At 37.4% G+C, this 111,582-nt stretch overlaps 10 protein-coding genes and 3 long non-coding RNA genes across 59 annotated transcripts; 3 read left to right on the forward strand and 10 right to left on the reverse strand.

Moving 5' to 3' along the window:
• Positions 1–2,026: 2,026 nt before the first annotated feature.
• Positions 2,027–7,349, reverse strand: LOC126593849 (protein BONZAI 3-like). Of its 7 annotated transcripts, none has more exons than XM_050259994.1 (16): positions 6,981–7,349; positions 5,575–5,622; positions 5,274–5,482; positions 5,126–5,174; positions 4,974–5,030; positions 4,608–4,787; positions 4,372–4,533; positions 4,202–4,263; positions 3,985–4,081; positions 3,781–3,895; positions 3,602–3,678; positions 3,287–3,424; positions 2,998–3,162; positions 2,793–2,906; positions 2,606–2,702; positions 2,027–2,449 (listed from the first exon to the last, which is right to left on the reverse strand). In XM_050259994.1, the coding sequence occupies exons 1-16, from the start codon at positions 7,140–7,142 to the stop codon at positions 2,313–2,315; spliced, it is 1,869 nt and encodes a 622-aa protein (XP_050115951.1). In that variant the 5' UTR covers positions 7,143–7,349; the 3' UTR covers positions 2,027–2,312. The 7 variants fall into 7 exon arrangements, with proteins under 7 accessions (XP_050115951.1, XP_050115950.1, XP_050115952.1 ...); XM_050259993.1 differs by having other exon boundaries at positions 2,027–2,452; XM_050259995.1 differs by having other exon boundaries at positions 2,027–2,452; positions 4,372–4,506; positions 6,981–7,348.
• A 22,721-nt stretch (positions 7,350–30,070) lies between these two features.
• Positions 30,071–35,302, reverse strand: LOC126593848 (uncharacterized). 2 transcript variants are annotated; one of them, XM_050259991.1, is made up of 5 exons: positions 35,181–35,302; positions 35,023–35,054; positions 31,596–32,767; positions 31,398–31,514; positions 30,071–31,286 (listed from the first exon to the last, which is right to left on the reverse strand). In XM_050259991.1, exons 3-5 carry the CDS (start codon positions 32,718–32,720, stop codon positions 30,360–30,362), a joined length of 2,169 nt encoding a protein of 722 aa, XP_050115948.1. In that variant the 5' UTR covers positions 32,721–32,767; positions 35,023–35,054; positions 35,181–35,302; the 3' UTR covers positions 30,071–30,359. The 2 variants fall into 2 exon arrangements, with proteins under 2 accessions (XP_050115948.1, XP_050115949.1); XM_050259992.1 differs by having other exon boundaries at positions 31,596–32,806; positions 35,181–35,294.
• A 481-nt stretch (positions 35,303–35,783) lies between these two features.
• Positions 35,784–40,337, forward strand: LOC126594363 (uncharacterized). 29 transcript variants are annotated; one of them, XR_007613243.1, is made up of 14 exons: positions 35,786–36,063; positions 36,201–36,255; positions 36,453–36,520; positions 36,637–36,763; positions 37,433–37,478; positions 38,036–38,057; positions 38,177–38,200; positions 38,697–38,760; positions 38,968–39,032; positions 39,123–39,161; positions 39,245–39,333; positions 39,434–39,500; positions 39,804–39,910; positions 40,033–40,337. It is a non-coding gene; the product is annotated as an uncharacterized LOC126594363 (long non-coding RNA). The 29 variants fall into 29 exon arrangements; XR_007613236.1 differs by lacking the exon at positions 36,637–36,763 and adding an exon at positions 38,318–38,366 and having other exon boundaries at positions 35,788–36,063; XR_007613233.1 differs by lacking the exon at positions 38,036–38,057 and having other exon boundaries at positions 35,787–36,063.
• A 1,551-nt stretch (positions 40,338–41,888) lies between these two features.
• Positions 41,889–43,905, reverse strand: LOC126592439 (uncharacterized). The gene is made up of 2 exons (XM_050258122.1): positions 42,693–43,905; positions 41,889–42,436 (listed from the first exon to the last, which is right to left on the reverse strand). The coding sequence occupies exons 1-2, from the start codon at positions 42,807–42,809 to the stop codon at positions 41,990–41,992; spliced, it is 564 nt and encodes a 187-aa protein (XP_050114079.1). The 5' UTR covers positions 42,810–43,905; the 3' UTR covers positions 41,889–41,989.
• Positions 43,906–53,461: 9,556 nt separating this feature from the next.
• On the forward strand, positions 53,462–54,247 carry LOC126594254 (uncharacterized). The gene is made up of 2 exons (XR_007613187.1): positions 53,462–53,573; positions 53,810–54,247. It is a non-coding gene; the product is annotated as an uncharacterized LOC126594254 (long non-coding RNA).
• Positions 54,248–55,903: 1,656 nt separating this feature from the next.
• On the reverse strand, positions 55,904–60,328 carry LOC126594252 (uncharacterized). Its single transcript, XM_050260497.1, has 3 exons — positions 60,197–60,328; positions 58,633–58,786; positions 55,904–58,544 (listed from the first exon to the last, which is right to left on the reverse strand). The coding sequence occupies exon 3, from the start codon at positions 58,426–58,428 to the stop codon at positions 56,404–56,406; it is 2,025 nt and encodes a 674-aa protein (XP_050116454.1). The 5' UTR covers positions 58,429–58,544; positions 58,633–58,786; positions 60,197–60,328; the 3' UTR covers positions 55,904–56,403.
• A 6,243-nt stretch (positions 60,329–66,571) lies between these two features.
• LOC126594245 (bifunctional 3-dehydroquinate dehydratase/shikimate dehydrogenase, chloroplastic-like) lies at positions 66,572–71,335 on the reverse strand. 2 transcript variants are annotated; one of them, XM_050260472.1, is made up of 11 exons: positions 70,938–71,335; positions 70,227–70,459; positions 68,942–69,047; positions 68,635–68,853; positions 68,195–68,541; positions 68,057–68,120; positions 67,803–67,911; positions 67,550–67,693; positions 67,207–67,355; positions 66,891–67,053; positions 66,572–66,767 (listed from the first exon to the last, which is right to left on the reverse strand). In XM_050260472.1, the coding sequence occupies exons 1-11, from the start codon at positions 70,956–70,958 to the stop codon at positions 66,724–66,726; spliced, it is 1,599 nt and encodes a 532-aa protein (XP_050116429.1). In that variant the 5' UTR covers positions 70,959–71,335; the 3' UTR covers positions 66,572–66,723. The 2 variants fall into 2 exon arrangements, with proteins under 2 accessions (XP_050116429.1, XP_050116430.1); XM_050260473.1 differs by lacking the exon at positions 70,938–71,335 and adding an exon at positions 70,767–70,899.
• A 4,657-nt stretch (positions 71,336–75,992) lies between these two features.
• LOC126594244 (FRIGIDA-like protein 5) lies at positions 75,993–80,496 on the reverse strand. Of its 3 annotated transcripts, none has more exons than XM_050260468.1 (5): positions 80,360–80,496; positions 78,457–80,130; positions 77,431–77,943; positions 76,581–76,753; positions 75,993–76,469 (listed from the first exon to the last, which is right to left on the reverse strand). In XM_050260468.1, exons 2-5 carry the CDS (start codon positions 80,108–80,110, stop codon positions 76,185–76,187), a joined length of 2,625 nt encoding a protein of 874 aa, XP_050116425.1. In that variant the 5' UTR covers positions 80,111–80,130; positions 80,360–80,496; the 3' UTR covers positions 75,993–76,184. The 3 variants fall into 3 exon arrangements, with proteins under 3 accessions (XP_050116425.1, XP_050116428.1, XP_050116427.1); XM_050260471.1 differs by having other exon boundaries at positions 77,431–77,940; positions 80,360–80,483; XM_050260470.1 differs by lacking the exon at positions 80,360–80,496 and adding an exon at positions 80,314–80,353.
• Positions 80,497–81,355: 859 nt separating this feature from the next.
• LOC126594242 (FRIGIDA-like protein 5) lies at positions 81,356–87,263 on the reverse strand. Of its 4 annotated transcripts, none has more exons than XM_050260464.1 (5): positions 87,124–87,263; positions 84,459–86,068; positions 83,117–83,695; positions 82,676–82,848; positions 81,356–82,567 (listed from the first exon to the last, which is right to left on the reverse strand). In XM_050260464.1, the coding sequence occupies exons 2-5, from the start codon at positions 86,050–86,052 to the stop codon at positions 81,899–81,901; spliced, it is 3,015 nt and encodes a 1,004-aa protein (XP_050116421.1). In that variant the 5' UTR covers positions 86,053–86,068; positions 87,124–87,263; the 3' UTR covers positions 81,356–81,898. The 4 variants fall into 4 exon arrangements, with proteins under 4 accessions (XP_050116421.1, XP_050116423.1, XP_050116422.1 ...); XM_050260466.1 differs by having other exon boundaries at positions 84,459–86,062; positions 87,124–87,248; XM_050260465.1 differs by lacking the exon at positions 87,124–87,263 and adding an exon at positions 86,158–86,331.
• LOC126594253 (uncharacterized) lies at positions 86,875–88,891 on the forward strand. Its single transcript, XR_007613186.1, has 3 exons — positions 86,875–87,014; positions 87,158–87,545; positions 88,533–88,891. It is a non-coding gene; the product is annotated as an uncharacterized LOC126594253 (long non-coding RNA).
• A 286-nt stretch (positions 88,892–89,177) lies between these two features.
• On the reverse strand, positions 89,178–94,774 carry LOC126594241 (FRIGIDA-like protein 5). Of its 3 annotated transcripts, XM_050260463.1 has the most exons (5): positions 92,518–94,774; positions 91,025–91,567; positions 90,530–90,705; positions 90,120–90,405; positions 89,178–89,933 (listed from the first exon to the last, which is right to left on the reverse strand). In XM_050260463.1, the coding sequence occupies exons 1-5, from the start codon at positions 94,643–94,645 to the stop codon at positions 89,518–89,520; spliced, it is 3,549 nt and encodes a 1,182-aa protein (XP_050116420.1). In that variant the 5' UTR covers positions 94,646–94,774; the 3' UTR covers positions 89,178–89,517. The 3 variants fall into 3 exon arrangements, with proteins under 3 accessions (XP_050116420.1, XP_050116419.1, XP_050116418.1); XM_050260462.1 differs by having other exon boundaries at positions 89,178–90,405; positions 90,530–90,702; XM_050260461.1 differs by having other exon boundaries at positions 89,178–90,405.
• A 3,256-nt stretch (positions 94,775–98,030) lies between these two features.
• LOC126594250 (uncharacterized) lies at positions 98,031–100,546 on the reverse strand. The gene is made up of 4 exons (XM_050260487.1): positions 100,389–100,546; positions 99,649–99,760; positions 99,330–99,555; positions 98,031–98,343 (listed from the first exon to the last, which is right to left on the reverse strand). Exons 1-4 carry the CDS (start codon positions 100,544–100,546, stop codon positions 98,315–98,317), a joined length of 525 nt encoding a protein of 174 aa, XP_050116444.1. The 3' UTR covers positions 98,031–98,314.
• A 3,784-nt stretch (positions 100,547–104,330) lies between these two features.
• On the reverse strand, positions 104,331–108,252 carry LOC126594249 (vesicle-associated protein 2-2-like). Of its 4 annotated transcripts, none has more exons than XM_050260485.1 (9): positions 107,920–108,252; positions 107,411–107,464; positions 107,052–107,122; positions 106,860–106,941; positions 106,359–106,474; positions 106,105–106,284; positions 105,467–105,889; positions 105,183–105,260; positions 104,331–104,710 (listed from the first exon to the last, which is right to left on the reverse strand). In XM_050260485.1, the coding sequence occupies exons 2-9, from the start codon at positions 107,457–107,459 to the stop codon at positions 104,594–104,596; spliced, it is 1,116 nt and encodes a 371-aa protein (XP_050116442.1). In that variant the 5' UTR covers positions 107,460–107,464; positions 107,920–108,252; the 3' UTR covers positions 104,331–104,593. The 4 variants fall into 4 exon arrangements, with proteins under 4 accessions (XP_050116442.1, XP_050116441.1, XP_050116440.1 ...); XM_050260484.1 differs by having other exon boundaries at positions 107,893–108,252; XM_050260483.1 differs by having other exon boundaries at positions 107,897–108,251.
• Between the last annotated feature and the right edge of the window lie 3,330 nt (positions 108,253–111,582).

The following is a 111,582-nucleotide window of genomic DNA, read 5'->3' on the forward strand; positions in this document are numbered from 1 at the left end:
GCTAGGAGAGTGTGGGACCCACCACGATGGTTACTTCCAATGTACTTGACACGTGGCCAAATATAAGAGGTTACTTTCAAATTTTCATTCTAATCCAGCCGTTCAATAATTAATTTCATCCGTTCAATAATTACTAAATAATTGAATTATACATTAAAAATAAATAAATCTCTGTAAATGTAACAACATTTACCAAAATCGAGATCATTATTTGTACGTGACTTTTCTTGAGATATCAAGTCCACCACTAAAACTTTTGTATCCAAAAAGCCCACTTCCTCATATGAACGCATTACGCACCCTACAACAAGTAGACACAGCATTTATCAATGAGAAGTGGTTTCCGTAAACTCATTTTCTCTCTCTGTAATGGTCTGCAAAATTGAAAAAAAAGTGCACGGAAATCATTCCCCTTTATCAAACAGAGTGAGCTACAATTCATAACCTAAACTTGCCAAGGCAAAAGCTAACATACTGTTCTGTCAAAAACAATGCTGTCAACCTTCAGCAGTACCAACTTTTTTTTTTGTTGAAATTTGGTGACACCAAAATCACTATTCACCTTTTTCATTGGCTTTATATATAGATATAGAGTTGATCGTTTCTTTTTTTTCATGTTGGGAAAATGCTTTAATTATAAGAAAAGGAAGCAACAAAACATGTGAAGTACCAAGACTGCTCACCTAAGTACTAGGATTGCTCACCTAATTGGAGACCCTGTGATGACGTCTTTTGTATGAACCTTCAGATTTATCTAATGGTGAATAAACTTATGGGTTTAGATTATTCCTTATATTTTGGTCGTACCCAGTGCACAAGGCTCCCGCTTTATGCAGGGTCTGGGAGAGGTGAATGTCGGCTAGCCTTACCCCCATTTATGGAGAGGCTGCTCCCAAGTCTCGAACCCAAGACCTACCGCTCATGGGCGAAGGCACTTGCCATCGCACCAAGTGCGACCTCTCATTCCTTATATTTTGGTAAATAGGAATAATCTAAACTCATAAGTTTATTCACTATTAGATAAATCTGAAAGTTCATACGAAAGAAGTTCTCTCAAGTAGGGACGAATTCACTTTGGGACAAGGTGGGTCGCTTGAGCTCCAAAAACTCAGAAATCCTCCCTGCAAGAGATGGGTACTGCCTTTGAAAATATGAGATGCTCTTGAAAACTATCTTCCAACTGCTTTTTGAATTGCCTTTATGGTTCCCATGCATGATAGTTGCTAACTTTATGCCTTTGTATGTGTTGCTATAGGCATCTGTCGATAGGCTCACTCGTCATATATTGGCATATGTCGGCAAGTTCGCTAAAAAACTATTGACGTTAGTAGACATGCTTGTGCGAAAAATGTTGACATGTGTGCAATACGAATTAACAAATGACCTAAGGCCTACTAAGACTCGATAAAATACTAATTTGCTTGCCATTCCGCCTAAAAAAAAAAAATTGCTCGCTATTCTTATTGAACCCCTCCCAATATATTTCATCAATCTACCATTGCTCACAAGTCTTGAAAATGAAGCTTTAGGTGAGCACAGCACAAAGGATAATCAAAAGCAGATGAGCGGTCTATACCTAACTCCAACTTCAACGACAATCCTCCACACCAAAAAAATAAATAAATAAGACCACAATAATGAAGAAATAAAATTAAAATAATTTCCTAAATTTTAAGAATATGTTTCATGAATTACTAATTTTCCAAACCAAATCAATGAGAATGATATGACGCACAATCTTTGCTCAATTTTCACTAAGGACTCAGTCAGAATTTTTTTTAAGTACTTTTGCGCAAGCATTATATTAAAATTCAAAAAATTTTTAGGACTCATTCGCAACTTACAAACAAATCACTTGGAAATAATTTCTGAAGAAGCATTTCATGCGCACTTTTTCAAAAAACACTTTTATAATACATGAGTACTTTCATTTTCTTGTCAACCGTAGTCATAAGCATTGTTAGTTGTCATGAAAACTTTTAATCATGCCAAAAATCATTGAGGCAGATGCTTGGACTGCAAGAAAGATCGAAATTTAGAGATTTTATAGTTTTCTGATAGATTCTTGAATTTCACGTTTATCAACCAATGAAATGCTTTGTAATATCAAATGCGTTGTTGTAGTATCGAGCATTCATATCCACATATCACACTGCATTAGCATGAATGCTCGATACTACATGGTATTTGTGATGTCCCTTTACATGGGTGCAAAGATTTGCCATCGTTAATGTGGCCTCTCTCTATTTTTCCCAATGGATTCCAAAACCATCCTTAACTAACTAAACATTTTTTGTCCCGGAAAAGATTTGTCATAGAATTTCTAAGGCAGGTGATGCTTGGGCAGCGGCATTGATGGTGGGCGGCTTGATGTCCATGGAACGCATGTAACTCAAAAACTGTCCGGGCAGCTCTTCCAGAAGACCTTGAACAACAGAAATCTGTCCACCTGCTTACAAGTTACAAACCCCACAGATTGCCAAATTAGTACAGGATGAAAGAAAGTCTGAACTCAGTTCTAGTAACTTCGCATCACACGATGTTGACGTGCACCTAAAGGTACAATGGATGTTTAGAAGGAGAAATGGAGGTCATGGATACTTACTCTGCACATCTCTCATTGGAACGAACTGGACAATGTCACGCGTAGCTATGCGACCTGTAGAACTTTCTAATCGTTGCCCGTTGTCAGCGTCAAGGATCTGCCAAATACAAAGGATTCAGACGAAACTTCACGATATGCAGAAATCAAAAACCAGTATGTGAAAATCCTGAATAAGCACAAGTGTTACCTCCATTTGTTTGAAATCCGCATTACCAACTCCAACGATGAGGATTGATAGAGGAAGATTAGATGCCCTCACCAAAGCATCTTTTGTTTCTTGAAGGTCAGTGAGGATTCCATCCTAGAAAACAAGATGGCATTTATATTATCATTTTTGGTAAAACAAAGAACCGAGGAGTTAAAAATTCAATTTGAATTCGTCATGCTCTTACCGTTATAATGAGCAAGACGTAGTACTTGTTGTTGTTGGACGAGAGGGACCTGGCGGCAATTTCAGCAGCCCTGTTAACCACTTGGCCAAACAACGTCGGTCCTGACAGAGCAACATTGCGTAGAGCATTGGCATAAGCAGCCATTATGCCTTCAACTCCGACAACCTGTTAAATAAATGACACGATTGAATTTACTGAGATGGTTAAACAAAATATAGTTCAGGTGTGTTGAATAAGATTGCAAACAAAGGGTAAAAGAGCATTGCAAAGAGTTAAACTACTCCTTTACCTCAGATTCACTTGCATTTCCATTCAAGTTGAAGCAGTGTGATACAGTTCCATTAGCCGTCCTTCCTCCAAAGCCCCAAGCAGGAAAACTCTTATCAGCATCGTAGAACTGAATGACTTGTCCTACTTCTGTTATAGCCTGCAAATGACAACATCTAATCAATCAATACGCTTTCGCTAAATATCGAACAGAAAAGTACCCATAACACCAAAAGCTCGAGAACAAATAACCTTAATTATGTACGAACTCAATACACGTCTGCAAAAAGAATATGGTGGATAAGATAGAACTATCCCTATTGAAGCACATGCTTACCTGCTGGTAAGAATTCAGCCGGCCATAAGGATCAATATAGTGCAAAGACTCGGGCTTTCTAGGATCTCCATTTGAACCTGGACAAAATTTAATATTCGAAACAAGAAAATATATCAAACCCATGAACTTTTGCAGAATGAAGAATGAATTAAATTACTAGACTATCTGACATTACTTACCTGTAAAATCAACTGCAACCATGAAGTTAAGCTCAAATCCACTAGATATATAGTCAACAAAGCTGAATTGTTCTTTCTCACAAAATTGATCCACAAATAGCTGACCCTTCAAAACCTACATTAGCATATTACAAAGCAAACGTGAGTAAATTCAAATTGACATGATATACTAAGGAATTGGACACTGCAAGATTGAATAAATACCTTTTCATGACCCGCACGAGAAGATGGAATAAAAAAGTTCACCCCACTTTTTTCTTTGAATAGTTTTTCAAGGTCTGCAACTGATTTTTGGAGTTTCCTGAGTAAAACGAATAGAGAGGTTAATTTCAAAACCTTCATTTTTTTGTGTTCCAGGCACAAAACAATGATATCATGCAATAAGTAACAAAATAAAGAGTTGGAACCAATCAATAATTACCCAATAAGAATGTGGTTGCCATTGCTGTTGAAATCAAAACACTCAATAACCAGTGGGGTGTCCTGCATCAAATTGAAGAAAGTTATATGATCTCTCTATGGTATTTCTCAATTACCAAAATTTATATACTCTAATTTAACAGGTAACCAAGCAATAATTCACAAGCTTACCTTGCTTCCGAACTGTTGCATACTCAGGCATAATGGTTTCCAGGTCGGGTTTAAATTGTTATCCACCACCTCAGTCTTGCAAATTGGAATAGAACCCCCAGTCTCAACAGTTCTTGATATTCTTAAGAAAGGATCCTGAAGTGAAGAATCGGGAAGAGAAACCTAAGAATCATACAATATAAGAAATTTGTATATACAAGTAAAAAGATCGCACGAAGCTTCTTTGAAATGCATACGCTTTTAGAAAACAGATCTTTGTTGTCCAAGTGGGCACAGCGGAATTTAATCTCTACAGCACTCCTAGAAGCAATAGTTTCCTCGGCATGCACGGTGAGTGTTCCAAAGTTTCTCAAACCTCCAAGCCCGTTTTTGCCTTTCAGAGTCAATGTTAAACTTCGATTTTGTTTAGTCACAATCTGCCGTCAGAAAAGAGAGTACACAGCAAACTGTAAATTAGGTACCTATTTCAATACATTTTGGCCAACGGTTTTGCATATGATTAAATAAAGGAAACCACTACAAGCTATATCGATATCTTTCCTTAGCTGCATCACACCAGCTCAATGAAAATATATGAGCTGAACAGATTTCAAGAGAATTACCTCTGAAAGGATACAACTGCCTTCTCCAAGAAACTCTTGATCCCTCAAATTCAGAGTCTGCAAGGCAACAAAATAAGAAGGTTAACACATGAATTGTATTAGGTTTTTTGTTCTAAAAGAAACGCTAAAAATTCAAAGAAGTCTCGTCATACCTTTACAGGTACATTGTGGTATTGTGTATCAACATCGTAGACACGGAATCTTCGAGGAGAACACAAGAAAAGAAAATAAGCAAACGTCAGATAAACTACAAAGATATCTTCAGAAACATAGGTGCTACAGAAAATAAGAGAAACTTACATCAAATTCTGCACCATCTCGAACTGATAAGCTACTGAAACTTTCTGTATCCATACCGGATTTAAATTGTTCAGTATGACTTCAGTTCGCCCGAGTTCCTCTAGCTTACCATCATTCTTCTTGAGGTATACAACCACCATAGGATCACTCTGAAAGAAAACCAGAGATTTTTTTAGCCTCGATAGTAAACTCGTAGCGGTCAGATTACACTGTTACAATAACTTTGTTACTAACTTAGATAAAACTTAACCAGTATTTTAACTGCTATGTTATCACAAGTAAGGTGACATGGATAACATACCTTTGAAGTGACATCAAGATCAAGCAGCTTGGATGCTGAAAAGGATAACTGTAGCAAAAAATTGAAAAACATTAACACAAAACAACAAAAACAACAACCAAGCTTAATTCACTAAGTGACATCGGTTGTATGACTCCTAGTACGCCACAAGACAAAAAATGAAAGATAAAATCAAGAGGAAATAAATAAACAAGGCTTTTGGAATTTGGACCCAGCAAAGTAACACATTGTAAAAAAGGTTTTGTCTTATGGTCCCCAAGTCAACATTGGCATAACAAAAAAAAAAAGAGAATTTGCTAATGTCCTGTTTGTGAGACCCTCTGTAGGCCATTTTTCAATTCAGCCAAAAGGAGGCGGCTCAAATCAACATGCAGCCTCACGTAACACACCAATCACTTGTGAAACATCCATGCAAATAAACATGATACACATAAAGTTGACATAGTATTTTGGTCAAACATTTGGAACACATTGTAAACCAAATATGACTTGGGTCCTTAATATTGGGGGAAATCTTATTTCAGGCGGTCATATTTCATGCCTTGTCCAATCATTCAATAAGATGTTTGCGCTAACAAGCGTATAACTGTTTAGTTTTCACTTTAATAATTTCACTAACAAGCATATTCACATAATGTGTTTGGAAGATATGTTGAAAGTCAATAACGCGTGATGTGTTCGTTAATAGACGGATGTGGTTAGACCGCCTAACACAAGAGTCTCACCAACATTTGGATGAGTGGGTATTGTGACGCTTGGCATTTTAGTGGGTATTGTGGATACATGGGTAACACGCCACCTTGCAATGAACTATGAATGAAACTTCATCTTCAAGACTTCAACAATATAATAGTACAATGGACTGAACTTTTCAATTTTCTCTGCAACCTAACAGCAGAAACTCTACGACAACAAAAATATAATAGTAAAATCGGCTGAATTATTCAATTTTCTCTGCAACCTAAACTGCACGACAATAAAACAAGTTTTCACGACTCGAATTTGTGATCTTTCGATCATAAATGAGCAACATTTTCGTAATGCTAAAAAACTCAATAACTAAAACACATTTGCAATAAAAAGAAAAAAAACAAAAATTGAGACAAATAATATTTTCAAAATACAACTACAAAATAATATTTGCAAACTCAAAATATATGCACTCAATGTATGAATAAAATAAAATAAGATCTTGTGAGGTTATATTTATAGCCAAAATAACTAATAACTAATATATATGTATATTTCGAAAAACCCAATATATATGTAAATTAAATAAGAAATTCCAAGAAAAGAATGAAATAGAAATTCCAGAAAAACAAAGAAATTAGAAAATTCAAAGGTTCGTAGGAGTAGGGATTTGAAGGCAAATCGATCACCCTTCAGAAGCAGTGCCGGAGTTGTACCTCGAGTTGCGTAAAAAGCGGGTAAGCACCATGCGCCCTGTAAAAGAATTCAATGGCATCGTTGTGAGCGCCGTCGTTCTTGGCGTTCGGTTCGGTGGGCCTTGGCAGGGCTCCGCCCACGGCGTCCTTGCCTCCCCTCACGTCCGAAAAGCATCCTCCCATCCCCTTCAATCAAAAATCCCAAACCTTTATCCGTACTCTCTCTCTCCTCTTTCTTCGTCTCTCTGAAATTCGAGAACCCTAGAAGCAAATTGCGACTGTTAATCGCAAAATCAGTCTGCTAATTAGGAGATTTTTCGTGATTAAGCTTCGTTAAACCCTAAGTATTATGGTATTTGATTCTTTGCGATGGTCATATATGTATATATATAGGTAGTGTGATCGTGTCTTGCATATATATAAGAGGAATGCAAAGTTGGTGCTTTATACGTTTTCCTGCCTTATCCGGAAATTTTCTCGAACGCGGATGCTTAGTAATTTCCTCGAAACTTTTTTTTTTCCGTGCATCGATATTTCTATACAAAAGGAGGGGTAATTCGATTAAGCTACCATTTTATGGAATTTACCACAAGTATTTCCAAATAATGAAAGAAAAGTCCTTTTTCTTAATGGAAAATCAATAAAAATCTTAGACAAATATAATAAAATTAACTTGGCTTCTCAATGTGAGTAGAAGTTTTGAATTTCCTATGTGGTCGATTTATGAAACTTCGTACTTATAATCAAAACCGTTTATATTGTAAATAACTATGTAAAGATCATATGTGCAAAAAACTAATAAATTATGAGATCGTTCAGTTATTGAATTGTATAAAAACTTCTCAATGAATTTTGTAAAACCATCACGAATCATCTATTTATTTGCTAAAATTGATTGATTAAACGATTTTTTAATTAATTTTTTTTGTAGAAATATATTTACATAATGAATTATTATTTGAACTGCCCTATTATTCTGTAAATCGACCACAAAATAGTTTGAGGAAGAACTCATTTTAGGAGTCAAATACTTTTTTTAAGTCATAAAATAGTTTTCATATTAAGAATGAAGAAATTAATATTTTTTGAATTTTTCTTTTCATAAAAGATATGAATGGACTAAGCCTCACAATGGGCGGTCATAATAGTGTGGTTCAAATACACTTTTGGTGAATCGAACAAAAGATATCTCACTTACGAGTGAAGAAAAATACTTTTAGACCATAATACTAAGTAGCAATATTTTGTGCTTTTAAAAGAAGGTGAATTAAATCTTAATATTTTTTGTACTTTGCAGCTTAGTCGAGTTGGCAATATGGTACTTCCCTTTGTCTCAAGTTCAAATCCTCATTTCATTTCTGTAATTTAGTTAATTTATATAAAGTTCTTTTTTTTTTATAAAGAATAATACAAAAGTTAAGAAAAGGAATTTCACTCGCCTACGTTTTGGTATTTATTAATGAAGTTCACTTTTTTGGCTCAACTATTAATGTAGAGTTGATCGTTTCATTTTTTTCATGTTGGGAAAATACTTTAATTATAAGAAAAGAAAGCAACAAAACGTGTGAAGTACCAAGATTGCTCACCTAATTTGAGGCCCTGTGAAGACGTCTTTCGTATGAAACTTCAGATTTATCTAATGGTGAATAAACTTATGAGTTTAGATTAGGGAATCGTTATTGGCACTCCAAAATTTTCATTTTGCACTCCAAACTTTCTATAATTAGTTAAAAAATACTTGTGAGGAGTGTAGAATAAGATTTTTTAAATGTTAATAACAATTCCCTTAGATTATTCCTTATGTTTCGGTAAATAAGAATAATTTAAACCTATAAGTTTATTCACTATTAGATAAATCTGAAAGATCATACGAAAGAGGTCCTCACAAGTAGGGGTGAATTCACTTTGGGACAAGGTGGGTCACTTGACCTCTCCACAAACTCAGAAATCCTCCATGCAAGAGCTGGATATTGCCTTTGAAAATCTGAGATGCTCTTGAAAGCTATCCTCCAACTGTTTTTTGAATTGCCTTTATGGTTCCTAGGCATGATAGTTGCTAGCCTTATGCATTTGTATGTGTTGCTATAGGCATCTGTTGATAGGCTCACTCGGCATATATTGGCATCTGTCGACAAACTCGCTTAAAAACTACTGACATCAGTAGACATGCTTGCTCGAAAGATGTTGACATGTGTGCAATACGAATTGACAAATGACCTCAGACCTACCAAGAGTCGATAAAATGCTAATTTGCTTGCCATTCCGCCTAAAAGAAATTTTGCTCTCTATTCTTATTGAACTCCTCCCAATATATTTCATCGATCTACCATTGCTCACAAGTCTTGAAAAAGAAGTCTTGAAAAAGAAGCACAAAGGATAATCAAGCAGATGAACGGTCTATACCTAACTCCAACTTCTACAACAATCCTCCACACCCAAAAAAATAAAGAAGACCACAATAATGAAGAAATAAAATTAAAATAATTTCCTAAATTTTAAGAAAATGTTTCATGAATTACTAATTTTCTAAACCAAATTAGTGAGAATGATATGAAGCACAATATTTGCTCATTTTGTTTATGAAGAGAAATAACCAAATAAAAACATCCATCAAATAGATTGGTTTACTAGTTTGAGGATTGAATGGAATCGAACCAAATCAAACTGAATTGTTGAAATTGCTTACGAGGGTTGGTCCATTTGGTAAGGGCGTGCATGTGGTTAACCCTAATTCAAGTTCGATTCTCTCATCCAATAGTTCTCGTTGGTGCGAGATCTGTAAGTTTATACGTAAATATATATATATATATATATATATATATGTAGCAGTTGACAGTTAGATGTTATGCGTAAGTCTTTTCAACTTAAAATTGTAGATATTCTCTAACGCTAGTGGTAAGAGTAGCCAATCTCTCCCTTTTCCTCTTCAAAGTTGACTTGGAAAATTTCTACCTTCCTTTGCAATACTCCTATCAGCGGGATCCGTAAGTGCCCCGTGTGGCGTGTGTCAATAATGAAATATAAAATGGGAAACAAATACTTGTGGATAAACCTAATGACACTCCAATATGTCTTCTTCTTTTTTTCCATATAAGTTGACTTCAATATGTTGGCGTCACCAGAATGACGTCAATATTATCACGAAAGCATGCATGAAATCAAATGGTATATCACGATCAGGTATCAACTTTAGATAAAGTAATCAACAATTTCTTGGGTAAATATGCTTGCTGCTGACCATCTCATTGCAACATTATTAACACCTCAATCACACACAAGGAAGAAAATATCGGTAATATCGGAAATATCGGTAGTCCGAAAACACGGAAATATCGGTAAAATATCGATATCGATAAAAATTACATGGAAACCACGGAAATTGTAAGAAAAACTTGGAAATTTTTATTGAAATTTTGTAGGATGTTTATTTAGTCAATTATCTATTAGTTTATCACAAAAAATTGGAAGGAAATGCATTGCATGATGGATTTAACATTATCAAGTTGATTATATAGCGATCTGACAAATATTGTGAGTGTAGAAAATATGTAGTAATTAATGAAAGAAGTCTAAACACACCATAATCATTTATATATAATGAATTAGTACAATATTTTACACTTTAGTACCACATAGAGTTCCTATGAGGTTCAAATTTTTCACTATCTTCATCATCTCTATGTGTAGAATGAGTGTATTGTGAAGAGTAGTTATCAAATGATAAATCCCCAAAATAGTTTTGCATGTAATTGTTAATATGCCACCCATATGGATCCGAGATTGGTTGAGGTTGTCCATAAGAAAAATTATTTGAAGATTGAGTCTGGGATTGTTTCCATGAGTCGCTCGATTCCATCCCAACAGGAATGGGATATGAAGGGTAGGGAAATGGTTGGTTATGAGTATAACCGTAGTTACTACTTCCCAATCCAACAGAGTCTGAAGTTCTAGATAACGAGTCATCTTCTTGACTTGACAAAATCCCCTTGCCTCTTTCTCTGCGAGTATAGTCCTTCCCTATGGCACCAATTCCTGGTCCTGCCCGCCTACTGCCATGATCATCATCCTGTGTTGCATGCGTGAAGTTTGCCTCACCAGTGAAGGGGCTCATATATCCAGGAGGTGGTGGTCCATAATAGTTTCCATATCCACCACCACTACCTCCAGCTCCACTACCTCCAGCTCCACTATGTCCTTCATCATTCCCACCTCCGGTGGTAGGTGAGTCTCCTGATCTTGTACTAGAGCTATCATTAGTATCAGCACGATGTTGTGGTTGTGTAGGATTGGAAGAAGGTGGAATTCCAGTGTTTCTTGGTCTTGGGTGCAAAAGTTCTTCGAAAGAGTCAGAGCTGCTAGATCCCACCTCCTCCTCTAATACTCTTTCTACATTTATCCCTTCATTACGTGCTTCTTCAGCAACTCTGGGAGCTGGGTTGCCTTCATCATCATCTAAATGAAGAGGTCTAATCCATTGAAAAAGTTGGTTACCCTCCGTATCATCATCTTCACCAACAATATCAAACACATCTAGTGGGTCACCACGGTCGACATGATCGATTTCTGCTTCCTTATCTCGAATTTGAAGCTTCATGTTGTAGTAGCAATAAACTAATTTTTCCAAGCTACTATGAGCCAACTTATTTCTTTGCTTTGTGTGTATGAGTGCAAATGTGCTCCAATTTCTTTCACAAGCAGATGAGAAAGTTGTTTGTGATAATACTTTTATTGTTAACTTTCTCACAGTTGGTGCATCGGTCCCATACATGATCCACCATTCAGCTACAATGAAAAATAATGTTGATAAGCCTAATAACTCCAACAAATTCTATTATAAACTTATAGTGAAATATGTTTATACTCACTAGGAGACATATTTGTTCGAGCAACAACTGATGTTGGTTCTCCAAATGTTCTTCTTGCATCTTTAAACCATGTTAGCTGAATACAATAAATTGTGTTAGTTTAATCCAACAAAGTAATTATTATAATTTAAGTAATTGTGTACCTCATTTCCAAATTGGCCAACTGCTGGTGATGCAGGGTCTAATTTAGAGTATACATTATGTACAGCACGTATAAGGTTACCATCATCTCCAACACAGGGTCTGTATTGGTATCGGGGATTCAAATAATATGCTGTTCAAAGAAACACATACTCTAATAAGAGAAATAATACTTATGCAACTAAAGAAATGAATTGCAAATTATGACATAATTTATACCTGCTGCATGCAAATCGTGGTATAATGTTTTATACCATCGGTCTTCAATTATTTTTATGACCCACCTTGCACTATGTTTTCTTTCCAATTCATCCTTCACTACACGCATCAACTCATATACTGCCCCCATAGTAGGATACACTTCTGTGTCAACGATCCGTAAAACTTTGTAAAGAGGTTCAAACACTTGACACACATGTTCTGTTTGAGTCCAAAAAGCATAATCAAGCACTATACTTTCCACCATACGACCTGTATTTGAGCGGCTGAAATTGTGGTTGGCCCAATCGTCACTAGTGAATAGTTGCTTCAACCCTGCTTTCTTCTTGAGTAGGCTGTTTAATGCAATATAGTTGGTGGCGAATCGAGTGGTAGCTGGACGAATAATTTCTCCTTTGCAAAATTCACGCATCTTTGCCAACAACCAACCGTGATTGTAAATATAATTTGTGATCGTTCTAGCTCTTTTGACCACAGTAGCAACATTCTCTCTCTTCCCCATTGCCTCAAACATGAGATCAATACAATGTGCTGCACATGATGTCCAAAACACATTATGATGCTTCATTAACTTTTTTCCAGCTTTGACAAATGCAGAACCGTTGTCGGTCACGACTTGGACAACATTATGCTCTCCCACCTCCATGATTACATCCCTCAATAATTTGTAAATATACTTGTAATTCTTTATATGGTCTGAAGCATCAACAGACTTCAAAAAAATTGTCTTTCCCTTGGAGTATACCATGAAGTTGATGATAGATAATCTGGTCAGGCCGGTCCATCCGTCACACATGATTGTGCAACCATTAGTTTCCCACTTTGACCTCAACTTGTTAACATACTCGCCAATGTCTTTATACTCCATATCCAAATATTTGTTTCTTATCTCATAGGGAGTGGGAGGTTGTACTCCAACACCGGCCTGTTGACATCCCACTACCATATTTTTGAAATGATGTGATGATGCCTTTGCAGCAGGGACATTTTCATAGATAAAGAACTTGCTAATTAGACACCCCATTCCCTCCTTCACATTACCTCCAGTGAAATAACTTCAAACACTCTTTTGACGTGCTTTGGATGACTTATATAAACTTGGGGCTATTGGTGGTGTTGGTTGTGATTCTCTAAGACTGCCTCCCCGTCTCATTTGTGCACCACCACTTGTCCCGGAACCTTGTGCTCTATTAGGAATTTTATGAAGGTGTTCTTTTTCCCATGCTGACTGTTTGGAGGCACGTAATGCTTGTTTCAAACTGCGTCGTTCTTCAGGTCCCATGTCATCATCACATTCGTCCTCATCGTCATCATCATCACTGTCAACCGCTTGGCCATAGACTTCTCCCTGTAGCCCAGCTCGAATATTTTCCATTCCCTGTGTTATTTTTTCCTTCTGCTGTTTTTTATTTTTTAATAATGTGCTGATGAATGCCTTCACTTCTGGGGGGACATTATCGCATCGTTGGACATTTTTTGATGGATCTAATCCACTAAGATGATACTTCAGTCGTGTCACTCCGCCACTCTTCATTACCCGACCACAATATTTGCAAATTGTGCCATGTTTGTTTCCGTCTATTGGGTCTCCATGTTCCCAAGCTGGATCACGTTTACTGGACATCTTAAACGTACCTATATTTATTTTTCATGAAAATTAGACAATTATTTTTTGATAAAATAAGAGAACCTAAATAATAAAGTTATTCTACAAAAGAATTAAATACAAAGTAAAGAAAATGATTGTAAAAATTTAAGTAATTATACAAATAATATGGAATAATAAAACCTAATATTAATGAATAATAATCCAATTTGATAATAATTCAATTTAATGAATAATAATCCAATTTGATAAAAAAAAAATCCTAATATAAAACATGGTGATGAATAATAATCCAATTTGATAATAATCCAATTTAAAGAATAATAATCCAATTTGATAATAATCCAATTTAATGAATAATCCACCAATTTGATAAAAAACAAATCCTAATATAAAACATGGTGATGAATAATCCTAATATATAACATAGTGATGAATAATAATCCAATTTGATAATAATCCAATTTAATGAATAATAATCCAATTTTATAATAATCCAATTTAATGAATAATCCACCAATTTGATAAAAAAAAAAATCCTAATATAAAACATGGTGATGAATAATAATCCAATTTGATAATAATCCAATTTAATGAATAATAATCCAATTTGATAATAATCCAATTTAATGAATAATAATCCAATTTGATAAAAAAAAAATCCTAATATAAAACATGGTGATGAATAATAATCCAATTTGATAATAATCCAATTTAATGAATAATAATCCAATTTGATAATAATCCAATTTAATGAATAATCCACCAATTTGATAAAAAAATAATCCTAATATAAAACATGGTGATGAATAATAATCCAATTTGATAATAATAATCCAATTTGATAATAATCCAATTTAATGAAAAATCCACCAATTTGATAATAATCCAATTTAATGAATAATAATCCAATTTGATAAAAAAATAATCCTAATATAAAACATAGTGATGAATAATAATCCAATTTGATAATAATCCAATTTAATGAATAATAATCCAATTTGATAATAATCCAATTTAATGAATAATCCACCAATTTGATAAAAAAATAATCCTAATATAAAAGAATAATAATCCAATTTGATAATAAAAAAAACCTAATATTAATGAATAATAATCCAATTTGATAATGAAAATGGTAAGGGAAATAAAATAATAAATAATATTAAACATATTAAAATGATCATAGGGAATAATTATACAACATTACTTAATTACTTAAAAAAATTAACATGTAATGGTTAACATTACTTAATTATTTACAAAAATTAACATGCAAGTATTAATTACTTAAAAAGATTAACATACGAGTCCACACAAATTTATTTGTTGTTGTATAAATTACAATAATATAAATTTAAGTTTGTAAACTTACCTTAAATATGGAACCCTTTGTGTTCAAGCTTTGGAATGGATCTGGAGTGACTTTGAAAATGGTAAGGGAAATAAAATAATAAATAACATTAAACATATTAAAATTATCCTAGGGAATAATTATACAACTGTGAACACGGAAAATTCCTGAAACGAAAGAGACAAGAAACGACGTGCACAAACAAATATTTGTATTTGATGATTTTGGGTTACAATCTCTCTCTAATTTGATCCTCTGATTCGATCTCCGTAAGGTGTTGATTTGTGGATGTTTCGTTGATCCAAGGGGGGCGTCGAGGCTTGATCTTGGATGAACAGTTGGAAGTTTCTTCAAAGGGCCGTGGGCTTGATCTTTGAAGGTGGATTTGAGCGGATCTTCAAGGGCTTTTGGGCTTGATCTTGAAGAACAGTGATGAACGGATATTCAAGGGGTTTTGGGCTTGATCTTGAAGGACGGTTGAATGTGTGGATTTGTCGACGTTTGTTGATCCAAAGGGCCGTTGGGGCTTGATCTTGGAAGAACGATGAACGAAGAACACTTTCTTCAAGGGCCGTCGGGGCTTGATCTTGAAGGTGGATGATTGTTGATCCAAAGGGCCGTTGGGGCTTGATCTTGGATGAACGGATGATGAACGATGGTGCTTTCTTCAAGGGCCGTCGGGGCTTGATCTTGAAAGAGCGATGGACGAAGAACGAAGAGAGCTTTCTTGATTCTTCGGGAACCTGGATGCTTGAGAGCTTTGGAGTTTCAGAGCTTCAGAGCTTCAAGGTGTAATATGAATTCCTCCCCCAAATGAATGAAATGGGCTTGTATTTATAGAAATTTCCAATGCCTAATTTTGAATATAATATTCCAGATGAAATAAGTCGTTTCTGCCAGGTGTTGACACGTGTCTTATTTGATGACTTTTCCAACTCATTTCAATTTTCGTTGAGTCACACGCTACGTGTAAAATTTATGTAATACATGAGCGTTGAAACTTTGACTTATCGGTCAACATTTATTTACCGAAATTTCGATGTCTACAAATGCCCCCACTTCAAGTCGCGTCGTGTACATGTGCTTGTCGCGTGTAGGAGATGCGTTTTGAAGTCCCTTACTGTAGACGTCGATCCAAGGGCCGTCGAGGCTTGATCTTGAATTGGGCTGGAGATTTCTTCAAGGGCCGTTGAGGCTTGATCTTGAATTGGGCTTAAGATTTCTTTAAGGGCCGTTGAGGCTTGATCTTGAACTTTGTTTGAAATTTCTTCAAGGGCTGTCGAGGCTTGATCTTGAAGGTTGAAATTGGACCACAAGGAGCTTCATGTGGTAGATGATCTTTGGCTGTGGTAGTGGGTGAATCGGCACGTATTTTGTTGCGCTTGTTGACTTTCCATAGCTTTGATCTTGAACTGGGTTGGAGGATTTTCTGGATTCCTCCAATTGTTGATTTTCCACAGCTTATTCTTGAACTAGGTTTTGATTCAAGGGTGGTAGACACTTGATCTTGAATCGGACTTGTGATTTCCTCGATGGCCGTCGAGGCTTGATCTTGAATTTGGCCGGAAACTTCTTCAAGGGTCGTTGAGGCTTGATTCTTGAAGGTTGACTTGAACACATGGTAAGCAGGCACGAGGTAAATGTGACAACCTGTTTCTTTGTTCAATCTTTCTAATTCACACCTGAGCAGTTTGGTCAACGGTATGATATTCAAGATTGATGAACTCTTCTTCCAGTTGGTGACTTGATCTTTAAGGATTCGATTCAAGGGTGGTGAATCGGCACGTGCAGCTCACAACGGCTAGTAAGCCGACCCAAGACTTTGAGGGTCAAAACAAGTTCACCGTCCTCAGGCAGATGCGGCATCTTCTCGAGTTCTTCATCTCAGACTCTTTCTGCTGAGTTGACTGTGCATGCTGCATTCTTCTCTGCTTGTTTCTTCAGGCAGATGTGGCAGCTTCTCGAGTTCCTCAGTTCGGACTCCTTCTGCTGAGTTGACTGTGCAGACCGCATTCTTCTCTGCTTGTTCCTTCTACACCTTGTCTCCACATGCTGCAAGGTATCATTTTCACTTGCCTTATCTGTTCTTCAGGCAGATGTGGTAGCTTCTTTGGAAGTACAGCAGCAGTGGGAGACGAGTACTCGAGAGCAGTGCTAGGTAGGCAATCAGGGAAGGGTTCCAAGCAGTCAGTTCCTTACCCGAGTTTGAGTGGAAGTTCCGGCATATTGTTTTCTTTATCCTTGTTTTTGTAGGTAAGAACAAGGACAAAGGAAAGGACAGGGAGAACGCGTGATATGAGATACTCTTGCTTTCTACCCTGGTGATATGAGATACTTTTGCTTTGGAGTCATTGGCTTGCAGATGTACCCCAAGGAATAAGGAACATTGAATGACTCGAGAGGCTTCGTTGGGAAAGCATTTTTGGAGATGAAGAAAGGCTCTGTATGTCTGCCTTGCTATGGAAGGTGAAGGTGGACAGTTATAGGAAGTTCTTTGATACCTGTAGAGGTACTATTCTTTCACTCGTGTCAGCAACTAACGCGTGATTGAACAGTAAACTTTCACGTGCTTTCTCCTTCACCGAAAATCTTCGACAAATTGCCCGTGATTTGCGCAAAGTTGAGTGTGCATATGACAGGTGATGACGCGACTGAAAAAGACTGGCGCCTCTTTGATATCTGGGATCGGCGCTTCGACAAATTACCCGTGATTTCCGCAAAGCTGAGTTTGCGTGTGATGGGTGCCGACGCGTCTGGAAAAGCAAGATGCTTCTCCGATTTCCGAGCTTGACTCTTCGATTTTTGAATGGCCTCTTCGAATTCTGAGCTCGCCTCTTCGATCTCTGAAATCCCGTCGAGTGCTGATTTTTTATAGAGGCATGCAGTTCGTTTCAAAGCACACTTGAATTTTCGCTTGTGAAAACTCCCTTCTTGCACTTCTAAGATCTTGATTTGTCCGATTTCTTCTTTCTTCAACACTTTGAAAATGTCTGGACCCTCCGACCGTCGTTTCGATTTGAACCTTGGTGAAGAGGCAGTCCCGCCTTCTCCAGACAACATATGACGCCCATCCTTCATATCCCCTACTGGTCCTCTTACCGTTGGGGATTCGGTGGTGAAGAATGATATGACCGCTGCGGTGGTGGGCCGAAACCTTGTCACTCCCAGAGATAACAGACTACTTTCCAAACGGTCTGATGAGTTGGCTGTTAAGGATTCTCTGGCTCTCAGTGTGCAGTGTGCAGGTTCTGTGTCTAATATGGCCCAACGCCTATTTGCTCGAACCCGTCAAGTTGAATCATTGGCGGCGGAAGTGATGAGTCTCAAACAGGAGATTAGAGGGCTCAAGCAGGAGAATAAACAGTTGCATAAGCTCGCACATAGCTATGCGACAAACATGAAGAGGAAGATTGACCAGATGCAAGAATCTGATGGTCAGATTTTACTTGATCATCAGAGGTTTGTGGGTTTGTTCCAGCAGCATTTGCCTTCGTCTTCTGGGGCTGTACCGTGTAATGAAGCTCCGAATGATCAACCTTTGGCTCCTCTTCTTCCTCGAGTTCCGCCGATTGGTGAGGCTTCAAACAGTCAACCTCCAGCGCCTCTCATTTCTGGAGCTCTGCCGAGTGGTGAGGCGGCACCTGACGTCCTTGAAGATCCCCTCTTGTAAATTTGTTTTGATTTTTTTTTTTTGTATGTATGTACAATGCAAATTTATGTAAAATTTCCAAAAAAGAAATAAAGAAAAACGGACTTTATTTCTCTCGATGCATTTTTTTTTTTTTTTTTTTTTGCTATATACATACATATATTATGTACATACATGTATATGTATATTTACATGGTGCAATCCGCACCATCCCACCTTCCTACTTGCTTTCCCTTTTTTTATTCTTTATTTTTTTTTTTTTTTTTTTTTTAGGTATGGTGCCAGATCAATCCAGATTTCCCTTTTTTTTTTTTTTATTATACTTTCCTGCGGTGCCAGAGGCACCATTCCTTCTCCTTTTTTTTATTTGTATATATATATATATATAATTTTTTTTTTCGGTGGTACTCACACATGGTGCCATGATGAATCAAGATTCCATTTTTTTTCACATGGTGCCAGAGCACCAAAGACTCCACCATCCCTTCTTTATTCTTCTGGCATACATGTGTGTGTGTGTATATATATATATATATATATATATATATATATATATATATATATATATATGGATGGGGAATAGCATGGAGGAAGGCAAGGGCTGAGGTCGTTGCGGCAGAGACGGCAAGGATGCACAGAAGCTGGAGCAGCGGGAGAAGCATAGCCGTGAAGTTTGGACGGAAGAGGTGATAACGCCGGCGTTTTGGGGCTGCTGGTCGGAGAACTCCTCGAGGAAGGTGATGACGTGGAGCTTGAGGGACTCGAGTTTGGAGTGGATGAGGGCGGACGGGACGGGAGATTTGCAGGAGGAACGAAGACGACGGAGATGGAGCACGGCAAGGTATCAGGTGTCAGTGGTGGTGCTGGTGGATTCATATGCAGCATTGCCCTTGGATATGGGGCAGCTAGACTCTTCAAAGCTGTCGGCGATGGCGGATGGGGAGCCGGTGCCGCGGCTCCATGAGAGAGGCGTTGTTGGGCTGCGTCTAGTGATGGAATCGGCGCCGTTCATGCCACTTCTCTTCTGATGCGAGACACCGCCGTCGAATCTAGAACCGGAGGACGCCGCTTTCTTCCCCAAACCCTTGACATCCGGAGTACCAAACTGCCTAAAATCCGCTGGCGATCTTATATCAAGCAACTGAGCATTGGCCTCCTCACCCAATTTTGCATAAGCACTTCTGGCAGAGTCAACACCAAACGGCTTAGGAGGCTTCAGAACCTGAGACAGAATCAATGGAACCGCCAAAACTGCGAAACCGCCAGCGATAACTGCAGGATTATCGGTCACAAAACTGATAACACTGTCAAGAACCCCACCTACTTCCAAGTCTCCACCTCCACCACTCACAGTCTGCCCCAGTGCTTCCTCATTTGACAAAGCCTCGGCAAACTCGGCATTGAAAACCGAAGATAAGAGCAGCAAGCCGCCATGGAAACTCCAAGATGAAGACTCTTGTGAAGCTTTCAAACCTGTGGGGTTGGAGAATTTGGGAAGGTGTAATTTGGTGGTGGGCACGGTGTCGAAGTCGTAGCCGGCGGAGGGTATTGCGGTGCTTTCCATGCTGTTGGGTGAACCCAAAAAAAGGATTTTGGAGAAGGGTTTTGTGAGTTGGAGCTCGTCAGCTATGGCAACGGCCGGGTATATGTGGCCTCCGGTGTCGTCTGCGGCGAAGACCACGCGGAGGTTGTCGACGACGGCGTTTTGGGTTGCGAGAGCTTGGTCATTGGATTGCTGTAGAGACAAACAGAAGGTGATCTTCAGCTTCAAGGTCCTGGGTTTTGCTAAGGGGGTTGCGGGGAGTGGGAAATTTGGGAGCTTGGGAGTGAGAGAGAGGTGGTGGAAGGCGGCGGTGAACTGGTGGTGGAGGCCACCTTGCTCCGGGTGTGTGCAGGAGGTCTCGAGGCAGAAATAACGGCTCCGGAGTTGGGCAGGGACGACTGCGGCGCGATTTGGGAACACCGATAACCTTAATCCCGGATTGGGTTTTGAGAGCTTGCCGAGGATGCCGTTGACCCGACCCGTGCGACATAGATCAGAAACTTGAGTGGCTTCTCAGCGCCGTGGGAATTGAAGCGAGAGACTGACGCGGCTGATGATGATGTTGATGTCGACAGGCTGCTGAGTGGGCTGCCTTTGGTATCTTTTGGATCAGGACGACTTCTTTTGATGGGCTTGCAGCAGATTGGGCCTGGTGTTGCTTTGGGATCCATATATATATATATATATATTTTTTTTTTTTTAATACATAAAACATATGTATTTTTTTTCTTTTTTTTTTGTAAATACGTAAAACATGTATCTTTTTTTTTTTTTTTTTTTTTTTTTTTTGTACAAAGAAATTGTAATAGCATCAAAACTTTTAATTAAATCCTTATTCCTTATTTTGGTGTGACTGAACTCAAATTTTGAATATTCGAGCTGCCTACGTACCCCTCCAAAAAAGAGATCAAGTCGTAACGTAGTTCAAATACATACATATTTTTGGTATATTTTTTTTTTGTGTCGTTTGCAGTTTTAACTCATGCAGGCAAAGAGTGTTGGTGTCGTTTGCAGTTTCAACTCGTGCAGACAAGGAGCATTTGGTGTCGTTTGCAGTTTCAACTCGTGCAGACAAGGAGCTTTTGGTGCCGTGTTGCAGTTTCAACTCATGCAGGCAAGGAGCGTTTGGTGTCGTATGCAGTTTCAACTCGTGCAGACAAGGAGCATTTGGTGTTGCCTTTTATGCTCGTGCGGATCAGAAGCGTTGATGTCGCCTTTTATGCTCGTGCGGATCGGGAGCGTTGTGCCATGTAGTTTAGGCTCGTGCGGACAAGAAGCTTTGGTTCGTGCAGTTTAGGCTCGTGCGAACAAGGAGCATTGTGTCTTGCAGTTTAGGCTCTTACAGACAAGGAGCATTGTGTCTTGCAGTTTAGGCTCTTACAGACAAGGAGCTTTGTGTCTTGCAGTTTAGGCTCTTACAGACAAAGAGCTTTGGTTCGTGCAGTTTAGGCTCGTGCGAACAAGGAGCATTGTGCCATGCAGTTTAGGCTCGTGCAGGCGAGGAGCATTTGTGAATTTTGTCAAGCAATCCGGGAGAGGCGTTCCTCACAATTTTCATAGCAAGGAGCTTTGACCGCGTGATTGAAGAAGTCTTCGGGCAAGAAGTCGCGCATCGTGATGGCAACGGACGATTTTTGTGTCGCAATTTCATCATCTTCAACACGTTCACGTTGCTTTGAAGGTTGACAATAGCTGTTTTGCCCCCTTTCCGATTGGCGGACTTGTGGAGGAGACGTATGCTTCTTGTGCAATTTCTTAGGAGTGACTTGAGTCCATCCTTCAATTTTGCTTGTCTTTGAGGATGTCCCCAGCGGTTGAGGTGAAAACTTTGAGTCGGAAGAGCCAGGAGTGAAGGTGGTATAGTTTGACTTCGCCACTTCGTCAAGATCTAGCTCGATGATTCCTTTCTGAGCCAGCTTTATGATGAGATCTTTCAGCACGAAACATTTTTCTGTCGGATGACTGATGAAGCGGTGGAATTTACAGTACCTTGGACTGTCGGTGCGATTCATCTCTTCTGGCCGTTTGCACTCAGGCAAGCCGATCACCTTCTTTTCCAGCAAGTCTTCTAACATGGCAACCACATCAGAGTTGGGGAATGGATAGGTTTTCTCCTCAAGCTCCTTCAAAGTGTGTCTACGCATCTCTTGATCACGAAAGCCTTCGGCTTGAATCGCCTTGCCTCGTGTAGGGATTTTGACGGGAGCTGTGTTGACCGTCATTGCTTCCTTGGTGGGTTTCCACGTAGCCTTCTCCACCTTTGGCCCAAGAACTTTGTCGTTTTTGTAGTCGGCGATCGGTTCCTTCTTCCCATGATGGGCGATGCTCAACTCCATGTCATGGGCGCGAGTGGCCAATTCCTCGAAAGTCCGTGGTTTAATGCCTTGAAGGATGTATTGCAAACCCCATTGCATGCCTTGGATGCACATCTCGATTGAAGAGGTTTCCGAGAGCCTGTCTTTACAGTCGAGGCTTAGAGTGCGCCATCTGTTGATGTAGTCAATGACTGGCTCGTCCTTCCACTGCTTTGTGCTCGTTAACTCTAGCATGCTCACAGTGCGGCGGGTGCTGTAGAAGCGGTTAAGGAATTCCCGTTCTAATTGCTCCCAGCTGTTGATGGACTCAGGCTCTAGGTCCGTGTACCACTCAAAGGCATTTCTTTTCAGCGAGCGCACAAACTGCTTGGCGAGGTAGTCTCCCTCCGTCCCCGCGTTGTTGCAAGTTTCGACGAAATGTGCAACGTGCTGCTTTGGATTTCCTTTTCCATCAAACTGCATGAACTTTGGTGGTTGATAACCCCTTGGCATCTTTAGGGCATCAATCTTCTTGGAATAGGGCTTCGAGTAGAACAATGAGGTTTGTGAGCTCCCTTCGTACTGTGCCTTGATGGTGTTGGTGATCATCTCTTGCAGCTGCTGGATAGAAAGAGATCCCATGAGTGCCGCTGCTTGGTCTGGCTCCGGCTTCCCATCGATTTTCTTCACCGGGGGTTCTTCATCTCCGCCAGCTCCTCCCTTTAGTGGATCATCCTCTGGGTCGGGTTTATCGCCATCTTGCGCCTCCAATCGGTTGACTAGTGCTGCAATTTGCAAGTCTTTTTCTTCCACAGTTCGGGTTAGCCTTGCGATTGCTTCATTCATTTGAGCCAGTTGTTCTTCAACAGAGGTAACGCCGATAGTCATGACTTTCCTTTAGACATCCAGGATGCTGATGAAGAACGTCGTTGGCTGCTTTGGGATGTCATCTTGTGTGCCTCAACATCGTGCTTTGGTGCCCCCAGCGAGGTCAGGTTGATGACATACTCACACCTTGGATGCTCCCCTTGCTCTTTTAGCGGCACCAATTTTGAAGTGGCATGTTGAGGAGCGGTTGTGGCGCCAATGGATTGTCCATTTGCGGCAGAAGTGTTTAGGATCCTTCCCTCAGTGGTTGCAAGAACGGCTTGTCCCTTGCTTGATGCCATTGACTTTGAGGTGTGCTTCGATTCCTTGAACGGAGAAAGAGATGAGAGGTAGAGATTGTCCCATTGGGCGTGCCAATTTGTGAACACGGAAAATTCCTGAAACGAAAGAGACAAGAAACGACGTGCACAAACAAATATTTGTATTTGATGATTTTGGGTTACAATCTCTCTCTAATTTGATCATCTGATTCGATCTCCGTAAGGTGTTGATTTGTGGATGTTTCGTTGATCCAAGGGGGGCGTCGAGGCTTGATCTTGGATGAACAGTTGGAAGTTTCTTCAAAGGGCCGTGGGCTTGATCTTTGAAGGTGGATTTGAGCGGATCTTCAAGGGCTTTTGGGCTTAATCTTGAAGAACAGTGATGAACGGATATTCAAGGGGTTTTGGGCTTGATCTTGAAGGACGGTTGGATGTGTGGATTTGTCGACGTTTGTTGATCCAAAGGGCCGTTGGGGCTTGATCTTGGAAGAACGATGAACGAAGAACACTTTCTTCAAGGGCCGTCGGGGCTTGATCTTGAAGGTGGATGATTGTTAATCCAAAGGGCCGTTGGGGCTTGATCTTGGATGAACGGATGATGAACGATGGTGCTTTCTTCAAGGGCCGTCGGGGCTTGATCTTGAAAGAGCGATGGACGAAGAACGAAGAACGAAGAGAGCTTTCTTGATTCTTCGGGAACCTGGATGCTTGAGAGCTTCGGAGTTTCAGAGCTTCAGAGCTTCAAGGTGTAATATGAATTCCTCCCCCAAATGAATGAAATGGGCTTGTATTTATAGAAATTTCCAAGGCCTAATTTTGAATATAATATTCCAGATGAAATAAGTCGTTTCTGCCAGGTGTTGACACGTGTCTTATTTGATGACTTTTCCAACTCATTTCAATTTTCGTTGAGTCACACGCTACGTGTAAAATTTATGTAATACATGAGCGTTGAAACTTTGATTTATCGGTCAACATTTATTTACCAAAATTTCGATGTCTACAACAACATTACTTAATTACTTAAAAAAATTAACATGTAATTGTTAACATTACTTAATTACTTACAAAAATTAACATGCAAGTATTAATTACTTAAAAAAATTAACATACGAGTCCACACAAATTTATTTGTTGTTGTATAAATTACAATAATATAAATTTAAGATTGTAAACTTACCTTAAATATGGAACCCTTTGTGTTCAAGCTTTGGAATGGATATGGAATGGTTTTGAAAATGGTATGGGAAGAAGAAGAAACGAAAATTCTGTGAATGCCTCTGATACTCCACCTCTGATAAGGTGAAAGAATGTAAGTATATAACAGACATTAACACACTGACATTGTTTTGCATGTGAAAGAATCTTACTGACTGTCACACGATTTCATTATGAAAGCAGTATTATTTGTTGTCCATGCTCTGAAATTGCAAAAAGTTATTTGGATCATTGGATCAGAGAGCTAGAGATAGGTTTTGAATGATTTGGTTTTGAATTATTTGGATCATTGGATGCTTTTTTTTTCTTACACGCCAGCACACAGATAGTCAAAAACAGTGAAGAACTCACACTCCACCACACACACACTTCGAGACCCCCCACACCACACCACACACGCACACCACACACGGAGCTCGGTCTCTCTCTCGATCATTCCTTCCTTTCTCGAATCGTCTCAATCTCTCTCTTCTTTCTCTTCTCTCTCTGAGTCTTCGTTCTCAGTCTTCTCCATCCCTTCCCCCTTCTCCAGTTCTTCCACACACACACACAGACATCATCTCTCGATCCTCCTCGTCCGTGTCTCCCTCTGCTCCTCCCATCTCACCCGCCCTAAACCCAGCCGTCGACACCACTCGATAACCGCCTTCTAAACCACCTTGTTCCATGGAGATGGACCGGAATTCATCGTAGTCCCAGTCGTCGACACCACTGAGGAGCACGACATTGTCCCAGCCGTCTTGGATTCGTGAGGAAGACGACGTTCCCAGGCTCCTACTTCTCTTCTTCTCGGCTTTTAATTTTAATTTTTGTACAAATTTCAATTTTTCTGCATGTTGCACCATTTTTGTACTGAAATCGATTTTAGGGATTTAGGAATTAGGGATTCAGTTCATTTGCTTTGATTTCGAATTTGGGGATTTAGGGATTCGGTTAATTTGCTCCGGCGTTCTTCTCGGCTTGTAAATTACAATTTTTGTACAGATTGCGATTTTTCTGCATGTTGCACCATTTTTGTACTGAAATCGATTTTAGGGATTTAGGAATTAGGGATTCAGTTCATTTGCTTTGAAATCGAATTTGGGGATTTAGGGATTCGGTTAATTTGCTCCGGCGTTCTTCTCGGCTTGTAAATTACAATTTTTGTACAGATTGCGATTTTTCTGCATGTTGATTTTTGTACTGAAATCGATTTTAGGGATTTAGGAATTAGGGATTCAGTTCATTTGCTTTGAATTAGAATTTGGGGATTTAGAGATTCGGATTATTTGCTCCGGCTTTGTTCTCCGATTTAGCAGATACAAAATATCGCGATAGTTTCGAAAATATCGCGATATTATCGATATTAGCGATAATATCGCGATATTTTTCCAAAAACAAGTTGGATAGTTAATAAAATATCGGGGTCCCAAAAAAACGATAATATCGGCGATATTTCGCCGATATTATCGATATTTTCTTCACTGATCACACATACATACGTGCAGTGACAGATTCAAGATTTGGACTTCAGGAGGTTTCAATGTTAAAAGTTCAAGTTTTTAGACAGAAACAAAGCTCGAAACATGCAAAAAAAATTAGTTTATTTACTGAGGTACTTCATGGAATATTAATGGGTTTGTTGTCGTCAGCTAAACTATGTTGAATAGATGTCAACACATATCGACATATGCCGAAACAATAGTGATATCGAGAGAATTTGTCAAGTGATGTCAGGGAAACTTGTCAAGACATGCATAGCATAAATTACATCAAATACTTGGTGGGCACAAAAAGACATGTACCAAATAAACTGAGGGTTGTTGGAAGACGTTCACATGTATATTTCCTAGACTTTGAATGGTCCTAAGATCACTTGGTCCTAATGTGCATCCGCCTCTGCATGATTGTACACGTTTAGATCGTTTAAATACAATGTGAAATATAGATCACACAAAATATCCCTTCATGTATAGAAAGGATTTGGATCCCATTCGGATCTAAATTATGAGGATCTAGGGATCCTCACATTTTAGTAATTCATCGTGCATTGTGCGGTAAAAAATTATTTAATCTTTTTTATTTAAAATTAAACACAAAAAGTACATGACAAAAACTGACTACACGATGTACGATGAACGGTTAGGATATAGAGATCCTTAGGCAGTGGCGGAGCCAGAATTTCATGTGAGGAAGGGCCCCACAACATGAAAAGTTGTAGTAAATTGCACATTTGGAAAACCAATCAAATTCAGTACAGAGAACTAAAAACATTGTGCAAACTCAAACACTTGAATACGAAGTAAGAGTTAAGCATGAAAGATTTGAAAATATAACAGAAGGACTAAAGAAATGACAAAGAAAAGTTGATAGCAAAAGGAGGGGAAGGGAAGTCTGCACTGAAATAAGAGAGATGGAGTGAAAAACGAGGCATGTAAAAGGAAAATAGAGTTTAGATTAAGAAGGGGCACACTTGAATTTAATGGTATTCCACTGATAAGGCGCAGCAACAACAATATGTTATTGTAGTAAGAAAAAAGGCAGGATGGGCCCAGGACTATTCTGGTCCCTTAGTAGCTCCGCCTCTGTCCTTAGGATCCTCACAAAGCGAATCCAGAGATGATCCTCTTCTTTGTAATATATTACATTAGCTTAATTAGCTGCATTATTATTTTAAATATTTATGGTTAATTGCTTGGAAAATGTATTATAATACAAAATAATGAATATTCTTCACATACATGCATGATGCATCTGGAAAAGGTCGTGGGTTGACGATTGCTGACTGGGCGGAGACCAATTCCACTTTTTGATTGAACTTAACGATACCGGTCCAAGTTCCAACAACCCGCCAACATGTAAATTAAATTTGTATCGAAAATGATTACGAAGATCCTCTTAAAATATGACTTTTCATCAATTTTCGTTATTTTATATTTTTGATATAATATTTTATTATATTGGTATATGAATTAAATCATGAACATGAGGCGGTGGAGAGGAGTATTCCACTTTTAAGAGTTCTTCTTACCATTATATATATAAATGTACAAACCTTTTATTTAAAGGGATTTTTTAGTACTACGATCTAGAGATATTTTTTTCACTTCACTTGTAAGTAAGAGGTCTTAGGTTCGATTCTCATTAAAGACGAATTCGAACCATATTATTGCTAACTCTCTATAAGGCTAAACCCGCCATCTCTCATTTAGTGTAGATAATATCATTTTAAAAAAATCTATTCTTTTGGTAAAAAATGAGGACTATTTATTGAGCCTATCCATTAGTGACATTTAATAGTTTGAACCGTTTATTTTTTAATTTGCACTTTATAGATCATCATTGCAAAATATTAGTCAAATAAGAAATATTTGAAATATTTATTCTTTTTAGTTTTAAGTCTCACAATGAACTAACAATACTTTCATTTAAATTCGCGTTTCACGAGAATTGAATGTAATACCTCTCATTTAGTAAAGTAAAATATCACCAAATCGTAATAACAAGTAGCATTTAAGGCATCTAATTGAATTAAAAAATTAACAAATACTATGTTCTAAGACAAATAAATGAGGACTTTTGAATAAGGTTCTCTATACGGATAAAATTTGGGGAATTCCTTTGGATAAGACTCTCTATATATATACATAGAGAGAGAGAGCATTATGATATTGGCAGGAACGTCCTGCAAAGACTGGAAATTTTGATCAGGGAGAGAGGATTATAATATTTGCAGGAATGTCCTGGAAAGACTGGAAATTTGAGAGAGAGAGAGAGAGAGAGAGAATTATGATGCAGGAATGTGCTGGAAAGACCGGAAACATTGAGGGTAAGTTTTGAAGTTGTTGATATTCCAACAAACATCGGAATTGATTAGTATTTTCCATGGTGAACGAACTTGTGACTGCATTTGCACGCAAGACTCCCATGCACGTTACACGTGGTGAAGTCATCAAACGACAACCTCGCGGAAAATGAACGTTTATTGTCAATGATATAAATTTTACGCGTAAGCATAAATTTTACGCGTAAACCTTTCTTTACATAACAGTTGTATTATTAGTACGAAATATTATGATTAAAATTATTCAGTGTTATGAAAGTTGGTCTCGTGTCTTGTGTTGTGAGCATGCTTCCTATGCCGTCCTTGTTCGTCATGTTCATTCACACGGCGAATTGTAGGAAGGGAATTGGAGAGCATTTTCACCTATGTTAAATTGATATGACCATGTCTCAAATCCAACCCAAAACACACATCTACACGTTTTTGGGTCGTCAAGGCCCACCAGTCATGGCACCAGTCGCTTATGAGTCTAGATCTAAATGCATGGCATTGACGCCACACGCTAGGGGAGTGTGGCGCCCGCCACAATGGTTACTTCCAATGTACTCGACACGTGGCCAAATATAAGAGGTTACTTTCAAATTTTCATTCTAATCCAACGGTTCTTGATATTTTCGTAAGAATAATTTTTTAAAATTCAAACAAAATTTAGAAAAAATTACAAAAATCCAATGGTAACACTTAATTATTAAGTTTTTAAGATGTACCACAATTCATTCATAAAAATTTTAACAATATTCTTTGGGGTGTGATATTTACACCCCATTTTACTTTTCACACACCATTCTAATTTTCGACCGTCGGATCGGATGAATTGAAGAAAATCAATGGATATAAATTAACCAGGAGTGTGTAAGAAGTAAAATGGAATGTGTGGATAACACATCCCTATTTTTTATAGACATGGACATGGAGCATAATCATAGTCACCTACTAAATTAATTTTATCCGCTCAATAATTACTAAATAATTGAATTATAAATAAATCTTTGTAAATGTAACAACATTTACGAAAATCGAGATTATTATTTGTTTGTGAGAATTATTGGCCTAAGAGAAGAACTATACCACTCATGGACTTTTCTTGAGATATCAAGTCCAGCACTAAAACTTTTGTATCCAAAAAGCCCACTTCCTCATGTGAGCGCATTACGCACCCTACAACAAGTAGACACAGCATTTATCAAAGAGAAGTGATTTCCGTAAACTCATTTTCTCGCTCTGTAATGGTCTGCAAAATTGAAAAAAGAGTGCACGGAAATCATTCCCTTTTATCAAACAGAGTAAGCTGCACTTCATAACCTAAACCTGCCATGGCAAAAGCTAACATACTGTCATCTGTCAAAGACAATGCTGTCAACCTTCAGCAGTACCAATTAACAGAAACAGTACCAAGTTCAAGACTTTGTCCCTAATTTCGATCCGAAAGTTTAAATATTTGATACAAAGTTTTATTTTTCTTCTTGTTTTTTTTCGGTTAAGAAAAAAGTTCGAAGAAAAGATCCGGCCTGCATAGACGGAGGGGATGCAAGAACTTCATTTAGCGGAAGGTGTATGACGGACCTGCAAAAGCATAACGAGAGGAAACTGGTGCATGCACAGGATCCGGCTTGGTCACCTGGTAGGCTTCTGTAAGGTTATAACCTAATGGAGCATCAGCAGCAGCAGCATCTTGCCTCGAGTACAATGACAATCTCTCTACATGACGAACGGGTTCTCTCCTATACACAGGATCAGTCTCAATCCGGTAACTGTCTCTTGGTCTGTTGCTGGTTTCTCTCCTTTGCACAGGATCAGCCTCAATTAGGTAGTTCTCCCTCCTTCCACCAACGGAATAAGGCCCTGACATAACATCCTCTCTCCTATTGGGAGCCAGGTATGGGTCCGACAATGAAGAATCATAATAGGAGCGATAATATGGATCCCTTGCATATGCATCCACGGCAGTAGCAGATGTTGCAGGTGGCAATTCATGTCTGGTGCCAAGAGTATGAGTGTCATTCAAGTAAGGACGATCAGAATGAACATTCTCTCGATGTGTAGGGACATCATCTCTGTAAATGAAGTTTGTCTGTCGTAGAAGATGCTCTCCTTCATACTCCCTACGGCGCGATTCCCCAGAAGTAATTGAATGAGAAGTCACATTTCCCCTGTCTCCCCGAAGACCATAAGCTCGATATTCCTTTTCAGTTATGTACAAATCATGAGAAGTCTCCTCTCTTCTTGCAGGTGCCACTTCTCGGTATGCAACACGCCGGTCCCTTTCATGGGCAAACACCGGATAACTCCTAGCATCAGTATGGGCATAAGGATCTCTAGTATGTGCATCCCTTTGTGAAAGTGGCCGTGATTCTCTCACCCCCTCATGAACTCCCCGATCCCGAGCTTTTGCTTCCGGCGAGGAACGGGGGGCTAAAACCGATGAATGCACTTGAGCTGGTCGGAAAAGTGCTGTGAGCCTCCTGACCTGAAATAAAAATATTGGATACAATCCCGCAAAAATGTAACAAAACGATGGCACCTCAGAACAGGAAAGAGAAAAAAAAGCAATTAATAAAAGGAGAGCGGGTTATCTTACTTGTCGGACTGTAAGTTCAGTTTTGAACTTGTTTTTCTTATCATAGTTTTCCTTTATTGCCTTCTTGAAAACACTTTCAGGCAGAGGGAGACAATCTTTCTCCACATTGAACCGCACCTGAAATTTGCAAGTCATCAGCACACAAATCTGGTTAACTATAAAAACGCAAACAAGGAGGTGGATCTAAGAGAATGTGACCTGAGCAGGGAAGGCCCCACCAAAAGCCTTTGGCTCAAGTTTTAAGCCTCCAGAAGAGGATGCTTTGTAAACCCCGTACAAAACCTTACGATCGAAATCATAGAGAAAAAGCTTCAACCCAGGTTTGATACCTAAAACAACTTCTTTTTTACCCATTGTAACACCCATGATACGGTATTGGAAACAGTCTGGCCTTGTCTTTCCACTGCACATGAAGATCAAACCGCCAAGCTTTTCTCTCTTATCATCACGTTTTTCACTGTTCTTTTCACTCTTGGCACTCTTGTCTGACTCACGTCGTTTTTCTGTACTCATCTGTTTTTGTTGGCTCTTTTCGGATTCATCAGATTTTCCTGGATTCTTTTGAACCTGATGGCTCTTCTCTGTAGCCTCTTCGTTCGAGATATTCTGTTGGTTCTCTTTCGTTGAACTCAGCTTTTTGCCATCTTGTTCTCTTGTTTTTCTACTCACGTTGTTACCCCTATTCCTTTTCCTTTTCCTCCCATTAACCTGTGAAGTATCTGCACCTCTACTAATTTTCAAACTGTTTTGAATAGGAGTTTTCTTCACGATTTTAGCTTTTCCCTTCAATGATCTTGGGATCCTCTTTCCAGAAATGGATGCTCCCGCAGAAGAAGTTTTCTTTTCAGATAAATCAGGTTTCTTAGACCCTTCCCCAGGAGAAGCCATTTTCTTTTCAGCTGACTCAGGTCCACTGAACGCTTCAGAAGACGAGGGGGCCTTCAGTTCAGATGACTCTGGTGTGCTGGATGTTTCTGCAGGAGAGGGGATTTGTTCAGATGACACTGGATTATTCAACACTTCAGCAGGTCCACCAAACACTTCAGCAGAAGAAGGGAACTTTAGTTCAGATGACTCTTGGGTGTTGGACGTTTCTGCAGGTGAGGGGACTTGTTCTGATGGCTCTGGATTATTCAACAATTCAGCAGGTACACTGATCACTTCAGCAGAAGAGGGGACCTTCAGTTCAGATGACTCCAGTGGGCTGGTTGTTTCTGCCGGAGAGATGATTTGCTCAGATGGCTCTGGATTATTAAACACTTCTGCAGGACTCTCTATTTCCCTCCTGTTATCTGTTTCCATATAGTTATCATCTAGTTCCATAGTATATACATATACCAAACAATCGGGTTCACAAAGCCCAATGAATCCTGCAAATGATATGGTCAGGAAGTGATTTCTTTTGTTTTCTATCAAAAACAGAAGAACACAGGAACCACATATCCCGTCCAGGAGATGAGTCAATCGAATGTGAGAATGAAAAGGAAAGAAAAACTGAGTGAAAAGGAAAGGAAATGAATGTAAAAGCAACAGAAAGAAAAATAAATGGAATGAATGTAAAGCACCTTCCATACTTCGCCCTGTTCTGGCTATATGTAAAAACTTGAGCAGCATTGAAATTATATTTTTATAGGCAATACAGTAAATCCATTGAGACATTTTAGCTAAGCGGAACAGTATCATTGTCATTCCAAGAGAATTGCTCAAATTCAAAGTCCTCTTTAATATTTCAGTGCATAACACAGAATGGGTTTCTAATGTCAAGCCATTGTCATATCAATCAGTTTCAATACTGAAAAACACCAACCCTAGAAGCATGAATGTTACAAGGAGTAAAGACAGATGGTCCTTTATGTTTAAAGAAAGACAGGTAGTCTGTGCACATAAGCTCTGCCTATAGAGATAAAACCCCTTCCTCTGTATACACAACGAAGTAACAAAACAAAAAACACCCTTCCTCTGTATACACAACGAAGTAAACAAAACAAAAAACAACATTGAAGTTATCAAACTAAAAGATATACCTCTGTGTACATGTGTGTGCGTACCCCTATATATGTATATAATTATACATTACAGTGGCCATTAGGTATATCCATGCAAGATCAGTATGTGTGTGTGTGTGACGTTGTGCATATGGAGAGAACAATAACTTCCACACCTTTAGGTGGATGTCACATTCCCCATTTTATTCAACAAAGGACACATCCAGTGTGAAAACTACAATGTCGTCGTAATTTCACTAGAAACATGAGGAACACAAATCTCTTTCTCCACTATACTATATGTATGTGCAAACATAATCACATTATATTCAATCGCACAGGAAGTGGGAACAAAAGTAACAGTAAGACTAACTCCAGAAGCCGCCCTTCTGCAATTATATCAAAGCCATTTAAACTAAATTGTGACAGATGTAATCAAATAGAAGACTCCAGACTAACAACAGATGAAAATTTAGTAGGTTCACTACCTCAATCTAATGAAAATTCTGTCACAATTGATCACATCAATAAATTTCTAGTAAAAATCATGACAAAGGCTTGACTACTAAGTCCCTGACCATTTTACCACACTTGTTGGCTGAACAGAAACGTGCAACATGTGCAAATTTTGTACATGCGAAAAATATCGCAAGCTAAGGAATCTGCTCTGTTAGCTGATCTACTCAATTAAACCAAATTGAATGATTAATAAAAAGCATGACACCGATTTGACTATTTAAGTTTTTTCCATACAGGGCGGCTTGGCATTATCATGCTAATGCCACGCATGCACTTTTGGTACATCTGGCAGCATCAAGACCAACAAATTTCATATGCACAATTTCTTTTCCTGTTCTCTCCTAGTACCGTTGTTACTGAGATTTACGTTATTTCCTTAAGGTAACGGAAATAACCGTTGAAAATCTGAGGGACTCGATTCCATTATACTACGTGTCCTAATTCGAAGAGAAATCCAAAACAAAAGTGTGCGCGCCATTTGTTTGTTATTACCGGTAATATAGTTACTCTCGCCATAAACACTCTAAGCACACAATAAAGATTAGAATCACATCTAAAGCCTTTACTACCACAAAACCTCATGCTTCCATGGCAATGCCAAGACTTTCATTCGATCAGACCCACATGTGTGGTGATGATTCTGATGAATGAATGATATGCCCCGAAAGACTGAAGCCGAGATGCATATTTTTAACAACAAAAAATAGAGAATCTTTACTGTTATCTCAAGTAAAACCAATCATTTGATCAAAACCCAGTTTTGATCATGCAAGTATATTGCAAAAGAGCAATCCAACAACCAATTGAATCAAATTTAAAATCGACCCGACTAGTGCAAAATTGCAAACAATCAAGCTTTACAACGATTCAACACCCCCTCTATTTATCTAATTGTCTGCCCAGATAAATGGAAGCATAAAATACAAAATCAACTTAATATCTAAGACTCAGATCTCATACAATTTTAATTCAGCAGCATTATAAAACCCGGATCAAATTGTAAGCCCAAAACTACCAGGATCAAATTCAGCATAAAATTTTCACAGTCCATGCTTGCAAACACAAGCATTCATATTTCAATTAAAACCACTGAAAATTCAATATCTTTTTCGTTTCCTTACCTCTCCCACCGACCAAACAGAAGCCAGAGAATCTGAAAACCCAAAACCAAAAGAAATTTTTTAATCAGTGAGAAGCTGTTGTGGTTTTAGAGAGAGAGAGAGAGAGAGAGAGAGAGAGATAGAGTAAGATAGAGAGAGATGAGAGAAAGAGAGAGTACCTTCAAAAGGAACCAGAGACTGAGACGGAGAGAATCCAACGAGCGTTACGGAGGAGGAAGAGAAAATCTGGAAAGGAACAATTTAAGGACGGTTTAGCTCTCTTTCCAGTCTAAATTTTTTCAATGACCAAACTGCCCTCCTTTTATAACCCTTTTTTTCCGCCTTTTCGCATGTTTTTTTTTTTTAGAGAATTTTAACGAAAAACTCCAGTACTGTTCACATTAACGAAAAATCATATGTTTACACTAAAAATATAATCTTGAAACTATTCACTTTATCCTTTATTTTGTCCTTATCGTTAAAACTCAAAATTTTCAAACTCTTTTCATTAGTTTTTTTTTTTTTAACAAACGATATTATCGATTCTAAAATTGATGAGGGATTTGACTGTAGCTTAGCTACAGTCAAATTTTTGTCCTTTGATTTCACGCTATTTACCACAATGCCACAGCTAAATGGGCTGGTTGGGAGGGAAATTATCAAAAGGTATGAGGGTACTTTTGTCTCTGAACATATTTCGAAATATTTACGGTTTTACCAGTTTATTATAAAATGGGCCCTCGATTTTGCATTATTTACATTTCAGCCATGGAGGGATTTTAGGGAGAGAGGCGTGAGATGGCAGAGGGAGGGGAAGGGAGAAAGACGAGTGAGGCTGCCAAAAAGTGGGGTTAGGGTGGATTTTTCCTCCTCAAATCAAGGGTTGGTGTCGGTGATGAAAAGATTGAGAGGGATGGGAGAGACCCATTTGGCCTTCATTTCCCCTTTCTCTCCCTCTTCTCTTTCTCTCTCTCTGTCTCTCCTCCACCATACTCAATCCTCTGCTTCTCCTGTGATTCATGGTTGGGTGATTTGTAAAAATGCTTCATGTACAAATTTGGGGTGGGATCTGGATTTTCTTTGCATTGCTTAAATTTTGCATTTTTTTTTTCTGGATTTCAATTAAGAAATTAATAAATTTAGTTGTAATTTAAAGTTTTGATTTTTTTTTCAATTTTATTATTTCCTATGCAAAACAGCTTTGATGTTCCACAGGACTACTTTCCGCTGCTTCCGAAAGATCTCTGTCTTGATGTGAGTAGGTTTTTTTCAATATGTGTGAATTATTCAGTTTTTTTTTTTTTTGTTAAAATCCAGTTGTTGAATTTGATAAAGAATGTGACTTTGAGATGACAGAAATAGAGAGAGAGATTTTTTCTCCGACTTCTTTTTTATCTATTAATATCGATTTTTTGTCGTTTCTAAATGATTCTCATCTGTTTGTTTTGCAGTTTTCTGTGGAGGTTTAGTTGAACATGGGGAAATTAAGAGTTGCTGCTCACAGAAAAACTGATGCGAAGTGAGATTATGTTTTTTTTTTTCCCGTTTTGTTATGAATTTTCTTCACTTTTTGCGATTTGATCGAAGATCTCTATATGAACCGTCGATTTTGAATTTGTGTTTAATTTTCTGTAGACCTGTTGGTTTCATGTCCAAGAAATTCCTTTTTTGGGTATGTTCATTGTCCAAGTACTTGATAGGTTTCTGTATCTTTGAGAGCTGGTTCATGAGTTTCTCTGTCTTGATTATACTTATCGTCAGTGTAAGTGAAAACAAATATAAAGTTGTACTGCGAACTTGACTTTTTTACTGGATTTACTTGATTTGGGTTTACTTAGTTTAATTTAATTTTTAATGGGTTATTTTCTTCAAAGTTGATTTTTTGAATCTGAATGCAAGATGCAAATACATCTGTCCAAATTTGGTAGTAGTCTGATTTATTTATTTTTTTATTGGGTGCAGAAACCGTGGGAAACAAGTGTATTTGGATATGGATTTTTGACCTTGGCTATTTAATTGACTTGGATTAGTGTCAATTAATCCAATTATTTGTCTTGATTTTCTATTTGGATTTTTTTTATGAAAATTAAGTATAGGGTTTTGACATATAGGTGGATTTTCATTATTCTTTTCGATTTGTTTTGTCAAAATTGAAATGGAATTTGTTGGCTTGATTTTGTATTAGCTTGCGAAATGGTTCTGTTTTTTGGGTTTTCTCTCCGACCCACTCCCTCTCCCTCTCTGTTTCTCTTCTTCAATCAGTCTGACGTAGTTTTGCAATTTAGGGTTCAATGCATTTCAATCTTTTTTACTGGAATATACATACATATTAATGTCTAAACTTGTTCAATTTTTCTATACACAAGGCTGGGTTAATTTGATTCTTGATAGGATTGGATATTATATTACAATTGTGGGCTCTGTTTTTTAGGGCTGGATGAAAAGAAACACCCATCAGAGCTTCCAACAACTCGAAGGTCAGCGATTTCTTCCTTCTCCTCTCTTATTCTGTTTCTGCTATTTCAATTTGTAGGATTTAATTTAGGGTTTTAAGTTGGAAAATTTAATTAATCATTTTAAGTTGCAGATCTTAGTGTGTTGTTAATTTTGATTGCTGAGAGTGGGTTTTGCTTAAGCTTTCGAGTTCTTAGTTTATATCAAGACATTTGATATAGTTTCATTTATTTTGTGAAAATAAATACTTTTATGTGAAGATATTTCTTTGGAGTTCAGTACATTGATTGCTCCTTTGGTTGTAAATTTGACATTAGTAACTGGACTTTAGTTTCAATGATTACCCAGTATTAATTGGCTATTGATTATCATTTGTTTTCTGGAATTTGGACTCTGAACAGTTCAAAGGTTTTGGGAACTCTAACTCTATTTCCATCTCTCTCTCACACACAAACACACTATGTCAATGTTAAAACGTCATCATTCCTGATTGGTTAAAATTGGTCTCTGGTTCATTTTATTAGTAAATTTTCAATTCTCTGATGGCTGCTCTTAAATGTTTTGTCGGATTGCATTATAGGCACATAATTTTGCATTTTAAGGTATCAAGCTTCTTCTTGCTGATAATACTAAACTATTTGCACTCTAAAAAATTCTTCATTTGATTCAATAGGGTTTTTAATTTCACTTTTTTTTTTGTCGCTGTGAAATGTTTTTCCAGGCTAAATCATTGGATTGCAATTGGGTATGTTTGCTTTCACCCTCTTAGTTCTCTTCGATTTTTTCTTATGAAATTTTTTTTTTATTTCTTCTCAATATATCTTTCGTTAAGGGTTTTTAATTAATGAATTCTCTCTCTCAGAAACCACTAACTCTCCCTCAGAAACCACAAACCCAGCTCGAGTCTTCAAGTAAAACCCATTTTCCATTTTCCCTTATTTGTTCTTCTCAACATCTAACAGTACTATTCTCTTTATGTTTGGGGGTGAAATTCTGGAAATTATTGTATTTTTGTATTAAATTTGATGCTTGAATTAAGGAAATGGGGTTGAATTGATTGTGGTATTAATTTTGCACAAAAAGATTGAAGGCTTTGTTTTTTATGCTTTCAAACTTGGTCTTTATGAGGTTGTTGGTCAGAGAATTTCTTTTAGTTCCTGTCCCCTTGATTGTTTCCAAAGCAAAACTCAGATGATTCATGTATTATTTAAGTTTTTATTTAGTTTTGATATTGGGTGCAGATGCTTTCGGAAATATAAGAATTTTTGCGTTATGGATATGAAAAAAAGACGGTCTCAGTTGTTTGTGAGTCACATATCCCCTCATCAGTCTTCCCTAAATGAAATTAGTTTGTGGCCGTTCGATAAGCGTATATAATTTACATGTTAAGTGGTTAATATAAAGATGCATGTATAACATTTTTTCCCTTCTGTTTCTCTTTCATCAAATTGCTTTTGATTCATGTTTTTACATATATTGGATAATTTCCAAATTAATGACTGGTTCTTGCAGCCACGTGAAGAGAACGACTTTTCAAGCTTCGCAAGTTAATTCAAGGGCCTTAATCACCATATAAGGTTTTTCCATTTCTAATGCATGTTACTCACGCTCCTAGATTTCTTCTTACCAAGAAAAATTTACTAATTGGAATTGTTAAATGTAATTAGGGTGAGAAAGGGATTATCGATTTGAAATCAGCTCTTCATGTAAGCACTTTATCCTCTTATTCACCTCAAATTCCTCTTCTTCGTACATTGTTCTGATACATGCTCTCCCATTTTTTTCATAGGGATAATTCCATTTCTTCTTCTTCATCATATTCTGAACTTCATTCTGTTTTCAGCTATGGATTCTGGAGGACGTGCTATACACAAGAAGGTAAGATATTCTAGGTTTTTGTCCATATTCGAAATATCCCCAGTTTCAAAATTTTAGGGAATTGATTCATTTCCATTTTGCATGTTTAACATTCTTTGAGGTGATGATGACTTGAGGCTGTACAAACTAGAATGGCTATGGGTAGGTTTGAACATAGCCAAATTTGGGTAAGAACCGTGACACTCTAATCCTAATTTTCTCCTCTTTTGAATTTAAGAGCAAAAATTGGTGTATTTACACTCTTTTTGGTTGTGAATCATGCAAATAGTTTCTTTGCAGGTATTATGGGTATTTTGACAGAATTAAGGTTTAGGGTTGATGGATTTTAGGTTATTAAACTTGGTTGTGCCTTCTTTTTGGTCTTTGCTGTAATATTTTTTCATATCTCAAATAAAAATTGTATTTGCTTATTTTGTTTTTCAATTTTTGTGCAAATTGGATGGAACTGATGTTTATGTGTTTCTTCTTAGATTCAACTGATATCATGGTAATTCTGCACCTGACCTCTATAGCGTATCTTAATTTATCATCCTTTCACTTACTCATAGCCAATTGTTGGAGCTTAGTGCTCAATCAGGTGAATTCCAAATGCAAGATCCTCTAATTTCATCTTTTGTGGTTTCAGCAAAGATAATGAATCTTCTTAAAGCATCTATTTTTTTGTTTCAGCATAATTCAGCTTCTCAGTTCATTTCTCAGGTGTAGGTTATCCTCATGTTCCATTTCCATCAGGACTACAGGTGTTTATTTTGGTTTCATGTGTCTTTCTTCAGTTCTAAGTCCTTCGCATGAATGTGTGCTGAAATGTAATGTACAAAACTGGTATGTGCTACTTCTCAGTTTTCTATTTATATGTTTTTGGAATTTTCGGGTGATGGAAATCAACCCGAGTTCATGTTAAAACAATATCATAATTTTCATTATGGTAAGAACTCAGAACTTAGAACCTTTTTTTCTTTATCTTTCCCCTTTTGAAATTAAGGAATTGAATTACCTTCTATACATTTTTTGTGATCATTCACTAATAATTTGTTAATTGTTTTAATATATATGAGGTTGGATTTCTACTTTCTAAGATCCATTATCATCTTCAGAGATTGCTTGATTTCATATTATCAAATAGTTTATGAATTTCCATATTAAGTGCATCAATGTGTTTTATCGGTAATTTAATTAAATGTGGTATAACTTGAGGTGTATATACCTTTGAAATACAATTTTTCACACAATTTCTAATCCCGCAGCAACGCGCGGGCAAAACTTTCTAGTTATATACTAAAGGGGAGGAGTTTAGGCTAAGCCTCACAATGAACTATTAATAATGTGGTTCAAATTTGTATTTGACGATAATCGAACCTAAGAACTCTCACTTACAAATGAAGATGAATACCATTAAACCGTAGTACTAAGTGACTTTCGCACTTTTTTTTAAGGGCATAAAAAGTAAAAAAAATCAATCATATTTCCAACGATAACAAAAAAAATCTAGGTAAAGGGAAGGAAATAAAAAAGATTTGGCCCTAGGTTCAAGAGGCACACCCTATCCGCCACGGGTATGTTACTCACGTAATAAAATAAAAAAGATTTAGCCCTAGGTTCAACAGGGCACACCCTATCCGTCACGCATATGTTACTTTGTATACATATTAATCCATATTCGTAACGACATTATTTTTGTTTGATGATAATGCACATGACACATCGATTTAGTACTAGAAAGTACGTGTATCCTCATTAATAAGTGTTATAACTTCGATATATTCTTAACACAACACAGAACACCGAAATTTAGAAACCTAATTAAATCCCATTTTGATTTTTCTTTTTATTTTTTCCTATTCTTACATTTTGGAGTTGACTATGAAATTTGAATGTTTTCTGTGTTATTTGCAAAATAAAACAAAGCCACATTTCATTCTATATACCTTAAAATTTATCTGCATTTCCTTAAAATGATTTATTTTCTAAATTTTCTAAATTTTTTATGATATTTATTCTATCCAACTCGTATCCAGTTGTTTTTGTTTTCCAATCCACGTGGCAAACATTCAGAATGGCTGCTATACTAGTTTTTTTCCAGCCTACGTGGCAGACATTCAGGATGTTGTTGTAAACTTGTAATGACATTTAAGTTGCCAATTGATTTTGCTTAATCGTATTTTTTTTCTCCCTAAATTTCATTTAGTGTCAACGCAAGAAAATTGTTTTGGCCATTCTTGTCTACTCCATGTCATTGGTGAACCTTAAACAATTTGACCACGTAAAAGATAATGACTTACACAGAACGAACATTGCCACATGAACCATAATGCAATTATAGCCCTCATTTGATATAAGTTACTCTCCTAAAGGAGGGAAAGGACTTATACCGAAGTGTTGTTTCAAACCTCTTACACTTCCCACATGTTTTAACTTCTCCATATGACATCGTATGATTAGTTGAGACTCTGAAACCTTGCCGGTCCAGTTTTTTGTAAGTGATTCTCTAAAGGAGGGTAGTTGATAGAGAAACAATTGCCAATTCATCATATAATTAGAGAGCAGAAGAAAGCTAATTTTCAGAAATTGGCAAAAGATTTTATAGTCACAAGAGTTTACATACAAGCCTCCTAAATTTTCCAAAGAAAATCAAATTCAAAGAAAAATAAAACCTAATTCAGTCAAGATAAACTTTAACATCAATCCCATTGTCAATGAGGGATTGAACAACTGCTCTAATCTTCCCTTCAAACTTGTCCCTGTCCCGGGGAGTATAAGCAGCAGTATAAACATCGGCTTCTCTTGCCCTATCGGCTAAAATTTGGCCGACCGCCAAACAGGCAGGTATGTCGCAACGCGACTTGAGTACAGCTTTAATGTCTTTGGAGTTGGTACCGGCAGTTGCAACCTGCTTGGTTGTGACGCTGTGGGTGATCGAGGCTGACACAAACCGCTTTGAGATGAACACATCGAGTGTAAACGGTTCAATGTAGGCTACGGTGCGCTGTTCAAATGATATATGTTTTGTTGGATTTTTGGACTTCTTCTCCTTCTGGTAAGTGTATGGGCGGCTATTGTCATCATCGAGGAAATCCTCTACCCCGAAAAAACTTCTCGGTGCGCATGGACCTGTAAATTGCACAATCAGATGGCAGTTGATATCACCGCAAAATTTCTACGGGAAAGAAACTAGATGGCTAGCAGATCTTCATGGCATCATCCAAGCACAGAAAAAGTTCAAACCTCGTTCAAGCATAAATCTTTATCAACTTTCATAGATTTTTTCCGGAGAAAATCATTGGTTTGAAACTAATGCAAGGCTCTGTGACAAATAATTCGAGAATATAAGCCAAATGGGGGGTCGGAAATTGGGATTTCGAATGTACCTGTCCATTGTGAACATCACTCGTGGGCACATACAAGCAAGGCATGGCTCTGTTTCCTCCATACGCGTAAACCCCTTTGCTCCACGCCTTCCCAAAGGCTTGCTTCAACATTGTTCCCTTTTCACTCACACAAGACACCTTGACGAGAGTCGTCCTACTCGTGTCTAATCACATAACCATAAAGAAAGACACTTTGAACACCTTTGAGAAATGTAAATTTACCAACGCAGAGACATACAGTCACTTCTTTGAAGCATTTCATCGAACAGGTGAGAGGCAATACAAAAAGAAAAGGAAAAGGACAAAATTTGTGCTTCCAAATTTGTTCCCTTTTGTGTGAAGCTAATGAAGCACTAGAAATGCAAGTCTTTTAAATTTAACAAAACCCATTACTGGAAATTTTGAAACAATTAATATCAGTATTACTTTCTATGAGATTCTTCAAGTTTACAGAGACTGCAATCCACATTGGCAAATGCCCAATTTCAAACAAAAACATGAGAGGGAGAGAGGGGGAGAGAGAGACCCGGAGATAGGAGAGAGGAGCCCCCTTCGGCGTGTGGAAAGGAACGGCGTCGTCATGGGAGATTTCAAACAGGAGAATAAGGTTGCGGCGGTGGAAAGACGCGAAGAAACAGAAGAAAAGAAGGCAGCGGTAATGAACAACTCAGAAGCTCAGAAACTGGCGCCGCGCACTTCTGCTGGTTTCGTGATTTTGTGGGCCGCGGTCTGCTCTCCCATTTTAGTGTGTCTTACATATTTTTAATGTATTTATATACATAAATTGCTTCAATATTTTTTATTTTTTATTTATAAGTCAAATTAGAAACTTAAAAGAAACACGATCACCTTCTCTAACAACTCAGTACATTTTGAATTGCACCAAGAGAGAAAGGTCAATGTATATCATACTTCAGCTTACCTAGTAGCAATGGCTTCGATTGACACAAAAGGCCGGGTCTAAATCAATCCAATACCTATTTGACAATAACAAAATGTGCTAAAAGACATACATGAACGAAAAACTCAGATAATGTCTCCAGAACAGAACCGGCGGGACTTGGGTTCGATCTGCCACCTTTGGATTCTGTTCGAAATCTTCTTGATGCTGATCGGAGGTGGGGATGGAGAAAGAGGGAGAGAAACGAGTTTGCGATCTGCAGAGTAGATGGCAAGATGGGTTGGAGAAAAGCCAGCGTGCTTTAGTTTTAGGGGATGTGATATCCACACACCCCTTTTTACTTCTCACACACCTTTCTAATTTTCGGCCGTCGGATTGGATAATACCAAGGTTTAGTTTGGGATAAGTAAGCAGGCATATGAGGTATTAAATAGGTGGGGTCAGACTAATAATTCGATGCTTATTTAGTACAAGGCTCACCAAACACCTGTTTTGTATTATATAGTATTATCTGGTGTCTTATACGGGATGCCAAACAAGGCCTAAGGGATTAAATTGAATATGTAATTTAGTACCAGATTTTGTTTTAATTCTAATATTTTGCAAGGACTAATGTTCAAAAACCACTAAAAAAACATTTTAATTTTTCTCCAATTAATTATTTTGCTATATTTGATATAATTTCAAGGACTAATGTCCAATTAATTATATTATATTGCAAGGACTAATGTTCAAAAACCCTAAAGAGACATTTTAATTGTTCAAAAATCTTTTAGTTGTTTTTGTCTCTCGTTGACATGTTTGAGTTCTTTGAAATATGGTGAGCTATATGTACTGCTCTCATAGATTATGTGTCAATGTACACTAGTTTAATTATTTTTTATATAAAATAGAGTATTTTAGAATTATAATCTAAAAAATGTGAGACCTTTCAACAGATATCATTAAACTGCAACTCTCAAATAGTACCCTTTAGATTATATTGAAGAAGGAAAAAGAAGACATGATGAACTGAGAGTTGAGATAGCAGAGTTGAGGAGGCAGATCAGTTGGAGCTATGTGCCCTTACAAACGAGATTAATCATTATTCTTATAGACTTTTAAAGATTAAGATAATTTAATAGAAAACTTCATTTTAATCCCTAAAAAAGATGAGTTTTAGATTATAACCATATGTAAGATTAAAATTCAATTTTAGTCCCTAGCACATTTAATCATATCATTTATTAGTTGTATTTTGATGTTTTATTTTATCTTTTTATTTTTATTTTAATGTATTAATTACATTTAAATTTAATTTTTATTTCATTCATCATAATATATCTTAATGTCTACATTTAGGCAACTAAATTTTTTATAATATATATTCCGATAACAATTTTGTATGTTCTTCATTTAGGTACATTAATACATTTGAATATTTTGGTATATCTATCGGTACAAACATGTAGTTACATTGATTCAATAAAATGCATTTCGATCAATATAATGCATTTCATTACATACACTTTGATACACACACTTGAGTATTGACTTTTAGGTACATTAATTCAATTATTATTTCGGTAAATACATTTAGGTACATACATTTTGGCATTGATATTTAGGTACATACATTTTCGGTATTGACATTTAGGTTCGTACATTTTGGTACATACATTTCGGTATTGACATTTAGGTATATTAATTCAATATAATACATTTCAATACATACATTTAGGTTCATTATAATATATTTCGGTACAATCATGTAGGTACAAATATTTTGGTACAAAAAAGTCAATTTTATATATTTTGGCACAATCATTTATGTACACTTATGTATCTATATATTTTTGTATCACAAATTTTTTTTAATATTTTCTCATTTACGTTCATTTCTAATTAAAAAAATTAAATATGTGCATATTAATAAAATTTAAATTTAATATTGAGAGATTAAATAAAAATACACATTAAATAAGAAAAATTGAATGTAAATTTTGATAAAAGTACACTCAAGGGATTAAATTGAATATTTAATCTAGCATCAGGTTTTTTTTAAATTTTGATCTTTTGCAAGGACTAATGTTCAAAAACCCCTTACTAAAACTTGACTGCTAAGAGCAATTCCACCCCTAAGGACTTTGCGCCAGCACCCAGCGCATTTATCCACTCAAGTGAACAGTAATAGACTGGAGTGAACAGTAATAGGCCAAGGCATCTCCACCCCTAAAAAAATGTGCTGGCACCCAGTGCATTTATTTGGTGTGTTTTTTTTTTTAAGTTTATTTTGGATAAGATTTTTAACCAATTTCAGATAAAATTTCAAATAAACTTAAAAAAAAATACACACTAAAATAAAATTACATACTCATCAAATAAACTATAAAAATGAAATTACATAAACTCATCAAATACACTTTATTCTTCAACCACAAGCTTTTTGGTATTTTTTTTTCACACAAAAAGTATATGAAAGCTTTGGTAGAAAGTGTAGAAAATATTGAAATGTGGTGTAAGTTGGAAGATGAGAGTTAGGTATTTATAGAAAAAATAAATAAATTTTTTAAAATTTTCTGTATTTTTTAATATTTTTTCTGTATTTTTTAATAAATTTTAATTTAGTTAATTAACGTAGACCGTTGATCTATGATCGGACGGTCTATTTTAAAAGTAAAATTTAAATTTTTTTTACCGTTGGAAATCCAACGGTCTAGAAAAACTAGCCGTTGGAAATCCAACGGCTATGAGCATGCCACGTCGCTGATGGGATCCGGAACACAAGTGGGCTGACAGCCCCTCTGCAGCCTGTCGGCTACTCGCGCCCAGGCGCGCTTGTCGTGCACGCGCCAGCCAAATAGGCCAGCTTCTTGGTCTGTCAAAATTGGGCTGGGCTGTTGCCTGGCATGGGCTGGGTGCCAGGCAACTTTGTGGGCTGGAGCAATTTCACTGAGGGCCAGGCTGTTTTTTGTGCTGGGGGCTGGGCAAAGCAAGTCCCGGTGGACTTGCTCTAAGGTTGATGTGAGCGTAGGGCATTGTTGACACGGTCAGGAATACTGCAACAACAACGTAGCTTCTCGGTTTGGAAAATGCAATGCCCGCCACTGAGTTTTTTGGCTTGGCACACTGCATGACACTCGGCATCTTTAAACGTGTTGCTGCAGAGTCCGTAGCAAAAAGGGTCAACGGGGGGGGGGCACCGGGCGCACCTTCGCTTCACATACCACAACTCCTGCAATATTCAAACAAAAACACACAAAAGCTTCAACCTCTCAATTACCTGCTTAATTGTAAGTTTTGATATAGGGAAAAATTAAATCGGTGCAACTCTTTTCCCAACTCTATCACACTGCCACGTCATGTTAAAACGAAGATAAATCTATATGATAAAGTTGAGAAAAGTGTTGAGTTTGTAGCATCAATTAGAGAAAAATACAAATAATAATGATGAGAGAGATAGGAAGAGTACTCGAGGTTACTAAAGCAGCAGATATGGCCATGGCAGCAAGGGAAACCCGAAAGGAACTCTTGGGAATTCATCTTCGATCGGATTCTTCTTCTGATTCCTGAAGAAAGATTATTGGATGCGTGGTTGCAATGAAGAACAATGTCTTGTGTATATATATATATGCGTGGTTTAAATAAGACCCCTACTTAAGCGTTTTGGCTTCTGTTGTAATATACATTCAAGAATTAATCAAATTATACACAATTCGATTTTCTTCCTAAATCGGGTGGATTCCAGAACATTGTTCTTTTGTGGTTTACGTGTGTATTTCGTTTCATTAACTGATATTTTTTCTCTAATTTGTTTGTTAATTAGTCATAATGACATGGCCCAAGCTAACAAGAGATACACACGTAAACCACAAAAGAACAATGTTCTGGAATCCACCCGAGTTAGGAAGAAAATCGAATTGTATTTGATTAATTCTTGAATGTATATTATAACAGAAGTCAAAAAGCTTAAGTAGGGGTCTTATTTAAATCAAAATAGCATAAATTTTATTACAAATATTAAAACCCAAAATTGAATAATCATATCAGGAAAGTAAGACAGCAATAGAATATTTGTTCTAAAATTAAAATTAAATAAGAAATTAAATATGCCAATCGACAATCAAAATATTTTTTCTTTCCCAATTTCAATGTATTTAGGTGGAATAATCATGAAATTAATTTCATAATCAAGATTGAAATATGCCAATCGATAATCAAATTATTTTTTCTTCCCCAGTTTTCTTGTTTGGTCAACAATGAAATTTAATTCCAATTTATTAGATTGCCGATTCTCCAAAACCATAACAATTTTAGAATCACCCATATCTTGAATTTCTTAAGTCTCCACTTGTGAGTTGTCATGTTTTGGGAAATATTTTGCAACAATATCTCAAATTGTTCTTTGTCTTCCACCTTGACCTCTATGGTTGCTTGGCATAATAAAATATCAGTCTCCATGATTTTAGCTTCTTTCTAATAATTGATTGACCCGTCTTTGCCAAATACAATTTGTATAAATCGGAAAATAATGTTTAACAATTAGTCGCTTCAACCAACACTAAGTTTTGATAGAATTTTCACTTTGTTGTTGCCTAAACTCTTACATTTGATCCCAATATAAATGCACATCACCATCGAATTAAACAAGGAGCAACCATCTTTCTTTCCAAAATTGGTTGTGTCTTGAAAATTTTCTCTACATGTTTAGATGGCGAAAAACCCCTTTACGTACAAATACGAACACAAGATGAATACACATGCAGTGGGCCCTAAAATTAACCACAGAAATGCCCCACCAAGTCTTCCAAAGCAAGCTCATTGGATGGCTTAATCTGCAGCTCAATAATTGTTTTTTTTTTTTTTGGAACAAAATTGAAACCATTGGTTTAAACTCTACTGATCATTTGAAATTAGTACCTGCACTTGACTTCTTGTTATATTTTCTGACTGTCCAAAGAGAGAACAAAATAAAAGATTTTAGGTGCAAATTACTCTTGGGTTGGGACTAATATCTGGGGAAAATTTGGATGAAACATGTTTATATACATGTTATATGAACAAAGAAATTGTGAGAGAATGAATGCGTACCAATTGTAATGTGGAACTCAAATATATTGTCTATTATATACATGTTATAAAAATAGGGAACTTTAACGAAAAGCACCCGGTACTGTTCACTTTAACGAAAAACCACATTTTTACACTAAAAAGTCAATCCTGGTACTATTCACTTTACCATTTATTTTGTCCTTATAATTAAAACTCAAAGTTTTCAAGCCCTTTTCATTAGTTTTCCTTATAAAAATTGTACATGTTAAAAGTCCATAAAAACCATAACATATTTATGGGTACAAATATCCCAAATGCACTAATGGGTACATTTAATTTACAGATGTACGCATTAAAGAAATAATAATTTGAATTCAAACTAAGATACAAATGAAATCAAAATGTATCCACGAAAACATATTTTCTTTTGCCTAAAATGTAGGAATTGATTAGTTCTCACCAATCTTATGAAATTTTGATAGGTAATGAATTAATTACATTTAATGTCATGTTTTAAATGCAAATATGTTGGTGTGTACAAAGACAAAGGACTTTAATCAAAGGATCCTAATTTTTCAAAAAAATTACCTAAATTGTATTAAAAAAAATGTGATGGGGAAAAACGGTGCTTGAGATAGAAGAAAGTGATAATGAAGACGAGGATTTTATTGAAATCAAGGATGATTTTCCACCCTGTCCCAAATCAGCTGAGAGTCTCACCAGAAAAAGATAACAAGTTGGAGCTGGTCCTGAATTGTTTTCCTTTAGGAAACACCCTCTTTTTATGTTTTTGATTGTTGTTGTTTTGTTTGTTTAGGCCGATCCTTTCTCTAATTGCATGATGTAGTGGATGATTTTTTGAATTCTCCTTTTCCCTTCCATGAATTTTTTTTTTCATGTAATTATTGGCTCTATCCAACTAACAACATGAAATATGCATCATTGTTGCTGTTTTGAACATTAGTCCTTGTAATATAATATAATTAGTTGGACATTAGTCCTTGAAATTATACCAAATATAGCAAACTAATTAATTGGATAAAAATTAAAAGGTTTTTTTAGGGGTTTTTGAACATTAGTCCTTACAAAATATTAGAATTAAAAAAATCTGATGTTGAATTACATATTTAATTTAAATGAGAAAGGGAAAGAAAATACATATTTGATTGGAACAAAAGAATAAGTTTCGATACTTTTGCATCGGTACATAAGTTTCGGCACGAATACATAAGTTTCGGTACGATTGTATCGGTACATAAGTTTCGGTACGAATGCATCGGTACATAAGTTTCGTACGAATGTATCAATACATATGTTTTGGTACGTATGTATCAGTACATAAGTTTCGGTACGATTGCACCGATACATAAGTTTCGGTACGAATGTATCGATACATAAGTTTTGGTATAGAATATGTAATGTGAAAACATCGTACAATAGGCTAATTATCAACTAAGTGACTTCAATTCAAACATGTCTTGTAGTACTTCTACTAAAATGTCCTTAACAATCTTGTTGGTTAATGTACCTTCATACTAGGAATGACAATTCTAACGGTTAAAACAGATAACTGTGGATAACCATCCAAATGGATTGGATTTGGGTATGAAAATTCGGGTATATTTTGGGTATGGGGAAAAACTGTGAATATTATTTGGTTATGGTTTTGGATATGGTTATAAGAGTCCCGAATCTGAACCGAATAATATATAATATAATTATATATAATATTAAAGTATATATAATATATATATATATTCATTATTCACCGAATCCATTACCTTAAGAATACAAAAATTGCATTGTGTGAGTTGCATTTTGTGCGATAGTTCAAAAGTTTTGGTAAGAATCAAAATCTATTAAATTCAATGATGCTTATGAGAGATATCAAAGATCAGCCAACATTATCAATGTTTAGCTTTAATTTTATGCTCCACAAGATCCATTTATTAAATCATTTTATACATCTAATATTTAATGAAAAAATAATATTTACAAAATTATCTATAAATGGCGGTTCAAAAACCGACAAAAAAATGTATATTACTGTCGGATATTACGCAAAATCCTACAAAAAATGGATGCAGTGGCGGATATAATAACCGACAGAATTGCCTGCGTCAGGAAATGAATTTTCTGACAGAAAATACTCTAAAACCGACAGAAATCCTGTTAGATATAACCGACAGTATATAATTTATAATAAATAAATAAGAGAATTTCTGTCGGATAAAACCGACAAAAAATCTAAAACCGCCAGGAATTCTGTCGGCTATAACCGACAGAAAATTTATCAATAAAAATCAATAAAAGCATTCTTGTTGGATGAAACCGACAGAAAATATATTTATAATTAAAAAAAATACAAAACAACCACTTTCTACGCAATAATCTCTTCTTAAGAACTAAAGAGGAGGAACCAAAACACACATACAAATCACACCTCTAGTGTATTCATTCTACACAATGATCAAGAGTTGTAATGAACGAAATAATTATACCGATATCTTAAGGAAGAGGTCCACTGAGCTTGTTGCTCGAAAGATCTAATCCTGTTAAGCTTGTGCAATTTGCTACACTCCGAGGAAACTGGCCTTTGAGTCCCAAATCCGAAAGCTTGATATTTAAAACTTTGATTTCATGAGGGTGCTAACACTCGATTCCCAGAAAGTTACAGATGAAACCTTCGGTCTTATTGTTGAAATCCCATGATGAGTTTAAGTAGCCTAAAGGATCCTGAAGCAATGCTTTTAGACTTTTCAAGCAGTTTATATCACTCTCAACAGCAAAGCTGAAACTACAACTAAGCAATAACCAAACCACACCACCAAAGAAAATACCAGGATCTCGTCCATTCAACAACATATACATCGAAAAAGCCATAAAAAATCGCCTAAATTCGCTATTTATTGTTATCATAGCTCAATATACTGAATCCACACCACAGCATTAGTAACACCAAGCCCTGAAACAAATTCAAAAGCAACAAGAAATGAACCCAAATCAGACCAACAAACACTCAAGTTTTACAAAATTTCGCATAACTAACACCAAATTTGGAAATAAATTATGAAAACAGAACAGGAAACAAAACCCCATTCCAAAAGGTGCAAATACAAGTGTAAAAAGCAAAATTTTAATTGATGAAACATGCAAATTCAAAATTCACGAAATACAAACTAGAACAAACACACAGAAAGTCAAAGGCCTTACTTGATCCAATTGAGTTTACCCAAGTCTCCAGAAACACAAACGCATACACATATATATACATACAAAAATCCAACTAAAAGTTTAAAGCTCGGATCTTTGAAGCGAAACGAAGACGATGAGTGGGTTCCCAAGAAGACAGTCACCATCTAGCTTCGAACTTAAACAACATTCGTCGGAATTCGTCGCTATGATGACATGCATGCACAGATTCAAAATAGAGATTAAACCCCACAGATTTTCACCATAATACTCATCACAAATGGATTACAAAAATATTAGAAATTAAAAAATCTGATGCTGAATTACATATTTAATTTAAATGAGAAAGGTAAAGAAAATACATATTTGATTGGAACAAAAGAATAAGTTTCGATACATTTGCATCGGTACATAAGTTTCGGCACGAATACTTAAGTTTTGGTACGATTGTATCGGTACATAAGTTTCGGTATGAATGCATCGGTACATAAGTTTTGGTACGAATGCATTGGTACATAAGTTTCGTACGAATGTATCAGTACATATGTTTTGGTACGAATGTATCAGTACATAAGTTTTGGTACGATTGCACCGATACATAAGTTTCGGTACGAATGTATCGATACATAAGTTTTGGTATAGAATATGTAATGTGAAAGCATCGTACAATAGGCTAATTATCAACTAAGTGACTTCAATTCAAACATGTCTGTTGTAGTACTTCTACTAAAATGTCCTTAACAATCTTGTTGGTTAATGTACCTTCATACTAGGGATGACAATTCTAACGGTTAAAACAGATAAATGTGGATAACCGTCCGAATGAATTGGATTTGGGTATGAAAATTTGGGTGTATTTTGGGTATGGGGAAAAACCGTGAATATTATTTGGTTATGGTTTTGGATATGGTTATAAGGGTCCCGAATCCGAACCGAATAATATATAATATAAAAATTTTGGAAAGAAAGATGGTTGCTCCTTGTTTAATTCGATGGTGATGTGCGTTTATATTGGGATCAAATGTAAGAGTTTAGGCGATAACAAAGTGAAAATCCTGTCAAAATTTGGTGTTGATTGAAGTAACTAATTGTTAAACATTCTTTTCCGATTTATACAAATTGTATTTGGCAAAGACGGACCAATCAATTATTAGAAAGAAGCTAAAGTCATGGAGACCGATATTTTATTATGCCAAGCAACCATAGAGGTCAAGGTGGAAGACAAAGAACAATTCGAGATCTTGTTGCAAAATATCTCCCAAAACATGGCAATAGTGGAGACTCAAGAAATTCAAGATATGGGTGATTCTAAAATTGTTATGAGTTTGGAGAATCAACAATCTAATAAATTGGAATTAAATTTCATTGTTGACCGAACCAGAAAATTAGGAAAGAAAAAATAATTTGATTATCGATTGGCATATTTCAATCTTGATTATGAAATTAATTTCACGATTATGCCACCTAAGTACATTGAATAACATTTTTTACAGAATATTATATGACAGGAAAGTAATCAATACAAAATCTTTGCCCCATAATAATAATTGATACGAATATCTTCGTATAATGTTTGACTTTCTCAACATTATGCATATATATATGACACTGTTCTTCACTGCAACCACGCATCCAATAATCTTTCTGTTTTTTAGAAATTAAAAGAAGAATCCGGTCGAAGATGAATTCCCAAAAGTTCCTTTTGTTCTTCCTTGCTGCCATGGCCATTTCTGCCGCTTTAGTGACCTCGAGTACTCTTCTTCTCTCTTTCTGTCTCTCTCTGATTATTATTTTTTTCTTTTTTTCTAATCAATGCTACAAATCCAACATACATTCCTCAACTTTATCCTGCTCAGATTTCGCCTCATTTTTAACATGACGTGACAGTGTGATAGAGTTGAATGATTTTTTCGTTTATGAAAACGAACAAGTGAATTAGCTAATTAATTTATTGAAATTTTTGTGTGTTATTGTTTGAATATTGCAGGAGTTGTGGTTCATGAAGCGAAGGTGCCGCATATTCTCCAGGTGCCCCCCCTTGACCCTGCTGACTGCTACGGACTCTGCAGCAACTTGTTTAAGGATGCCGAGTGTTTAGCATCGTGCAAGGCCAAAAACTACAATAGGGGGGGGGGAAGTGCATTTCCCTAGGCGAGGAGCAACAATTTTGTTGCTGTATTCCAGACCAATAAGGCAATAATATCCGACGCCCACATCAACCTTACCATCTAGTTATTTCCTTTTCTTTTTTATATTGTAATAATATATGGCATGTCTCGCCGTGACTTTCTCTTGAATCCTCAAAACTTCTTTCGCTCCACCCCGCAGGGGCAGACAATGTCATGTTTTAAATTATCTTAATCTGTAAGAGAGTCTCCAAGAATAATGATTAATATCCTTTGCAAGGGCACATACTTCCAACTGATCTGCCTCCTCAAATCTGCTACCTCAACTCTTAGTTTATCATGTCTTCTTTTTCCTTATTCAATATAATCTAAGGTTTACCGTTTCAGTGTTGCAGTTTAATGATATCCCTCGAAAAGTCTCACATATTTTACAATATAATTCTAAACAACTCTGTATAATTTGTATGAGAAATCATTAAACTCGTGTGCAAACACGCGGATTATCTATCCATCCTAACTTATTGATCTGACCCATATCTGTTATATCAACCCTTACCCATCCACGCGTTACAGTTTGCTCACTTTATGTCTGCTGCTGCACCAAATTTAAACATATACTACAATAAACTTGTCCAACAATTCCCAAACCAACCACAACAATCAATATGAACCGGGGTAGAAGAATCTAAAGAGTTTTAACAAAACACTACTGGTATTGTTCACTTCAACGAAAAATGACATTTTTACTCTAAAAAGTTATTTCTGATACTATTCATTTACAATACTTTTTTGTCATTTTGATTAAAATTCAAAGTTTTCAATCGTTTTTCATTAGTTTTTCTAAGAATCTAATCAAATCTGCGACGACCACAACAACGAGAAGAATGGTTGTGCGGCTGAGTTGGTGTGGGGGGCTTTGACATCTGTTTAATTTGATTTTTTTTAAACAAAAAATAATAAAAATTAACAGCGTTAAGTTTTAGTTAAGTTGGAGGACACGTATTGGATAAATAGTAGAAATTATTAACATGACGGGGCATTTGGATTCTTATTTTGTGTGTGACAATGTCGAGTTTGATTCCCGAGTTGCCCTACCAATATTTTTAGAGTAAATTACTTTTCCATACCTCAAGTTTGGGCTCTATTTCAATTCCTTACAACATCTTCAAAACATTTCACTTTCATACCTTAAGTACTATTTTACTTCAAAATAATACATCCGTTACATTTTCCATCAATTGATCCATTAAATGCTGACGTGGCTGCCACATATATGTCATGTGGCTGCCAAATGTCTGCCACGTGGCAAAAAAATTAATTTTAATTTTTTTTATAACCTGAATTTTCTCAACAACAACAACAAAACAAAAAAAAAAAAAAAAAAACCAATCCCATCACCCACCCCCAAAAATTCCACCCAAGATTAGGGTCGCTGGGGGAAGGGATAGTGGGTTTCGATTTTTTTTTTTTTTTTAAATTCAGGTTTTTTAAAAAATATATTTTTTTTTGCCACGTTGCAGACATTTGGCAACCACGTGGCATATATGTGGCAATCACGTCAGCATTTAACGGATCAATGGATGAAAAATGTAACGGAGGTATTATTTTGAAATAAAATAGTACTTAAGGTATGAAAGTGAAATGTTTTGAATATGTTGTAAGAAATTGAAATAGACCCCAAATCTGAGGTATGAAGATGTAATTTACTCATATTTTTATTTCGTATATGTTAGTAATCACATTGGAAGTAAAACCAATACTCATATTTTAGCGAGTCAAGAGTCGGAGTAAAAGGAATACTCATTCGATGTAAGTAACATGTCATTAATTTAGACCTTTCTTGCACTCGAGACTCAAGAATTGCGAGACACCACCACAATAGCGTCCCAATGACAGAACATGCACACGATGCGACATATGAAGCCGATCCACAATGCAAGGCAAGCAAAGAGAAATAATTTTGAAGTCCATTCCATTTTTCACATGCAGCAACCCCTCAAGAGTTAATCGATACATCAATGGTAAACAAAAGGACGCCACAATTTACCACATGCCAAATTTAATTCAAAAGGATCCTAACGGCTTGCAAGCCGGAAGTTTATCTATCCGGTACGAAGAAAAGCAGGAACTTGGTGAGAGAATCTACTGAACTCAGGCTGCTGTATGTCGATCATGCCATTCTTCGATCTGTAGATCCTTGAGGCCCTGAATAACTATTTGGATCCGTCAACATTCAGTCGTGTCTTCCTGTAGGCACGGTTCGAGCAACCCTACGTGCGGTTGAAAATTCAGCATACAGTGCCCAGAGTTGATCGAGCTTGAAAATTGTCCTCGGACTTTTGCCGATCAAAGTCGTAGAACTGAGCTTGGATACACTAGGGGCAACAGGGCTTGTAACGGAACTGACAGAAGGATGATCCTACACGCTCGAATGCATCCTGCCATCTGTCCAAATCTAAGTAGAGTTGAGTTTAGTTGGAGTGAAGCTGGCATGGCTTGCATCGTTGGCGGAATCTGGGCAGGTCTCAGGTACATTTGGTCTGGGACTTTTCTTGCTTAAATCCCTTGGTGATCTTCTGAGACTAAAAGACTTACTATCGGAATCATTTTTCTGATGTTTCTTTGGTGTGTTGATACTCTCATCAGCCTTCTGCGGAGTAGAACTTCCCCTAGATTGAGTTCGGTTACTCTGGTTTATGCCATTGTCTTCGGTAACACCTTGAGTTGCTTCTAGCTTAACAGAATTTGCAAACTTGCCATTCGACATTCGTGGAGATCTACGTGTTGAAGTCACTCTTTCTGGATAGTTCTTCTCCTGTTTCTCAGCTGAGCACACTCTCCCAGAACTCATTAAAGGTTTGGCTTTACTTTCGGTCAAGTCACAGGACGAACCGTTAGCTTCAGTATTTATGGTTCTGTTGTCCGTCTTCGAATCAACGAAATCATCAAAACTGGTGGGCAAAGCAGCAGGATCAAACTCAAAGGATTCTTCTGGAACTCCCTCTCTTTCAGTACCTGTCATCTTGAAAGAGGGAATTCGATGAGAAAATCTATATAGCTCATTCGGTGGTACTTGAAACAAGACAAACCCATGCTGCTCAATTCTCTGAAATAGACTGACAAATCCTTTTACTTTGCCCAGATAAGCTACTGCAAAGCCATGATTTTCGACAAAATCCGACAAGACTTCCACAAATTCAATTTTGTAGGGTGCATGCTTTTCGGGCTCAGAACTCCACCCAATATCCCAATTCTGGTAGAGGGCCCAGGTTTCTCCCTTCTTAGGATATACGAAAAAAGAGCTTCTGCCACTGCCTTTTATGCAGTGCATCTGATGAGAAAACATAAGATGATCTGTAACTTCTTCAGTGGCACCAAGCGTGTACTTGCCACAAGCAACAGGCAACTCCTTGTCACACCAAGCAATCTCACGTTGGTCATCCGTCGACCTTTTGGGCGGACTCACAAAACCATCATCATCATTTATATTTTCATTGTAAGAAAGATTTTGTTTGATCCTCGAAGATCTCCTATGGCAATGGCCTTCATTGAGTTCGGAAGGTTTACAATTTTCAGTGGATTCCCTTCCTCTTTTTTTGTTCATATTTTCTGAAGTTTTTGAATCCTTGGACTTCACAGGAGACTTCACAGGACCAGACTTGGACATTTTAACATCAGCATCAACTCCCACCTTTGATGCCAGATTTGATGCTGCCTTTCCATAATGAAATCGTGTGGAGGATGGTTTTCCAGTGCCAACATTACTTTGTCGGGCTGCATTTGAAGTACCCTGACTTGTAGGTTCTTTTCGATTTGGAAATTGATTCCCGACAGATTCTGGATGAGCACCCTGAGATTGAATACCCAAATCTTGAGCAATAAAGGCTTTTCTGCATTTTTGACAACGGAGCAATCGATTTGCAAAGTCCTTGACGTATTGGTATTTTATCTTACAAAAAGGACAATGTGTCCAGAATGTGTCTGGTGGGGACTGTGACTGAGAAGTATCGTTTTGTTTCCTGACAAATGCGTTTCCATTCGACGGATGAGCTGATGGTACTGAAGAACCAGTTTTCACTTGAGCTCTACACTTCATGTCATACACAGAGCGCTTTGCTTGGTCTGTTAGCACCCTGTTTGCTTCCCCGATCAACTTAAAAGCAGCCTCCGCACCAGCAAACTTATTTTTATCAGGATGAAGTAACAACGCCAGCTTCCTGTATTGTTTCTTTATGGTTACATCATCATCACATTTTTGAATCTGAAGAATTCCATACCAGTCCATTTCAAATCCACCCATTTTGTTCTCCGATGAACAGTGAACTTCACAGACTGTAAGTAATTTCTCAATGTTCTCAAGCCCAGGGAAGAGTCGTTGTGCCTTTTGTGCCATCTTCTTTGCTCCTGTAAAATCATGGTTTTGCATCTTTACTTCAGAAAGTTGCATTGCCTTGTACGCTTCCTCTTTGTTACACTCCATGGGTGATTGAGATTTAAAATTCACCTAAAGTTCTTTCACATACAAGATATACACCAAGACAAAGCAAATGAAGTCCACCCTGCCTGCCCACTCTCTACTCATCCAAAATCTTGACCCTGTATACAAGCGAAGCAACTTAAGTCAAGCATGCACCCCCCCTGGTACGTATTTATCTAATTAACATGATACAATAATTTCACTTACCATTCAGTAAGTATAATCAAAATGATAAGAAGAAGATATCCTGTAAAGTATGAGAATCAACAATCTGGCTTTTCATGACCAAAAGGTTCAGGACAGTCCCAATGACATGAAACTACCACCCAAAGCACAGAAGCCTTATTAGGAGATCTCAAACCTGCAGACCCAATCCATATTTAAAGAATCAGAAACAATTAGCATATAAATTGTACATATGTATAGGGGTGTTTTTAACTTTTTATATAATAAACAAACTTTTATTGAAGTCAAAACAATTACAATCTATGAGGACAAGGTATCAATTAAATACAACCGAGCAAACATAATAAAGCTCTAACATACATAAAACAAAAACCATCATCCAAGATGAATATTAAAATCAGCAAATATAGAATGGAGAAAAAATGGAACTTCCCCAGAATTTCAAAGAAACAAAAGCCTAAAGTGAAGCCCAAACGCTTACTTTTGTCCCATAAAACATCTAGCCCTCCCTTATAAAATCTTCATTTATCTTCTTATTCCTTTCCCGCCACACTCCCCATTATACAGCCAACACCCCGCAACTTTATACTACCTTAGCCTTCCTCCCATCCCAAAACCATTGTGCCTTTCACAAAAAAGATCCAAGAAAACCAACCGAAACAACCCTAAGCATAACGCAATACAGACAATGAAGAAACAACTGGTCCACAGTCCCAACACATGAAACACCATTTGAGAGAAACACAAACATTAGGTCTTCTCATTTTACTCAAGTTACAAGTGCTTAGCCTGTTAAAATCACAGAAAATGGTTGAACCAAAGAAAATATCCCCCAACTACTTCCATCTCCTTCTACCGACACGAGGGTTGCAAAATAAAAGTTCCCAATAACGATTACAAGAAGGCTACAGAAGCCATTCTAGCTGTGGGAACATTATGATACATGGAAAATTTGTATGCATCAATGCATGTCCAGACATGCATATGCGATGCGTGCGCGCTATGCTACACGAAAATTCACATTAATGTAATCCCCTTCAAAAGTATCCGTATCCGATGCATCCAATTAGTCCTTCAAATTAAACGCTCAAAACTCGAAAAGAAAAAAAAAAACCCAACCACATTACCCAAAAGACCATATTAATTAAAAAATCACAGAAACTTCAGCATACTTTAAAAAAGAACAAGACTTGAGGCACTCAATTTTCTTACTCTTTACACTAAGTTTCTCAGCTACCAAACACACCCTCACAAACAATCCTATTTTCACGGTGCACAATAAAATCAACCAAAAATATACATAAATTACAAAAAACCCAAAAATGATAACCCCAAACAAAACAAAAATTACAAATCTAAGTAAATGCATGATCGGAGAACCAGAGCTGGAGAACCAAACAGCCAAAATTAAGCTCAGAAAATAAGAACTCGAACAAAGCAAGGAGCTGGAATAAAATTACCCAGGATCGGAAGGGGCAATTTGTAATTATGCAAAAATTTCAAAAACCTAGAAATGTTGCTGACCAGAGTTAGCTCAGAGATATGGAGAGAGAGAGAGAGATAGAGAGAGAGAGAGAGCGCTTACTGGGGAATGTATTTTTCGGCTTCTAGAGAGAGAGAGAGAGAGCGGGAAGCGAAAGTGAGCGAAATATTTACAGGCAGAGCGGACAAAGAGAGAGAGAGAGAGAGAGAGAGAGAGAGAGAGGGGGGGGGGGTGTACTGGTGAGATGGGGGAAGTCTCTGGGTTTTATGTGAAATTCCAATTTTGGGTTTTACTTCTCCGGATTTTTTAATTTTTGTTCTCGGGATGATTGGGTTTTTTGGGAATTTCACTTTACTGTGTCAAACTCTCAATGACATTGGCTTCCATTATTTAAATTTGAATTTTTCAGGAAATGTCTAGAGACTCTGGTCTTCGGGGTGGTCTTGATCTCCAATAAGGACCTTTGGATTGGATGACTTTGCAGTGTTAGGGTTTTTATGCATTGACTAGCATTAGGATGATCACTCAGTTAAAATGGTGCGGTGTTAGCCTTAGAAGTTGAATGCGTTAGGAATATTTTTTTGAAAAACTAAATGGTTGTTGAGAGTTTTGAAATTGTCGATTTAATGCATAACTTCGAAATTATTGATCTTCAATGCGTCAGAGATATTTTCTTGAAAAACTGAATGGTTGTTGAGAGTTCTGAAATTGTTGATTTTAATGTATAACTTTGAAATTATCGATCTTCAATGCGTTAGAGATATTTTCTTGAAAAACTGAAAAGTTGTTGAGAGTTCTGAAATTGTCGATTTAGTGAACGACTTCGAAATTCTTAATTCAATGAATGACATTTAGCTCTATTGTGTGACATGTGGCACCCTCTGCTCCGTTGATGAAGGGATATTCTTTTCGATGATGCCGATAGGAGTTGTTGATCGAGCAAACTTTTATCGCACATTCATAATGACAATATTAGTTGTTACTAGAATCGTCGATTTGGTCAATATTGATTTGTTAAAGAGATTTTTTCTTTTTTATTACTAGAGATCCTGTACACTAATCTACATTAAGAAAATGAGGAGAGTTTAAACTTGGAACGCAGTGTGTAAGAGATTTTTCAGTTTTCACATACTTGTTCGGTTGTTCCTTCTTGTAGTTAACTTTCACTGGTTCCCTTCCTCTTTTTTCGTTCATGTTTCCTGAAGTTTTTGAACCCTTGGACTTCACAGGACCAGACTTGGACATCTTAACATCAGCAGCAACTCCCACCTTTGGTGCCGGATTTGAGGCTGCCTTGCCGTTATTAAATCGTGCGGAGGATGGTTTTCCAGTGCCACCATTGCTTTGTGGAGCTGCATTTGAAGTACCCTGACTTTTAGGTTCTTTTTCGTTTGGAAGTTGATATTTCCGGCAGATTCTGGATGAGCACCCTGAGATTGAATGCCCAAATGTTGAGCAACAAAGGCTCTTCTGCATTTTTTACAACGCAACAATCGATTTGCAAAGTCTTTGAAGTATTGGTATTTTGTCTTACAAGAAGGACAATGTGTCCAGAATGTGTCTGGTGGGAACTGTGACTGAGGAGTATTGTTTTGTTTCCTGACAAATAAATTTCCATTTGTCGGATGAGCTGATGGTGAAGAACCGGTTTTCACTTGAGCTCTACGCTTCATGTCATACGTAGAGCGCTTTGCTTGGTCTGCCACGCTTATTGCTTCCCTGATCAACTTAAAAGCAGCCTCCGCACCAGCAAACGTATTCTTATCAGGATGAAGTAACAACGCCAGCTTCTCGTATTGTTTCTTGATGGTTACATCATCACGTTCGATTTTTGAATCTGAAGAATTCTATACCAGTCCATTTCAAATCCACCTATTTTGTTCTCCGATGAACAGTGAACTTCACGGACTGTATGTAATTTCTCAATGCACTCAAGCCAAGGGAAGAGTCGTTGACGATTCCTCTTTGTTGCACTCCATGACTGATTTAGAATCAAAACAAATACAATCTATGAGGATAAAAACCATAGTAAAGCTCTAGCATACGTAAAACAAAAACCATAAGCCGAGACTAGTAGTTGTAAAAACAGCAAATATAAAAGTAACGGAGAAATGGAAAGTCCCCAGATTTTCAAAGAAACAAGCCTAAAGTGAACCCCAAAAGCATACTTTTATCCCATAAATAAAACATCCAGCCCTCCCTTCTAAAATCTTCTTATTAATTTCCCATCCCAGAATCACTGTGCCTTTCACAAAAAAGAGCTAGGAAAACCAACTCAAACAACCCTAAGCACAACGCAATACAGACAATGAAGAAACAACTGGTCTTTGGAAGAAAGACAAACATTAGGTCTTTGTTGGAAATTCAAATAAAAACAGGTTGTAAATGGTTGCTGCTAGCTGTTAGTTTCTTTACAGGTTGTAGTTACACTTGCTGCAACTACAAAGACTAAAGTTTCCTCCATGTGCTAGCTGAAAGTGTGTTGAAAGACAGCAGAGATGTGAGCTGTTGTGTGCTAGCCCAAAGGTTGTGATTCCAACCTGGAATGATGCAATGCATGTGTGTGCCAACTATCCAAAGTTGCTGCATGTGTTTGAAAGGGTGTAAAGAAGGTAAACACCATCATTCATTGCATGTGTTATTGTATTGTTTATCAATTTCTGTTTTGTATAAATAGGCCTTCTTGCTAGGCTTTAGAATCATCCAATTCAATTCCATTCCATTCCAATCCCATTCTCATTTTCAGCTTGTAAGCTTTTAGAGTTGTAAACTCTTCTGATATTTCAAAGTGTTTGTTATCACCAAGCTTGCTACTCCTTTCCTTTCGTTTGTTCAATTTTATTGAGAGTGCGAAGTAAGAGGTGTGATAGAGTTTGTAAACTTATCACCCACATATTTCGGTATTGAGTTAGTAAACTTTGATTACCAACAGTCTTCTCCATTCACTCGAGTTACAAGTGTTTAGCCTTTTAAAATCACAGAAAATGGTTGGAGCAAAGAAATGTCCCCATATTCCTCCTATCGACACTAGAGGTTGCTAGGGTTTCCGCTGAGAGAGAGCTTACTGGTGATTGTAGATTGCTAGGCTTTCCGCAGAGAGAGAGGAAGCGAATGTGAAAGGAACATTTGGAGGCAGAGCATGTTAGAGTGAGTAGACTTCATATGGTGTGTAGAGGAGATTCTTGTACCGTAGGAAAGAATTTTTAGTGTGCTTGGAAGACGGAACGAAACACCACGTGTCATTGTACAATTAGAGGAACACTCCAACCAAAAAAAAAATTAAAAAACTTTTCTCTAATTATATAATAACATGTAATGTTTCGCCTTGTGTTTCAAGCACACTGAAAGTTTTCTCGTAATGTAAAGAGAAAGATTCATGTAATTAATTACTTAGCGAGAGGGGGTGTACTGGTGAGGTGGGGGGTTGGGGGAGGAGTCTTGAGTTTTCCATGAAATTTCATTTTTGGGTTTAATTCTCCTTAAGTAAATGAATAGCTATAAATATAAAATATTTACGTTAAAAATACGTTAATATAAAATACGTGGACAAGGTGATGCTCTCAAGAGGTGGAAGCGGTATTTACCCTTTTTTTTTATAAATACGTACATCCATCCATGATGCACATATTTGTAGTTGGGTAATAGGGGTGGGTTCAAAAAACCGAAAATCAAACCGAACCGAAACCGAAAAAACCGAACCGAACAAAAAAACCGAACCGAATTGAAAAAACCGAACCGAACCGAATTCTTTTGGTTCGGTTCGGTTTTAGTGATCTAGAAACCAAACCGAACCGAACCGAACCGAATTAATTAAATTAATTTTTTTATTTAATTATTTGTTTTGGGTATTATTTTCTAAACCCAATTTGTAAGTTAAAATGTGCTAAACCCAATGTGTTGCCAAACTTTAAGCTCAAAATATTAAAAAAAGGCCTATAAAAACTCTAAACCCTAACCTATTATTTATCCCCCATATAAGGTTCCGGAACCAAACCTCATCCAGAAGTACCTACATCCATCTCCATAGCACTGCCTACTTCTGCCCTAGCTTTCTTTTCCAAATTTACTCTCATATAACATGTAACAAAATCTATAAACATTTATTTCGGGTAGATTACTTGGGTAATTTGTGATGGAAAAGAATCTAACACACACTAAATAAATCCACCCACGCATTATTTTTACTAATCAAGTTGTCAACATACAATTACAAGCAAACAACCTTGATCTTTGAACAACATCATACAATTTAACTTTTCTAAGTCATTTGTAAGATTTTTGTGTTGTGAGGTTGTTAGTTTGGACTTTGGAAGACTTGATTGATGATTTTAGTTCAATTTTAAATGTTTATTTTCATTGTCTTTGATTCTAGTTAGAATGCTTATGTTATGATTGTGTTGGATATGTTAAAATTTAAAATTTCAATGTTTTTCATTTTTTGAAAAGAAAAAAAAACAAAAAACCGAAACCGAACCGGAAAAAACCGAACCGAAAAAAATCGAAAAAAAAATGAACCGAACCGAACCGAACCGAAATTTCGGTTTGGTTTCGGTTTTGGCAAAAAACTGAACCGATTTAAACCGAACCCACCCCTATTGGGTAATGCTAAGGAGACCAACTATTTAGACTAAATTTTGTAAATCATATGACGTAGCAGTTTATATGAGCTCATTTGAAAGCGCTTTCAAAATGACTGAAAATTTTTGAGTTCCAAGAAGACTTGAAGTGCTTCCGGCAAGAAACATCTGTTATGTATATTTTGCAAGTAGCACTTCAAATTCTTTTCTATGATGCACTTGCATTTTTATTAAGTATTGGTTCCAAAAACACTCTTATTGATAATGCTTTAAGTCATTTTAAAAGCACTTATATACGAACCTAGCTTATATATACATGTTTTCTATTCACTTTGCAACACTACCATAAAAAAGTGTTTGATGCTTTTTTATTTTCTTCCATAAAATCATGATAAGTGTGTGTTTTGGCGCAAATTTCTTACCTACCAAAGTCATGCAGATTGGAATAAGAGTTATCTCTTTCTCATTTTTGTGCCTATATATATGAAGCTAATAGACTTTGTGCTTATTTCCCATCTCTCTTTTTGCATTTCATTGCTCTTAGAAAGGTTTGTGCTTTGTTTCCCTTTTCCTTTTTCTATTTTCTCCTTTTAATTTGTTTGTCTTGCTTATTTTTTTGCTTAATTCCTTAAATATTTTTTTTCCTCTTTTGCATTGTTTAATTAACAATATATTATAATTGTGAGAACTGCGAGTTCATAGCTAACATCAAGGAACACTTCACCAACCACGATGGACTTAAGCATGTCAATGCCGAAAATTATAGGTCTATATTCGAACAACTTTTTAATTTCAAGGGTGGGATAGTAGCATATGCCTATGTCTCACACAAAAAAGAATACGAAAAGTTCTTCTGCTAGAAGGCTGTAATTTGTACTACATGGAATCTAAGCACAAAGGTAGCATTTGTGCTCCTTCTTGTCAGTTTCCATGTAATACACATTATAGCAGATATTGAAGAAGAACTTTTCTCCTTTTTTTGTGTGAGACAAAGTCATTTGCTACCATCCCATCTTTAAAATTATAAAGTTGTTTGCATACGTGGCACATGTATTTTTCTACGCTTTAGTCCATAGTGCGTAGTTAAGTCTTCCTGGGTGGTAGCTACGAAGTCGCATTTTTCGCAATTAAAATATATTTATAATTCAACGTTGCAAAAGATTAAAAAAAATTAAAAGAAATTAAGCAAAAATTAAGCAAGACAAACAAATTAAAAAGAAAAAAATAGAAAAAAAAAGTAAAAGAGCATAAACCATTTTAACCAGCGCAATGAAATGAAAAAAGACAAAATATGCAGACAACAATAAGCACCAAGTCTATTACGTAGATAAACATAAAGTCAACCTAAAACTAAGCATTTTGGTGGGAAAAATTAGTAGTGGCTAAATCCAAATGCAAAAGAGCTAGATGACTGTTATTGCAATATCCATGATTTTGGGAAGTAAGAAATATGGTTTCCGTTGCATTGCATGAACAAATTATGAATTTGTATTTTTCGCAATTAAAATATATTTATAATTTGTTCATGCAGCGAAACAGAGAGCTTATTTCTTGCCTTCCAAAGTCATGCAGATTGCAATACAAGTCAATCTCTCTTGCATTTAGATGTAGTCACATACCAATGTTCCCCACCAAAATGGTTGGCTTTATATATATCTACCTAATAGACTTGTGCTTATTGTTTCTCCATATTTTCTTTTTGCATTTCATTGTGCTAGTGACATTGAAATCTCAAACACAAGAGACCAGAATGGACTTCAAACATTCTCTAGAAGTTTTAGGGGTTTCGCTACAAAAAAAGAATAATCCTTTCTTGTCGAAGGACCCTTGTCGCCAAATATTTACAGTCTGGCGTAGACTCGAAAAGTTTCTAACTTCATGTTCACAGAATTACTTGACAATTTGACATCCCATAGGCGAGATAATTGAAACTTTTATTGGTACAACAGGATAAGTGAATAGCTACTTGCCAAAAAGTCCAAATCGAAATGAATTAACCACAACTGGAAAAGTTCAGGATTGATCGGGAACGGGAGACTTGAGACACATTCCTCATGTATTTCTTGCCAGCACATCCCTGATCAGATGCTTTGGTGCTGCATTTGTGAACAATGAAAGAAAAGGAGCATGATAAGATAACGGTTGAAATGGCGGGTAGTATGCAGGAAGATTTTAGGGAGAAAGTTACAAAATTGTTAAGCCTTTCCTATTGAACTTACCAGGTGAACCAGAAAACTTTTCAACCTGTACAAATGCTTGATTGAGGAACATTTCTGTCCCGAAAACAACGGATGCTCCAGACTCTTGTGCTTCTTGTAAGAGTCTTGTCCATTTAGGTGTATAAATGGCATCAAACACTAAAGAATAGTTCTTCAAAGCGTTCTGTCAAAAGAAAGAGCGAAGATATGTCAAACGATAAAGAGATTTGCAAGACAATCATAATCATATAATGTACCGCTACATAATTGCCACACAAATCCAAGAAAGCATAATGTTTTTATCAAATTGATCACTTCACATGTCATCCAGACAAACCTTAGATAACGGTGTTTGATCACTTCTTGGTTCCATTCCAACCGATGTGGCGTTTGCAAGAACCATTCCATCCTCTGGATGGAAAGTTTCCAGTTCTGCGAGAGTAATAGCTTCTCCCCCAACTTTATTTGCAAGTGCCTTGGCTTTGTCTAGCATTTGGAAGGAAAAAAAAAAATGAATTCCTAAGAAATGTGATGGCCAATTCAAGCTGACAAGGAGAGAATGGATTTAATTAACCTTTACAACATGTTTCGGTTTCCATTTTTTTCTTAATTTCCCATCATTTTAAACATTTAACTCATCACGGATTAAGAGTTTAAGACCGAGAAATTTGGATTCTCACCATATGTGCGATTGGCAACTACCACTCTTGCTCCCTTTTGTTTTCCGCCATAGGCAAGTGCTGTTCCAGCAGCACCAGCTCCCATGACCACGAATAATTTGCCAGCTAACGGGGAACCAGATCCATTACTTGAACCATTCAACGCTGCGGAGAAAGTTATAGCGGTTATTCAACCTACTAAAATAGCTCAGTCCATTTTTTTTTTAAATGGTTAGTACATGAATATTCTATAGCTTGTGAAATGCAAAGCAACCTCGCAGTCCTTCCTCAATTGCTGCAATTGCTCCTAGATAGTCAACATTGTAGCCTTTTAATTTCCCATCAGCCGGGTTCCTGATCATGCAATTAATAGCTCCTATTTCCTGTAAAATGATTTTACTGAGAAAAATACAACTGCTAGAAGGCTCAACGATCTTGCCTAGAGAAATTTAATGTCAAAATATTGAAAGGAGTCGGGATGGGATGCTATGACAAAATGTCCGAAAAGTTATGAAAGAAATAAGGTACCTTGGCATGTGGATCGATTTCATCACAGCATTTCAATCCTGCCTCCTTGTGAGGAATTGTATAACTGTTACACACATGCAAAAGTTATTTCCAGATTCAAAAGTATGCTATTCTGAAACTTCTGAGATCAGATTATACCTGTATCCAGCGAAATCCGGTGAGTTGTAGGTATCAATAAAATTCGCAACGTTATCAACCAACAAAGGCAGATAAATTCCATTGAAATTGATAGATCTAAATGCTGCATTGTAAAGATGAGGGCTTTTGACATGACCGATAGGATTTCCTATCTCGCCATGTACTTTGGTATCGGCCCCTATAATTCTGAAATTGTACAAGTCCAATAGATCTCTTACGGTGGGCTGGCCAGGAGCTGATACTACTCCTGCCTCTATCGTACCAAATGTGAGGAATGCACCATACTTTGCACTAAGAACGCGTGAGATCAAACCCTTCTCGCCCATAACAAGCGCTATCATTGGTACCTACAGTATCAGTTGAAATGTGATTCACACGCTGCAGAAGATGTCGTATAATGAGATAACTCAAATTCAGATCAACGCGCTTGAGTCACTTACTTGAGAATGCACTAATACTTGAAATACGCGTGCAGAGTCGGTGATGTCTAAGGCAGTTGTTGCGATCTTAACTATGTCAGCTCCCGTAGCTTGTATCCTTGCAACAAGATCACCTATTTCCTCAGAGGACGGAGTTTTCTCATAGTTGTGCGACGAAACAATGATTTTGACCTTCTCTGGCTTCTTCCCTTTTATGGAATTGTAGAACTCATCGGCTACCTTCAAAACAGAAAAACTCTAGTCAGTAAAATCGGAAGAAGATAAAAGCTTTCTATAGAAACTTTTCAACGATACATGAGATTCGTACCTTAAGTTCAACATCGATAAAATCCGCTCCCAATTCCATGGCTACACGCAGTGCATCTTGTCGCTGTTTGTCGTCGCCCTTATACTGTCCACCTTCCCATGATGGCCTACAAGGTAGATGATGCGTAAGAAATGTTGCTAGACTACAACACTTAACAGAAACACTACACTGCCGAATTGAATTCGATAAATACGAAAACATATCAATAGCAACAAGGCCATTTTGAACATGAAGCAACTAAAACAACATAAAACAAAGCAATCGATCAAACTGCTTGTAGACCTTAATCTAACGCGTTTGCTCAGCACCGAAAAACTCATAACTTGAGACTCTCGGCAGACATTATTCGATCCCATACGCATAAAAGGCAATGCATTCGTTATCAAATTCTTAAAATCCGGAACTGTGACTAACTAGTAATGTGAACAGATTGTATCAAACTATGTGTGCGTTTGTTGCATTAGACTATTTTGAATTGGACTAGCTTAAGAGACTAAAAATTAACTTGAATTGGACTAAGTAATATAAAAATAATAAAGCATTTAATTCAGTATCGGAGTATGAAACTAAATTATTTTTAAGATTCAAATACTTTTTAGCCATTTTCTTTCTTTCCACCTTTTCTTTTCTCTTTCTTTTCCTTTCCACACCCTCTCCTCCCTCTCTCAACCTTTCCATTTCTCTACCTTTTGACTCTCTTCTCCCTCAATATTGCGTCTTTCATCATCCTTTTCTTTTCTTTTCCTTTTCTTTATGATTCCCCTAAACTATTGCTGCCACTTCAAATCCCAAGGCAAGTTAAAATTGTGCAAAGGATTCATCCTCTCGGAACACATCGCCATGGACTTCGCCGCCACTCTCTCTTTTCTCGAGCCTCCTTTGATTTTTTTTCTAAAAATCTTGAAATTTTTTGGGAAAAAAGAAGAATTTTTCTATTGGATTGTCGTTGTTAATGTTTTACTTTTTTGCTTCAATTTTTGGGGGTGAAGTATGAGATTTAGGCGGTGGGTGGGGCTGGGTTTCAGATCTGGGCATGGGTCTGCAAGCATGCAAATAACGCAGGTTTGGAGATGGGATTAGCAATCCCATACGTGTCGGGGGGTGTTGCTAAGATCACCTAGTGAAGGACTTAGTCGACACAAGTCCAACTTAGTCTCATTAAATTTAGTCCTTATTCGCACTAAACACGGACTAGTAATCCCAGCTAAGCTAGTATAGTCTAATGAAGCTTAGTGAGGGCAAACAAACCTGCCCTAGGTGATAAACCAATATATTCGACAATTACCTGTAAGTGACAAGTGTAGGCAAAGGACTTTGTTTAATCAATACGCCGAGATCTCGTCTTGGACTGAAGTTCTTCAAGAAATCCACCCGAATTTCAACGAGATCAGCGCCAACTTCCTTTGCCTTCCCCATTTGGACCAGCATCTGATCAACTGATTTCGCCATCACCGGCGCACATATCAGTGTCGAATTTCTTCGACTTCTATCCATGATATGAAGATCCGAAGCAGCCAACTGAAAACTCACCAAATAAATCAAACAAAAATGAGTATACAATTCAAAGCAGGAAAGTAAAATCAAGCTTAAACACCTACTTATTAAATTTCTTCCCCTGAATTTTCTTCGAAAACAGGGGAGAAGAACCAAATGGCATCAGATTTTTCATACATTTGAAGCAAAAATGAACTGACTTTTTTGGTTAGCAATGAAAACAAATAAAAAGTTAAAAAAACCCACTAAACCCAAAACCCCAAATCTTCTGTTTCATTTTCCTTTTCCCTCCATTTTCTCAGCAACCAAACAAAAGGGTCGGATTATTTACCAGTTCGGTCCCCAGAAAGCCAAGAATCAAACAAGTAGCATTCAAATCCGAAAAATACTAATGACAATCCTCACTGCCCTCTTAACAACAAAACAGAACACAGAGAGAGCGAGAGAGGAGAGATAAAACAGAGTAGAGAGAGAACTTTAGGTGCAGAAAGAGAAAGATTACCGGAAGGGTGTCGAGCGTCATTGTCCGTCGATTGCGTGAAGCTTTGGAGGTTCAAAGGTGGCGACCAATGTCAGCAAAATAAACTCCTATTTTATACAAAGCGAGAGAAAAGGAGATGAGAGAGAGAGAGAGAGAGAGAGAATGTGAGGTTGGTGGTTGGGGTTAGGTGGAAATATATAGAAATGGAGGATTTTCCGATCCTGCAAAGTAAAAAATGGAGGATTTTCAATCTGTAAATGGCAGTAAATTAATCTTCTATTCGCTTTTGCATTTGTGTGAATGAATTTTTCACCGACACTAACTAACTTTTGAAAGTTTGGAATCGGTAGTTCATCGACAGAGGGGCAGAGGAGCAAAGCAGCAGCCGCGAAGGTAGTAGGTAGACGAAGCAAGTGGGAATTATCAAGCTGTCCTCCTTCCGTACTTCTGATAAGTCTTCAAATGTCTGGATTTTCTTTTAAATTTTTTTTTTTTACTTTATAGTTATCAATTCGATCTTGACTTGTTCACTTTTTTTTATTAAGTCTACAAATTATTTCGATTTAAAGATTCTTTAATTATTCTTATGAATCAATAAATTGACAATCAATCGTTAAAATATTATTTGTTACCATAATTATAATCGTCGATTTGTTCGACATATATTGTCACATCTCAGTCCGGACCCTTATCATATCTTGAGCTTGACTTTGCCGTAGTATAGTATTATCCGCTTTGGACCCCGACCACGCCCTCACGGTTTTATTTCTGGGAACTCAGACGAGAACCCATCATGGGATTGCTCTCGTGCGAACGAGCTTAACTTCAGATTTCTGATGGAACCCGAAGCCAGTGAGCTCCCAAAAAGCCTCGTACTACGTAGAAATGAGAATATACATATAAAGCTTACAAGATCCACTTCCTTGGACGATGTGGGATGTTACATATAAAAAAAAAATTAACTTATGAGTGAGCTAAGAATTGAAGAGATTTTTTTGTGTGCTGGGGGACATGACCCGATACATTAAGCGTCATAATATAAATGATTGGATATTTGGAAAAAAAACAAATTCAGACTACTTATAATATAACACTTGTGTAGGTATTATTTTGTCTCTTTCCCTTGCATGTCCTGGAGCTGGGGTGTATTGGTTGTATCTGAATCTGTTTATGCAAGTTGCAGAGGAACTGTGCAAATAAAAAAACAAAAATAAAAACAGCTAACGTTTTCGAGTTTTTTATTTTTTTTGTATTTGTATTTTGTAAGGTGGGAACTGTTTTTCTAGATATCCGTACAAAACATGTTTTATCTACTAATGTTTCATATGTATTTTTCTTGGTCAACAATGTTTTATACTTGTTTGGTTCTGAATCCTGAATGTTACATGTGATTTCACGGGAGTCCATGCTTTTCATCCGATGGAGTTGGTCCACAACCACCTTATGGATCTTGACTCTCGAGTGATTGGGACGACAAAGTAGTCAATTAGTACTTGTGTTTCTTTAAATGTAGAGGTTAGGTTTGGAATTTAAATTAAGTGGATAAGAGCATTTTGTTGAGAGTATTAATCTCGTATCGAGAATCAATTAATGTTGTATGTGTTTATAAATAGTTGTTACTCTTTATATTGCCAATTGATTTCATAATAGAATAAAATTGTCTCTAGCGAATTTGTTAAATGCGATTGAAGTGTACACATATTTATAGAGAATGAAATTAGGTTGCAAATGCTTTAGCTTCTTTTGGGGTAGATAGTTATGCTTATTACCGATGGTCCACGATTTCAGATTTTGTAGCCTCTGCTCATACTCGTGACATTTCGTTTTGTCCTTATTACTGTTTTCATTGATCGTTTTTGTCTTTGTGGTTCTTGGCATAGTCCCTGGTATGTATCTTTTTCGTTTACCTTTTTTATTATGAGAAGGGATTTGCGGGGAGTTCTAGGTGTAATGGTCCTCACCCCTTTGAGGGCGAGTAGGTGACTCGCATGCGACCATTGTCAAAAAGCTAATCTCGCCTAATCTTTCTTCATTTGAAGACCAAAAAAAACTCAACCTATTTTTTTCAGTTTTAAGTTGTATGTGTTAGATACATAACTGAAGATTTTAGTAGAATTTGCTACTCAAGTAGTTTAAGGCATCTATTCATATATTTATTCCATCTTCGATACATAACCGAAAATGTTAATTAATAGTATTTGTAGTTCATGTGCTCAAGAGCGCTTATGTTTTATGCATGTACTTTTACGTATTGGGTTCGATGTTGATGGAATAACAATACAACATAACATTCAAACTACACCACAAATTTGTTGGTTAGTCCATTTTGTTGGCCCTCGCTTGCCATTCAAACTTTTCTTGAGCTTTCCAGATGGTCAGTCCATTTTGTTGGCCCCTCCCTTGCCATTCAAACTTTTCTTGAGCTTGCCAAAAATGTAGTTGTTTTGATGTGTATAGAGAAAACAAAGTATAAGAATGTGTGTTACCAGACCTCCCCATATCATTATTGGACATTAGTACTCACGTTTTGGGTTGGTTTGCGTATGATTTGTATTAACGATGTATCTTCACTATATTGATGATATAATGATAATACATTATATATTATCATTATAATAAAGTTATATTTTCAATATACCATCTACCGGATCATGCGCACTACTTAAGTGTGTAGGTGAGCAAACATCTATTATTGTTGTATTTGATTTTTTGTTGCCCCTCAATTTTGCACTAATCAGTGCAACTAGTGCTGGTTTGATCCTTTTATGAAAGTTCTCAAGTATCATTTTACTGTACAAACTTCATAATTAATGAAATCTTTCATTCTTTCTGTAATCATATAAACTAATAGAAACAACATTTAGAAAAATTCATTCGATTAGGAAATTGATTAAGCATCTATTTCTTTAATTAGATAAGATAAAGAGAATGATCGATTCTGGTTGTGATGTTTGTACGTTCGTAAAGTGTCATAAGTAGATAACCTTCCTCGTCAGCCGCTAGGATAGTATGATTTGCGACATTTTTCAGCTGGGACAACTGAAAAGTTTTCGTTACCTCTAACTATAAGTAACAAGAGGGTAGGCAACATACTGCTTAATAAGAATTTCGAGATCACCCTGAGGATTGAAGTTTCTCAAACAGGCAAGCCTGATTGCCACAATATCTGCTCCGATTTCCTTACCCTTGTGCATCTCTCAATCAGCATTTGGTCCACCGTTGTTCCCATTTGCAGTGTACATAGCGAGAAATTTTTTAGTGTAACCTGTTGGATAATGGCCAAAATTAGTGGCCAACTTGCAAATGTCTTTTGATTAAATAAAAGAAAAAAAAAGGTGGATAACATCATTGTGTCCCTTCCTTGTTTTGGAGAGAAAAAACAGGTACCTTGTCTAAAGTTATTTGTTTGGCCATCAACATCCATGGGTTTTGGTTCTTAACAGAAAGTTGCTTTTGGAGCAATTTGAGAGAAAATGGAGAGCACCACAGAGAGAAGTGAGAGCTGCCAAGAGCAGAGAGAGATGCAGAGAGCCTAAAACAAGAAAGCTGCTACATTTCTTAGTAATCATCCACCAAGGTAGTTGTTGTTGTAATAGTTTTGAACTTTGTATAGAGAGAAAATTATTCATTATATTTCTCTCTATTTGTTTCTTTGGTGTGTGTGAGCTATTAGTTGTATTGGGGTTTTGAGTTGTGAGCTTGCCAACACTTTGCTAACTCCCATTTGATTGATAATGGATTATTAGGTGAGCTCCTACTGCTCCGATGACGTACTCCAGTTACACTCACTGTTGAGGAACCTCGTTAAAATCTTAATGTCTTTAATATTTTGTTCTTGCATTCAATTTGATATATTTCATGTGGGTTAGCTTGAGTTGGTTCCATAAGGCTTGATGTTATCCTAGCACAACATAACCGGCATACGAGGTGGTATACCACGTGTCACTTTACAAATGATGGGATATGTGTGTTAAAAAGTTAATAACTTCAAAAATAAAATTTTCCACCACTTACATAAAAACACGTAGTATACTACCCGTATTCCTTTACAATGAAATTTTTTCCGTACATAGCAGCGTAGGACTGCTCTGAAATCCGCCATTGCTAGTGTGAAGATCCAGGCAGTAAACTGAAATCATAAACGCCAACGCAACACAAGAATAACACGTTAGTTCATCGAACACAAATGCTACACGAAGAGGTACTGCCATCATTTCAAATGCTACAATTGCAGGGAAGCACCTTTACTTCTTCTGGACATCCAATAGAGCTTCTTCTTAAATAGTTAAACCGAGAGCTACTCAGTGAATATATATTTGCAGGTCCTTTAAGGGAAGAGATATCAATTTTTCAAAAAAATGGGTACATCCTTTTGACTATTAGATTTGACTTTAATGAAATTCTGTGGTTAAGATTAAATCACAGGCCACAGAATCTCAATCACAGAATTTCATTAAAAACAGATCTAACGGTTAAAGGTTTTCTATATATTTAATAATTATCAAGCTTATTTTTTCTCACAGGATAATGTAACAAACAACCTAATAGCTGAAGGTTGAAAAGATTCACAGATGCATTTTAGCCTTTCTTGGCCACCAACGCTATAAATGGAACGCAAAATACGTTGTATGGAATAAGGGTTTAAAATCTGCTCTTAACCACTAGGCCTCCTCGTAGTGATTTTTTTGGAACTGGATCCTCTCCGAGACAAACCCTCGAGATCATACTGAGTGACAAACACGGGCAGAGGAGCCCTCTTAAAGTTATAATAATTATAACCGTTTGATCGAAATCCAACGGTCCGTGTTTGTCACTCAGCAGGATCCCGAGGGTTTGCCTTGGAGAGGATCCAGTTCCAAAAAATACCATCCTCATATTTATGCTTTAAAGTACATAGAAATTGATTTAAATAATATTGTAAACTTTACAAAAATAAAATCAACCAAACTCCAATTCTTGCAATTTTATCAGTTAACTTTGAAATTCAAAAACAATAACCAAGAAGATATATATATATATATATATATATATATATATATATATATATATATATATATATTTTATAAACAAAAGGGATTCTGCTTTAGTCAAGGCATTTCTCTTCATATATCTCTCAAGGCATTTCCTTTCAGTTAAAACAGTTGCTTCTCGTAAATGCAAGTAATGCAACTCCAAAGAAAGCAGCTGACAACAACCTATCAAACTTTGCAATTAGCAGGTAATTAGAGGCTAAAACTACGGTCAAGGTTTCCGGTTTTACTATGCACACTAGTCCATCAGGCCAGCCGTTTTGAGGCGCTTACTGTTACGCTGTTCTGGCGGTTTGATCTTGAAGGATACACGGGTGGTATTCGGTTTCTTCCCTTTCTCGGGCTCTCGTTGAACCTTGAAGGCAGCAAGTGGAACCGAGCATCTCCAATTCAGCTTATGCTTTTCCAGCTTCACTATCTCTTTTTCGATGTCCCTGCATGGGAATTCTGGCTCGAGGTTGTTGTCTTTGATACATTGAATCGCAGCCTTCAGACCAGCTATGTGGTCGTCCAGCACCTCATTCTGTGAGCACAAGTAAAGGCTTGAAACATGTACATTTACATCGAAAATGATCCCGAATTTAACTATTTAAGCAGCAGCAGCTATATGATGTCCAAGGAAGATGTAATGTACCTTTTCATCAAGTGATCTTTTTACCAGCCATTTTGTGCAGTAAGACTTCCTTGCAACTTCCACGTATTCTTTTAAGAGTAACACCGGCGGGAACCTGTCAGTTAACTTGAAGGTGCAAATCAAGCTGACAGCTTCAATCAGTTGCTTCCTTTCAATACAATCCTGAACAAAATCTGCAGCGTGTAAAACAAAATTGACGGATTCATCAAACAGCTCCAGAGAATTTCCCTAAGGAGAATTGCAAATTATAACTATCTAAACTTAAAGAAGTCACCACTAGCAAATGCATTATCAAAAGAAAACATATTTGAGGTGGGAAAGAAATTTGAACGCAACCTAATTATGCACGTAAAACGCAGAACGCAATCCTAACTTGGTTCCCAATTACTGGAACTCTCACCCGAGGAGAAGAGAGCCATTCAGAAAAACTATCTATCAAACGAATCAAGACACACTTGTGTGTGAATTTTTCGGAGCTTCTGAACCACAGTAATAAAACTTTCGCCTTACAATATATAATACATCCACAAAGAAAATTTAGTCTAGCCTGTTAACAGTCTCTTTCTAAACTTCATGTACATTTTCATGATAGCTTATACTGAATCATGAAGTTTTCCATTGATCATCTTCAAGCCATTGGCAAATATTCAACCAATTACATCCCGAAAGTAATGTAGAACCAGCCAAAGCTATCACCCTAGTACAATGGACACATGAATGGCATCTAGCTAGGACACATAATTACAACCAGCTAAAGCCGAAAATTTGTGAACTACCAAAAGAAACAGATAAGAGCAATGGTTCTGGAACAAAACACCACACTATGAAAGTTGATTTTCAAGAAACTTACCAGGTATCATATCTGCAAAACCAATTTCCTGGCATGATTTCAAAGCCTTTTTATGCTGACAAATCGCCCCGAGAAGCTTTACAATCTCATCTCTGTTAAAGGTAGAAACCAATCCATATGTAGCTATAAACTGCAGAAACCCCAAAATCTCGATTGAATTTTCAGAATCAACTCTCATCTTTGCTTTCCACTGGACTGCTAGCTCTTTTGCATTTTTTATCACATCTGGTCCAATATGCGTGGAGACATCCGTTAGATCATTCAACAGGGAAATGCTATCCTCCATGACAGCAGATTCACAACCAACATCTCCTTTTCTCCAGCATTGAGCCAAAGATTCTTTTATCAACTTCAAAACAACTTCTGCTGGGTCCATTGACATTTGTAGATCAAGAAGCATTTTGGTCTGTACTGACTCGTTCTCACTTATATGCTCATTTGAAGTTGCTACATTTATAACCGGTGAAAATTCTGGTTCCTCAATTTTGATAGGCAAAGAAACACTGTTACCTGCTGTGCAGTTGCAAGAAGAAACAAAGAAAAAGATTACTTGCCGGGGTTGTGCTTTACTAAAGTGGTAAGCAGTAGGATTGGGGTATGGCATAGCCATTGTGTTTTGCATGTATCAGACACGAATGGTGTTATGTGCAAATTGGAGACAGAGGCTAACTAAAAGATCGCATTGGAAGAATTTGCAGAACTCCAATAACAAGATCTGGGATGAAGCGGTTCAAAGCAAGAGTATTTGCAGCACCAGATACCTTCACTAAGATACTTATATGACAAATGAGAAGAGAACATGAAACAGCAGATGCGAAATCCTTAAATAACACAGTTATAAAATTGGGACGAATAGAACTGATTACGTTTTTTCAGGCCAGAGAAAAGGAGAAAGTATTTACTTGCAAAACTTTAAAGCCCTATCATCTCTACATGATATAACAACTACATCTTTGATTAACTGAATAATCTGCAATTCTGAAATGAATAAACAGCTCACATAAATAGGACTGGAAAAGAGCTTACCAGGTGCCCTATCTGTGATACCAAGGGCCTGGCATAGCTCAGTTCCTTGCTCGTGCTGAGCCACTATACCAAGAAAACTCTGAAGCTCCTTCGAATCATAAACAGTTGTGATTTCATACACAGAAACAAGCTCCAGAAAACCCAAAATCTCCAATCCATTCTCGGTCGCCACAGTCATCTTAGCCTTCCATTCAGCCGCCAAAGCCCTTGCTTCTTTTCTCACCTGAGGATTGATTTGTAGTGAGAATCTCTTCAACTGCTGTAACAAAAGAACACAACTCCTCCTAATCACTGTCAAATCATAGACAAACTCAGTGGTGTCCACGGTCCGATTTGAAGGGTAAAACCCTTGCATTGCATCCAAAACGAGCTTTGCTGGGTCAGATGACGCCTGAAGAACAGCTGCAATTTCACTACATACAAAATCGGTTCTCGTCCAGTGCTCATTCATGAGCAACTGCAAGCATCTGCCATCCCAGGGACAATTATTCTTCTCCTTGGATTTCAGATTTTGGATGTCTTCCTTGGATTTTCGCAGCAACTCAAATTGTTTTTGTTTTGATTCGAGCTCTCTGACCTGTTCTTCAAGCTGCCTCTCTTTCATTTTAAGTCCATGGGAACCTTCTTGTAACAACTTCTCTTGTGAATCCAAATGTTGTTGGCATTCTTGAGTCGTCGAATCAAATTGTTTTTGTTTCGATTCAAACTCTCTGACCTGTTCTTCAAGTCGCCCTTCTTTCATTTCGAGTCCATGGAAACCTTCTTGCAACAACTTTTCTTTTGAATCCAATTGCTTTTGGCACTCTTGAACCATCAACTCAAATTGTTTTTGTTTCGATTCAAGCACTCTGACCTGTTCTTCAAGTTGCCTCTCTTTCATTTCGAGTCCATGGCAACCTTCTTGCAACAACTTTTCTTTTGAATCCAAGTGCTTTTGGCACTCTTGAACCATCAACTCAAATTGTTTTTGTTTCAACTCCATTGCCCTGATGGTTTTCTCTTTAGATTCGAGTGTATTGTAACATACCCTTATCGATTTCTCAAGGCCACCAAGTATCACCTTTTTCGATTGAATCTCCTTGTGACATTCTTCGAGAGATTTCTGCACCGCTTTAACCTGCTCTTGTTTCGAAACCAAATCTTTCACGGCCTCATCAATAGACCCCTTCATCGCATTTAATCGCCTTCCGTTCACTTCAGTGACCTCCTTCTTCACCTTCAGCTCCCTCGACTTCTCTTCCAAACTTTTCACAACCGAATTCAATTTCTCCGTTCGCTCTTCGATATCATTTTTTATCAAATCACGTTCTCTCTCCTTCCCCCTAACCAACTCCTCAATTTCCAACAACCATTTCTCCCTACCACCAACCTCCCTTCTTTTCTCTTTCGCCATTCTCTCGATTTCATACAATTCCTGAGCTTTGGACTCCATTTCCGATTGAAAGTTCAGAACTTTAGCCCCCAACTCCTCCTCGCGCTCCTCAACCTCCCGCTGCCGGGTCTGGAGTGAGTTCCGCTCCGAGTCGAACCGTTCCTGAAGCTCTTCAAACTGGGTCTGGAGCAAGTCAATGTGGTCCAAAAGATGCTTCCACTGCATGACCAGATTCCTGTGCTTCAACTCCGGTTCATCCGAACCGGACACCATAGTTTCCATCTTTGACGTCTCTGCAACTTCTGCAACAAAACAAAACAAAAAATCGAAACCCTAAATTCCGCAATACTATGCCTTATGAAAATGGAGAAAGAAAAACGATAAAACCCTGATGTGCCATGGCGATCAGACAAGGTACATTTCCAATTTTCTCAGAAAAAAAAAAAAAAAAAAGCCCCTAAAACAGAGGAGGTGAGATGTTGAACCAGAATGCGAGGGAGAGAGCTACAATACGACACCGTGTCGACGTACCTGAGTCAGTTTTGCTACAATACGACTCCGTGTCGGCAATGGCGGAAGCTTCAAGCTTTCTACTTCAGCTCGACGTTCTCAGTCGCTCAGCCTCAGAGGAGTCAGCTCATGCAGAAATCATTCTCTACAGAGCTCAGTGGGTTTATTAATTGTAAGATGCATCTGGGCTGTTGGTTTAGAGATGTGGTGAATCAACGGATAGGATTGAGTCTAACCGGGTATGGCCATTAGGCCAATCAGAAACGAGTCTTGTTCCGTACCGGTGACTGCCACGTGTCTATCGTTTTCCCGCCTTGGCCTGTGATCGGTCAAAATTGGTCTTATGTTAGAAGGAAATGGGGATTCCAAGGAAATACCGTTTTCAGGGAAACATATCCATTTTTTTTTTTAAAAGCTTGTGGGAAATTACGATTATTCATCTCTTTCGGAGGTCGGAAATACTCACACAAGCATTTCAGCTTCTTCCTGGCCACAAGTCTGGTTTCTAGCCCAACAACGGGTTTCAAACCTGAGACCTCCAGTTTTTAATTTGAAGGAAGTCTTGCAATCCAACCTTTACCACTGGGCTACCAGCTTGTGGTTAAATAAATCCATATTTTGGTCATAATATAAGTAGAGATACTTTTTAAAAATATCAATCACTTATATTGTGACACTTGGTATATCAGCTGTTTTTTTGGCATATTGAAAATTTCTCCATTATATGGTGTGACATCATACCTATTTAAATAAAAATTGATCAATAGTTATCTTTCAATGAAAAAATTTGATAAGTATTTTCTCCTAAAGAAAATACTGAGGAAGTTGATATTCATTGCGACCATTATGATTTATAACTCAATAAGTTAAAAACGTTTATGGCTTATAACTCAATAAGTTACGAGCATTGACCTCTACACTTGTAGTCATGTGTTTAATTCTCCCTCTTCCAATATAGCTTATACAGAAACAGAAAGATGACATATTTTGAGTTATCAGCTGAAAGAGTTCATAGTATGGTTGTGTTTTGCATAGAGCAAACAAAAACTTATAATTTGGCATCAAAATAGGAAAGACATTTGTTTTGACTTGCTATCCAAATGGTCGAAATTTCTATGATGCTTCAAAATATCCTATAACGTGGGTTTAACCATCCTATACCGTGGGTTTAACCGTTAAAACTTGGTCAGTGTATTTTTGACCAATAATATTCTAACGGTTAAAAACCCTGTTGTATAACATACCCCATAGCACCATAGAAAATCCCCAAAATGCCTTGAACTTCACTAGCTAGAATTTGTGCAACATCCTAAGCAATAACGTTTTCTAAACATGTCAAGGACTATCCATCTCCAGGTTTATACACTACAACAGTGGGAAGTAATGCAATCCACAAACAGAAAGCAGGCTGGCGACCTACCGAATTCGTGTCGTAGATACAATTACGTGTGACTCAAGGAAGAAGTTATAACCGTACAAGGACGGTGCACGCTAGAATCAGAACTGTACACTGGGGTTGAAGGTGGTTCGTCAAAGTTAGCTTGTGTGGAGGGTTCCCTGCTAGGTTTCGCTAGGGCCAGAACCATGAGCGCCGGGAGAGAACTGATTAGAGTTATGTAAACCGGCATCCTGCACAGCACTGAAATTACCACCAATCCCATGCTCGTTGGAAGCCAAGGGAGGGAATCCAAAATTTTCAGCCGGCTGAGATGACGAACTGAACTGCATGCGACCAAAATTAGCACCAATTTCATGGTCCATAGCAAACTGCAAAGGGTGTCCATAGTTTCCATACAGCTGAGACGACGAAGTTAACTGCATAGAACCAAAACTGCCACCAGTTTCATGGTGGTTGGCAGCCATACTAAACTGCCCAGGGTGTCCATTATTTCCAAATAGCTGAGATGACGGATTTAACTGCAAACGGAAAGATGTGCAGGATCTAGCAGCAGCTGCTACAGCTGTTGGATGGCTTCTATTTTGACGTTTCTCTGGTGGTTGAAACTGGGGGGCAGAACTAGTACTGCATCTCTTCCTTCTTTCATGTTCGTGTTGTTCACAAGTGGAGGCAATAGCCGTTGGCAAGCGTCTCAAATTCTCCTTTAGACTTTCCAGCTGAACTATTTCCAATTCAATGTCCTTATAAGGGTATTCGGACTCAAGATTGTGATCCTTTATGCAACAAAGGACACCCCTCAGATCAGCTATTAGGTTGTTTATTACATTATCCTGTGAGAAAAAATAAGCCTTGATAAATATATATTATACATACACCAAGGAGTCCTCGGTTTAACTATTTAAGAAGAAGCGCTATTGGATGTCCAGAAGTAAAGATACCTTTTCATAAATTGTTTTCTTTCCCTGTAATATTGCACGGAAAGACTTCCTTACATCCTCCACATATTTACTTAAGAGTACCACTGGCGGGAACCTGTCAGTTAACTTGAAGGTGCAAATCAATCTAACAGCCTTAATCGGCTGCTTCCTTTCAATCAGATTCCAAATCAAACCTGCAAAACAAAGTGGCAGGTTCGTCAAACTGCTCCTGATCAGTTTCACCACCCAAACTTGAAGTTACTGTTAGCACAGCCATCAACAAGAAACACGAATTTTTTAAGGCAGTAACCAACCCCAAGCTATCACCCAACACTATGGACACAGAAATGACATCAAAGGCATTTTCAGTTACAAACATCTATAGCCAAAATATAGTAAACTGTAGAGAAATGTAATGGAATACAAACATCACGTACGAATGTCAATGGTCAAGAAACTTACCAGGGATCTTATCTGCAAAACTAAGTATCTGGCATAATTGTAGGACCGGTTTATTCTGACATATAATCCCAAGAAGCATCACAGTATTATCTACACTCAAGGTCGAAAGCAATCCATATGCATCCAAAAATTGCAAAAAACCCAAAATCTCCAATGAATTTTCCTTATCTATTCTCATTTTTGCTTTCCACTGGACTGCTAGGCTTGTTGCCTCTTTTTTCACATCGAGGGCAACATTTGATGAGGTTATCATCAGCTCATTCAACATGGGAATGTAGGTCTTCACGAGATTGTCTATGAAACCAACATTTCTATTGCTCCAGTACTGATGAAGAGATTTTTGCATCAAGTTCAAAACAATTTTTTCTCGGTCTACCGGCAGTCGTAAAACATCAAGCAATTCATTATTAGCTGAATCATTCCCACTTAAATGCTCATTTGGACACCCCTGCGAATTCCTTGCATCGGTGGGGGCATTCGCATTTAGTTGAAGAATTGGAGAAGGAGAAGCAGTCACATTTCTGACTGTTGAGGGCTCTGGTTCCTCAATTTTGATAGGGATAGAAAGAGCACTATCTGCTATGGAATGGCAAAAGGAAACAAATCGAGGCAGTGAACAGGGTCAGTACACGAATAACTTTGAATAAAAGATATCTACAACATTATGTGGCATTTGTGCTTCTAAGAGTTAACCAATAGGTGGCGGTGGGCATACTTTTTGGTTCAAATTATACCGAGAAAAACTCATATAAATAAAAAAGTACCTAAACATAAATAAGAAAATGCTTCTTTTCCATAGTTCAGATATCAGATGGTATTATGCGTAAATTAGAAGGGCACAGCCTAGAAGGCAAACTTAAGAGTATATGCCAAATTTGCACCACCGGCCAATATTAGAGAACGAGTAGCCTTCCCCGGGGTGTACCTGATTATTAAACTCTCATAATGTACTCTACGCGGTTGAAAGCTAGATCCAAAGGAGGTGTGTGATGCATAGCTAAAAATATGCCAGTTACCATCCAAATGACTAAATAAATACCAGCTAATGCAGGGATCATTTCTACGCAGTGGCGGAGCCAAGATTATTTTTAACAAGGGTTAGCTATATATAGTAAATTGTATCTATATAGGCAATGCAATCATTATAAACATTCCAACTTTGATATCCCATCTGTTATTATTCCAAAATCAGAATCATAATGAGAATGTGAAACCCTCGCATATCATTCAAAAGTAACTTAGATATAAATATATGTTTAGTTGAGAAGAATATCCCTCGTATGGTCGTATATAACACACACGCACAATATGTTTTAGCTTAGCAGAAAATGGCAGTTCTTACCGGATGCCTTATGTGTCATGCCAAGGGCCTGGCGCAGTTGAGGTGCATGTTCTGGCTGAGAAACTAAAGCAAGAAGACTTTGAAGCTCTCTCGCATTATAAGTTGAGGTCAGTTCAAATGCCGTAATAAGCCACAAAAGACCCAAAACCTCTAAGCTATTCTCAGCCACCACCGTCATCTTTTCTTTCCAGTCATCCGCCAACTTCATTGCTTCTTCTCTCACCAGAGGATTGATCTGTGGTGTTAACCTCTTCAACTCCTGTAGCAAAAGAACACAACTCCTTCTAATAACTATCAAATCATAATTAAGCCCCATGTTGTCCTCAGTCGAATTTGAAGGGTAAAACCCTTCCATTGCGTCCAAAACCAATTTTGCTGGGTCTGATGATGCTTGAAGAAAAGCTGACAATTCACTACTCAATGAATCAATTCTCTTCAAACTCTCTTTCATGAGTAACTGCAAGCCTTCACCATCCCTATTGATGCTGGACTGATTACTTGTGGAAGAAGAAACAATGACACTGTTATCAGAGGCAGAATTTCGAATCGAAACAATATCTTGCTGTTTCAATTCAAGTTCTTTAGCCCGCTGCTCCAGCTGCCTCTCTTTTAATTCAAGACCATTGGAGCATTCTTGTAACGACTTTTCTTGTGAATCCAAATTCTTTTTTCCTTCTCGAATCAATTTTTCAAGTGAATCGAAATTTTGTTCTTTCAACTGAACCTCATTGAGGCATTCATTCACTCTCGTTTGAATGAAAGTAAGATCCTTAACTTTTGACTCAAATTCTCGCTCTTTCAGTTCGAGTTTAGTGGACCACTCCTCCATGGATTTCTTCAGCAAAGAAAAATCTTTCACTTTCAAATTCATTGCATCAATTATTTTCTCTCTCGATTCAATTTTCTTATAGGACTCCTCAATCGATTTCCGAATCGAACTAAGTTTCTTCTCTTTATCCTTCATCTCTCTGTCACATTGATCAACCTTTCTTTCCGCCTCTTTAGTTTGCTCTTTTTTCAAAGCAAATTCTTTCTTCCGCTCCTCAATTGACCCCCGAATCCCATTTAATCGCATCTTTCTAAACTCAATGTCCTCATCATACTTCTTTAACATTCGTAGAACCCCTTTCAATTTTTCCTCCTTCGACTCAACCAATTTTGACTTCTCTTCCACAGCTTCCTCATACCAGTTCAATTTACTTTTTCCATGTTCAATCCCTTTTTTGATCGAATCATACTCCCTCTCTTTCTCTCCAACCAATCTCTGAACTTCTTCCAAACGCTTCTCCTTAGCAGAAAGCTCCTCATTGTGCTCTTCGATCGATGACTGAAAGTCGCACAAGGAGGACTTAAGTGATTCAACCTCATTTGATTTCTCTTCAATCAACCTCTCAAGTCCATGCAATTCCTCGGATTTGGCTTTGACTTGGCTCCGCAAAACTCCACTTTGCTTCTCCTTATCCTGGACCTCTTGAACTAGACTGAGGATCTCGTCCCGGATGGAATCAATAGAGTCCAAAAGGTCCTTAAATTGCAGGGCCACCTTTCTCTGCCTCAACTCTGATTCTTCCAAGTTCAAACCTTTCTCTTCCATTCTTACTCTCCTGCCCCTGTAAAAACCCTAACTTGTTAAGACAACACAGCCACGGAGAACAAAGAGTTTGAAAAGCTCAAGCAAATAAAAAATAAACATAAAAACCCTGGTTTCCCCTGAAAAGCTCCCCCGCCATGGAAATTGGAAGGTACATTTTGTTGAATATGTGGCCAAATTGCATCTACTTTCGGCTAATAGTAAAAGTTAGCAATGATGACGTTTGCTAGGGGAAGAAAAAATAAAGGCTAGGAAGTAGCCTTCCTTTTTTCTTTTGGCATTTTTCGAAGGCAGCTGAAGCTGCTGTTGGTTTCATGTAGCAGCCGAAAGAAGTGTGAAAGCTGGCAGCCATTGCTGACTTTTGTTTGCAGCAGACAAGCTTCGGAAAAGAAGCAGAAAAGTTGGAAGAGTGCGGTGGCCTTTTGTTGTGAGAGAAGGCAGAGCCTTCTTTTGGCAGCATATATTAAGGCATTTGTTATGCCTTACGGTTTTGAAGGAGCGGCGGTGGATGAGAGCCATACCAGGGAGAGCATTCGGCTCTCCCATGGGAAAAAGAGCTGCTGCTTCCCCCCTTTGTTTGTAACCCCTTTGGATATTAATCAGTCAATCAAAGATATTGGTGCTACGTTTCGTGGCTTTTGGGAGGAGAGAAGGGATTTGGTATGTGTTTCCATCTTCTCCATTTGTTCTTTGTATGAGTGAGAGCTAGTGGATGTACGTGGGATTTGAAGTTTGAGAGTTGAACTCTATTTGTAATCTCTATTTTGACTATTAGTGAAATTTTCTCGCCGTCTCTAAACTGAATGTAGGCTTCCGCCGAATCAGTACAAATCATTGTGTTATTTGAATTATTTGCCTTGTCATATTTGATGCTTCCGCACAACACATTTTCCCAAAACCCTAAAAACAGAGTAACAGGGGAGAGCAGAAAAAAAACATTGTGCTTGGTATCACTGCCATGGAAGGTACATTTCCCATAAAAACCCTAAAAGGACTGTTCATTTTCTCCAAACCCTAGAAATACTATTCATTTTCCCAGAAATTGAAAGGGAGATAGGGATTCATTTGACATACCTTTGAATTGGGTCTTTCAAATTTCCTCTTGCAGTGGATTTTGTGGGAAAATTAGGGCAAGCTTCTTCGTCTTCAACCTCCAGCCAGCGCCTGCAAGGTTTTTGTCACTTTTTGTAAGCTCTGTCTGTGTCTGGAGCTCTGGAGTTCAACGTTTCTGAATCATGCAGGTGATTCTGTACAATACAAATACTCAAAGATCATGTCTTTGAAATGACATTTGGACAGGCTTTTAAAATTCGACACGTGTCCCGCACTTCAAATTTTGTTTTTTTGGTTTTTCTTAAAAAGTGAATTTACCATTTAACCAAGCAACCAAAGTTATGAAACATTTCAGGAATGGAGTCAGAGACCAGAAGAAACACAGTCTGTTTTATGAGCTGGCAGTGGATAAAATTTTCACTACGTTAGAAACACGTTATACGGTATACTAAATAACATAATATAATTTGTTAATTTTTTTTTTAAACTTTTAATCAATTGTATTATAACATGTAATCTCGTAACAGTGAACCTTAAGCAACAACTTCTGCATGAATTGGAAAGAATTTAGAGAATTTTAACGAAAAGTTTCTAGTACTGTTCATTTTAATGAAAAATCATATTTTTACCCTAAAAAATCAATCCTGATACTATTCACTTTATCCTTTATTTTTTCTTTATCGTTAAAACTCAAAGTTTTCAAACCATTTTCATTAATTTTTTTAAGAATTTATACTTCGTTCCACTACTATGTTCACGTATTTTTGCCACTTAGATACAAAGGAGGGACCACGGAACCATGCAACTTGCCACGTGTCCAACCTTTTTGTCCTGGCCATTATTTGACTTGTTTTGAGTTTGGATTAAGCGCTTAATCTCTTTTTTTTTTAGTTTTTTTTACCATTTCATGTTTTGAGTTTGGATTAAGCACTTAATCTCTTGTTTACTTTTTAGTTTCGAAGTCATTTGATTATGTTGTTGACAAATTAGAACGTCGATTAAAAACTTTCCTTTCTCTCTCAATGAGAGACCTTCCCTCTGTTTGAGGGTTATTCTCACCGATCTTTGCGAATGGTTTCTAATCGCGTCCAATTTTGGTGTCGCCGATCCTAGCTCCGGCTGGAATCGATCGATTTTCTTTTGTTTATTTCTCTCTCTCTCTCTCTCTTCTTCCTTATGTTGTTTTTTCCCTGGTTTTATTGGCCGATTTGCCTTCTTCTCTCCCCTCTGTTGTCTCTCATCCATATACATCCAATTTCTAAGCTTCAGTCACTCTTTGCTATGATTGGGTGTGGTGTTTCGAGTTGGTGTGTAGATCTAGTGCTTTAACTGGGTCAGGTGTTCCTTGCACCACCACCTTCTCTTTGTTGTTTGCCCTTGCTAGCAGTGTTGCTTGTGGACTGCTATGAGCTTCTTTCACTTGGTTGCAGGTTGTCAGTTGTCTGTAGTTGTGCTAAGAGTGAAGCTTGGGATTGGATGCTGGTATCGATGAGGTAAGGCTTCATATGGGGCAAAAATTTGGCTGGATCAACATGCATGCCTACTGTTTTGGTGGTTGTAGTTGCGGTTATGGCGGAAGACACAACGGATCCGATTGTTTCTATGTTTTCTTTTGTTTTGGTCTTACCTTTTGGTTGGGCCACTGTTGTTTTTTGTTTTTTGGGTCTATGTGTTGTAAATTTTGGTTCCTTGTGTTGTAAATTTTAGTCTTTTGTATTGTAATGTTTGTTGTTAGTAATGAATGTTACCTATTCAAAAAAAATAAAATTTAAACGTCGATTTTGCTCAACCCATAGACAAAAATCTTTCAGCATCTATAAATTTTGGGGCCAAAACTCTTGTAATTTTTTTTTATATATATTTGCAAGTTTGATAAAATAAATGTGTGTTACCCAATGAGTCCTAGTCAGACAACAAGAGTGGTGCGAGCGTCCAAACCAAAAAAATTGGGTAATGCTAGTGAGACAAAAAATTTAAACCAAATTTACAAATCAAATGACGTGTCACAAATAAAAAATTAGAAAATAAGAACGTTAAACAACACATAAGTAACAATCCAATCATTAACAACTACATCATTTAATTTGTAAATTTGATTTAAAATTTTTGATCTTCCCAGCATTATCCTATTTGAAAACAGCTCTATGTCAACTTTGGACAAAAACAAAGGGAAAAAAATGACACTATGTCAAAGGGTATCTACAATAGTAAGGCCAGATTAGGTTGCTTCTCCTAAATAGCAGTAGTGCAACTTACAGAAGACAGCGGGCTGCCAACCTACCAAAGTCGTGCCACCAAAAAAACTAGGAGGAACGTTACGAGGAAGTTACCCGTAAGCAGCACTGTGAACTGGGACGGGCCAGAGTTACGCACCGGTCTTTCGTAGTTAGCATGTATAGCAGGTTTATACAGGGTCTAATGAGGAACACAAGGACGAGGATTCGGGATGGCAGTAAAACCGGTACCAGCATTAGCACCAATTTCATAGCTGTTGGCATCCCTACCGAACTGACCACGGTGTCTATGGTTTTCATGCCACAAAGATGGCTTCCGATACCCTGGGCCGATTGATTCAGATGTCCGATGATACTTGCTTTGACGCTGTTGCTGTGGTTGAAACTGACGAGGCAAAGTGTTGGGTCTCCGTTTCTGACCTCTTCTGTGTTGTTCTTGTTCAACGGTGGAAGCAGGAGGCTTTTCTGCCCCTTGTTCGACATTGGAGGATGGAGATTTCTTTTGCTCTTGCGCCGCACCTTTGGAGGCAGCGGATTTTTTCTGCTCTTGTCCTTCAACCCTAGAGGCGTGAGACTTTTTCTGCTCTTGTCCCTCAACTTTCTGACCGCTTCTGTGGTGTTCTGGTTCAACCTTGGAGGGAACAGATATTGTCTGCTCTCGTCCCTCAACAATGGAAGCAAGGGGCTTTGCTGCCCCTTGTTTGACATTGGAGGCAAGAGATTCGATATGCTCTTGTCCCTCAACCCTAGAGGAAGGAGATTTTTTTTGCTCTTGCCCCGCACCTTTGGGGGCAGCAGACATTTTCTGCTCTTGTCCCTCAACTTTGGAAGCACTAGCCTTTTTCTGCTCTTGTTGTTCAACCTTGGAGACCGGAGAATTTTTCTGATTGTGTTGTTCAACCTTGGAGGGAGGAGATGTCTTGGGACGTCTCCGATCCTCCTTTAGTTTTTCCAGAAAAGCTATTCGTGTTTCAATGAACCTGGAAGGGTACTCGAACTCGAGATTGCAACCTTTGATACATTGAATCACAACTCTAAGATCAGCAATCTGGTTGTTTATACATTTATCCTGTGAACAAACGTAAAAAGTATGCGTCCATGACTCAGTATATGTATATTTACATTGAAGATGGTGCTATGTTTAACTATTTTTAAGCAAGAGATATTGGATGTCGAAAGAAGTTACAAGGTACCTTTTCATCAAGTGATTTACTTCTCTTGCTATTTTGTATGCACAACCTCTTTGCATTCTCCACAAATTCTTTCAAGAGAGGTACTGGGTGAAACTTGTCAATTAACTTGAAGGGGCAAATCAATCGAACAGCTTCAATTAGTTGCTTCTTTTCAATAAGATTCCGAATGAAATCTGCTACATATAAAACAGATTTACAGGATTTATCAAATTGCTCTGAAGAAGTTTCAAATATCATAAGGAGGATAACGTTGAAGATCACATCTTGAGAAAGAAAGATTATAGAAATTGCGAAAGCTTCGCTATTGACATTTAAGAAGAGGGACGAAGTGATGAAGTTCTTTCATGTGCAAAAGAAAATTTCTCGTTTTTAAATTTTTTTTATCGACATATTTTATTTTCTTTCTCTGATATCATATCCAATTTCGTGCATGTTTTAATTGGAAAGAAATAAAAAAGACTCCATCATCTATAAAGCATTAAATTATACACTTACCAGGGATCTTATCAGCTAAACCAAGTGTCTGACATGCTTCTAGCGCCTGCTTCTGCTGAGAAATCCTCCCAAGAAACACTAAAATCTCTTTATTAAACATAGAAAGCAATCCATATGTAGCGATGAACTGCAAAAAACCCAAAAGCTCGAAGGCTTGGGTGCCTGCACCAATTTTTGATTTCCAGTGGACTGCTAGCTTTAGGGCATCTTTGTTAACATGAGGTCCAACATGTGGTTTAATTCTCATTAGCTTGTCGAGTAGTGAAATGCACTTCGACATGACAGTTTCTCTAAAACCAACATCTTCTACTGTGCAGTATTTAGCAAAAGAAGTTTGCATCACATCCATCACAAACTTTTCTGGATCTGATGACATTTGAAAAGTAGCCCAAGTTTCATTCTGCAACAGACGATCCCTACTGAAAATCTCATTTAAAACCCCCTGCAAATGACTAGCATCTGTGGTGGCAGATAGTTGAAGATTCGGAGAAGAAAAGGTCCCAGCATTTTTTGCCAGTAAAGATTCTGGTGTCTCAGTTTTGGCTGTGGAGAAAATGCAGTAGGCCGGTTAGAGAGTGAATAGTTCCAAATTTAACATATCGTGCTTTGAGTCAATCGGTAAGGTGTGGAAGTCATAAGCTATCACTTAAGGATCCTATCAAAGCCAAAGTAAATAAGTTCAAGACAGGAGGTAGGAGAATATAAGCCTTTTTTTTTCAAGCCGGAAAGAAGATTCGCTGAGAGAGTGGGTAAATGAAAATGAGCAGAACATATTTGATGATAACGAGGGAGAGTACCAAAACTGGCTAGAGTGAACGAGGCTTGTTTTGCAAATGTGAGAGCATAAGATGGTATTATGGGCACATTGGAGATAAAGAAGGCCTAAAAGACCAATTTGGAAGTATATGTAAAATGTGCAATAAGAAGATCCAAGATGAAATGGTATCAAAAGAAGATGAGATAAATGAGAAGAAAACTTGAAGCAAGAGTTGATATATAAAAAATAATAATTAAAAAGTGCAAAATTTCCAGTAAGAATAATTTCCCAAAAACAATTTTGGAATAAGATAGATGAAACTGTACCAAAAGAAGAGATTCTTCTGAGATATAAGAAGAGAACTAGATGCGCAATGTAGTTGCAACTTAGGGGCAAATTACCCTGCTGAGAATTTCTGAAGGGACTAGTATACAATCCTGCTCTAAACGGCACAACTATAAGGCATGTCGAATAGAAACTTTCTCATTCTTATCCTACCATTTTGGAGAGGATCGGAAGAGATAAGTTTCCTTAGTGAGAATTTCATCTTCAAAGGACAACAAACGATCCCTTGAAAGGCATCGTTGCTGGCTTGCTGCTGATATAGAGTTCTACTTATTGACTTAACATGGATGAGAAACATAATAGGAAACCCTCGACATTTTAAAAGTAAATCAGGAATTAAGATATAACCAAATTAGAAATTTAGGTACATGAACAAGAAAAAAGAGCTTACCGGGTGCCTTATCACTGATACCAAGGGCACAGGATAATTCAGTTGTGTGTTCATCCTCAGCAACGATCGCACAAAGACTTTGAATCGCATCATAAAAAGAGGTGATTCCGTATGTACTAACAAACCGCAGAAAACACAAAACATCCAAGCAATTCTCCGTCCCAGTCGTCATTTTAACCTTCCAATCACCTGCCAACTTAATTGCTTCTTCTTTCACCTCAGGGTTAATTTTGGGGGAGATACTCTTTAAAGTCTCCAACAAAAGGATACAACTCACCCTGGTAATGCTCAAATCAAAACCACACCCGCTTTTGTCCGCCCTTGAATTTGAATGGTAAAACCCTTGCATAGAATCCAAAACCAGTTTTGCCGGGTCTGGTGACACCTGAAGAACAGCTGAGATTTCACTACCCACTAGAACATAGTTCTTCAAATGCTCATTTATGAACAACAGCAAGCCTCTACCATCCATATTGACGCTGGACTGGTTACTTGCGCGAGAAGGAAGAACAACATTGTTGGCAGGGATATGTTCCAATTGCTCAATTTTCACTTGAGAAAGAAGAATACTAGTATTTTCTTTCGCTTTCAGGTTTTGGGTGTGTTCCTCGCTGAATTTTCTTAACGAATCAAACTCTTTATGCTTCAATTCAAGCTCTTTGGCCCGGTCTTCAAGTTGCCTCTTTTTCAGGTTAAGTTTTTGGCTGCGTTCTTCTGAGAATTTTTTTATCGAATCAAATTCTTTCTGCTTCAATTCAAGCTCTTTGGCTTGGTCTTCAAGTTGCCTCTCTTTCAGTTCAAGGTTTTGGCTGCGTTCTTCAGTGAACTTTTTGATCGAATTAAATTCTATCTGCTTCAACGAACACTCTTTGGCCTGATCTTCAAGCTGCCTCTCTTTCAATTCCAGGTCTTTGGCGCGTTCTTGAGTGGATTTTTTTATCAAATCAAGTTCTTTCTGCTTCAATCTGAGCTCTTTGTCAAGGCCTTGAAGTTGGTTCTCTTTCTCCTTAAGTCCCTGTGAGAGAGATTCCAAATACTTTTCGCCTTCTTCTTTAGACTTTCGGAGTTCCCCAGCTTTTAACTCGACATTTCTCTCTTTCAATACAAGTTCCCTCTCTTTAAACTCAAGCTTACAGGACCACTCCTCCAATGATCTCTCACGCAAACAAAAATCTTTATCTTTTTTCGAGTCCATTTCCCTAATCTTTGTCTCCCTTGACTCCATGGCATTCGAGCACTCCACTAACGATTTCTCCATCGCACTAAGTTTCTCCTTCTTCATTTTCAACTCCTTGTCACATTCTTCAACCGCCCTTTCAGCCTCCTTAATCCGCTCCGCTCTTAATTTCAACTCTTTGTCACACTCTTCAACCGCCTTTTGCGCCTCCTTAAATTTCTCTTCTTTCAAATCCAACTGCTGCTCTTGCACCTTAATCAACTTTTCCGCCTCCAAAATCTGCTCTCCTATCCAACTGAACTCCTCCTTGCGCTCCTCAATCGACCCGATAATCTCATTCAACTCCCTCTCCTTCAATTCAGTCTTCTCTACACACTTCTCCAACGCCGCTTCAAACCCCCTCAATGTCTCCGCCTTCAACTCAGCCAATTTCGACTTCTCCTCCACCATTCTCTCAACCCAATTCAACTTCTTCATCCTCTCCTTAACCCGCCTCTCAATCGAATCGCACTCCCTCTTCTTCTCCCCAACGAAACTCTCAACCTCCATCAACCTCTTCTCTTGCACCATAACCTCATCGTTATGTTCCAGAATCAAAGACTGGAGAGATTGCAAGTGGTTCTTACTCTGTATAACCTCCTCAGCCTTCTCGTCGATCAGAATCTGAATCCTCCCCAACTCGTCCGCTTTCGATTCAACTTCCGTGTAGAACTTCATCTCCTTCTCCGCCAACTCCTCGTCCCGAACCCGGACCGCCGTCTCGCGGTGGGCGAGTTCCCGGAATCGCGACTCGAGCGAGTACCGAGTCGACTCGAAGTGCTCCTCCAGGTCCTTCCATTGCACGGCGAAGATAATAAGCGCAGCCGCCTGCGCGTGTACGCACTCGTATGCCTTGCTCAGACTCCTCTGCTTCGTCTCCGCCTCCTTCAATTCTGCCTCTATCTTCTCCATTATCTCCGCCGCCGCATAAACCTGAGCGAAACGGCGTCGGGGTGGCGGAGAAGCAAGGAAAACAAGAGCACAAGAAAACCGTCTGGGCTCTCACTCTCTCTCTCTCTCTCTCTCTCTCAAACTGTGGTCAAAGAACGGCTGCGTATCGTTTAAATAGGTCAAGAGAAAACCGACTTTTGCTTCAGTACGCAAAGAGGAGAGGGGTGAGTGGTGGGGCCACGAAAGCATGCAGGTTGCCACGTGTGCGAATCTAGATGGTCCATACGTTTTCCAATTGGATTTGAATTCTCCTAATCCATCAAATTCAAAAATTCGAATTACTGAAATTTAATTTTGATCCAACGGTTACAAATAGATATTCATTTTAAAAATAATAATAATTTTAGTCGTTGGATCAAATTTTAATAGTCTGAACTTTCGAATTTAATAGATTAGGAGGAAGGGATAGGAGAGATTCCTTTCCTTTGAATTGAATTGCTTTACTTTTTGACTTTGGTTTTGTTTTGACCTTTTGTGGACGACAATTGGAATTTGCCAGCGTGGATGTTAAATAGAATGCTGCAAATTCGTCGGTGATGATAAAGAGCTTTTATTTACCTAATCAATGACTCGTTAAAAACATGTTTTTAAAATGATTGAAATCATTTTTTGGGTTTAAAAAGCTTTTAAAGTACTTTCTGCAAGAAGTACCAGTTATGTGCTTCTTCCAGAAAGCACTTTTAAGTGTTTTTTCTAAGATTTAGTTGCATCTTTACTAATGATTGGTTCTAAAAACATTTTCATCAAAAGCAATTTCAAAAGCACATTCAAACCATCTCTAAATCTAGTAAATTTCCTAATAAGTTTTTAACTGCTCTTATTAGTAATAATTCAGATTTAATGACGTATTTATTTACTTGAAATAATTAAGGATAAGTGTTGGAATCATTAATAGGACATGATTACTTACTTGAAATCCGAAAAATAATCTCTGCTAATTAATAAAACATTCATTGTCAAATAAAATCTTATGAAATTACCAGTTTAACCTTCTAATTAAAACCAAACGTGAATAAGAAATATGGGGTAGAAATGTAATTTCATACAACCAAATTTTGCTATTTTTTTTTTCAAAGCCTCACTTACATATAATCCTAACATATCTCTAATTAAAAATAAAAAAATAAAAAAATAAAAAACTTTACACTCCCACATTCTCTATCACTCTCTTCCTCTCTCCTTCTATTTCAAAAAAAAAAATAAAAAAATTTTCTTACACTTTGTGTGTGTGCTTATAAGCTAGTAAAATTTAAAATGACGAGTGGTTGACGGTAAATAGAATATACTCGTTATTGTTTAGTGATGTAATACCTTACGATAACTAACGTTAAGTTAGGACCCACCTATGTGGTGTTGTTTTTATTTTTTGAAAAACCTGTGTGTTGTTCATAAAAATGACGAGTGGTTGACGGTAAATAGAATATACTCGTTACTGTTTAGTGATGTAATACCTTACAATAACTGACGTTAAGGTAGGACCCACCTATGTGGTGTTGTTTTTATTTTTTGAAAAACCTGTGTGTTGTTCATAAAAATGACGAGTGGTTGACAGTAAACAGAATATACTCGTTACTGTTTAGTGATGTAATACCTTGCGATAACTAACGTTAAGGTAGGACCCACCTATGTGGTGTTGTTTTTATTTTGTGAAAAACATGTGTGTTGTTCATAACTAGATGATAAACAATACACCTACCTTGCATAGTAACAAATGGCCATGGAGAATAAGGAAAAAAAAAAAACATGAGGCCTCCGCCTCTTCCATCCCTTGGAATGGAGAAAGTCTTTGGTCCAGACGCTCACGCTAACAACATGCGGCAGCACGGCCAACACTCTACAAGTGGGACCAAGAGGGGGCGGGTGCAACTAGGATGAAAAGTGGCAGACTTATATGGAAACGGTTTACTGTCATCATGATATCATGTTTTAATAGAATGATAACATATGTAAGCATTTTTTAACACATGTCATTATTTTAGTAGATTGAAACGCTAGATGACGGTGAACTCTTTTTATGTCAGTTTGTCTTCTATAGAAACGGTTTACTGTCATTATGATATCATGTTTTAATAGAATAATAACATATGTAAGCATTTTTTAACATATGTCATTATTTTAGTAGATTGAGACGCTAGATGATGGTGAACCCTTTTTATGTCAGTTTGTCTTTTGAGTGTGATGGCTTAGTTTGTTGGTCCAAGGGCCTTGGATAGATAGACGAGGAGCGTAGAGCTTTTGGTTTTCATATTTTAACAATGAAAATAGATGTCAGTGCCTAATCCAGTTGCTACTAATTTAGTCTGAATTCGCCTTTAGCTATAATCAAACTTAAGACTTTTCACTTTGTTGGAATGCATGCAAGTCATATCTTTTGTTAAAATGCATGCATGAAATAAACATGTTGGATGACTAGTAAAGTTAGGCTAGTCAACCTTCTTTGTGTAAATTAGGCAAGTTAGGAAATTAGGCAAATTAGGCAAGTTAGACTTATGTTCTCTTTCTTTTCCTATATAATGTTTCATCTTGTAATTGTTTTGATATGAAATACACATCAAAAATTCAACATGGTATCAGAGCAGGAACTCGAAATTCCTGGCTCTGTTGATCGTTTCCGCTAAGTTTCTTTTACTCTAAGCCAAGATGGCTGGAGAACATTATGAAGCTGAGTGCTCGATGGATGCTCTGTTGATCGTTTCCGCTAAGTTTCTTTTACTCTAAGCTAAGATGGCTGGAGAACATTTACTCTAAGCCAAGATGGCTGGAGAACATTATGAAGCTGAGAGCTCGATGGATGCTTTAGCTCTACCTAACGTTGTTCAAGTTTGTGGCACGAAGCCATTACTGTTTGTTTGCGGCACAAAGCCATTTCAAGTTTGTTTCTTTGGGCATGAAGCCATTTCAAGATAGTTAGTTGTTTGGGCACGAAGCCATTTCAAGTGGGAACTTGGTAACATGGCGCAGCAAGAAGCAAAGCGTTATTTTTACTAAACCTCTTTCTACGGTTCAGTTCATGCGCATTCTGTCCAAGCTTGGCTCAAGGAATCCCCTCGATCCAGCTTGAGGGGGAGTGTTGGAATGCATGCAAGTCATATCTTTTGTTAAAATGCATGCATGAAATAAACATGTTGGATGACTAGTAAAGTTAGGCTAGTCAATCTTCTTTGTGTAAATTAGGCAAGTTAGGCAAGTTAGCCTTATGTTCTCTTTCTTTTCCTATATATTGTTTCATCTTGTAATTGTTTTGATATGAAATACACATCAAAAATTCAACACACTTACAAGTGAAAAAAAATATCACTACATCGTAGTACCAAGTGGCAATGGATCGGGTAATTTAGAAACATGGTTCAAGTAAATCTTGTGGTCTCAACGCCCTGTATTAGCTATTAGGAATGTAGGATAAATACAATTTATGTTTGTCGACATTCTCCTACATTAGCACCCTCACAACACCAGTAGGTACAATCTTGTGATTTCTCCCAGATGAATCTTCTCAGTTTGAAGGTTACAACGAAATTCCGAAATCAAAGTATAAATTCTTGTACATAAGAGAAAGGAGAAGATTACAAATCTCGACGAGCCGATGAATTAAAGCACAACTTTTCCGAAAGTTCCTTGGACAAGCATTCATCAGGGCTTTATACGAACCACGAATGAACCTGTTCAACAATTTCAGCAAAAAGAATCGATCATTACTACAAGGAGGCCAGCAAACCAAGCAGATATAATCTTTTAGTTTAAGCCAACTTGCCAACGAATGGAATATACGTCGAGAGAGTCGTGAGATCATATCAGTTTCAGTATTTCAGTGCATGAAATAATAATGACAGATATGTTTGAAAGAAAATAGACACAGATATTTATTGATGTCAAATTGCAAGAACGAAACAAGCTGCAAGCAGCACGACGTCAAAAAACCAAAGGAGAAAACCATCCAAAACTCCAACTATTCAAGAGTTGAGGCTTTTGATGCTTTTATAGGATAAAACAAGTTTGCATGACAAGCTATTGAATCAACCAACACCATTTGTATTCCAAAAGTAAGGCAGACAAAGTGAAACCCGTGATACACCAAGTGTTGATTCTCGGAAACAGAAACTTGAGCCCACGAGCAGAATACACAGGGCAGATTATGATTGATTTCGTCACATCTTATCCAGGAAATATGGAATTCTAAGCATGGCTGGACAACAAAATTCCCGTCCTCTTACCGTCTACTACACTTCAAAGTAATATACTGCTCTCTAATGAAACATGAACCGCCAAAAATAAGTCAAAAAACACTAAAGCAACTATCATAGGTTCGAATCACCATCTCTTAACTAGCGGGATACAGACGGACCCTTATTCACTAGCCCAAAATTTCATAACTTAACCCACTTTTGGTAAGATTACAAAGAGGATATTGGCAGCTGACACTGCAAAGTGATGCTTAACATATAAGTGGATTGCAAAGGGTATAGATTCTACAGATGATTTACTCCAAAAACAATGAATTATCGCAGATATATCAAATTTTCCAACTTTACATCAATGGGTTTATTATTGTTAAACAAAATATCATATACAGCATTGCTAGATGAATCTAAAATGTGCACAGAAATTGTATTCATAATTCTAAAGCACTAAAGAGTGAACAACTTACATGCAGGAAGTTGGGACGGGTCAGCAGAAACGGCACAAGCAATCCCCAAGTTATGAAGAGCCCCTTTTATGACTCCACACGAGAAATGGAGATGCATGTTTGGTTCTTGAACTGCCTTGTTTTCAGCCGCCTCAGCATTTTCTTGAGACAAGTCTCCATTCTCGGAAGGATCAAGTGACATGCGTGAAACCCAACGAAATCGATTATCTTGCAATACAAAAGTACCCTACAACACAAACACCGTCTTAGTCTTATCAAATTAACCTTAACAAAGAACTTATAAAGAACCCCAATTCAGTAAATGATTCTAAAAATTTACTCTATGATTCGTCTTTAAGTTGTCAATCTGCTTCTTGAAGAGCTCGGACCAGAAGTCCTTGCAGATGAACTTAATTGCATCCAGATGATCAGTAAACCGAGGCCGCTCCATCGTGTACCTAACAAGTAAAATATAACCATAATCACACTCCTATTCCTACAATTTGATTAGGATTTACAATGAGCATTATTTTGTTTACTTTAAGTTATAAGCAGACCTAAAATAGCATAGGATTCAATGCCACATACATGTGCTTTCCTTTCCCACATTTTCCCAGCAACCAAACACTATACCAAATCATCGGGAAAAAGAGAAAAAAATGTCGAAATCAAACACTTCGAATTACTTTCCCACATTTCATCAGCAACGATACACTCTACCAAATCAGTACAAACCAAAAAAAAAGAGAAAAAAATTCGAAATCAAACACTTCGAATTACTTTCCCACATTTCATCAGCAACCAAACACTCTGCCAAATCATTACAAACGGAAAAACGAGAACAAATTTCGAAATCAAACACTTGGAATTACTTTCCCACATTTTCTAAGCAACCAAACACTCTACCAAACGATTAAAAACGGAAAAAAAGTGGACAAATTTCGAAATCAAACACTTCGAAAATATGCATTTTCAGATCTAAAAACCCATAATCCGTGAAATTAAACAAAGCCAATTCAATTACAATGAAATTAAAGGACAATTAGAGAGGGCAGGGTGGTTGGGATAGAGTGCGGGGAGGTGTACCGCTCGGAGAGCTGGTGGCCGACCTGGTAGCCAATAGCGTCGATCCTACTGGCGGCGAGCTCGGGCTTGTTGGCGTATAACCGATTGCAGTACATGGAGACCATCTCCGTTAGTAGACTATCCACGCAGCTCTCTGATACCTCCCTCCCCATCTCTCTCTCTCTCTCTCTCTCTCTCTCTCAATTTTTCTCTGCTCTTTCCTTTCTAAATTAATTTTTATTTTCAGAAAAATAAGAAAGAAAAATAGATTTTGAGAGTGGACTGCTGGGCCTTTTAGAATATGGGCATGTGGGTATGTGATAAGTGGCCCATTGGGTGACCATATGACTTTTTTGTTTTTTTTTAGTACATCGATATTATATTAGGGAAGGGAAAGTTTGGGTAAACCACATAATGGACAACCTAATTTGGTATCAAATTTTTCATCCACGAGGTTCGAACCTAAGATCTCCCACTTCCAACTTAAAGAGGAATACCACTAGATCGTAGTACTGAATGGCGACCATACGACATTTTAATGGTGAAGAATAAATATAAATAATTTAGTCGGATAACTATCAAATTTTAAGAGGTAATTTCAAATTGGTCCTAATCTTTTAAAACATTCCGAATAGCTATTTACGTTTAGAAAGTAAAAATTTGATAGATTCACTAGCGTTAATTGATGATGTGGACAATTATTAAAGCGTAGTTTTACTCTGAAGTCGTCTATAAAGCTTTGAGTTTCCAAATCGACGCATTTAAGTAAAGCAAATTTATGGTTTAACTTGGTTGAAAGGAGTAGGTTTGGTGAATCAGAGCTCCAAAGATGCCGATTAGTAGAGACCAACTTTATTGTTTGTCTATCCCATCATTTAATACTAGAAACATCATCAGTTAATGTTGGTAAAGTCATTACTTAATGTCAGTGACCTAACGGATGTCTAATTTTTAAAACGTTAGGTAGTTATTTAAAATGTTTTAAAAAGTTGAGACTAATTTGAAATCACCCTAAAATCATTTTGATTCTTCAGTAAGAAATCTTCATTAAATTGATGGTATCAAATCACCCCCTCACCTTGAATTGGTGGTTTCTTGAATTTTAATGGATATTTTTCACAAATGGACAAAATGATTGATGGTAAATACCACTTCTATTGATTTAAATCTTGGGAACTTTAACGAAAAGCATCCGGTACTGTTCACTTTAACGAAAAACCACATTTTTACACTAAAAAGTCAATCTGGTACTATTCACTTTACCCTTTATTTTGTCCTTATCATTAAAACTCAAAGTTTTCAAGCCATTTTCATTAGTTTTCCTTTAAATCTTAGCAACCAACATGAGATGCTATGAAAATCTCACATATCATTTTGGTTTAAAAAAAACTTTTTTTTTTCTGAAAACAAACGGATTTGTTTTTTCCAAACATAAATCGCCACTAACTAAAATTTATAACCAAACCAATCACAATGACCAAAAAAATTGAAATCGAGGCATTAGAGAAATTTTTCATTATGAATGGAATACAGATGATACATTACTTGTTTTTATATAAATGGTGGGAAATTTTATTTTTTAAGTAATTATTTGTTAACACACATATCTCACTATTTATATAATGACACGTAATGTACCACCCTGTGTACTGATCACATTGAAACATCTCTCGAGGCACTACACGTGGATATCATCTTTATGTAAATTAGATCAAATTGAAACGTTATGTTCAATTTATCTAGATTTTTAATATTTATTTTCTATTGTTTTTCTTGTTCAAAGACATCATCGTTTTTTATTCTCCAAAGAAAACAAAAAATGGTTTAGCAAGTACATCCACAACGTCCATCACGATAACAAACTTTGCCGTCGCATCCCGGAGGGCATATCTGGCTGCATTGCCACCAAAAACTGCACCTCTTTTCACCTTCTGCTGGTTCCACAGATGCCAAACCTCCAAGTCCAACTCCATCTGTTGGGACTCTTGCTGCTTCAGTTTCTTTTGAAAAACCTGCCATTTTATAAAATATTATTCATACAGAGAACCATGGGGCATGCCACGAGATCACGTGGTATGTCCGACCACCAGATGTCAAAAATCATATCGACATGTTGCCAACTATAGACATGTCGTCTATTTATTGATTTCATGGATACATAAATTATATAGTTATCCATATCATAACAATATAAAAGGTCGTATCCAGTGCACAAGGCTTCCGCTTTGGCAGGGTCTGGGAGAGGTGAATGTCGGCTAGCCTTACCCCCATTTATGGAGAGGCTGCTCCCAAGTCTCGAACCCGAGACCTACCGCTCATGGGCGAAGGCACTTGCCATCGCACCAAGTGCGACCTCTCATATCATAACAATATGCATTGTTTAAGTTATCTACGGAATTATCGATATTACTGTCAAAATATTCGAAAAATCAAGGATCGATATTGCAAGGGGGTGAAATGCAAACTTCATCATGTATCTACGGAATATAAGAAAATCAATTCATATCGACGATATTTACTAATTTACTACAAAAATTTGGTCGGAACCTATTGCAGATTTCGAACTTTTGAATTTATTTTTGAGAAATTTTTATCTAATTTCAACTAAATATGAATGAGATAATATACCCACCCCATTGCAAATTTCTGTAATTTTCATCGAAGGCATCGATATCGATCTATCAATCGTTATTTCCATAAATTTGCATATCGATATTTTAAACACTGTCAATATTCTTGTAGTTGAAAACAACTAATAACGTGACATCAACAATGAGCTCGTGAAGCGGTATGTTCAAGTATGTGGAACGCGGACAAATAACCATACAAGTATGTTAACAAAACGCAATGTGAGAAAGACTTACAAGAGACAAAGACCAGAAGAGTCACCAAGAAAGTCAACTTGAGTGTGGATTTCTCCATTTCTCTTTTCCGAGAGTCGAAACGTGTGATTAGTAATGAAATTTCGAGTACAAGATGAAATTACGGAGATTGATGTACCCTTATTTATAGTAGGAGTACCATTATTTTCTAATTACCAGACATGGTAATGAGTCAAATGATTGGAAAACAAAATCTTCTAGATATAGTAAACTATAAAGTATTTAAAATTATAATTACCAAAATGCACATTACTTGGTAGCAAATAATGGTATGCTTTTTTCGTTTCTAAATTGGAAATTTTTCCCTTGAAAATATGGATATGAAATCAAACAAATCCAATCCAAATAAAATAAAAATTTAAGGGAACATTTAAAGAGGGCAGGGCATAAAAGGGAAAAGATTTTCAGTGTGCTCGAAACACGGTTACATACGTTATATATCATTATACAAGTGCAGGTAGTCCAGGGACACTTGGAAAAAGAGAAACTTCTCTCCATTTATATAATAAGATCCCGAGCACATTGAAAAATTTCCCGGATTTGGGAAGGAAGGTGTACCGGTCGGAGAGTTGGTGGTCAACGTCGTAGCCAATAGCGTGGATCCGACTGGCAGTAAGCTCAAAGCTTTGTTTGCATATAATCGATTGGATACATAGAGATCATGTCTAGGAAAGTAACTTATATGACACCCGTTGTTATTGTGACGTCTCGGTCCAATAATGCATTATTACATTGAGACGCTATGTGTCAACACACCAGACCGCTCCATACATATAATATTTTTCCATTTTAAATTAATGATTAAACAAGTGATTAACATACTATAAGACGATCATCAAATATAAACACCATTAGAGTAGCACACATAGTTCCTTCAAAACACCATGCTTGCTTTCAAAACAAGGAGTACATAGAGATCATGTGTAGGAAAGTAACTTATATGACACCAGTTTATTGTTATTGTGACGTCTCAGTCCGATAATACATTATTACATCGAGATGCTATATGTCGACACACCGGGCCGCTCCATGTATATAATATTTTTCCAATTTAAATTTATGATTAAACAAGCGATTAACATAGTATAAGACCACGATCATCAAATATAAACACCATTAGAGTAGCACACATAGTTCCTTCAAAACACAATGCTTTCAAAACAAGTACACAAGGCAAACCTTACCGAAAACTAAAACAGTGTATATCTCTACTGTGAGAAAATTTGGCTAGATTCTCCCCTCTATACCTCATCTGTACATCTATAACGGGGAAGACGGGTTCTTTTATACGTATCTATCTAACTGCCGCCGACGGTTCTAGCTTCATGCACATGTTTCTCAACGGCGTAGACAGTATCCGAGAGCAACACTGATGATCGCCACCATACAAACAAATAGGGGAGGAAATCCAACATGGACTCTTTTCACATCCACACCTCTTGTACTCAGTCGTGCCTGCAATCATGAACAAGTCTTAATAAGTGCAAACACGAGCATGAAGCGTTAAAGAGATTAGCATGTGTTGGAAAAACTTGCTGCAGTCATTAGAAATCCTGACTCGTTTGCTCAACGAACGCATTTCTGAAATTTCCTTAGTATAAATGTTGTAAATGCAATGCACCTGGTTGAAAATTTTATATTTTGTAAATGCAATGCAGCTGGGTTAAACCCAACTGCGCAATTTACAGTACATGGTAAAATATGCGCAGTTGAAGAAAGAACAGTAGGATGAACATTACGACAGGCCCAAAGTAAAACTTGAAAAACAGTTCAAAACATTTGAGCTCAGATCATTTGACAGTGGGTTATCCAAGCCTTCCACAGGTAATAACCACACGACCAGATAATTCAGACTTCCGCGGATTCATCACTAGACAAACAAAAAGAGTTGCGAGAATATAAAAAGGAAGGGGTGCGAGAAATTTACTAATTGATGCTGCATAATTCTCGTTTCTTGAATGCTTGAACTCCTCTCCTCTGTTAGCTTTAAAATAGTAACTTCAGCCTGAAAAACGAAGAACGGAAACCTAGTTAATAGTGCATTTTGAAAACTGTTCGCGTAGTGTATAACCAGTAAACAAACTCTTTGCATGATGTAGAGGAATACTGCTAGAGCGTAGAGGTCAGTTTCTACAAGCAACGCACAGACTAATAATAAGAACCACAATAATATCATGTGTTTCGAAAGAAAATTCTGTTCAAGACGAAAACCTGGCTCAGCTTTAATTCAAGTGCATTTAGCTTTGATTTCATCTCTTGGATATCCTTAACCAACTCCAAATCTTCTACAATCTTTGTTGCATTCAACTCCACATCTTTTGCCAGTTTAAACTCCATAGCCTTCAGCGGTTTCAATTCCACATCCTTTGCTGATTTTAGCCCCACATCTATAACTGGTTTCAACTCCGCCTCATTTTTTGGTTTCAAATCCGCCTCTTTTTCTGGTTTCACCTCCATATCTTTTTCTGGCTCCAACGCCTCATATTTTGCTGGCTTCAGCTCCACGTCTTTTGTTGGTTTCAACTCAAAATCTTTTTCTGGTTTCAACTCTACATCCTTTGATGGTTTCAACTCAGTCTTCGTTGATGCCTTCGGCTTCTCACTAGTAGCGGTGAACTTCACATCGTTAGTAACCTGGTCCAAAATAAGAACCCGAAAATGAGATTCCGGAAGTGAATTTTGCACGGTGTACTTGAACCACATACCAGTATACCAAGAAATTATTCCGACTTCCTGAAAAAATTCTACTACACTGAGTTTTCTGCAAGCCCATGGGAGGGAAGGAAGGAAGGGGAGGGGGAGCGGGAGAGAGGAAGAGAATCAAACATTGCCAAAATAGATTCTCTAACCTTGTTCAGCGGAGGGAGGATTTCAACTCCACCAAATTGATCTTTTAGAAATGAATGTTCATGGCCGAGCCCCTGCTTCAAGTCTACCATCATTGGTGACAGCAGTGGTGAGTTGGGTGGACTAACGAGGGTAACTCTTAGCTTTTTCTCTTCAATGTACTTGCCACCATCTTTAGAAAACTGTGAATGTAAAACATAAACTATGAGAAATCAATACAAAATCTCAAGACCAAAAATAACTACCAAGACTTTACCATGCTAGATGTAACATCCTCGTCAGTTGTTGCAGAAGAAACAACCGTGCTCTGGATTAAGAACTTATCTTTGCAATCCATATCTGTCATACTGGTTCGTGGTGCTTGCATCGTAACTATGTTGACAAAATTTAAATGGTTACAACAAGACCCAATAAAGAAGAAAATTATCAGAAAGTCATGCAATTTAAACCCCAAGAAATGATGTCATTACATTGTGATCGAATCACATGCCAAAAAAATGATGCCTAAAGCATGTAAAAGCAACCCGAAAACCTTATAGTAGCAAATCTACTCTATCCACAAGGAGACAGCATATATAAAAAATGTCAATGTATGGTTAATCTTTTTCTCCTGTCATCTTAATCCGAAAATTCAGAAGCGGAACTTAAGCGCCAAAGTTCATGCTTCTCTACATACCGATGAAGTAATGCTTACATGAACAATCAAACATTAACACGCGCTTGAAATGTACCAAATGAGATACATGAAAAAGCATACCTGAAAACTCAGAAGCTGAATTCGGCAAGATAACACCAACATTTGGGCGCACACAGTATTTCTTAGGGGATGTAGTCTTAACCTGCGAATTTCATCACTTAATTACAACCCATCTAATATTTCATCATACTCAACAAAATGCACATATGCAGTTTTCACTAATTTGAAAAACAAACAAAATGCAATATGCACCTTAAAAGCAACATAGTTGTCAGTCAGGTTGGTAAGCCGAATCGAGCATGAGCTTTGCTTCTTCAATTCAACTACGAGAAATATTTCGCCATCAGTTTACAATTCAAAAGCAATGGGCAAACAAAACATAACATAGATAACAAGAATGTGAATCAATCTGTTCAGTGTTCATAGTTTCAAAATCGATCTTCTGTTCGGTACAAAAAAAATCTAGAAAATATGTAAACTACATGAAATCAGCAAAACCAGCAACACCAAAACGTAAAAAAAATTCAAACAACGATTATTGTAGCAATCGAATAAACACTACATCACAAAGAAAATGATTAGCATTGGTCATCAATCAACGATGAACTTACATAAGAACTTCAATTCCTTTGGTTGAATCTCTAACAACTGCGTACTCATTGTTACTGCATAGCAATGAAACAAAAAAAATATAATAAAAAATTAAAAATTCCTTCAGAATCCACATATATGATAGTATGTGTTAGTGACTAACCGGCTGTTTGGTTGCTGAGAAAATCAAAGAAACAAAAATTTACTAATCGATTACGAATATGATTCAAATTATCGAATCCTCGGGGCCCAGCAGAATAATAATTAACGATCGTGAAAAAGTTTTGGAGCACTAGATCCCAAAACAAAAAGAAGAGATTCGCGATTCGCAATAAAGTTTGCCGCGAAAATCGAAATCAATCAAATTCCATTTTCCCGCACTCTGCTTTTTTTTTTCTTTTTTTTTTTCTCGGCAACCAAACAGGACACAACACAGACCAGATAACAAATCAAGTACAAAATCAATAACACAGCGTTGAGAGAGAGTTGACTCGCTTCTCACTCACTCGGATCGTCAGAACGCGCTCACCGGGGATGGACTTCGGAAAACGATGACGTTTAGATCACAGAGAGAGAGAGAGAGAGAGAGAGAGAGAGAGAGAGAGAGAGAGAGGAGGAGGAGGGGAGGTTGAGGAAGCGTTTACCGGGGGAGAAACGGTGAGGAAGTAGAAAGGCCGCGTTTGGATGAATTATATAACAGAATCGATGGAATAAGGAAGGAAAGGTGATTTGGCGGAATCGATAAATCCAAGTGGGTGGTCAGTCGCTGGATTCTAGAGAGAGATAGAGAGAGAGGGAGAGGAGAGAGAGAAGGCCGTGTTTGTGTGTGTGGTGGTCTGAAGTATTACGGTGGAAGCTTAATGATGTATTGACGGGAGAAAGTGACGGGCAACCAACCCGAAAGTAGCATTGCTGCTGGTGAGCGTTAGTTGTACCCGCCGTTAGGACCGTGGGAGACTCCGTCTTGCTATCACTGGGTCGGGTTCTACCGACTCCTGTTTTCGGTATTTTAACTCAATGGGTCGGGTTGAAATGAGGCGGGAGCCCAAACAACGAAAAAACAGGCTCCGGGGAAAACTACCCCGGATACCTTCGTTCAAATATTGACACCGTGGAATGTACGATCTCGCAAGTCCCTCTTCGCGGATTTGAATTCTATCTTGATCCAAATTTTGGGCTTTTTAGGAATTCTTACATCTTAATCATTTATCGTATATCGTGCGGTTATAAATTATTTGATTTTTTTATTTAAAATTAAACAAAAATAGTACCTGACGAAAACTGAACGCACAATGTACGATAAACGGTTAGGATGTGAAGATCTTTAGGATCTCTACAAAATGGATCTGAAGAGGATCCTAATTCCCTCTTCGCTAACCGCTCTTAGTTATTGAGATTCACTTTAAATTTTTGTGTTCAGAGCCGTGGAGCGAAAGATTCGGATTGCTCAATTTCAATCATACGCCTTTTATTAGCCCCTCTAAAAATTCTAAAAAAATTGAACGGCCTAGATCTATTTCTCTTTCTCTTCAACGGTCTGAATTTCTTAGTCAACAAGGCTTCGGGCATAGAGATTTGAAGTGAATCTCTTTCTCGCTATAGGCACATCCAAACTACAACGAGTCTATTTTTTGGGTTTTGCTTCTATAACCGTTTAAAGAGTTTTTTAGTAATTAAAAGTGTTTATAACATCTCATTTTGTTAATGTAAATAATTTTTACTAATTAATAAAACACTCATTGTCAACCAAAATCCTATGAAATTACCAGTTTAACTCTCTAATTAAAACATAACATAGATAAGAAATATGAGGTAGAAATGTAATTTTACACACCCAAATTTTGCTTTTTTTCTTTTTCAAAACCTTACATACATGTAATCCTAACATATCTCTAATTAAAAAAAACAAAAACAAAATTTTCCACTTCCACATTCTCTATCACTCTCTTCCTCTCTTCTTTTATTTCAAAAACAAAAATAAAAAAATTTCTCACACACTTGTGTGTGCCCATATAATAATACATGTAATCCTTAGGCCTCGTTTGGCAGCTCGGACTGTACTGACTATTTCTGTCGGATAGGATAAATAGCCACTGGATAGTACTGACTAAATTAGTCGGGCGTTTGGTGCAGTATCGGACTAATGACCGTATTATTTATACTGTGTTTGGTTTTATACCGGATAGGCTAAATCAAACTTAAAATTAAATTAAACTTATAAAAATAAAATAAAAATCTGAAACCATCCCTTCTTCTTCCCCGTTCTCTCCGCCGCACCCCTCAAACGCCCTCCCTCTCTCTCCGTTCTTCTTCCCCGCCTGCCTGCACATCTGGTGAGCAACCATGAGTCATCAGATCCACATCAACCCAAATCAAGATGCAACAAACGAAACAAACTAACGATTTGTTGACAAGGTTACCTCCTACACTACAGCATCTCGCAAGTATGTCTGGGTTCGGTTCTTATCGGTTCGGTTTTTTGCCAAAACCGAAACCAAACCGAATTTTCGGTTCGGTTCGGTTCGGCCCAAATTTTTTTCGGTTTTTTTCGGTTCGGTTTTTTTTTCGGTTCGGTTTTTCCGGTTCGGTTTCGGTTTTTTTTCGGTTTTTTTTTTTTTTTTTTTTGTTCCTCCAAAAAATGCAAAACAACCACAACATAAGATAGAAATAGAAAATATGACATGTTTCCATCTCTCCAGGACGGTTTTTCAAGTACATGTTTTGAAAATATAAAAGCAAAAGAGTTATTCTCTCAAGTACTTATTCTTAGTATTCTCTCAAGTACATCCTCCCTTGAATTGATCACTTCAAATAAATGTTCGGCTGTTGCTCTATCACTTCCCCAAGCACCTGCACCTACACCAACTATCCTAAGCGGATCACCTTCTGCTTTGCCCATTAAACTCCGAAGCTCATCAAGCTTCTGCTCAACAGAATCACTTGAGTGGTGAAGCAACCCATTTGAGTAGACATTATCGGTCACTCCATCAGTCCTCCCAACCATTTTCTTCTTCTTTTTCTTCGTCCAATTAAACGCGTCTCCAAGCAACTTAATATATGCACAGCCAATTACAACAACAAATGCTCACAGACACTACAAATGTTTCCAATATTATACTCACTGAGAAGCGAAATCAAGATCAAACTGGCAATGATCAATCGCAAAAAGATCTCTTCGCTCCTTGAAGCTGCAAAACCTAACTTCCTAATTCCTAAATTCAAACAAACATACAAAGTTTGAAACAACTCACATCTGATTTTGTATCATAGATTCACACCACCCTCAACTGCACAGCTCAGATCAACAAATCACAACAACAAAATCGATTCGGAAAAAAACTTTAGATTTTCTTGGTGGGGTTTTCACCAAAATCTAAACAACCCCTTTTGTCAAACTTCCAGCTACCTTTTTCCCCTAAGACACTTCAGATTCTACAAAATTTCAACAAATACCCAAGAGGGTTTTATTTCATTGGGTGTTAGATCACCCCCACACAAGATTTGCATTCAAACACGCAAAGCAAAAACATTTAAAACTCTTAGCCAGAAGGTTCGCCTATCCACCCACCAAAACCAGTCAAATCAAACAAAGAAAATGTAAAGCTTTAAAGGGAAGAAAAAAGAAGAAGTAACAAACTCTACTTTGCGTTTGCCGACGCGGTGATATCGACCGACTGACTTAACTTTGTCTTCTTCTAATTAATACGCTGCAAGCCTGCAAATCAAAATGTGTAGCCAAAAAAGCTGTCAAATTTGACACCCTTTGCCGATGAACGCAAAAGGGTTGTCGTCAGCGGAGATCAAAAGAGGAACTTTGAGGTCGAAAACTTGTTTGGTGATGTGGGTTTTGGAGTGTGAAATGGAAAAGTGGCCGGAAATGAGAGACTGATAGTGAGATGGCATCGGCGAGATGTGAGACAGGTCGCAGGTCGCAGGTCACTGGGAAGGAAGAAGACGAAGCGGAGAGAGACCCAGCGAGAGAGAGAGGAGGCTCGGCTGCACGAGATGGTTACTTGGTTAGGGTTAGACTGGAGGCAGGGAACGAGAGAGAAGAGAAGAGAGGAATGAAAAAAATAAAAGGTGCGGCTGCTAGTGGCTAGGGTTAGAAAGGGTTTTGACGATTTCTCAAAAAAAGTTTAAAAACTCTTCTGAAATCCTGGAGGCATGAGGGTTCGAACCCATGCACTGGGGC

This window comes from Malus sylvestris, chromosome 12 (genome assembly GCF_916048215.2).
Source record: "Malus sylvestris chromosome 12, drMalSylv7.2, whole genome shotgun sequence".
NCBI classification, from domain to species: domain Eukaryota; kingdom Viridiplantae; phylum Streptophyta; class Magnoliopsida; order Rosales; family Rosaceae; genus Malus; species Malus sylvestris.

What these genes read in the sequence shown, in the direction of transcription:
- LOC126593849 (XM_050259993.1), bottom strand. Translation starts at nt 7,142, where the DNA reads ATGGGAGGATGCTTTTCGGACGTGAGGGGAGGCAAGGACGCCGTGGGC. An exon ending in CTCGTGCGGGTCATGAAAAG is followed by an intron (nt 3,896 to 3,984) that starts GTATTTATTCAA and finishes ATGCTAATGTAG; the next exon opens with GTTTTGAAGGGTCAGCTATT. An exon ending in CGGATTTCAAACAAATGGAG is followed by an intron (nt 2,703 to 2,792) that starts GTAACACTTGTG and finishes TGTATTTGGCAG; the next exon opens with ATCCTTGACGCTGACAACGG.
- LOC126593848 (XM_050259991.1), bottom strand. Translation starts at nt 32,720, where the DNA reads ATGGAACTAGATGATAACTATATGGAAACAGATAACAGGAGGGAAATA. An exon ending in GTGGGGCCTTCCCTGCTCAG is followed by an intron (nt 31,515 to 31,595) that starts GTCACATTCTCT and finishes TGCAAATTTCAG; the next exon opens with GTGCGGTTCAATGTGGAGAA. An exon ending in CTGAACTTACAGTCCGACAA is followed by an intron (nt 31,287 to 31,397) that starts GTAAGATAACCC and finishes TTTTTATTTCAG; the next exon opens with GTCAGGAGGCTCACAGCACT.
- LOC126592439 (XM_050258122.1), bottom strand. Translation starts at nt 42,809, where the DNA reads ATGTTGAAGCAAGCCTTTGGGAAGGCGTGGAGCAAAGGGGTTTACGCG. An exon ending in TTCACAATGGACAGGTACAT is followed by an intron (nt 42,437 to 42,692) that starts TCGAAATCCCAA and finishes TTTACAGGTCCA; the next exon opens with TGCGCACCGAGAAGTTTTTT.
- LOC126594252 (XM_050260497.1), bottom strand. Translation starts at nt 58,428, where the DNA reads ATGGAGTGTAACAAAGAGGAAGCGTACAAGGCAATGCAACTTTCTGAA.
- LOC126594245 (XM_050260472.1), bottom strand. Translation starts at nt 70,958, where the DNA reads ATGACGCTCGACACCCTTCCG. An exon ending in TTATCGATGTTGAACTTAAG is followed by an intron (nt 68,854 to 68,941) that starts GTACGAATCTCA and finishes TCTGTTTTGAAG; the next exon opens with GTAGCCGATGAGTTCTACAA. An exon ending in AAAGTTTTCTGGTTCACCTG is followed by an intron (nt 66,768 to 66,890) that starts GTAAGTTCAATA and finishes TCACAAATGCAG; the next exon opens with CACCAAAGCATCTGATCAGG.
- LOC126594244 (XM_050260468.1), bottom strand. Translation starts at nt 80,110, where the DNA reads ATGGAAACTATGGTGTCCGGTTCGGATGAACCGGAGTTGAAGCACAGG. An exon ending in TTTTGCAGATATGATACCTG is followed by an intron (nt 76,754 to 77,430) that starts GTAAGTTTCTTG and finishes TACACGCTGCAG; the next exon opens with ATTTTGTTCAGGATTGTATT. An exon ending in AAAGATCACTTGATGAAAAG is followed by an intron (nt 76,470 to 76,580) that starts GTACATTACATC and finishes TTGTGCTCACAG; the next exon opens with AATGAGGTGCTGGACGACCA.
- LOC126594242 (XM_050260464.1), bottom strand. Translation starts at nt 86,052, where the DNA reads ATGGAAGAGAAAGGTTTGAACTTGGAAGAATCAGAGTTGAGGCAGAGA. An exon ending in CATGACACATAAGGCATCCG is followed by an intron (nt 83,696 to 84,458) that starts GTAAGAACTGCC and finishes GCCATTCCATAG; the next exon opens with CAGATAGTGCTCTTTCTATC. An exon ending in AGAAAACAATTTATGAAAAG is followed by an intron (nt 82,568 to 82,675) that starts GTATCTTTACTT and finishes TTTTTCTCACAG; the next exon opens with GATAATGTAATAAACAACCT.
- LOC126594241 (XM_050260461.1), bottom strand. Translation starts at nt 94,645, where the DNA reads ATGGAGAAGATAGAGGCAGAATTGAAGGAGGCGGAGACGAAGCAGAGG. An exon ending in TATCAGTGATAAGGCACCCG is followed by an intron (nt 91,568 to 92,517) that starts GTAAGCTCTTTT and finishes TTTTCTCCACAG; the next exon opens with CCAAAACTGAGACACCAGAA. An exon ending in GTAAATCACTTGATGAAAAG is followed by an intron (nt 90,406 to 90,529) that starts GTACCTTGTAAC and finishes GTTTGTTCACAG; the next exon opens with GATAAATGTATAAACAACCA.
- LOC126594250 (XM_050260487.1), bottom strand. Translation starts at nt 100,546, where the DNA reads ATGGGGAGGGAGGTATCAGAGAGCTGCGTGGATAGTCTACTAACGGAG. An exon ending in CAGCTCTCCGAGCGGTACAC is followed by an intron (nt 99,761 to 100,388) that starts CTCCCCGCACTC and finishes TGTTAGGTACAC; the next exon opens with GATGGAGCGGCCTCGGTTTA. An exon ending in CCCGTCCCAACTTCCTGCAT is followed by an intron (nt 98,344 to 99,329) that starts GTAAGTTGTTCA and finishes ATTGTTGAACAG; the next exon opens with GTTCATTCGTGGTTCGTATA.
- LOC126594249 (XM_050260485.1), bottom strand. Translation starts at nt 107,459, where the DNA reads ATGAGTACGCAGTTGTTAGAGATTCAACCAAAGGAATTGAAGTTCTTA. An exon ending in ACAACTATGTTGCTTTTAAG is followed by an intron (nt 106,942 to 107,051) that starts GTGCATATTGCA and finishes TGAAATTCGCAG; the next exon opens with GTTAAGACTACATCCCCTAA. An exon ending in AGGATGTTACATCTAGCATG is followed by an intron (nt 106,285 to 106,358) that starts GTAAAGTCTTGG and finishes TTACATTCACAG; the next exon opens with TTTTCTAAAGATGGTGGCAA.